We start from the raw sequence: 121,896 nt of genomic DNA, 5'->3' as shown, positions 1-121,896 counted from the left end.
TAATCACAGTGCGTTTCTTTTATTTTCGACACCTCAGTGTAATAAACTGGTTTCACATGCATTTAAATTAAGTTTCACTTCCTCCCCCCAGGCACTTAAAATGGATTCACATTCCCTTAGAAGTACATTCAGGGTGCAGTTTGTGTCAAAAAACATTTGGCTGCTATATAGTTCAGTGACAAAAATCTTCAGCAAGCCAAAAGCACAAAAAAAACCCCTAAATTTTCACAAATAATTACGTGAATTGTTCTTTGAAGTGTGTAAAATATAAACTTTGCTCTTTTTGACTCACTCTATCTCCATTCAGGAATATTAATTTTATTTTTCATGATTCTGATCTGGATGTGATTGGGTATGTAGCACCATCAGTGGAAGGTGCAATCCACAACGTAATGGGTTTAGATGTCATGGATTATTCAGGACATACTTGATCAATATTTATCATTTACCTTTTCCTGTAGATGAAGTCAATCACATTTTGATTGGTAGACTGGCCCTTGGAGTCCCTAAAGGTTGAAATTGCAGGCTTGGATTTATGCAGGGGACTGTAATGTAACTACAATACACATCAGCTAAAAGGCCACTGGGTTGTAAATAACATCCTTGAACCAAATTGAGCACCACAAGTGCCCAAATCTAAACTACAGTAAGTTCTATCAAATGTATACTTCATAAATGAAGTAGATTTTGTCGTTCTGGTATACAGTAAATTAAATTATAAAATGTATTTACTCTAGGAAACCTGATGGCCAGAAGGTCGGACAAACTCCCAGGAACATTACTAGGCATGGTGGGTGTAGGACAGTAATCACAGTACTATGAACAAATTTTACCTGCAAATAAGAATATTTAGTAAGCCAGTGCTTGCCAAGACCAAACCCCTATTCAATGGAAAAAAGCTGTTACCCAGCAAACAAGCCATTTCCAGCAGTAAAGCAGCAAAATTAAACATTTAATAATTGTGAACAAAAGAATGTACCTACGAATGGAAATAAAGGTAAAATCTTCCTTTGTTTTAAAACAATATGAACTAAGACATTACGATTTATAACTCAAGGAGGCAAAGCTAAATTGAAAAATAAAACTGTCTTTCTTTAGGTGATTAATTAAAGCTCCATTCCTACCTGAAATATCATCCTAATGTAGATCAATGGTCTGAACAACAGTGTCAGTTTGAAGATAGAGGAGATATTAAGCTGTGTCAATAGCATTCCCACATTTTACTACCTTTAGGAATATTTTTCAACTAACCTACCACTTCACTCTAGCTCAGAATCAAATGCTTCATAACATCTTGTACCATCTAATGGGCGAATCTTCTTTGTTGAAAATGAGCAAAATTCTGATCAAAAACCGAGCACATCTCAGTCTGAGTTGATCACAAACTTCTAGTTCCTAGTGCAAGATCTAATTTTCTTGCAGTGCTTACTGGCATTTTGAAAGAATTTATCAAAGATTCTAAATGATTTAACAATAAAATAGGATGTCTGTATGTAACATCTCTAAGTCGAGATATACAGAAGGATGGATTTTTTTTTTAAAAGTACACTTCTAATTAAATTAATAAAAGAACTCTCCCTTCCATCCAGTCTTTCCCATTAGTGTGAATCACCTGTGATTTTGAGAACTGATCAGTCACCAGTCACCTACCAGTAAACATCTGTAATCTACAAGAACCTGTAACAAAAAATAAATTTAAATGTTCATTACATTATTGCTCAATGTTGGCTCTCAAACTACGAATATTAATTCCAGTGAACCACCATGTAGAGGCCCTTGATCTTCTTCTAGACCCCAAACTGTAAGGAATTCTGATAACACTTTACAAATCAAAACAGTTAAAGTAACATCTATACACATTATTACTACATTATGTACCTGTGACCAATTATGCACTTAGATATCAATTTCTCCATGAACAGATTTCTAGTATTGGTTATATGTACAGAAAGAGCATACCTGTGAAGACTGAATTCCACTACCCTCATCTACTTTGGAAGAAAAATAAAATAGGTTGCTAAATCACTTGCTTGCACAATCACTGGATGAATGTTATAAACACTCAGCTAGAAAAAAAGTTACCAATATTGAAAACTTAAGATTTTAAGATACCTTTCAGTTTTAAAGTTTAATTCAGAATCCCTGGGACATTAAATACAAGAACACTCACAATTACGCTTTTTATATTTTTCCTACCTCATCTTAGTTGTTACTTAAGATCTGTACCCTGAATAAATTCTGAATGTGCTGCTCTTCAATCTGCTTTTCTTTAAGAACAGAATTTCATATGGCACTGTGGTTTAAAAAAAATCACATCAAGTATGGCTAATGGAAATCTTGACTCTAATAGATGAAAATTATTCACAGGTGATGTTATGTAGGATTTTGAAATTAGCTGCTGTAACTTGACAACTACTGAAACTCACTGATAAAAAAAAATATTCTGTCTCTTGAATAACAGACTTCTATCAACCACATCACTGTTACCTTTAGTATTAATATCCATGACCAAGCGCCACTAAGAATTAACCAGCTAAAGAAAGACAGTGGCTCTTTTGAAAAAACTGCCAATGCGGCCTGAATGAAAGCCTCCTCACACAGTTTAAGAATGCAGGGAGAATTCTTCTCTGTTTTACGCCACAGGCACGACAGTAGTGGTTGACATCAGCAGAGGTGAATGGGAACACTGGGGGAGTGGGGGAGGGTGGGGAGGCAGGCGCTCCGTTGTCACTCACACAGGGATGCGTGTTGGGGTGCTGGGCTGGTTCAGCCCCATGGTTTTACACAACCAGCCGGCAAAATCCACCTCCTCTACTTCAGATTGTTTAATAAACGTGTGGCTCTGTGAAAGTGCAAGAAAAAGTCAGTATTTTACAGACACAGAATATTGATACTATTAATACAATTAGGGCAGAAGACAGGAATGAAAACCAACTTCATTCCAAACATCTTATTAGTACTGCAATTTGCTAATGGAAGTATTTATTTTGAATTCTTTCTACAATGAAAGCCTACTTAATGAAAAATCCTTCAAATATTTAACGTAAAACTACAAAAACTGCAAAATTAACTTGTGTATTGCTGCATAAAATCAAAACAAAAAAATGTCATTATGAAATTTTCAATTTCTTCCAAGGCCTTAGTTGTATAAGATTCTACTGACAAATATACACAAATACATTTGAACATTCTACTCCCACAATGCAATTCCCACTTCCATTTGATTTTTAAGCAAATGTTCAATGAACTTAATTGCATTAAATAGGAAGAAGCACTAAAGTCCAAAATCATGCACAATTTGAAGTGCAAGCCCTTTCATTTTGAAAACAGATTATAAGTAGATCATTAATCACTATTTTCCACCTCACACTTCCAAAATGAAGCACCTGCAAACCATACAGCAAACAAAATGTTGAGGAAATACATGTGGGGGCTTGACTATGGCAGAGGAGAAGCAACTCTTCTGAAGGGAGGGTGGGATAGAAACTCCAGAGCAGAACACCTCAGCTAGAGCTCAGATGCAGTGGGTGTGGAGAAATGATATCCTTACAAGTGGCAGGGTGTGAAGAGGTATAGTTGAGGTAGCTGGTGGGAATTGTTGAGTTTGTAGAAGCCAAATCTGCCTCCAGGAAGCAGGAAGATCCAGAAAAAGAAAAAAAAAATGTTGGAGATGGTCCAGGTGAATTTGCAAATAGGGACAAAATTGGTGGTGAAGAGGAAAAAATTGGTGAGATTTGCACAAATGCAGTTGATGTACTGCAGTGGAGAAGGATGCTGCTGGAATCGGTTATGGTCAACAAAAAGATGAGCATGGATGGGACCAATGTGAATGCCCTTGGCTGCCCTCCTTTGATTTATAGTAAGTTGGTGGAATATAAAAAATGATAAGGGTTGTGGAGAAGATGTGAAACCTACTTGCTGTGTGTGGCCTTTAAGACACTACACCATGCTTAGAGTAAACAGATTTTAAACAGTGTCAGTTACTTCTGCTTGGGTTCAAAAACAGTGATTTATGTCACTGATAGTTGGCAAGAAATGAGCAGTAAGACAATTCAGTCTTGATTACTGCAGTTTCAAACATTCAGGCTTGGAGATGAGAGAAATGGCTGGGAGTGAAAAATGAAACAACTTCAGTAATTCAGCAAGTTAGCAACTACGAAGAATTTGAAGATATTGATAATCATCTTGAATGTTACAATGAAAATTAAGATTTGGAAGTTGCAACAATTTCTAACTAGCATCAATCGTGTGCACTTGTATGGCTGTTAAGACACTACACCACACTTAGTGCAAATAGTTTTTAAATAGTGTTAGTTGCATATGATTATGTTATTCATTTGGGATGACTGATGCAGAGTTAAAAAAGTGATTTTTGACACTACTTCATGTAGGAAGGCATCTTTCACCACTCTATTATCTGCACTAGATGTCTGCACTGATTTTGTTCATTTAGTCAAAAGGACACGGCAACATACTGTATGAATTCCTCCATCGATAACCATTAGGTTTTATAGCACTGCAGTAATATTGGTGATGTTCTAATTTGTTCTGTATTTCACTTAAATATTTGTTACCCAGTTAAACATAGTTTGTCTTTTTAAAAACTATTTCCATGAAACTTCAGCTAATTAGGACAACCACTGAACTGGGCCAAATTCTACTGGTCACAATGTGTCCCATTTAACTGAAATCCACTGGAAATAATAAATTTTATTTTCACTAAAGGTTCCCCCCTCCACCCAAGGTACATTTTGTGGATACAGTGCCTTGAAAAAGTATTCAGCCCCACTATTTTCACATTTTACTGTCTCATTTTCTGAATTTAAAATATATTGAAGTAGGATTTTTTGAGCGAACGTACAAAATATTGTGCATTGTGCCAAATCAAAAGAAAAAAATCCCAAACCTGTCAATTTACTAAAAATTAAAAACCAAAATTATGAACATGAAAAAGCATCCAACCCCTTTTAATTATTATGCTAACTTCCCTCAGATACAGTATACGTATTACCTTACTATCTCACCCAATTTGCAGATATAGAAAATTGGAGGATCATCTGAATAATTTCCCCCTTTCTCAGTAAGGTCCAACAGTATGGTAGATTTTCAACAGACCAAACCAAAATGAAGACTAAAGAGCATTAAAGACAAGTTGGGGAAATGATAATAGAGAAGCACAAATCTGGGGAAGGGTACAAGACCATCTCAAAGGCACTGAACATACCCTGGAGCTCAGTGCAGACCATCGTGAATAAGTGGAAAAAGTATGAGACTACAGTCATACTGCCTAGGTCAGGCAGCCCCTCTAAACGTAGTCACTGGAGAAGAATGGCACTTGTAAGAGAGGGTACTGTGACTCCAACAGTCACTCTGAGTGAGCTGCAGAAGTTCATGGCTCCAAGGCCCTGCACAGAAGAGGTACTTATAAAAGAGTGGCAAATAAGAAACTTTGGCTTAGAACAAAAGCATATTCTTGCCCACAAAGACTTTGCAAAGCATCACTTAGAATGTACTGCAAAGATGTGAAAGGAAGTCTTGTGATCGGATGAAATTAAAAGGAACCTTTTGGCCTCAACGCTTAAGCGGTACATGTGGCATAAATCTAATACTGTGCATCAGGTAGGTAACACCATCCCTACTGTAAAGTACAGTGGAGGTAGCATCATACTGTGAGGATACTTCTCAGCAACAGGGCCTGGAAATCTGGTCAGGATTGCTGAGAAGCTGAATGCCGCTAAACAGAGAGATCCTGGATCAAAACCTGCTAGCCTCTGCCAGAAAGCTTAAACTGGGGAGGAAGTTCACCTTTCAGCAGGACAACAAGCCAAAGCACAACTGCCAGAGTAACCATGGAGTGGCTTCAAATGAAGAAAGTTGATGTCCTTGAGTGGCTTAGTCAGAGTCCTGACAATAACCTGATCAAACATCTCTGGCAAGACCTCAAACCTGCTGTCCAAAGTCACTCCCCAACTAATGTGGCACAGCTTGAGCAATTTTACAAGGAGGGATGGGCAAATCCTTCTACATCTCATTGTGCAAAGCTAACAGACACTTATCCAAAAAGGCTACTGGCTGTAATAGCTGCAAGATGTCGTTCAAATAAGTACTAGTAGGAGGGGGGGATGAATGCTTTTGAACTGCTAGCATTCCAGTCTTTGAATTTTTAGTATTTCATGCTTTACAATATTCCCCGTTTTTGAGCTCTCTTGTGAAAAAAGGAGTATGTGATTCACATATTAAAAACTCTCAGTTAAATTGATCAAAATCCCTGGTTGGATAACTCCACTCAATTTCACTTGCCCCCTCATTCGAATGTTTCCACAACCAATGGACTCACTTTCAAGGACTCTTCATCTCATATTCTCAATATTTATTACTTTTTTATTTATTATTATTACTACTTTTCTTTTTGCAATTGCAGTTTTCTTCATCTTTTGCGCACTGGTTGAATGCCCAAGTCGGTGCAGTCTTTCATTGATTCTCAAGTCAAGTCACTTTTTATTGTCACTTCAACCATAACTGCTGGTACAGAACACAGTAAAAACGAGACAACGTTTTCCAGGACCATGGCGCTACATGAAACAATACAAAAACTACACTGAACTACGCAAGAAAAAACGCAAAAACTACACGACACTACAGACCTATCCAGGACGGCATAAAGTGCACAAAACAGTGCAGGCATTACAATAAATAATAAACAAGACAATAGGCACAGTAGAGGGCAGTAGGTTGGTGTCAAGCCAGGCTCTGGGTATTGAGGAGTCTGATGGCTTGGGGGGAAGAAACTGTTACATAGTCTGGTCATGACAGCCCGAATGCTTCGGTGTTTTTTTCCAGATGGCAGGAGGGAGAAGAGTTTGTATGAGCGGTGTGTGGGGTTCTTCATAATGCTGTTTGCTTTGCGGATGCAGCGTGTGGTGTAAATGTCTGTGATGGCGGGAAGAGAAACCCCAATACTGTTATGGTTATTATTCTATTGATGTATTGAGTATGCCCGCAAGAAAACAAATCTCAGGGTTGTATCTGATGTCATACATGTACTTTGATAATAAGTTTACTTTGAACTTATAACACTCATTTATGTGAGCAAAGGGTTGGGGGCTGAATATTTTTACAAAGCACTGTATATGGACTATGGGGGCGGTCTCAGGGAATTTGGCTTCAGGATAGAAAGATGTCCTTTCAGAACAGCGATAAGGAGGAATTTCTGTAGCCACAGGGTGGAGAATTTGTGGGATTTATTACCACAAGTGGTTGTGCAGGCCAAGTCATTGGGTATATTTAAAGCAGAGATTGATAGGTAATTAGTTAGGACGTCAAAGGTTACAAGTGGGAGAATGGGGTTAGTAGGAAAATAAACCTCCCATGACTGAATGTAGCCTAATTCTGCTACGTTATATACACAGATATTTGAATGATATCCTTACAATTTAAACTGTTGGCAATATCTTCATCAATTTATCTCAGTTACACTCACCAGATAAGGTGCAGATGAAGCAAGAGCTACATAAATATTCCAAATTTCACTTTAAATTAAGCATCTCTAAAGCAGAGAACTAAAAGGCACATCTTTATGAAGTGATAACATCAATATGGTAACTAAATCAGGAGGGAGGAGAGGTGGAAAAGGTTGATGTAAAAGTAACACTGACAAAGATCAGACTCAATCTTACTCAACGGCAGAAATTGTTCAAGACCATCGACTCCTAGCTAGTCTCTGTTTCTATGAAGGGTCACACACTAGTCAGCTCTTGAAATGGCCATTCTTCCTCTAAGTTTTGAGCATCTGTGTATTGATGGGATATTTGAAAATGAGATGGTGGGAGAATAGCAAATCAGGATCGGAAAGCTCTAAGAAACTAAAAGTACATATTGTAGACATTCAAATCAGCTCATTAAACATGCTACAATTAGACCAGACACCTTTACTGGAACAAGTGTTTCAACCTTTAAATTTGAATCCACATGGGTTCTTTCCCCAAGTTATTTATAATATAATATAGGAATTCACCCCCAAAGGTGGATACTAGTAGTAGTTTTTCTTTCTGCAATAACAGCCCCTTTTATGTTCAGATACTCTGAAAGCAGTTGCTTAACCACAACATTTATTCAACTTCAAAGATGATGTTTAAATCACAGTTTCTTTCCCAGCATTTCTACAAGAGAAGAAAATACCTTTTGGACTAGGTATCATTATTCCACTGTAAGTCACATTATTTGTAGAAGACCATTTTAATCAAGCAGTGACAATTAACATCACTGAATGGGCCAAGACAATTAAATAAATAATTGGAGTAAGACATTTTAACTAAATCTGGAATAATTCACCAGATTGTATTTCATCACATTATTGTCAAAGGCTCCCATTGACTTTGAGGATTGCTGAACAACCATCAATATTTCATCACAAAGAAAAAGGTCCTCCCTAAATACATTAGAGCTTCCAATTCTTCAACACATTTTTCTTTTAATGGAGTATCATAAATTCTGCAGTTAATCTCAGGGCAACAGTTAGAGGTTTGAACAACGTGCATCCCCACTAAGATAAACAAAAATACACTTCACTCTCTCAACATTGGGCTTCACTGCTCACACCTGCAGTGAGGACTGATGTAAAAATCTGATCAATAACATGGATGGTCGTGGATAACGGTAATAAAGTGCTTCATGATTTTCATGAATGACTGGATACAGTATAGATTCTATTATTTAATTATTGGAAGTCTTCGGGTGAATATTTGCTGAAATGAAGTTATGACAAGTGTATGTAAAGCAGTATGATATGGGTGACTGCAGAAAACAGACATTTCTGATTTATGGGTATATCTGCTTATGGACGGAATGCTTCTATAATCTGGGGTCTGGATGCATTTAAAATGAGTGATAAGCATTTCTATTAAATCCATCATATCTGATCCATCACAGGAGTGATGCCAAGCCATGATTATAGCTCAAACCACTATAAAAGTGATTACAATGATACTTGTATAAGTCAATGATACAATTGACTTAATGCCAAGGAACTTTGGAGATTTCAATGGAATAGCAACATCCTGGTCGAAGACATTATAGAATCAACACTGGATTAATCACTATGTAATTAATGAACAACCCAAACCATGTACTGTTGTTAGACATAGATGTGTCCATCATTTACACCAGCAAAACTCCTGGATGTGACTGCAGCATCAAAAACTACTCCCTCCAAACTTTTCCAGAACATATTCATGCAGCTATATTATCTGACATAATCTAAACATCAAGATACAAGCTGCAACAATTTTTAGCTCGTGGCATTTTCAGTAGAATTAGGTTGTTGAGGAGGCAATCACATTAAAGATAAACTTTGCCAAGATGCATTGAGATAAACAAATGTGTCACAGGCGTACTTACCATGAGTAGTTTCAAGTCTGCTCGTTCAGCTGGATTCTTGAATAAACTACAATTAAAGAAAAGGCACATTTTGTTCATTATTTATATTTAGAGATGCAGCACAGAACAGGCCCTTTCATCCCATCGCGCTGTGCCACCAAGCAACTCACCTATTTAACCCTAGCCTAATCACAGGACAATTTACAATCACTAATTAACCTATTAATTAGCTATCCGGTACATCTTTGGACTGTGGGAGGAAACAGAAGCTCTTACAGGAAACCCACTCAGCAATGGGGAAAACGTACAAACTCCTTACAGACAGCATTAGAATTCAGCTCCGAAATCTGACACCCCGATCTATAATAGCTTGGCACTAACTGCTCATTTGGGAACAAGGAAAACTAGAGTCGAGCTCTAACCACTCTGATGAAATGGTCATCAACAATTAATGTAACATGTGCAATTGACCAGGTGAATATTGCAAACTTTTATATTTCAATGACCAGTCGTGCACCTGCAATAACTAAAAGTATATGCAGTCACTTACTTTACAAAGTTTTCTTTCAATATTACAATCTTACTCACGAACACCACCTCACTACTTTTTTTTTATTTGTTATTTTGCACTGCTTTTAACTTAGCTATTTAATAGACACACACACATATATATACACACACACATATATACATACACACACATATATACACACACACATATATACACACACACATACACACACACACACATATATACACACACACATATATATATATACATATATATACACACATACACACACATATATATATATATACATATATATACACATACACACACATATATACACACACACACTTAATGTAACTCAGTTTTCTCCCTCTATGTTTATTTATCATGCATTTCATTGTACTGCTGCCATAAAGTTAACATATTTCATGACACATGCCAGTGATATTAAATCTGATTCACAACAGTGGAAAACCTGCAAACTTACATGGTCTGAACAACACATACAAAATGTCAGAGGAACTCAGCAGGCCAGGCCCAAAATGTTAACTGTGCTTTCCCCGCCCCTGTAGATGCTGCCTGGTCCGCTGAGTTCCTCCAGCATTTTGTGCGTGTTGCTTGGATCTGCAGATTTTTCACTTGTTGTGTTTTTACATGGTCTGAAGCATGCTCTCATCAAGAGTATGTTATTCAAAACGATAAAAACTTACATGGAATTAGGAAGTTTGGCAAATTATGGATTTAAGTGATTATCAATTTTATATTGAAAGTGAACTATAAAAATGGCCAAATGCTTCCTGAGATTTAAAAAGGTACAACAATCAGCTGGAGGAACTTAGCAGGCTGAATGGCATCACTGGTTGTGGTGGGGGAACCGTCAACATAAAACCTCAACATCAGGACTGGGACAGATCTGTCCAGTAGATCGCTGCTCCACATTCCACACCCACAATCACTTTAACCCAAAGATTTAACCTTAGCAAATGATTGACAAATAGGAAGAAATGGTTTATAGGTGTCCAGAACTTTTCTACCATCTTTCTGGGTATTTTTATGTTTACTTATGTCTTAAAAGACACTTTTCCTTACGTCTTAAAAAGGAAGACCACATCAGTTCTAATATATATTCAGTATAGGGATTACTTGAATGAATAGAGAGCAGTAAACTCTGACAAGACAGCGCATTTCTCCTTATGATCATTGTGTCAGTAACAAGATCTAGTGATGGAGAAGGATGAGGAGCAATTCAAAGCACAATGTTGACCTGACTGGGGAAAGTAAAAAGGCAGAATAGTAGTAAAAGTATAACGGAGCAACGGATAACCGTGTAGTTATATTTCAAGGAAAAAAGTAGGGGAACCAAGCCAGTTTGGATGACAAAGGAAATGAAGACTAAGATAAAATAATAAAGATAAATGATGAAGGATCCATATCAGATAAGTGAGAACCGGGCTGAATAAAGTCAACCAGAAATGGTAAGTGAAAATCAAATAATCCAGAGTATACAACGGACATGCAAATGATAAGAAATTAGTAATAGTGGATGTGGGGCAGATTATGGATGAAGAAAGCCATTGCTGTGCAAAGGCTGGAACACTTGATGTTTTCCTTGGTAAGGTATCACAGAAAGTAATGCTGTCAGTCTCATCAGGAAGTGCTCCTAGTAGGTAGAAATAGTGGGTGGGGTGAAAATCCATATGGAGATGGAATAATGAAGCTGGTTATACTTAAAATTAACTTGACACCAAATCTGGATGAAATATATTCCCAGTTGCAAAGGGAAGTTTGCCGAAGGGAGGGTGTGATAATGAGGGAAGGCGAAAGAACTGTGAACATTTATTATTTTACTAAGTTTATCCTAAAGAGGTGACTTTAACTTCCATAATGTTGACTAAGCCTGCCATAGTGTTAAGGCATCATATGAGGCAGAATTTGCTAAGTGTGTCCAGGAATGTTTCCTCCAGCAACAGAGAGCCCTATGAGAGAGTGAGCAACATTTGACCTCTTAGAAAGAAACAAAATGTTGTAGAATTAGATGAGGTATGAAGGAGGATTGCTCTAAAGATGCTGTGACTTAGTATTTCCGGCATTTTTGCTTAAATATGTGGCCTTGAGGAAACATTCGTAGTTTAAACCAGCCCAACTACGAAGATCTGCTCAGTTTGTTTACCTAGAAACAGCAGAGGAAACCTTATGAGAATCTGTACCTTAATTAATGGGATTAACATCATGCATATTGATAGAATTCTCCAGTTTTAAAATTGGGGTTAAATGTGATCCATACATGAATTTCTATCACTTTAGAATCAGGATATTCCAGTTTAACAGACTGAGGTGGTTAAGAGATTTCACTTTATATAATACAATAATAGTAGACTAGATAACAGGTTGTTCTTTTCTCAGAAATGTTAACCAAATGCTTATTCTCTTGACCAGATGCAGACTGAGGAAAAATTCTCACAAGGTCAATTTATAAGTTTAGTATTGGCAAATTAACTTTCAACCCTAGAGTCAGTAGATAATACCTCATTCTTATAATCTGTCAAATATAGCAAGGGAAAGGGAATAGAAAAATGCTTTAGTAGTGAAAACACCAGAAAAATCACTAGCTGTGTAGCCACACACTCCCTGCCCTGAATCATACATCAGGTGTAGGGTATAATTACTTACCATTTATTTACAAACTCTTGAAAGTCTTGTGAAAATACACCAATGGGGAGTTTAGGAGGTGGCTGGAAGGAAAAGTAGCAACGTAAAGAGCAGCTTCAGAAATTTTTTCTCATACAGATAGTCTAAAACCTGACATTCTGTACAATAGTTTATCACTGCACAGCAATGGTTCACAGGACCATTTAAAATTATGTTTTTAAATGACTTTTTTCACCTCTAGAGGTTGCCTTTGGACAACCTGCAAATTGCTGATATAAAAATATTTGCATTCTGCCTCCATCTTTGAATGGTCACAACAAGAGGATTGTTTTAAAAAAACAAATCCAAGTACTTAATCATTGGGTTACAATAATAGAATAGGGTTATGTTACAAACAAGTGAAATGCAGCAGGAGTGGGCTGTTGATCCCCTTAAGCCCACTCTGTCATTCAGTAAGATCACAATTAATCTGTAGCTGTTATTCTATATTCTGAACTGTTTCAGGTAACCTTTCACTCCTTATCAAGAATGCCTAGCACTGCCTTAAGAGATATTCAGTCAGGTTCCATCACATAAGAGGAAGAGGATTCACATGGATTTAAATCTTCAAAAGCAGTTTACTACTTTATCTAGACTTTAAGCCAGTGACTGTTGCTAGTGTTCATTGGCTTGTAGGACAGAGCATTCCAAGACTTGCGTGGCACCGTAGCAAGTCAAGAATTAGCTGAGTTTTGCCAGCATTGCACATGGATCTACTGGTACAGCCCACTGTGCCAGGACTCCTCAGCATTACTGGGGGTACGAAAGAGAAAGAAAAGGAATCCAAATCTAAAAGGTGCTGAGAAACACAATTGTGTTTTTTTTTTAACAAAAAAGTTATTTTTCTTCAAATGTTTGTTCAGTAACACAGGAAAGAGGTTATCCTAAATATATTAGTTATAGAAATACATGTAGATGAAGGTAAATTATATTTCATACTTGACCTTTTTCTCAAAGCAAGGAGACAGATGTCTAATTCTGCAAATGCATCGTATTATCAGGCAGAGTATGAAAAAGATATTAACATGATAGCTTTTAAATGAAGTTTTTGTTTTATAATAGAGGAAATGATGTTTTATACAAATTACAGGTCATAGAACATTTATCCTTTATTGAGACAATTGTAGAAAGCAAGCTGTATTGTAATGAACAAGTACAAACCTCGTTAACAATATAATCCAGAAGTTCAAAAATGGCCATGGCTGGTCGGCTGTCCATCCCAAGCCCTGCGTTACAGAAACGGGCACATGGTGACACACTTACTTTGAACTACCAGTGCTGCTACGTTACAAATCCAAGTCTGTGAACAAATTATTACAGCTGTTTCTAGGGAAAATCCTGGATATCTAAAAACAATATGAAGTAAATACTCAGCAGGTCAGGCAATATTTATAGGGCGAAAGACTGAAACAAGAGTTAGCGTTTCATCTCCATGGTCTGAAACTCGACTGACCCCACAGTCTAGTTGTCACCCCACATTCACACCAACATTTTTTCAACGTGTGGGCCCAACTGTCTTTGGAAGTAGCCAGACATATGGACAAAGCGAAGAATAATAGTGGAAAGTGGGGCAACACCGTAGTGTAGTGTTACACAAAGCTTTACAGTAGAAGCAACTCGCCATTCATAATTCTCGCCATTATCTGCAAGGAGTTTGTACGCTTTCCTCGTGATCACCTGGGTTTCCTCTCAGCCCAAAGACATACTGGCTGGTAGGTTAACTGGTAGGGGGTTGCTGGCTTTATGCCTCAAAGGAGGACCCATTCCGTGCTGTATCTCAACAAATAAAGACTGGAGAATGAACGGCCAGCTTCACCTTGCATTTTAACTGTAGCTCATTTAGATCAGTACACTTCAATGGCAGTTTCTGACATTGAGACCATCTGCAATGTTGTTTGTTTCTGGGACAAGAAAGTCAACACAAAGTTCTGGGAAGAAAATTACATTTTGTATTAACGGCAACTTTTCTACTCATTGTCAGTCAGAATGCAGGCAACAAGTGAAAAGCTTTGGAGGATCCAATCTTTCCAAGGGCATGATGTTCAGAAAGGTTACCTTCAAATGTTAAATGAGCAACTTTCTTCAATATTGCTTAATACTGCACAGCAGCCATAGGGCGATTACTGTCAGACCAATTCTACCAAATATACCAACCGCATAAAACAAAGAATACAATTTTATTAAGGTGTCAGACCTTTTGTTCATGGAGTGTTACATTTTTCAACCACAAAGGAATATTGTGCTAATTTGAAGACCTCACAATTTGGCAGTGGAAAAAGAAACTGAATGCTAAATTTGTTGGTACGGTTTTCGAAAACCACAAAATTAAAGCTGGCTCTTTGGCTGAGAAGTCTTGTATTAGCAACTTAAGAAGAAACCAGGTAAATGAACAATGAATGGGAATACAAATATCAGCCCACAAAACAGAATAGCAAAACATTGAGTAACTAAAATAAAAATAGAAAATTGCCATAAATATTCAACAAGTCAGGCAACATCAACTAGTCAAGGCCTCAGGTTGAAGACTTTTCTTCAGTACATGCCAGTTTTGTTCCAGTTTCAGTCATTGGGAATAAAGCTAATAAACCCATGAATACAACATCAGGTGAGTCACTTCATTAAACAAACCCGGTTTTTGATACAACTTGCCGTACTGTTTCATGTAATTTCCAGTAGAGTAAAGGAGAACAAAATAATTGTCACTTCAGATCCAATGCCACACAAAAATACACACAGCAAGATAAATGCAATAATAAAAAACTATAAATATAAATACACGAGATAGCTTATAAACATATTGATTGTCTGTCCATAAAATGACGCTAGGCACAGGAGTGTCTCTAACAAGGTGACTTTGACAGGAAATGATAAAATAATGGTGGTGGGGTTGGGTTAGTAGTGGAGGTGCTGATCAGCCTTACTGCTTGGGAAAAGAAACTGTTTTTGAGCTTGTTGGTCCTGCATGGATGTTACATAGCCCCCTCCCTGATAGGAGTAGGGCAAACAGTCCTCGAGCAAGGTGGATGGGATCCTTTATGATTTGCTGGTCTTTTTTGCAACACCTTTCTGTACACATTGTTGATGGCAGGTAAACTGATGCCAGTGATGCGTTGGGCAGTTTTGTAGAGCCTTCTTGTCTGCCGCTGTGCAGTTTCCATACTATGCAGTGATGCAGCATGTCCTCCACTGAAAAAGTTTGAGTACTGATCTGCATATTTCAGCTCTCTTCAGCCTGCTCAAAAAGCAGAGGTGTTGGTGTTTCCTGATTGTAGGATGTGTCCTGGAACTGAGAAGTTGTGCGAGATGTGCACTCCAGGAATTTGAAACTGCGCACACTTTTCACTCGTGTTCCTGATGTATGGAGGGGTGTGAGTTGTGTGAGTTCTCCTGATGTCACTAACCATTTCTTTTGTTTTGTTGATATGAAGGGAGAGGTTATTTGCCTGATACCAGGCCTCAAGCTTTTCCACCTCCTCTCTGTGGGCCGTTGCATCGTTGCGGGCGATGAGCCCCATCACTGTTATGTCATCGGCGAGCTTCTCAATGTGATTACTTGTATGTTTGGTCGTGTGAGCAAGGTGAACAGCAATGGGGTCAGCACACAGCCCTGGGGATAACAGTGACAGAACAGCATTTGTGCATCCTGATTATCCAACTGAACTGCTGGAGATGAGTCAAAACATACATCCAAACGAGCAATGGGCTACCAGTTGAGTGGAATTTATTTTGTTTGTGATAAGTAATGAACAAATTAGGGAGAGATAAACCTACCTACTCATTTTCTCAGGAAGCTACCCAGCACTGCGGAATCTGTCCATGATCGCTTTCACAGGACTATGTGAAGTCAAAGGCCTATTAACAAAAAATGGACACCCTTTGTACCAAGAGGGATAAATTCAGAACAGATCTGGTAGCTCAAAACAGCTTTCATGAGAATGCATGGACCATTAGCAGCAAAAACAAATACACCACCACAATCTGTAACTAAATGGCACAGCATAGTCCCACACTCCCCTCAAGATCAAGGTAATCATGGTTCGGGGGTGAAGTGCCTGCTGGAATTAGGCCTAGACCACAATGCAGGGTTATTTGCATACTAAACAAAATCTGCATGGAATAGAGAAGGAATCTCACACATTAACAAATAACCAAATCTCTGCAGACTAACCATATCTAAATGGGAATACCGGTGGGCAATTAACAGTGAAATGGAGGAAGCAGGTCATAGAACATATTCTCTTCTCCATCCTCCCTTCTAGGAGCTGTCTATACTTCTTGCTGCCTCAGTAGCCAGCATAATCAAAGCTCCTACCCACCCCAAACATTCTCTTATCCCCTGTGCTATCAGATATAAAAGTCTGAAAGTACATAGCACCATCTCAAGGACAGTTTCTATCCCATTGTTATCAGACTCTTGAATGGACCTCTTGTTTGATAAGATTGAGACTTTTGGACTCAGAATCCACCTTGTTATGATCTTGCAGTTTATCATTTACCTGTTAGACTTTAGTCTGCATTGTTATTGTCTTACTTTATTCTAGCTTAATGCACTGAGTCCTGATTTGATCTTTATGAACAGTATGCAAGACAAGCTTTCCACTGCATCTTGTGACAATAATAAACCAACACTCTTCCTTCATTAAGGCAAGGCCAAAATTAAACAAAGACAAAGCTGACAAACTTAAAAACCACATTCAACCAGAATAAGTTTGTTTTATCCTGTGGCTCCCACCATCACTGAAGCCAGTCTTTGCCAATTCAATTCATTCCACATTGTATTAAAAGTAGTTGACGATACTGGATAACGGAAAGGTCATGGAAGCAAACAACTTCCCTTGAAAATTTCAGCATCAAAATTAGCAAGGGTCTTTCAACCTGGTTATAGCACTGGCATCTATCCAGCAATTTGGAAAGCTGTACAAATCTGTTTCTTGTTATATATTCATTTTTTCAGAACGTGTGCCTCATTTGCAAGGCCAGCATTTACTGCCCATCCCAGATTGCTCTTGTAGCAGCAGGAAGCAGCTTTCTTCAAACATTCCAGGCCTGGTGAAGGTGCTTCCAAAATGCTTTTGGGCTGGATTTCCAGGATTTCGACCCAGTGAAAGTGAAAGAGTGGTAATATGTTTAAATACCAGGATGGTGTGAGATTGAGGAGAACCTGCGGGTGGAGTTACAATATAGCTAATAGTCAAGTCCTTGGATGTTGAGGGGAGGTGTTGTTGGAGTGGTTTAGGCAAGTAATTGCAATGCATTTTGTAGTTAGTACAACTGCACACCTCACTAGCTGTTGGCAACACAGGAATGAACGTTTAGGGTGCAAGGTTGCTTTGTCTTGGATGTTGTGGAGGTTCAAGTGTCTTTGGAGAAGTACTCGTCCATACAGGTGAACAGTACTTCGTTACCCTGTATTGTGCCTCCGAAAAGGTGGAAAGGCTTTGTGTTTAGGTACAGAATAGCCATACTCTGATCTGCTCTCAAAGTCACAGTATTTACTTAGCTGCTCCGTTTGAGTTTCTAGACGATGTGATCTCCAGGATTATAATGACTGTGGACTCAGCAATAATGCCATTGAATGCCAAGAATAGGTAACTGGGCTCTGTGTTATTGGAGGTCATTATTGTTTGCCACTTACATGCCACAAATTACTTGCCCCCTATTAGCTCATATCTAAGTTCTCTAGTTGTGTGGCATGCAGGTATGGAATGCTTCATTTTCAGAGAAGTTGCAAATGGAATTGCACATTGCGTAGTTAATGAAGGGTCTCAGCCCGAAATATTGACTGTTTACTCTTTTCCACAGATGCTGCCTGGCCTGCTGAGTTCCTCCAGTATTTTGTGTGTGTTGCTTGAACATTGCGTAGTCAGTGTCATATGACGTGGAAAAATGACCTTCATCCCAATATTGCTGAGATACATTGTAGGAAGCACTGGGTCAGTGCTATAACCTGGGGTCATCAACATCAGACACCCTTGCTCAGGTGACCAAGCCAGGGTTGATCAGGCTGGTCCACAGGTCATACCTCTTGATACATAGCCACCTAGAGGTTTGCTCAGCAGCCTCCGTGACGGTCTTGATGGTTCATTTCTTTGCAGTTCCTGTAATGCTAAAGAGATACTAGGTTCTGCACAGTGAGCAGCCAACAAAACCTCTACATCCCACCTCTAAAGGCTCACATTGTGCCCTCCACAACTGCCTCTGGCACTGTTCTACCAGCTCCTGGTATTGGCTTCCTTACAATTAACTGCCTCCGCAAACTAGTCTTCCCAAGGCACCGTCAATTCTAACATGATCACCTGCTTCGAGGTTTCTGACAGAATGATCACATCAGCCCTCAGTGATGATGACGCAATGAAGTCAGGGAGCTTTAATTGCTTGCCAAAATCAGACTTTCAGATACCAGTTAGATGCCGTGGCAAGCAAGCCTGCTGGTGATCTGGGTTGAGGCTGTGGTTGGTCTCCAGCTTTGACAACTGCTTTGGGCTTTCTGGGTTGGTGGGAATGCTTAGTGTTGTTAATGGCCATGAGATACTTTCTGCCACTGCCTTCAGCAGCTAGTCAAGCCTTCTCCCAAAGAAATCGAAGGAAACTATGAACTCCTTGCTTAGGATGCTGAAGAGAAGCTGCAGTTTATTCCTCTTCCTGTACAAAGCAACACTGCTCAGGCTGCCCAGCCATCTTTGAAGGTAGCCATTGATCTTTTTTCTTCCCAAGAGCCTCAACTGTTGATGTGGGTACCTCATATACCAGCATGGGCCAGGGGATTCAGGAGAGGTTGTCATATCGGTAGATCCAGTCCTTGAACTTGCCAGGTAGGCCTGACTTGTCCACACTGGTAAGCCTGACTTCTAACTCCTTGGTGATCTTCTGGATGACAGTTGCATCCTTTAGGCTGTAGTCAAAGACCTTCCCCAGGCTCTTCACTGGTTTCTCAGATGGATGGGATAGCAATATCATCCAAGGAGAAACAGAACTTGCGTGAGAGTCTGCCCTGCTCGAACACCAGACACCTGGTGACCCTTGCCCATGTAATGAGCCACTCTAGTCCCTGGAGGATCCATCAACTGCCTGGAACTGATGTTGTTGTCACCATGAGGTCACCCATGAAGCTCTGATTGGGAGCTGTTGGTCAGAGGGCCTCTAAACTCCACTTCGGTTGCTTAACCAGCACGTTCATGGTTAGGGAGAAGATTGTACATTCGATTATAATACAAGCATGAACTGCTAGTCTGATGTGATCTTTCCTGAGGAGACTCCCAATCAGAAGTTCCTGTAGTAGTTCAGGATAAGGTCCTTTAACTTCCTTGGAACATGATGTCGGTTCAGCACAATCTCCGCCAGCTTATGTGGTAATGACCTGCACACATTGGCAAGATCTAGCGATAGTACGACCAGGCCTCTCTTCCTTTGCGCTCGTCCCTGATCAGACGGGAAACCATGCCCGTGTGTTCCAAGCACTCTGGGAATCCCTTCTTTCTGTACAGATGTATCAACATTGCCATTTTTGAGGAGAAACTCAGTCAAGTGAAAGGAAACAATACTGATTGTACTATCATTAAGTGCACACACAATTAAAAAACACATTCTCCCACATTCATATCGACCCCCCCCTCCATGTTTTTACTACTCATCTACACTCTAGGATCAGTCAACTTCAAAATCTACACGTATTTGGAATGTGAAAGGGAAAACTGCACCCCCACAGCAATACGGAGAACATGCAAATTCCACATTGCAAACCTGGGTTACTGAAGCTAAGGAAGCAGTTCTACTAGCTACACCGCTGTGTCGCACATAATCAGCAAAGATCCTTATATTTGATTTGTTGGGAAGAATGTTGTCACTGAAGTGCTGAATATTATGTCAAGGATACTATCCTGAGAAACTCCTGCAGTTATGGCCTGGAGCTTTTAATAACCATTTGTCTTTTTGTGTGGTATGACTCCATCTAACATTGTGCTTTCCACTTTGTATCCATTCACTAGTTTTATCAGGGTTTCCTCTGTCAAATGCTACCTCAAAGTCAATAGCAGTCACTCTTACCAGGCCTCTATAATTGAGCTTTTAGGTCCAAAATCGTGACCAAGCCTGGAATTGACTACTGGCACCAGTGAGGATGTGCCAACTTAATTTTACTGGTCACTTCTCTTGAATCAAGGCAGCATTGACCAAATGTTACATGATCGATCTGGCAAAACTGAAGTCAATGGTCATACAAGGGACAACACTCCCATGGGCAGAGTCACATAACAGAAGATGGCTGTAACCATGAGATGCCAAACAGGACAGTACCATGGTCAGAAGTGGAGATGCTCACCAATGGTTCTATGACATTCAATAAAGCAGATCATGCTTGTATGCAGCAGGAGCTAAACAAAAATTGAGATGGCAATCATTCTCACATGTCAATGAGAAGTAATGCTTGAACCGCAGAACCACCAGATAATGACCATTGCAAGAGTGAAGCCAACTTATTCATGAATGGAAAAGCCATACAAATACAAAAAGAAGTAATTTAAATTCAGATGTATGATATACCAGATTGTGTTTAACAATATGGATATACACACTGTGATGCTCTTTTATATTTGTAAAGTCATGTTTTTCTGCAGCTAAACACTGGCATAACTAGTTAATTTCTTAGATAACTTCCCCCTTTCCCCACCTGGATCTCCCCTCTATAATAGTTCTCGCTCCAATCCTTCCTCCCTCTACCCTACAATTTTTAATACTGGCTAAATCCCTTCTTTCTTTCTAGTTCAAAACATCGATTCGCCATCTTTCTCCATAGATGCTGACTGACCTGCTGAGTTACTTTAGTTTTTTGTGTTGCTCTTAATTTCTTAGAAATCTAGTTTTTATCTCAGATTCCCCATTAATAAAAAAGTAGGCATGCTTAATCCGCTATCTATGTTGTTCCCTTTTTCCTCAGTGACACCGAAAATGGTTGTTTAGTATTTCAGAATGTACCGATGTTATGAAGGCTCCATACAAATCCAAATCTTATTTTCAGGTACCTTAAAACAACTATTTGAAATAAACAAAAAAAGTGTGTTAAATACTTCCATTTCCACAGAGTGAAAACACACAATTCAAAATTAGACGGTAATCTGTCCACTCAGATGTGCTAGAGAAGTGAAAGACTGGACTGATTAATATGCTTAACACAGTAAAGAAATTGCTCTTGATAGTATGAGCACTATGAAAGTGAACTATTGCACTGAGTAACCCATGTTTTTGCAAAACTTATTAACTTTTAAAATTTATTTTAAAATCATCCTGAGTTCTGGAATTCCCCACTAACGGTTTCAGGACAGAAAACAAAGAGATACACGGGGACAAAATTTTCATATGCAATTCTTTGGAATTCTGTACCCTAGGTAGCTGTGGTACAAGTGTATTTGGGTCCACAATAGACTTTTTGGACAAAAAGAGGCAGGGTGAGAGAGGAAAGTGGAATTCATGCCAACAATCAGTTTACACACACAACCTCACTGAACGGTGGAGGAGGCTTTAAGGACTGTTTGGCCTGGAGCTTCTCTGGAGCAAATAAAGGCAACTAATAGTCAGGGAAGTTTTGAAGAAAAGAAAGGGAAACAATCTGAGGAATAGATTGCATAAAAAAGCCATTAACCTTTCTTTCACCTTACTAATTAAGTACTAGGAAAAGAAATGAGCCTTCACAAAACCAATATCTATTCCTGGATATGTTTACAAATAAAATTTCATCGTGAGTCCCTAGAATACAAGTCCCATGAGAAGTCCTTCAAATATCTGAAGTGGTAGAAATATTGGAAGTAACACATAACACTGTTAATTTCATAAATACCTGGTTATCCCAAACACTTACATTTCTGATTTGATTGTCATAAGTAATTAATTTATCAAGGTGAAAGTAAACTCTCAGCTGAGAAAACGTTTATAAACATGGTGCAGTATTTTCAAATGAATTGAATTGACTTTATTTCTTACATCCTTCACATACATGAGTAAAAATTGTTACATCTCCGTCTGAATGTACAAATTACAGTAATTTGTAATAAATAGCATGTACAGTAAGATGTCCAACAGAACAGTCAATATAGCTTAGAAATACAGTTGTGTCAGCCTGAATTAATCCAGCACTGGATGGCACAAAGTTATTCTAAGATTGGCACTGACAAAATGATGAGAGATGTGTATGAAGCAATCAAATGGAACAATAACACGGTAAGCATTACTTAAACAGCAACGTTGTCTGGTACTTACCACCGATGGGACGTCCTGGAGCTCTTGATCTGGGTGATGTGCTATGTGATTCCCCTCCTGCTCCATCCACTACTTGACACTGAAAGATAGCCTCTAGTTCCCTCATATCAGGAGGGGGTATTGGATATCTTCCAATTGCCATCTCGACCAAGGAAAGGCCCATACTCCAGATATCAGACTGCACAGAGTAATGGGTGCCTTGGAGTCTCTCTGGCTGCCAGGAAACAAGTGTACAGTAAAGCAATTTGCACCTTAAATAGATAACTAACCTTTTCTTCTAACTGTTTTTATGGATGCGGATGTTGCTGGCTAAACCGGCATTTGCTACTTAGAGCTAAATGCCACCAAATTGAATGGCTTTTCAGGCCAGTCCTGAGGCTGATTAAGTATTGGTTAGGTCTGGAGTCATATTCAGTTCAGAATAGTTAAGGACTGCAAATTTCTTTTTTAAAAAAGAATCTCAGATAAGCTTTATTAAAATGTGAACTAAAATGCAACAGAATGATATACCAATTGAAAAGAATTTCATATTATTGCTGTCTTTTTACACAGTCATTAGAAGACTAAGTGACCCTCATAGTAAGAGTTAGAAGTGAGATTTAAAAGTTTAAAACTTAGTTTTGAAATGTGTTTTCCTGTTTAAAACTGAAAAATGTAAACAGACAAGATCTCTTGACAAACTAATTCCAAAGTAAGTGACTGCAATCCTTCTACACTGCTGAGCTGACTCCAATACTGTTATTGTGTGACTGAAACACTATGACGGTATATGCAACACATAAATGGTTAGCTCTTATTCAGGAGTTAGAAATAGAAATATCAGTTAGGCTCCTTTGTTTATAAATGGCTAGTCATTAAAAAAGAAAACTGTATACAATTTGAAAATGAACAAAGACTTACAGACATGTAAGAACGCGTTCCCACAAAGGAATTTGCCATCGAGTCAATGAGCTGACCGCTTACTCCGAAATCACAGAGCTTTATCTCACCGCGAGAATTAACCAAAATGTTGGATGGTTTCACATCTGAAATATAGAGAACATAATTCAGGGAACACAAGACAGTACAAACATTTTGGCACATTGTTTCCCTCAGTGCTTTTTTAAAAATACTATCCATGTTCAAACGCAGTAATGCCTTGACCAGATCAGAAGCTCTTCACTGTGGCAGAGTGCCAAGTGTTCTGCTGTATTGTTCACAACATGCCTCAGCAGAGGTGGCTCAGGAACAATTCCAATGTTTAGGATGTACCCAATTTGTTCACAATCTGCATCAATAATTTAGCTGAGGGGATCTAATGTCATTCCTAAATCTGTTAACAATCCCGAACTATGTTGGATTGAGAGTATGGAGTATGTAAAGACCGCAGGGACGTGGATGCGTGAGTGAGAATACAGCAAGTACATCCAATGTAAGTGCCATGATAGGTTACCCACTCTGGTGCTTGCAACAGTAAAACAGTGCATTTGTTAAATGGTGAAATTGGGTTGTGTTGATGTTCAAAAGGATCTTGTACACAAGTCACTGAAGGCCAACACCCTGACGCAGCAAGCAATGAACGCTGATGATAATTTAGTTTTCATTACAAGATGGACTGAATACAAGGGAAGCACTTCTGCAGAGAGCTTTAGTGATATTGCACCTGTATTGTTTAGGGTAGAAGAGCAGCCATGATCTTAAGAAATTGGAGCAAGATTAGGCCATTGGGTCTTGTAGCCAGCTTTGCTATTCATTACATTCACTCAGTGACGCAGGCTCAATCACTTTCTAGCAGCACCACCACCAGATAAAAGGCTGGATAGCAATCTCATTTTTGCCGTGTAACACTACCAAAAACCAGAAATATAAACGTGACTATAGCATTTTGTTCTCAATTTCACAAAGTAACATGAACAAACAAAATTGTAGGATCTATTTTCATCCAGCTCACCTCTGTGCATTATTTGATGCTTCTCTCTTAAATATGTCAACCCTCTTAGAACCTGCAGAACAAATGTCATTAAAATATTTAAATATCAGTTTGTGTTCATATCTATCCAAAACAACTAAATTTTTTGTATTTAGTATAAAAATGTTAGTGAGGTACTTCAAGGTGTACAGTAAAACCAAACTACTGATAGCAATACTTCCTTACTACCCGTTATACCCCTGGCATTTAGGGCAGCAAAGGTGGTCTTCAGTCTCTTCTGCCTGTCACACACAGATGCAGAAGGATTCTTCATTGCTGTTTCCATAACAATTTTTTTTCCACAAGTCAGTGTTGTTGGCCCTGAGCTGAGCCCCTGAACCTGGAGGACCACTCTTAGTCTAGCCTCTACCCTTTGACCTTTTTAGCATGGGTGACCCTACCAAGAGTTAAAGCACAAGGCCCTGACTCTAACCAATGTAGCTCTCCGAGTCACTGAAGTACGCAAGCCTCCAAGCTCTACAACAAGGTTGTGGTCCTCTTGGAAAGTTGATGGTAGGTCAAGACACAAAATGCAGACGGAACTCAGCAATGGAGGGAAATGGATAGTTGACATTTCCATTTTGATTTCCAGCATCTGCAGCCTTTCACATCTCCACGTTGACCATCGGCACTATACTTCTTCTATGACAAGCATCAGTGAGATCCCTTTATCTATCATTCACATTTCCCTTTCAGGAGAGATTGTAAATCAGTCCACTATAGGATCCATCAGATCTGATTCCTAGAGGTAGAAGGTGCAATTCAACTTGGCTTGGGTCAGTTCCTGTCACTATAACTCCTCTGCCCTCTACTTGCCTTCCCTTTCAGCAATAAATACCACCTATTGCTGGGATAAACTATAACCGGGAAAACACAAAGGATATCTATGTAAAAATAAAAGCAAAGGAATTAAACACAAAATCCTAAACTCAACATGTGCAGACAGGTGAAAGGTGGAGAGTTCTGTACAGAATTCTTCATTCAGCTCTCCCATCTGTTGCTTATTTAAAAGGTGGCATAGAATTGCACAGAAAGGTACACATTATGGAAGGTTGAGAGGTAACAACCATTGATAAAGTTAAGTTTTCCACAAAGGCGTCTCCTGGCTTTGCACACCTTTTGGTTTTGATAAAAGACGGTAGCTGATGGAGCTTAAGACAGGACATTCTTTTATCAATTAAAATTAAAATTTCAGTGGAGTCTTTTACCTAAGTTATTAAGTTTTGCTCTATTTGAATAGCTGGGATGTCTATCGAACTGATTGTTCTTTTGTATCGGTGGCCTTATGACTTGTAACAATTCTGACATCAGGCAGTGAACTGCCGAAGGGATGAGACCAAGTTCACTCGCCGGCTGAGATAGAAGAAATAAACTGGTGAAAAGTAATGATCTTTTTGTGCTGTGGTTATTTGATCTGGCAAATTTACGTTTACATTTGGTGCCGTGACTCGGATCCCAACATAGGGAACGTCTCTCTAGGCTGAGTAAGTGACAGGGGGCTTGAATCAAACACAATTGAGTAGCAGGTGCCTCAAGGTAGTTTACCTCTGGCTACCCCTTGTGTCTGACAAAGCATTTTTGCCCCTTGCCCATTGAGACCAATACCTTGACGGGATCAGACGACCCGTTTGGATACATGATTTAAGGTAAGCAGTTGTCTCTTTTACGTTGCTGCGGGTGACAGGATATGGCCAGTTGAAATTTAATGAGACGAGTTCAGGATAAAGGAGGAAAGGCCTCCTGAGTATCAGAGAGTTGTTTTTTTGCGAGTATTAACGGGAAATAGGCTAGCAGTTTTTTTGAGAATTAAAGGCTGCGGGTGACATTGGGTATTCTGTATTGTTTCTAAGGAGAGAGTCGGGACTGGGGACCCCAGTCAGGAGAGGTGGCCACCACTACCTGACGGATTTGACCATATCAACGGCCAGTTGAAATTGATTAAGGGAGGGGCAGGCTCCCAGTGGCATAAACAGTGGCTGTTTTCTTGGCTTGTACCTAGGCCCTTGTGTTGTGTATTTTGTGCCTATAAGCTGTTTGCCTCGTTGGTTTGTCTGTGTTTCGTGTATTTGTGATTTTAGCTACTTGCTTTGCTTTGTACAGCACTTTGGTCAATGTGGGTTGTTTTTAAATGTGCTATATAAATAAACTTAACTTGACTTGATAAATAAGAGTAACTGGTAATATAACAAGGGCAATAATGGGACAGGCCTTTGATACAGCTGGAAAGGGAACTCTCCTCCAAAGTATGTGTGAAAAATTACCTGAATCAGAGGATGATTTACGAAGATTAAGTTTTGCACTTACTAAACGTTTGGGATCTAATATTTGGCCCCAGGGGAACCTTGGGATATAGAGTCATGTGAACAAGCCGTTATTTTAATCTGGAAAAAGAACTGCGGAAAGAAATGGAAATTCCTGATTAAGGAATGGAAAGATGAAGTGGATGTAAAATGGAATAATACTTTACTGGCCAGTTGTAGGAATAATGCATGGGATAGAGGAATAGAGGTATGTGCTGTTGTCGGAACTCCTAGGAGTCGGGAAACCCTTAAAGCTGAATGTGAATGGGTAGACGGTAGAAGAAAAAGGGAAAAAGAACAACAGTGAAAACAGCAAAAGGCCGAAAAAGATAGAAAGGAGGGTTTAAGGCAATAGTGCGGTGAATGAGAGCTAAAAGGGTCCCGGGATCCCGATCCCATGTCTGGCATACCGACCCTGCTTGATGATTCAGAAGGCACTGATCGGGATGAGGAATGGGGGTTATTTCCCAGAGTCCCGATACCCCCTGGCCCAAACCAGCGTGCCTCAGCACCCCCTCCGCCTTATAATTCCCCACATCCTTATCGAGATCCTGAGGGATCAGGTATAGGGAGTGAGTAAAACTAAATCTAAGAAATAAGGGGCGTAAAGAAACTCAGAATAGAGATCAGAGGGAAGTAGCAGAACTTACCCAGCAATTGGAGGAGGTCCAAATTAATGCCCCGGGGCAATAACCGATTAGACAACTGCTCAATCCGCGAGCAGCAGATGGTAATGCAGAATCGACTGTTGGGGTTTATGTCCCTTGGAAACCCCAAGAAATGATCATGATAATGAATCAAGCCCCAGACCGAAAGGAAAAACCAGCTCAGATTGCCCAGTATGTCCGGAGTACTATTCAAATGTACAGGGCTACTACTAAAGACTTATTTGGATTATGTTGCATGATTTTATCCCCAGAAGAGTAAATGGTTGGAACAAATGAGTGATGATACAGGGCCGGTTCGAACTCATGACGATTTACAACAAAAGGTCCCTAATGATGATCACCGTATTAACCAGTTGATTCAACCACTGGAGTGAGCCCTTCAGCAACCAGTAAATATTAACAGGGTGCTGGAATGCAAGCCCAAGCCTGAAGAGACAGGAACTGAGAATTGGGAGCATTTTGTTGCCTGTAATGGAACCTTTGCTGGAGATTTAGCTTTTAACCAAGGACAAGATTCGCCCCTGTTTAATGCCATGTTATTGCAGTGTGTTCCCCCCAGTGTTGCAGATATGATTCGGACTAACAATATAGATTGGTCTGACAATACTCGAACCCAGATGAGACGAGTTGTTGTTTATTATTGGAGCGGTCAGAATGAGTCCAAATCACGTTCCAAACTCCAGGTGAAGACTGATAGACGGTAATGGGGTAAGGGGACCCTTTGGAAGGTGGGGAGGAACCCGGAAATCCTGACCAGAGGTACTCGGACTGGCCTTTTCCTCCGTTCCCCAAGCCTGATATGGCAGGCTGGGGCCAATATACAGGATGGGATAAGTACCTCCACGGAGGGAAGAAGTTACCCCAGAAACTGGCTCAGCAGTACCCACCTATCAGCCAGGACCCTGGAAGGGAATCGAGGAGGACCTGATAGTAGACTTTGGTTGCAGGGAACCAGACCCCGGGTACCACCCAGAGATGAGCCTTGAACCGAAGCAATGGCTGGACCCTGTTTTAATTGTGGAAGATATGACCATTGGAGGGCAAAATGTCCCTATCAGTCAAGGACAGAAACTCCCTCCCGCGGACCACCTCAAGCCTCATTCACTATGAACCATCCTTTCGCATGAGGCAAGGGCCAAAACCTCCCAGTCGTCACTACGTCCCCTAATCAAGAACCACATATTATGCTACAATTGGCCGGAATTCCAATTCCATTTATGACTGATACGGGGGCAACCGCTTCGACCCTCGATCAGGAAATAGTAAAGGACAAGGGATTCCAATTATCAGATACGACTGTGGTTTTATCAGGATTTGAGGGGCAGGAAAATATATCATCAAACTATGCCCCTGCCTGTTCAATACTGTGGACAAAACTGTGTCATTCTATTTACAGTGACCACCAATCTAGGATGCAACTTGGCAGGGAGAGATTTGCTCTGTCCCCTAGGGGTTGAAATTCTCTGCACAGACAAGGGCATCACTTTGGGACTGACTGGGGGAAGGCAGTGTCCCCAGTTGCTGTTCCCCAGTGGTGGGGAATCAGCCTAGACCCAGCTGCTTTTGTGCCTCCCTTCTCAACAGCTGATCCTCATGTAACAGTCTGTTATGACGCCACCGGGGCTTCAGTTGAAGAAAACCAGCAATATACCTCTCTCGAAGGAAAGGAATACCCGATTTTCATAACTGGAGGAATAGCAGGTAAGGAAGGCACTGCTTACCTTGCTCAGATCCCTGATTACCTTTGGCGACAAACAGGACTGGTGCTTCCACATATTACACAGACCGTTAATCCAGGTTATAAGGCAAAAAGTCTGGGCACTCTTGCCTATACCTTAACACAACTTGCCCAGGATGTTAAGGGATCATGGCAGCAGTTCCCTTAGGGACGCCTACAATTTTGGGAACACCCACAAAACCTGACTGGATGGTTGACCCAGCATGCATCTAGCATGACGGAGACAGCACCACAGTTATGGGCAACCTTCCCCACCAAGTCGGCCGGGCCTCTTGCACCCCTGTCTGCATTGAACTCAAAAAGGACCAGGTGTTGCCATCAGTTCCTCAGTACCCCCTGAAACCAGAGGCAGAAGGACGAGTACGAGCGCTAATAACCTCCTTTCCAGCTTAGGGAATTTTGGTTTCTTGCCAATCACCTTGCAATACGCCAATCTTCCCCGTTCCAAAGCCAGAAAGAAAATAATGGCGCCTAGTACAAGACCCAAGGAAGATAAGTGAAATTGTGGCACCCCTACATGCCCTTGTCCCAAACCCTGCAACTATTTTGAATTGCATACCTGCAGCCGCCTGTATATTTACAATAGTAGATTTGCAACATGCATTTTTCGCCGTTCCAGTACATCCAGATTCCCTATATTTGTTTGCATTTACATACCAAGGACAACAATACACCTGGACTCACTTGCCCCAAGGGTTTATTCATTCTCCAACGCTATTTTCGCAGACTCTCCAGGGCCAATTACCTGTCATGCAGTTGCCTTGCAGCTCAGCTTTGATACAGTATATAGATGATTTACTGATTTCCAGCGATAGCCTGTGAAAATCACACGACGGTACTACTGAAATTTCTCCACTCGTTGGAGCACATGACCCCGCCCATAAGGTAAACCGTTCCCAGAAAGAAGTGAAGTTTCTAGGGGTCCTGCTCTCAGCAGCCGAACGGAAGCTGACAGAAGACCGAATATGACAGATTGCAGATGCCTCCATTCCAACTACGCCGAAACAGATGAAGGCCTTTTTGGGACTCCAGAATTTCTGCAGACAATGGATACCGAATATTGCCATTTGCACCCGTCAGCTATCTCCATTGGCATCCCCACATGCTCCGCCTACCTTCATTCTCACTGCCGAACAAAGGGAGGCTGTCACTGAATTAAAGGACAGTCTATTGCGAGCCCCTGCTTTGGGGCGACCCCTCTATGATCGTCCTTTTCAGCTATATGTCACCATTAAAGATCGTTGTGCTACTTCAGTACTCACTCAAAAACATGGTGACCGACAGCATCCAGTAGTCTATTACTCTACCAAATTAGATCCCGTAGCAGGAGGATTGCCACCCTGCACACAGATTCTCCCAGCTGTATACACACTTTTGTCAGAGCTTCAAATATTACCTTACACCAACCAGTTGTTGTGCTCACACCACATTCCACGGTGGAACTCCTTACTACTCGCCAGACTCAACATCTAACACAAGTTCGGCCAAGTCGATACGAGATGGCTCTCCTGAATAATCCCCTACTGACCTTTCTCTCTACACAACTCTGAACCCTGCGACCTTCCTAAATGACCCACAACTCTTGAACATTCCGGCACATGATTGTCTATTACGAAATGGTATTTTCACCATCACACGATAAGATTTGACCGATCAACCATTGTCTAATGCCGACCTCCACCTCTATGTTGATGGCAGTTCTTCTGTCAGCCCTAGCGGCCAGCGACGCTCATGATATGCCATTGCCACTGACTCCACAGTTATTGAACAAGGATCTTATGAGACCCCTATATCGGCACAAAAGGCAGAGCTCTATGCCCTCACCCGCGCCTGTATTTTAGCTAGAGACACATCAGCCAATATTTACACTGATTCCCGCTACGCTTTTGGTGTCGCCCACGATTATGGTGCCCTGTGGGAGCATCGTGGGTTTTTAACCTCCGCTGGACAGCCCATTAGTAAAGCCCTACATGTTTGCCACTTATTACAGGCTCTTCCGCTCCCATCCCACGTAACTATTATTAAATGCGTCGCACATACACAAGCTTCCGATGCGGTATCCCGGGGAAACGCCAGGGCAGACGATGCGGCAAAACAAGCAGCTCTCCACCAGCCACTTATACCTATGGGGAACAAACAGGCCACAGCAAATGGGTATGCCAGACATGGGGGAAATCCGCGCATTTCAGGGGGATGCCCCTGCTGAGGGGCACCAATTATGGTCTCAGATGGGATGCCACTGTGATAAAAACACCCAACTGTGGCTGGCCCTGCGGGACAGGTTTGCGTTCCAAATGTCTTTTTACCTGTCTTGATTGATTATGTGCACAATTGTATCCGCCTGGGCAAGGAGGGAATGGTAACCACATTTTTTTAAAATATAATTTTTATTGAGTTTTCAAAATGAATACATGAAAAGATAATATCTACCCTCCCCCCTCCCCTTAACCCTCCCCCCCCCATATAAAGTCCTACCTAAAAAAGAAAAGAAGAAAAAAAAAGAATCGCCTGGATATTGGAAGGTTTCCACATGCTCCATGGAATTCAAAATAAATTTGGTATACTTATTCGTTACTTTCCCCAAGGGACCAAGATCTTTATCGGAGCACTTAAATATACCATCCTATCTTTTGTAAATAAGGGCGCCAAATATTCAAAAATGTTACATATTTATCTCTTAAATTATGAGTAATTTTTTCGAGTGGAATAGAACTAGCCATTTCATTATTCCAACGATTCATACTTAAATACGAATCAGATTTCCAAGTAACTGCTGTAGTCTTCTTACCTACTGCCAATGCAATTTTTATAAATTCTTTCTGATATTTATTCAATTTAAGTTTCGGCTTTATTGGAACAAATTACTGGAACTCAACTTCCACATAACCCTGTATTATTTCTATTAGGTGATATTGAAGGGATAAAGCCGAAGCTTAAATTGAATGAGTATCAGGGTAACCACATTATTACAATGCTGGTGGCACCCTGATTTCCAACCAGCAGTGGAAAAACAAATAGAAGCATGCCTATTATGTAAAAAGGCAAATGCTGGGAAGGGGATACCTTGTGCCCCCGTGAACACCCCCTTGCCCGGTGGACCTTTTTCTTGTCTGCAACTTGATTTTATTGAACTACCTAGGGTACATTGTTATAAATATTGCTTGGTAATAGTACATGTATTTAGCAGATGGATAGAGGCTATACCCACTACTGATAATACTGCTATGACAGTTGTAAAAATATTATTAAGAGAAGTGATTTCCCGTTATAGATTACTCAAATCAATAAGTTCAGCCAATGGACCTCATTTTATTGCTAAAATAAATGAGAAAATCTGTAAAGAACTGGCAATAAAACAGCAATTTCACTGTGCTCACCTCCAAAAGCAGCTGGTATAGTGGAACGAGCAAATGAAACCTGAAAGAATAAGCTAACTAAGCTTACGCAAGCTACTGGACTAACCTGCCTTAAGGTTTTACCTCTGGCATTGTTCCATATGAGAGTTACACCTTTGACTAAAACTGGATTATCCCCAGCAGAAATCATCTATGGAAAGCCTATGCGTATCCCATGGACACCGGGGTTAACTCGTCCCCTCCCTGATAAAATAGATATGCATACTCTAGGGGAGGAAATGGGAAAATATTTGTGTAAACTACCATAATTTTCCAAAGTTTGCATTCGCAGATTCGCCAGGCCCACCAAGAGGACGAGGATCAAGCTAACGGGGACTATCCCACTGTTAATCCTGGAGTCTTTGTCTTGATAAAGAATTAGGACAGAAAGAAATTGGACACTCGGTGGAAAGGACCCTATCAGGTGCTGCTGACCACACCAACGGCCGTGAAGGTGGAAGGGCGACCCAGGTGGATTCATCGAACCGCTGTAAACCCGTCGTTAAGGAAGTAGGAGAAACGAAGGGGGATAATATCATTATGACTGTACTAATGTTACCTTTTGTACCATGTACCCCAAGTCTCCAAACAAATACTTTCCTTTCTCTATGCCACACACATGCAGAACAAATAAGGCAGTTGGCTTGTTGGGTACAGTATGTGCTAGGTTACCCCAGCATGCGGAGTCAGGAATGCCCTTGGAAGGAGGACCTTTGAATAGTAGTGAGGTGTTATCTGTGAGATTTACGAATTCTTTGAGTAAATCCTCAGACCGATTTTTGGATCAACGGTGGATATCAGGATGTAAAACAACCCAGAATTGTGGGTGTCTCTGTTTTAAGGTATGGCATTTGCGTATACCTACAGAAGGGGTTGACAGATCTCCTGTAGAACTTGCCCATACCCTGAGTAAGGTAAATGGGACCCGTTATTGCCGTACTGGAGGAATAGAGGAAACGTTTTTGGGAAATAGCTCTTGTACAGAAATTAGGACTGATCCCCCTCTGTACTCTGTTAATGGAACTTATTGGGTATGTGGTAAGAAGGCATATCCATGGCTCTCAGGACCTCATGATGACAAGGGAACTATCACTGCGAGAAATTGGACGGGATGTTGCTACTTAGCTTACGTAGTACCCTCTATATATTCATTAGCCGACATTTCTCATCATACTCAGCTGCAGCAAAATAGGAGAGGAATTACAGAGAGCGAGAGATTTTGGATGATAGCTTTTCCTTTCTATGGGACAGCCCGAAATTTGTGAGACGTCATCAAGTTGGCTGCTGCACTAGAGGAGTTGGTGAATAATACTGCTAAGGTTTTAACTGATGTCCAGACCCAGATTAAAGATTTATCTACTGAAAAATAGGAAAACAGATTATTATCTGCATGGTGGCCCATTAGGAAAAGGGGAGTTGCAACGAGACCTGGGTGTCATTATACACCAGTCATTGAAAGTGGGCACGCAGGTTCAGCAGGCGGTGAAAAAGGCGAATGGTATGCTGGCATTTATAGCGAGAGGATTCGAGTACAGGAGCAGGGAGGTACTACTGCAGATGTACAAGGCCTTGGTGAGACCACACCTGGAGTATTGTGTGCAGTTTTGGTCCCCTAATCTGAGGAAAGACATCCTTGCCATAGAGGGAGTACAAAGAAGGTTCACCAGATTGATTCCTGGGATGGCAGGACTTTCATATGAAGAAAGACTGGATGAACTGGGCTTGTACTCGTTGGAATTTAGAAGATTGAGGGGGGATCTGATTGAAACATATAAATCCTAAAGGGATTGGACAGGCTAGATGCAGGAAGATTGTTCCCGATGTTGGGGAAGTCCAGAACGAGGGGTCACAGTTTGAGGATAGAGGAGAAGCCTTTTAGGACCGAGATTAGGAAAAACTTCTTCACACAGAGAGTGGTGAATCTGTGGAATTCTCTGCCACAGGAAACAGTTGAGGCCAGTTCATTGGCTATATTTAAGAGGGAGTTAGATATGGCCCTTGTGGCTACGGGGGTCAGGGGGTATGGAGGGAAGGCTGGGGCGGGGTTCTGAGTTGGAGGATCAGCCATGATCATAATAAATGGCGGTGCGGGCTCGAAGGGCCGAATGGCCTACTCCTGCACCTATTTTCTATGTTTCTAAGTAGTGGCTCTGAGGATGGGAGTTTTACAGAATAGGATGGCATTGGATTTATTGCTAGCAGGGAAAGGAGGGACATGTGCTGTCATAGGAAAGGAATGCTGTACTTATATTCCAGATTAGGTTTCTAATATTACAGATCTATCTCAGCATATCACTCAGGACATCCAGAAAATTAAGGGAATTGGAGAAAAGATGCATGGGTTTACCGATGGTAAGGGAACCTGGCCATGGCCTTTTGACATTTTTAGAGACTTCTGGGGAATGCATTTGCATGTAGCTATGATAATAGTTTTAACTTGAACCATAGTAATTCCTACAAGATATATTAGTCTCCTTATAGCTTGTTGTAAATGTGATGGATTACTTTAAATTTTATCATCAAATGATAAAAAGGAGAGAATGATAAAGTCGTTAAGTTCTCCACAAAAGACGTCTCCTGACTTCTCGTATCTTTTGGTTTTGACCAAAGGTCGTTGCTAATGGAGCTTAAGACAGAAGATCCCTTTATCAATTAAAATATAAATTTCAATGGAGTCTTTTATCTACGTTATTAAATTTTGCTCTACTTGAATAGCTGGGATGTCTATCGAACTGACTGTTCTTCTGTATGAACCTGAGTGTTCTTTTGTATCGATGGCCTTATAACTTGTAACAATTCTGACGTCAGAGGGATGAGAACACTTCGCCCCGATATCGGGACCAAGTTCACCCGCCAGCTGAGATAGAAGAAATAAACTGGTGAAAAAATACGTAATGATCTTTTTGTGCTGTGGTTATTTGATCCGGCAAAATTAGGTTTACACCAGCTTGCCTTGTATAAAAAGGATGCTAATTATTTTGTTTAATGATTACAGTTTCCAAATATGTAATTTTTAAAAAAGACAAAAAACAAATTTCTATGGATTTCTCTTCCTTCAGTTAGTCCTGAAACGTCGACTGCACCTCTTCCTATAGATGCTGCTTGGCCTGCTGCGTTCACCAGCAACTTTGATGTATGTTCTATGGATTATAGCTGTTATAGAACATTTTATAATTTATTATCAGCTCATATCATATTTCTAACTCCATATTCTTGTACTTACTGCTATGCTGACTTTTCCCAGAATTTCCTCTGGAATCCTCCCAGCTTCCTTCAGCACCTGGTCCAGAGAACCCCCATCCTGAAATAAGAGATGTGGAAAGGAGAAAAATCAAAAAAAATTTAGAAAACTACAAAACAGACAGAACAACACAAGGTCCATGAACTTGCGTCTAACTAATTAAGCTAATGATGTCTAATGAAACCAATCCCTTCTGCCTGCACATGGTCGATATCCCTCCATTCTCGGTATAAACATGTGCCTATCAAAGAGCCTCTTAAACACCTAGCATATCTGCTTTTACCACCATTTCTGGCACTGCATTCCAGGCACCTACAACTCCATGTCAAAAATAACTTGTTCTGCACATCTGTTTTGAACTTTTCCCTCCTTGCACCTTTAATGCATGGCCTTTAATATTACTCAACCTCGATAAAAGACACTGGCTGTCTACTCTATGCTACTCAAATTTATAGAACTTCTATCAAGCTGGTCTCCCCTCAGTTTCCACCACTTCAGATAAAACATCTCTGATTTGGTCAAACTTGTCCTTTAATCCCGGCAGCATCTTGGTAAAACTCCTCTTCACCCTTCCTATAATGGGTTAACCAGAAAGAAATGCAATACTCGGGATGCAGCTGAACTTGGGCTTTATAAAGCTGTAACATAACTTCCCGACTCTTGAACTCAGTGCCTCAAATAATAAACGGTAGAATGCCACGTGCCTTCAGTACCACTTTATCAACTGGGGCAGCAGGTTTAATATGATTTTATTTAGCATCTGTGTACTTCTCCTTGCTCAAGGTTTGACTGCTAAAATCATGCACAACTTAAGGTATAAGAATGCCATTTAACCATCCCACCCTGTTAAAAAACACGTATTAAAAGAAGCAGTTAAATCAGGTTTTAGGATTTCTCAAAAATAAAATACAACAGATGTTGCAAATCTGAAATAAAGAACGAAGCAAGAAAAGCATAGCAGCCATAGGGAAGGGGGTGGGGAAGAGAATTAACATTTGAGGCTAATAATACTTTGTTGAAAGGCTATCAACCAGCACAGCTTCTCTTTTTACAAATCTCCCTACAACTGCTCACACCGTCATCACTCAGCCAGCTAGCCAGCCAGCCAGCCGTGCTGTGGCATCTGCACTGGACTTTGAGGTGAGTGGTCCTGGGTTTGAATCCGGCCGGGTCCTTGCACGCTTTTCATCTGTGCTAGACTTGCGTGTCGGGCTAGCAACTCGGCCTCATAAAAAAGACAAAATGCTAAAAAAAAGTGGCAAAGTTGCTGCCTGATGCGCCACAAGGCATGAAAAGGAATAACATAGATCATCCTCATTTCCCTTCATAATCTGTTGCCTTGTGAAAGTCCATCTCTTAGTTTCAGACAGATGCCAGAGAGGATCAGCAAGAGGACTGCACACCCAGAGGCTGCCTTCATTGTCACCGGTGACTTCAATCGAGGGTCGCTAATGGAAGTCTCCCCGAAGTTTTGTCAGCACATCTAGGTGAGCACTTGTGGAGATAACGTACTTGACCACTGCTACACTCCCTTCCACAACGCGTACAAAGCCCTCCTTCACCCAGCTTTTGGAAAGTCAGATCGCTCTTCGATTCTGCTTTTGTCGATGTACAGGTAGAAGCTGAAACAAGAAGAACCATCCACTTTTGGTCCGACCAATTGGCCTCCATGCTCAGGACTGCTTCAATGACTTTGACTGGGATGTCTTCCATGATGAGGATGTCTCCGAGTTCATGAATGGAGTCACGTGCTTCAGCTGGAAGTGCATCAACGATGCTGTCCTCCAGAAGTCGATCAGGGCCTCTCGAACCAGAAACCCTGGATCAATAGTTCTATGCAAGCAGCACTTACAATGCTCAAGAAAAGCAGCTACGATCTGCGCAAAGCTACCAAGGCTGTGAAACAACAATACAGGGACAAGACTGAGGTCAAGATTCACAACGGATAGCACACGTGACTTGTGACGAGGGTTGCATACCATCGCTGACTTCAAAGCCAAATGTAGTGCCAACATTGCGGCCTCTCTCCCAGATGAGCCCAATCGCTTTTACGCTCAGTTCGATGTCGCTAACTCTGAGCCTCCGAGGAAAGCCACCACTACAACCTGCAACCTGGTCATCTCTGAGGCTGAGGTACACAGATGTTTCCAACGAGTGGACAGTCGCAAGGCTGCGGGACCGGACGGCACCCCAGGGCAAGTACTCAGGATGTGCGCAGCACAACAGGCAGGTGTGTTTACTGACATTTTTAATTCTCTCTCTCTCTCCCTCCCCCAGTGTATAGTGCCCTCCTGCTTCAAATTATCCACCATTGTCCTTGGATCAAAAAAGACTAAGGCTTAGACCGGATAATTTTGAAAACGCCGGTTTTGAGTAAAAATGACAGGCATCCACACTAGGTGTTTTTCAAAATATCTCTGTCCACATTAAAACAGGTACTTGGGCGAATCTACTCCTACTGGGCATAAGCAGACACATCTACAGAAGACAAGCGAAGAGGAACCTGTATAATACTTACATTTCCGCGGCGGCGTTGTGCTATTTCCATTGGTCAAAAACTAGAGTACCAACAACATACAGCGAAAGAAAGTTTTCAACAATGTCTTTGAGGAATACAAAGAAAACCTCTGCCGGAAAAAGCAGACCAGACTTCTTCATTTAGACAGACAATGAAGTTGAGCTGTTTCTGCGAGTTACAACAACTACAAAGTCAGCACAGCAGTGGAGAACGTGGAGATGTTAAACTCCAAACAAGCTATTAACGTAGGCAATAAAGTAAACAACACATGCATGAAGCCGTCCTCTACCCAAGATCAACAAGAGAGTGAAATCTTCTGCCGCCAGACCTGCGCAGTATTTCTGACATTAATATTTTTTAAAGACAGACTCAATCAATTTAGGGGATCCAGTCAAAAAAGCTCACTTTACAATTTAACTCTCACGCCGTTCACACCGACTGCGCGTTATAACAGCCGTCCGACAGTGCTTGCGCAGTACTAAGCAGAAGCAGAAAAAGCATTGTTGTTGTGGCGTTGTCATGACAGCGTTTTTAAATATCTCCATTTACCCCGTCCACAATACAACGCGCAACAATCTTTTTCAAATTTACACACTCTGGAGAGTGTTTTAGAAAAGCTCAGTTTTCGGGGGATGAAAACGCCATTTCAATGTGGATAGAGGGCCAAAACAAGGAGAAAGAGCTTCATTTTCAAAATTATCCAGCGTAGTGTGGATGTAGCTTAAGGTAACATGTCTGAACGACTGGCATCCTGTCGCACTCACCTCAATAATAAGCAAATGCTTTGACAGGCTGGTCAAGGATCACATCTGTAGCTTGCTACCATCCAAACTGGACCCCCTATAATTAGCCTACTGGCACAACCGATTGACAGACAACACAATAGCCACCACTCTACATACCGTCCTTGCACATCTGGAAAAGAAGGATGCTTATGTGAGAATGCTGTCCTTGGACTACAGTTCAGCATTCAACACCATAATTCCATCCAGGCTCGACAGGAAGCTCAGAGACCTCAGCCTTGACCCTGCCTTGTGCAGCTGGATCCTGGACTTCCTGTCAGATCACCGGAAGGTGGTAAGAGTGGGCCCCCTCACCTCCACCCCTCTGACTCTCAGTACCGGAGCCCCTCAGGGCTATGTACTAAGTCCCTTCCTTTACTCCCTATGTACCCATGACTATGTTGCCACCCACAGCTCTAATCTGCTGATTAAATTTGCCGATGACATTACATTGATTGGCCTAATCTCAGACAATAATGAGGTGGCCTACAGGGAAGAAGTCATCTCTCTTAACAGTAGTGTCAAGAAAACAACCTCTCCCTCAATGTCACAAAAACAAAGGAGCTGGTTGTGGATTACAGGAGGACTGGAGACGGGCTGACCCCTATTGACATCAATGGATCTGAGGTTGAGAGGGTAAACAGCTTTAAGTTCCTTGGCATCCACATCACGAGGACCTCACGTGGTCTGTACACACCAGCTATGTGGTGAAAAAGGCACAACAGCGCCTCTTTCACCTCAGTTGGTTGTGGAAGTTTGGTATGGGCCTCCAAGTCCTAAGAATTTTCTACAGGGGTACAACTGAGAGCATCCTGACTGGCTGCATCACTGCCAGGTATGGGAACTGTACCTCCCTTAATCGCAGGATTCTGCAGAGTGGTGCGGACAGCCCAGCGCATCTGTAGTTGTGAACTTCCCATGATTCAGGACATTTATAAAGACAGGTGTGAAAAAAGGGCTTGAAGGATCACTGGGGACCCAATTCAACCCAATCACAATCTATTCTAGCTGTCACCTTCCGGGAAATGGTACTGCAGCATAAAAGCCAAGACCAACAGGCTTCGGGACAGCTTCTTCCAATAGGCCATCAGACTGGTTAACTCACACTGATTTGAGTGTATTTCTATGTTACATTGACTGTTCTATTTATTATAAATTATAAATTACTATGATTGCACATTGCACATTTAGACAGACGTTAACGTAAAGATTTTTACTCATGTATGTGAAGGATGTAAGAAATAAAAGTCAATTCAAATTCATAACCTTGGTGTTATAATTTGAGGAATGAGTTTCAGATCTTTGACTTCGGTCATTCTAATCTTGATCATCCCCACCCCTGCCTCAGGGCATCTACTGTTGAAAACCAAATCACATACTGAGCACCTAGATTATTCAAATTCTCCTGACCGATCACCAAAACAAACTTGAAGTCATTCTAAAGTCTACTGGTTACCTAAACTGCACTGTAGCTCAGTCCCCCATCTCCCATGCTAGCTGATCCACATTAAATTCAAGATTGTCTTTTAACCACATACATATATACTGCCAAACAAAACAACATTCCTCTGGACCATGGTACACAACACAGTACACATTCAGAGATAGTGCATTACAAGCCCTTCCAGCCCAGCAACCCCTAATTTAACCCTCGTCTAATCATAGGACAATTTACAGTGACCAATCAATCTACTAACTGCTACAACTTTGGACTGCAGGAGGATGCACAAACCCCTTATGGACAGCAGCAGTCACACACAACACAAAAGGCAAAATTACCAAAATAAATTAACTAATAATAACGCACAGCTACGACACAAGTCTAAAAGTAAACAGAATACACTACTGGCAGTTCAGACATCATGAGACCTGGATGGTGACAGAGTTCGGTACTCTCACAGCCTGCGAGAGAAAACTATTTCTCTTCCTAACAGTCCTTGCCCTAATGCTATGGTACTTCTGTGGCGACCCACTTTCTGGCACACACGAACCGGCTCACAACAGCGCGCGCAGGCAGAGGGCCAGCCCCAAAAAGGGCGCCAGGCCATTTCACCAGCAGGGGGAAAATCCCGTGCGCAGAAAGGGTCTGGGGATATGCATTCCCCACAGCAGTCCCGCCCCAGGGAGGGCGGGAACGGGAAGGCTTTAAAGCAGGCCGTGAAGTCTGAATAAGTCTTTTTCATCGCAACTCTAACTCACCGACTCCGTGTGCTAATTCTAGCGCTGTGTGTAGCACACCGCTACAATTGGTGACCCCGACGGCCCAAATGATATTTGGACCAGAGATGACCGACGCTGCATCTGTTCATGCAGTTTCGTTAAAACTGCCAAGCTTCTGGACACTGCGACCCCAATTATGGTTTGAACAAGCAGAAGCACAATTCCACATTCGGCAGATAACCTCGGAGTCCACTCGCTACTACTACGTGCTGAGCTCACTCGACCAGGAGACAGCTGCACAAGTTGAGGAGTTTATACAGTCGCCCCTGGAGGACGGCAAATACACAGCATTCAAAGCCCTGCTCATAAGGACTTTCGGACTCTCACGGCGCGAACGAGCACGCCGCTTAATGCACCTGGATGGTTTGGGAGACAGGCCGCCGTCAGCATTAATGAACGAGATGCTGGCCCTGGCTGAAGGACACAAACCCTGCCTCATGTTTGAGCAGGCGTTCCCAGAGCAACTGCCCGAGGACATATGCCTGCTGCTGTCCGACACAGATTTCAGCAACCCCCGGGAGGTGGCGGCCCGGGCAGATATGCTGTGGAATCCCAGGAAAGAGAGAGTGGCGTCCGTCGCACAGATCACCAAGCCGCGTGCCCAACGGCAGACCAGACCAGGCCCTGCAGCAGAGCCTACAAAACCCGGCGACAGGAGTGAGGAGCCCAACGAACAATGGTGTTTCTACCACCAGCGGTGGGGCACAGAGGTCCGCCGCTGCAGACCACCCTGCAAATTCCCGGGAAACGCCAGGGCCAGCCGCCGCTGATGGCTACGGCGGCTGGCCATCAGGACAGCCTCTTGTACGTCTGGGACAAGCAGTCGGGACGCCGCTTTTTGGTCGACATCGGAGCGGAGATCAGCGTCTTACCTTCAACGAGTTACGACACCCGCAACAGAGAACTGGGACCCACCCTGAGGGCCGCAAATGGCAGCACAATACGAATCTACGGCACCCGCATGGTGTGGCTACAGTTCAGCTCCAGCCGGTTCACGTGGGACTTCACACTGGCCGCCGTGGCCCAACCACTCCTGGGGGTGGATTTTCTACGAGCCCACAGCCTGCTGGTCAACCTGCAAGGGAAGCGATTAGTCCACGCCAAGACTTTTCAAACGTTCTCCCTGGGTGAAGCACAGTTGCCAGCCCCACACCTGGACTCCACCACGCTGTCCGACGACGAATTCACCAGGGTCCTGGCAGATTTCCCATCAGTACTGACACCGCAGTTCACGGCAGCCATGCCCAGACACGGAGTACAGCACCACATCCTGACCCAGGGACCACCCCTCTACACCTGGGCTCGAAGGCTTCCCCCGGACAAGCTCCGACTGGCGAAGGAGGAGTTCAAGAAGATGGAGAAATTGGGGATCATTGACAGTCCGACAGCCCATGGGCCTCCCCCCTTCACATGGTGCCCAAGGCAACGGGGGGCTGGAGACCATGCGGTGACTACCGCAGACTGAACGAGGCTACAACGCCAGACCGCTACCTTGTGCCGCACATTCAAGACTTCGCAGCAAAGGATCTTTTCCAAGGTAGACCTCGTCTGGGGATACCATCAAATCCCGGTACATCCGGACGACATCCCCAAAACAGCACTTATCACCCCGTTCGGACTTTTCGAATTCCTCCGAACGCCATTTGGTCTAAAGAATGCCGCACAGACTTTCCAGCAGCTAATGGACGCAGTGGGACGCGACCTGGACTTTGCATTCATCTATTTGGACAACATCCTCATAGCTAGCAGTAGTCGGCAGGAGTATCTGTCCCACCTCCGCCAGCTCTACTCCCGCCTGAGCAAATTCGGCCTTACAATCAACCCAGACAAATGCCAGTTCAGACTCGACACCATCGACTTCCTGGGCCACAGGATTACTAAAGACGGGGCAACCCCGCTGCCCGCCAAGGTAGACGCAGTCCGCAACTTCCCCCGACCCAACACAATCAAAAGGCCTGCAGGAATTTGTGGGTATGGTGAATTTCTACCACTGTTTCCTCCCCTCAGCAGTCCGAACCATGCAACCCCTGTTCACTCTAATGTCGGGTAAGGGCAAGGACATTACCTGGGACAAAGAGGCCGCAACCGCTTTCGTTAAAACCAAAGAAGCCTTGGCAAACGCTGCGATGCTAGTGCACCCCAGAACGGACGTTCCTACTGCCCTCACGGTGGACGCATCCAACACAGCGGTCGGTGGAGTGCTGGAACAACTCATCGAGGGTCGCTGGCAACCCCTGGCGTTCTTCAGCAAACACCTACGACCACCTGAACTCAAATACAGTGCTTTCGACCGGGAGCTATTGGCACTATACCTGGCAATCCGGCATTTCAGGTACTTCTTAGAAGGTAGGCCCTTCACCGCGTTCACAAACCACAAACCGCTTACCTTTGCGTTCACGAAGGTGTTCGACCCCTGGTCGTCCCGCCAGCAGCGACATCCGTCCTACATCTCCGAGTACATGATGGACATCCAGCATGTCTCGGGAAAGGACAACGTCGTGGCGGACGCACTATCCAGACCTACCATACAGGCCCTGTCCCAAGGGGGTGGACTATGCAGCGCTGGCAGAGGCACAGCAGGCAGACGCTGAGATCCCCAGTTACAGGATTGCAGTCTCCGGTTTGCAGCTCCAAGACCTCCCCGTAGGCCCAGGTGAGGGGACCCTACTATGTGACGTAGCTACCGGCCAACCCCACCCTGTCGTCCCAGCAGCCTGGCGCCGGTGGGTTTTCAAATCCATTCACAACTTAGCGCACCCCTCTATCAGGACAACCGTCCGGCTGGTCGCCAACAGGTTCGTGTGGCATGGACTGCGTAAACAGGTCAGTGAATGGGCCAAAACGTGCATGCAGTGCTAAACGGCCAAGGTGCAGCGGCACACCAAGGCTCCGCCGCAGCGTTTCGAACCCACCCGCCGGAGGTTCGACCACATCCATGTGGATATCGTGGGGCCGCTGCCAGTGTCACGAGGAGCGCGGTACCTCCTATGATAGACCGGTCCACCAGATGGCCAGAGGCAGTCCCGCTCAGCGACACCACCTCCGAATCCTGCGCCCGAGCACTGATCGCTACCTGGGTAGCCCGCTTTGGGGTACCGGCCCACATTACCTCCGACAGGGGCGCCCAGTTCACCTCCAGCCTGTGGTCGGCTATGGCCAGCCTTTTAGGAACACAGCTACACCACACAACTGCCTACCACCCACAGTCAAACGGACTAGTGGAGCGCTTCCACCGTCACCTGAAATCGGCTCTCATGGCCCGCCTGGAGGGGCCTAACTGGGTGGACGAGCTTCCCTGGGTCCTGCTCGGAATCCGCACGGCGCCCAAGGAGGATCTGCACACCTCGTCGGCCGAGTTGGTGTACAGCGCACCCCTGGTAGTCCCAGGAGAGTTCATACCAGCCCCAAGGGGGCAAGAGGAAGAACCCACAGCAGTCCTGGACAGACTACGGGAGAGGCTCGGTAACCTGGCCCCCATCCCCACTTCACAGCACGGACAGAACCCGACCTGCGTACCCAAAGACCTGCAGAACTGCAAGTTTCTTTTTGTACGACGGGGCGGACACCGGGCACCGCTACAGCGGCCCTACGAGGGGCCGTTTAAGGTGATCAGGAACAATGGGTCCACATTCGTGCTGGACATTGGGGGGAGAGAGGAGGTTTTCACGATGGACCGACTCAAACCGGCCCATGTGGACTTGGCGCAGCCGGTCCGGGCTCAGGCACCGCGGCGCAGGGGCAGACCTTCCAAACAGAGGCCGATCCAGACTGTGGACATTGGGGGAGGTATCACCGGTTCTGGGGGGGGGGGGGTTACGTGGCGACCCACTTTCTGGCACACACGAACCGGCTCACAACAGCGTGTGCAGGCAGAGGGCGGGCAGCAAAAAGGGCGCCAGGCCATCTCACCAGCAGGGGGAAAATCCCGCGCGCAGAAAGGGTCTGGGAATATGCATTCCCCACAGCAGTTCCGCCCCAGGGAGGGCGGGAACGGGAAGGCTTTAAAGCAGGCCGCAAAGTTTGAATGTCTTTTTCATCGCAACTCTAACTCACCGACTCCGTGTGGTTATTCTAGCGCTGTGTGTAGCACACCGCTACACTTCCTTCCCGAGGGTCGGGATCAAAGAAATTGGATCGATAGGAGAGATCACAGACATTGATAAGGGCCCTGCATACACAGCACTTCTGATAAATCTCTCAGAAAGGTGGAAGAGACACCCCAATGATGCTCTCAGCAGTCCTCACAATTCTTTGTAGGGTATTGCAGTCAGATAGATGCTCTGCAGTTCCTGTACGAAATGAAGGTGGCTGGTTGGGGCACTCTCAATGGTGCCCATGTATAAACTGGCTAGAATGGGATAGAGTGGGGCAGCCTTGCTTGCTTCTATTTCCCTAGGAAGGAGAGATGCTGCTGTGCTTTCTTGGCTAAAGAGGTGGTGTTGAGGAACCAGACGAGATCACGTTATGTGAACTTAACTCTTTTCAAGGAGGGACTGTTTATGTGCAGTGGGGAGTGGTCAGCCCACACCTTTCCAGAGCCCACAATCATCTCTTTAGTTTTGTTCATGTTGAAACTCAAGTCGTTGTGCTCACACCTTTCTACCCGCCCCTCTACCTCCTCTCTGTATGGTGTCTCAATATCATTGTTGATTCAGTTTGAACTGGATCAAGCAGTGCAGCTTGAACAGCAGGCTGAGTGCGGGGAGGGGGGCACTGGTGCTCAGTGTGTTGGAGCTGGAGATGTTGCTGCCAACATGGATCAACTGTCACCTTTCTGTTAATAAGTCCAAAATCCATTTACAGAGATTTATTGAGACTCAAGTAGTACAGTTTACCCACCAGCTTCTGAGGGATTAACATTACCTCAGCCAGATAGTGCTACAACAACTTTAATTTTCACTAGATTTCAAACCTCCTCATAACCTTCGTTCTCACCTTTCCTGCTGCCACACAACCTTCCTGGATCTCTGTACTGCCCCAGTTCTAGCTTTTGGATCCCCAAATTTAAGTCCACATTAGTTAAAAATAAATTATGTCAAAAATTCTATTAAGGAGCTGTAAACTGTACTGCTTTCGAACCCTTAAAATAGTATCTATACTCCCAAACTAAAAATATGCTGCTACTTTCTTCAAAATGGGCATCATTCACACACAGGTTTCTTGACTGTGGTCTGCGGTCAAATCCTGGCTGAGTCATGTCCCACCTTTGAAGAGCAAAAATCTACATGTATTCTTTATAGAGCAGACTGCGCTAATCCTATCAAAATCCGGGTTTTTCCAGACTGAGATTGGAAACCTTTCCTTTTAGAGTTTAATTTTGTTTTATGCAGTTTTAAAAATTCTGCTGCACAACAATTAAAAACAGCATCTGAACACCGATAAATACTGTGATCTTGAAATTGTTCAGTCAACTTTAAAGAAGTGATGCAAAGTGGTCATATTTTTGGTGTCTTAGTGCTAATTGAGAAATTTGACTCCTGAATTGAATTGAAAATACACGTGGACTAAGATGTTAACTGTCCTGTACTATCACCAGTGGGATCATCAGTTGCTCTGCCACCTGTCTTCAGGAGTTTCGGCCCGCTTATGATCAAGACTCCCTCGAGGTGGTGGGCCAGCAGTGCTAAAGCACCACCTCCCACTGGTGAGCTTAAAAACTTGGCATCTGCCTCTATCAGAGTTGTTGGTCGCTTCCATCCAACAGATAGTCTACTCTTCAGGTGTCTATGCAACTACTGAAGGGTTTGCAAGATATGTATACACTGTCTGACTATCTGCCCCTCTGGACATACTTGGTCCACACCCATGCTGATCCTTTCTCTGCTGTCTCAGCTACAGCCCTGCTGGTTGACTTGATCTCTCTTCTAGTGAAGCCAAGGTCATGCAGCCACTTCTGGAAAGTGAATGCAATAAACCCACGGCAGCCTACTTCGAATGGATAGCATGAGATATTCCACCCTCTGTCTCTGCACTCTGATCTTAATTCTGCATACTTGGTTAACTTGCGCTCATTGGCTTCATCGATGTTGTCTTCCCAGGGGATTGCGAGTTCACCAATAACCACTTCTCTACTGGTGTCAGACCATACAATTATATCTGGACGCAATGTGGTGAAACCTATTTGCTCCGGGAAACTGCCTTTCCCATCCAGGTCGGCCTTGACACACCAATCATTGGCTGAAGAAAATATGCTTGATCACGAGCCTGCGCTGTACACCCTTGACTTGGAGCCTTCTTTCACAAATGATATGCGGTGTTCTGTGCAGCATGGGGCATGAGATAAGTTGTGCTGCAGTACTCTCTGCTCAACCGCTTCTGTTACAACTTTGAGACCGTTGTTATGTCTCCAAGTGTATATGCCGCTGGAAAGATGGACTCTGCATGCACTCAAGATATGTTGAAGTGTTCGCTTCTCGCCACAAGCAGCACACCTGTCTGTCTTATCTTCATACCAGGTGCTGAGGTGGGCAGGTGTTGGGAGCAGATCATACGCTGCTCTGCATAAAGAAATGCAGAGTGGTTCCATCTGCCACAGAACATTCCAAGATAGATGTCGTTGTTCAACACTTTCCCACCAGGTCCAAGCCCCTTGTTTGGCCAGGCCTGCTGTTTTAGCCATCCTCTTCTCCTCTTCTACCTCTTGTATTTCTTGTGTTACAAGCTCACGGCGCTCCTTACCTGTAGAAGATGACCACCACTTGGGGGTTGTCCATCCAAGTCCCTGGCCGCTTAACTGGGTAGCCCCAACTGTCTCCTTGTGCTTCAATCTAGACTCTGCCTCATCAACTGCTACACGGGCTGACCACTTCCTGCCTGATCTCACATCCGGCTGGGTGTTCTTGATGACAGGGTCTTTTGAGTCTCGAAGCATCAAGAATGATCTTACCTTGGCTACCTTGACCTCTTCAACAAGGAATTGCACTGGGATGGTAAGCTTTGTCTGGCTACTGTGGATTGAAACATTGGTGAGGCTGCTCGGTACTCCAAGCCACTTCTTCACATACTTGCTGATCTTCCGTTCCATTGCCTCAACATGGGACATTGCCACTTCATAGACAGTTAGTGGCCACATTATCCATGGCATCAGTCCATACTGCAAGCACCAGAACTTCAACTTGCCAGGCAAGATCTGTTCTCCTGTCCCTTGAACCCTCTTGGTGTCTCTCAGCTCCTCTGTGTACCATCGACCAAGGCTCTTAACTGGTTGGGCCTGAATGGATGGAATCTCCTCTCCACAAATGGTGAAATGAAAGTCAACCAGCTTTCCTCTCTTAAGAACAAGGCTCCTTGACTTCTTGGTCTTGAACTTCATTCTTCCCCAATCCATTAGCTCCTCGAGTCCAGATAGTACATTTTCCACTGCCTCCGTGCTAGGACCCAAAAGGGTGAGATCGTCCATGGACGCTCATATTGGTGGTAACTCCCCTCCGCCATCAAGTGCGACACCTGGTCCCACTGATTCTGCAGCCCTCACAATGACCTCCATGGCTAACACAAAAAGGATGTGTGAAATCGCACATCCCATTGGGATTCCAACATCCAAGCTCTGCCATCTAGTTGTAAACAGCTGAGTGGAAAACCTCATCCAGAAATCACTGTAGTACTGCCTAACAAAGTTCCTCACCTTAGCAGGAATCCATAGGAATTCCATCGCAAACTCAATCAGGACATGGGGAACAGAACCATACGCATTTGCAAGATCAAGCCAAACTACAGCCAGATTTCTTCTCAAACTTTTTGACTCCTGGATGGTATGCCACATCATACTAGTATGTTCAAGGCATCCCGGGAAGCCTGGTATTCCTGCCTTCTGCACAGATGTATTTACCAATCCATTCTCTATCACAAATGAAGATATTCTTTCTGCCAGAATGCCAAACATAATCTTCCCCTCTACATTCAGGAGTGAAATTGGTCAGAAATGATTCAATGTAGTAGAATTCTCTTCCTTCAGGATGTATACTCCTTCAGCCTCACTCCATGACAAACGAACAACACCTTGTCTCCACATCACCTTTAACAATCTCCACAAGTATTTCCTCAGCTCTTCACACTTCTTCAACACCTTATACGGCACTCCATTAGGTCCTGGCACTGAGCCTGACCTTGCCTTTCTAATGAACTGTTCAACTTCTGTCAATTTGGGTTCTGACAGATCAAACTTCACTCCTGGCTCAGTAGGCTTCACCAGCCCTGAAATGTCAAGCAAAGGAGCCTCCCGCTGTTCGTTAGAGTAAGAGCTTGCCAGGTGATCCTCAAGTTCTTGTTGAGAGATGTTAAGCTGCCCGCTCCCACTTCGTTGAAACAATTTCTTTGTGAACTCGTGAGGGTTCTCAAAGAACGACGTTCTCTTTTTACGTTGTGACTCTGCATGACGGAGTGATGCTAAATTTATTCGAAAGTGCTCTGAGATCAGCAAACCCTCACTTGCTACCTTCTACCTCTGTCTCAACGATCTAAGCTCTCTCCTCAACCTACTAATCTCCTTCTGGTGCCTGTTTGGTTGCTGTGTAGGCTTTGCTTTCTTCAACTCAACCAAATCAAACCGGTACTTTCCAACGTCGTAAATCATATCGCCCATCACTTCCAACTTTCTCTTTGATGTTCCCCTGAGAGAGTTCTCCAACATCATACTGATATCCTCAAACACACGCCAAGCCTTCTCATCTGCCATTGCTGGCCACTTGACCTTCCTCTTCTTCTCTACCTCCCCACCACCGCCATCATGCAAAGGATCTACCTGGGTACTATGGTCTGAAACCTGACCTGGGTTATCTCTCGTCTGACCTGGAGTATGATGACGCTCTCCAGAGCGAATCGCTGTGGCTTGTGAATCAGTGGTTGAAAAGACCACATCATCTGTGCTTGGTGAAGTAATCTCATCTTCATCCACTAGGATGTAATAGCATTTCAACTTTGCTTGGTGGACTCGTAAACCTTTAATGCTGGAAAACGCTCTCCCACACCAACACACTGGACACTCAGAGATTCTTATCCTAACTCCTGGTCGTAGTTGTTCCCTGTAATTAACTGTATCCGTCCGACTGGGTCCATCATTCTCCCTCCCTCTCGGAGGGCATGTTTCTCCATGTAAACTAGAAGCTTCAAGAGGTGGGTGCTCTTCTGAGCTGGTGCCCGGACTGCCAATCCCGACACCTGCCGGTGCCAGTCTTTCCTGGCTGTCCGCTGTCTCTCCACGCTGTCACCGGACTATTCCCGGTCGCCAACCAGACTATTCCTGGGAGTCACTGGGATCCAACATCTTTAAGAGGAATTAGGAGGAACATCTTTAAGAGGAATTTTGTCAAAAAATGTTAACAACAATGCAACATACAAAATTCACCAGCAGTGAGATTTTCAGTCTCAAGAGTCTGGACAATATTTACTCAAAATAAAACAGCTATTTGATTCGCCCAATGACAATGGTGTCGTCAGCAAACTTAAATACGCCATTGGAACTGTGCTTAGCCACACAGTCTTAAGTGTAAGGCGAGTAGAGCAGGGGCAAAGCACACAGCCTTGTGGTGCACTTGTGCTGATGGAGATTGAGGAGATGTTGCCAATCCAAACTGCCTGGAATCTGCAAGTGAAGAAATTGACTAGCCCGTTGCAGGAAGAGGTATTAAGGCTAAGGTCTCAAAACTTATTAATTAGCTTTGAGGGAATGATAGTACTGAATGCCAAGCTGTAGTAAATGAAGTGTATCCTAATGTATACATCTTTGGCTCTTTAGTCTACCCTGGAACATCTGAACAGCAATGAAATAGCATCTGCTGTAGACTTGCTGTGATGGTAGGCAAATTGGAGCAGATCAAGTATCTTCTTAGGCAGGAATTGATGTGTTTCATCATCAGCCTCTCAAAACATTTAATCACAGTGGATGCAAGTGCTACTGGACAATAGCTATTGAGGTAGGTTACCCCCAGTATAACTAAGGTCTGCTTGAAGCAGGTGAGCACCTCAGACCGCCGAGGCAAGACGCTAAAGATCTCGATGAACACTCCAGCCTGCTGATCAGCACCGGTCTTTAGTAATTGGCCAGGTACCCTGTCTGAGCCAAATACTTTCCTTGGGTTCACCCTCCTGAAAGATGCTCTCGTGTCAGCGTCAGACACTAAAGTAACAGGGTAGTTGGGTGCTGAGGGAGTCCATATTTTGACAGAAAGCAAGCAAGCAAGCATAAAAGGCCATTGGGTTCATCTGGGAAAGATGCGTTGTTGTCACCCATATCGCTTGGTTTCACTTTGCAGGAGGTGATAGCATTCAAGCCCTGCCAAAGCTGTCAAACATCCTTTAGTAATTCAGGTTTGGTCTGGAATTGCCACTTCACATGACATAGCTTCTTGTATTTTTCTTGGTTGCTGGACCTGAATGCCACTGATCTGGTCCTCAACAGATGCTGATCTCATGGTTCACCCAGGGCCTCTGGTTGTGGAAGAATCTGAATGAATTTGTGAGCAAACTCATCAACAACTGTTTTATAAAATCTGTGATAACCATGGTGTATCTGTTCAGATCCTTTGATGAGTACTTGAACATGGTACAAGTCCACCGGCTTGAAGCAATCCCACAGCCGCTCTTCTGCCTCCTGCGACCACCTCTTTGTTGTCCTCATCTCTTTAGCCTCCGCCTGTATGCAGGTGGAAGGACAGCCAAGTGATAAGGTTTCACAAAATGCACTCTAGGCATTCCTAATTGCAGTACAACAGTGGTCAAGTGTGTTGGAACCCTTGGTGCTACAGCTGATCAGCTGACAAGAGGAAAGAAACTTCTTCAAACAAGTCTGACTGAGGTCCCCAACAATGATTTGAAAGACTTTGGGGTGCACTATTTCTTGGTTGCTGGTGGCGGCTCAGTTAGTACCTCGAGTGCCAGCTTAATGGCAACCTTTGGCGGTATGTAACCTGTGGTCAGGATCATGGAGGAGAACCATCTTGGCAAGTAGAATGGTCAGCATAAAATTATTAAATGTTCCAGGTCAGTAGAACAGAAGTGTGACAAGATTGCTGTATTTGACCAACAGTTTATCATGAAATACAGGCCCCCACCTTTTGCTTTCTCCAAATCAGCAGCCCGGTCCATCAGGTATATCGAGAAGCCCTCGGCCTTACTAACATACCTGACACATCCACAGTGAAACAAAATGCAGCAATTCCTCATTTCCCTCCAAGATGTCAATCTTGCCCCAAGGTCCTCAATCTTGTTGTCCAGCGACTATACATTTGCTAACAAGATACTGGGTAGAGAGAGTTTCATTTCTCAGGATTTCAGTCTGGCTTGGCTTCCTCCCCTTCTCCCTCTCTTCTGGGCATGGTGATGTACCTCCATCCACTTAAAGATTCTGTACCAGCATGCTTGAGAGGCAAGTTCACTGAGTCGTTTGTAAGATCGTGAAATTGCTAGTTTGTTAAGACAGTTCATAAGTATGTTACTTACAGGGAAATTACAGGCGCAGATTGCGCTGAGGGTGGTTCAGAAGACATCTATGGAAATGAATAAAAAGTTGACGTTTCACGTGGAGACCCTTCTTCAGAATATTTAGAAGATTTAATAAGCTGCTCACAACACGTCACCATGATTCTCTAGCACCATCTTGCTTCACAAATGGCTTTTCTAGCCTCAGCATCATTTCAGGCTACTGATCTTTTCCACAATACTCATAATGCTGCAGCAAGGTCACCACATTCAAAAGACTGTTTTGTTCCCATCCAAACACTCCAGGGAATTCCTACCCCACTTTGGAAGACATTCATGGAAAACAAGAAACTGCCTCAATGACTATCGTCCAGTAGCGCTCACATCCACACTGATGAAGTGTTTTGAGAGGCTGGTGATGAAACACATTAACTCCTGCCTGAGAAGCGATTTGGTTCTGCTCTAATTTGCCGACTGTCATTAAAGATCCACAACAGATGCTATTTCATTGGCTTTTCACTCAAACCTGAGAATAGGAAGTCATGGAGGGATTGTCTACTGAGTCTCTGTGGGTGGAAGTTAGGAACAGGAAGGGGTCAATAACTCTACTGGGTGTTTTTTTTTAAATAAACAGGCCACCCGATAGTAACGAGACATCAAGGAGCAGATATGGAGACAGATTCTGGAAAGGTGTAATAATAACAGGGTTGTGGTGGTGGGAAATTTTAATTTCCCATTGATTGGCATCTTCCTAGAGCAAGGGGTTTAGATGGGGTGGAGTTTGTTAGGTGTGTTCAGGAAGGTTTCCTGACACAATATGTAGATCAGTCCACAAGAGGAGAGGCTATACTTGATCTGGTATTGGGAAATGAACCTGGTCAGGGGTCAGGTCTCTCAGTGGGAGAGCATTTTGGAGATAAAATTATGATCACTATCTCCTTTACCACACCATTGGAGAGGGATAGGAACAGACAAGTTAGGAAAGCGTTTAATTGGAGCAAGGGGAAATATAAAGCTATAAGGCAGGAACTTGGAAGCATAAATTGGGAACAGATGTTCTCAGGGAATGTAAGGCAGAAATGTGGCAAAAGTTCAGGGGGTATTTGCATAGATACGTTCCAATGAGACAGGGAAAGGATGGTAGGGTACAGGAACCGTGGTGTACAAAGGCTGTTGAAAATCTAGCCAAGAAAAGAAAAGCTTATAAATAGTTCAAAAACTTAGGTAATGATAGAGATTTAGAAAATTATAAGGCTAACAGGAAGGAGCTCAAGAATGAAATTAGAAGAGCCAGAAGGGACCATGAGAAGGCCTTGGCAAACAGGATTAAGGAAAACCCCAAGGCATTCTACAAGTATGTGAAGAGCAAGAGGATAAAACTTCAGAGAATAGGACCAATCAAATGTGACAGTGGAAAAGTGTGTATGGAACCAGAGGAGATAGCGGAGGTACTTAATGAATACTTTTGCTTCAGTATTCACTACTGAAAAGGATCCTGGCGATTGTAGGGATGACTTATAGTGGACTGAAAAACTTGAACATATAGACATTAAGAAAGAGGATGTGTTGGAGCTTTTGGAAAGCATCAAGTTGGATAAGTCTCCAGGACCAGACAAGATAAATCCCAAGCTACTGTAGGAGGCAAAGGAGGAGATTGCTGATCCTAGGCAATGATCTTTGTATCATCAATGGGGACAGGAGATGTTTTGGAGGATTGGAGGGTTGCAGATGTTGTTTCCTTATTCAAGAAAGGGAGTAGAGATAGCCCAGGAAATTATAGAGCAGTGAGTCTTACTTTAGTGGTTGGTAAGTTGATGGAGAAGATCCTGAGGGGCAGGATTTATGAACATTTGGAGAGGAATAGTCAGCATGGCTTTGTCAAAGGCATGTCATGCCTTACCTGCCTGATTGAATTTTTTTGAGGGTGTGACTAAACATATTGATGAAGGTAGAGCAGTAGATGTAGTGTATATGGATTTCAGCAAGGCATTTTGATAAGGTACCCCATGCAAGGTTTATTGAGAAAATAAGGAGGCATGGGATCCAAGGGGACCTTGCCTTGTGGATCCAAAATTGGCTTGCCCACAGAAGGCAAAGAGTTGTTGTAGATGGGTCATATTCTGCATGGAGGTCAGTGACCAGTAGTGTGCCTAGGGATCTGTTCTGGGACCCCTTCTCTTCGTGATTTTTAAATGACCTGGATGAGGAAGTGGAGGGATGGGTTAGTAAATTTGCTGATGACACAAAGGTTGGGGGTGTTGGGATAGTGTGGAGAGCTGTCAGAGGTTACAGCGGGACATCAATAGGATGCAAAACTGGGTTGAGAAGTAGCAGATGGAGTTCAAGCCAGATAAGTGTGAGGTGATTCATTTTGGTGGGTCAAATATGATGGCAAAATATAGTATTAGTGGTAAGTGTGGAGGATCAGAGGGATCTTGGGGTCCGAATCCATAGGACACTCAAAGCTGCTGTGCAGGTTGACTCTGTGGTTAAGAAGGCATACAGTGCATTGGCCTTCATCAATCGTAGGATTGAGTTTACAAGCTGAGAGGTAATTTTAGAGCTTTATAGGACCCTGGTCAGACCCCACTTGGAGTACTGTGCTCAGTTCTGGTCACCTCACTACAGGAAAGATGTGGAAACTATAGAAAGGGTGCATAGGAGATTTACAAGGATGTTGCCTGGATTGGGGAGCATGCCTTATGATAATAGGTTGAGTGAACTTGGCCTTTTCTCTTCAGAGCGATGGAGGATGAGAGGTGACCTTATAGAGATGTACAAGATAATGAGAGGCTTTTTCCCAGGGTTGAAATGGCTAACCCAAGAGGGCACAGTTTTAAGGTGCTTGGAAGTAGGTACAGAGGAGATGTCAGGGTTAAGTTTTTTAAAAAATATAAAACGGAGAGCGGGTGAGTGTGTGGAATGGGCTGCCGGCTACAGTGGTGGTGGTGGATATGATAGGGACTTTTAAGAGACTCCTGGGTAGGTATATGGAGCTTAGAAAAATAGAAGGCTATGGGTAACCCTAGGTAATTTCTAAAATAAGTACATGCTTGGCATAGCATTGTGAGCTGAAGGGCCTGTATTGTGCTGTAGGTTTTCTATGTTTCTATGTTAAACTTGGAACACCTAGAGAGCAAAGATACATATATCAGGTTACCATCTATCAACTACACCTCAGCACTCAATACTATCATCCTCTCAAAACTAATCAATAAGTGTCACAACCTTGGCCTCAATACCTCCTTGTGCAATTGGATCCTCGATTTCCTCACTTGCAGATACCAGGCAGATTGGATTAGCAACATGTCTTTTACAATCTCCATCTGCACAGGTGCACCATGAGTCTCTGTGCTCAGACCCCTGCTCTACTTGCTTTACACGCACGACTGAGTGGCTAAGCCCAGCTCCATTGCCACATTTAAATTTGCTGACAACACCACTGTCGTTTGCCAAATCAAAGGTGGTAATGTATCAACATGTAGCAGGGAGACTGAAAATCTGGCTCGGTGATGCCACAACCTCTCATTCAGTGTCAGCAAGACCAAACAAGCTGATTATCGGCCTCAGGAGAAGGAAACCGGAGGCTCATGAGCCAGTTCTTGAAGGATCAGGAGGTGGAGAGGGTCAACAAATTTACATTTCTCCGTGTTATCATTTCAGAGGATCTGTCCTGGGCCCAACACGCAAGTGTAATCACAAAGAAAGCACAGCATCGCCTCTGCCTCTTTAGAAGTTTGTGAAGATTAGGCATGACATCCAAAACTCTGACAAACTTCTATAGATGTATGGTGGAGAGTATATTGACTGTTTGCATCCCAGCCTCATATGGAAAAAATAACTGAATGGCACATACTACAAAAAGTAGTCAATACAGCACAGTCCAACACAGGTAAATCACTCACCAACATTGAGCACATCTACATTGAACGTTGTTGCAGGAAAGCCAAAACCACCTAGGTCCTACTCTCTTCAGGAAGGTGGTACAGGAGCCTCAGGACTCACACCAGCAGGTCCAGGAACAGTTATTACCCTTCAACCTTCAGGCTCTTGAACCAATGGGGATAACTTCACTTGGCCCATCAATGAACTCAATCTAGGGACTCACTTTCAAGGACTCTTCATCTCGTGTTCTTGATATTTATTGCTTATTTATTATATATTTTTCTTTTTGTCTTTGCAGAGTGATTGTTTGTTTACCCTGTTGGGTGTGGTCTTTTATCAATTCTATTATGGTTCTATGATTTACTGAGTGCACCCATATATAAAGCGAATCGCAGGGTTGTATATGGTGACATATGTACTTTGAACTTTAGAAGGCGATTTAGACTTTCGACATGATGGCTGAGATAACTAAGTGCTCCAACACAAAAGTATATTTTGCACTCAAAATGGATGGATGTTTCAGAAGTATTAGCTGCTCCATCAATTTAAAATACGTAGTTTCCAATATTTTCTATATGAATGAACAGCCAACATTATTTTCCAGCGGCTGGTTAATTTTGTCAAGAATCAGCTGAGGATGTGGAGTGCTTTTAGAAGGTTGTCAGTGGCACATTTTAGAAATCAAAAGGGACAGAGGATTACTGGTGACAGGAGGCATCTTGTGTTGTGTACAAACACAGGCACTAAGAGAACTGCTGATTGGTCCACTTGCATTTCCATTGAATGCAAGATGAAATATAACATGAAATAGTCATGAATTGGAACTCTATAATCATGCTCATCAAAAACTAGAATTTTCCATCAGTTCCAACAAACCCTTGACAGCAAAAACATTTACCTCCTTCATCTTTCATTTCCTTTCACTTGCACACCTTCTACTCTCCTTTGAAAGTTACTTTTCTTGATGACATCTGGTTTTACTAAGTACGGCCCTCATCTCACTGAGTCAACGGCTATTTCTAATCGTTACCATGTGTCAATACTATTATGGTAATAATATTTTGTCAAATGAAAGAAAATGCAGAGGAAAGCTTAATAAAGCAAGTCCAACAGCCCCCTTTCCACATGCAGACGAGAATATGAGACAATGAATTAAACTGTGTCACCAAACTTCCCCACATATTGACATAGTTTCTGCAATGCATTATTTTCACTGCTTGCCTTCCTGTGGATGCACAGTTGCAAGAAAAAGTTTGTGAACCCTTTGCAATTACCTGGTTTTCTGCATTACTCACTCATAAAATGTGGTCTCATCTTTATCTAAATCACAATAATAAGCAAACACAATCTGCCTAAATAGCACACAAACAATTGTTCTTTTCATGTTTTTATTGAACACATTGCTTAATAATTCACAGTCCAGGCTGGAAAAAGTATGTGAACTCTTGTATTTAATAACTGGTAGAATCTTCTTTAGCAGCAATAACCTCCACCAAACATTTCCTGTAGCTGCTGATTAGTCTTGCACAACGGTGAGGAGGAATTTTTGACCATTCCTCCATACAAAACTGTTTCAGTTCAACAATATTTCTGGGATACTTTGCATTAACAGCCATCTTCAGGTCATACCACAGCATCTCAATTGTTAAGGTTGGACTCTAACTTGGCCATTCCAAACACAAATTTTCTTCTTTTTGAACCATTCTGTTGTTGATTTACTCTTGTGTTTTGGATTATTGTCTTGTTATGTCATCCAACTTCTATTAAGCCTCAGGTGACAGACCCTGACATTCTCCTGTAAAATATCAATACAACTTTGAATTCATTGCTCCCTCAAAGATTGCAAGCTGTTCAAGACCTGAGGTAGCAAAGCAGCCCCAAACCATGATATTCCTTCCACCATGCTTCACAGTTGTGATAAGGTTTTGGTGTTGATCTGCAGTGCCCTTTTTCCTCCAAACGTAGCCATGTGCATTTCTGCCAAAAAGTTCAACTTTTGTCTCATCTGTCCAGAACATTGTCCCAGAAGTGTTGTGGAAAATCCGGGTGGTCTTCTGCAGACTTGAGACATGCAGCAATGTTTTTGTTTGGAGACCAGTGGTTTCCTCTGTGGTGTCCTTCCATGAACACCATTCTTCTTTCAATGTTTTTCCTAATAGTGGACACATGGACAGAAACTTTAGCAAGTTCTAGAGATTTCTGCATGTCTTTTGCCATTGCCCTGGGGTTCTTTTTCACCTCCTTTAGCATTGCATGTTGTGCTCTTGATGTCATCTTTGCAGGATGTCCACTCCGAGGGAGAGTAGCAAGAGTACTAAATTTCCTCCATTTGCAGACAATTTCTCTTACTGTGGACTGATGAGCACTCAGGTCTTTGGAAATGCTTTTGTAGCCTTTTCCAGCTTCATGCATCTCTACAATTCTTCTTCTAAGGTCCTCTGAAAAGTTGTTTTGATTGAGAAAGAGTGCACAAAATGAGATCTTTCTTGAGAAGAGGCGGCTCTGTCAGTAACCTGACTGTGTGTCTCTTTTTTTAAACATACAGGGCAGGGCACCTCTACAACTCAATCTCACCTCTGATTTGAATACCCAACTCCAAATAGCTTTTGTAGAAGGCATTACCCCAGAAGTTTACATACTTTCTTTGACTGAGATTAAATGTTGTACTCAGTATTGACAAGTACAATTGTTTGTGTGTTAATAGTTTAGGAAGATTGTGTTTGTATATTATTGTGACTTGGATGAGAAATCAGACCACATTGAGGAATTTATGCAGAAAAACTAGGTAACTGCAAAGGGTTCACAAACTTTCTTGCAACTGTAGGCTACTCTAACAGAAGTAAAGGCCATTTTGCCGGGTGCTGCAAGGCCAAGGAAAATAAATTATGTACACACAAGAGGTTATGGTTTAACATATCACCTTTGACAATGCACCACAGCTTAGCACTGGACCACTTGGCTGCCTAGGTCTCCTGGCTCTAATCTCTAAAGATTTTGAGCTTACAAAGTTCTTGAAATGGCAAACGCATTGACCAAAAGAAATGAAAACTGGGACAATCCAGTGTTACTGATATCCAATTAATAACAGTTATTTAAGGCAATGTTACAAATCTCAAAAATCTTAAAGACATAGCTGCAAGCAGCACTGCACAAAATACGAATGTAGTTAGTATTTCAAAAGTCATATGTTTAGTCAATTTTTTTTTTAAAAGATGTACTAAACACTGGAAACACAAAAGGACTTCAACTGGTCTTGAACTTTCTTTTCCCCATACAATAGTCAGGGAAAATTGGAAACCATTACCAGGGAAGCAAAAACAGACGCTGAGAACTAAATTGGAAAAAAGAAGGAGAGCCATAGTAGACTTGTTGAGGGCAAATTGTGCTTAAAAGGGACTAGCATGATTGCGCTAGAGATGTAGCGGATTCAATGGACTAAATGCAGGCAAACTGGTCTTATTAATATTTAATCAAGCAATTAGACAGGGTCAAAGACAGGAAATGTTTGGAGGAGTATGGGCAAAACAGACAGAAGAGACTTGTTCAGGAAGGTACTTTGATCAGCATGGAAAAGTTGGGCCAAAGGGGCTGTTCTTCTGCTGTATTACTCCAATTATGGTTTCCTTCTCTGTCATTGGTTATTCTATTCAATGACAAGTAGTTGGGAAAACTAATATTGATCAATTGTTTCTAATTGTGGTTAACAGTATAGATTCAAGTAGGTCTTTTTTGGAAGAGACACAATTTTAATCTGCAAGTTGTTAACAGTGGATAAAGATTTATTTTATGTCATATCAAACTGGCTTTCAACTTCACAAACTGGCAATCAGCACTTATGTACCCTACAGCAGGGGTCCCCAACCTTTTTTCACTGCGGACTGGTTTAATATTGACAATATTCTTGTGGATCGGCCGACGGGGTGGAGGGGATGTTAATCGCGACAGGAATATAGGTGATAAGTCACTTATCAGAGGCTAATACACGCAATTTTGTTTCTAAAGGGGTTTATCTAACGAATTTAATATTAAACACACAGCGCATATTTTCCCCACATGAATATAGTGATAAGTCAATTATAACAATGGTCCCAAACCTCCGGGCCACGGACTGATACATTGCTGCGAAGAATGCAGCGGTAGAGCGGTAGTCAGAATGCACCCAGCTCGTCTTTAAGAAAAAAGCCGAAATAAACAAGCTAATTGATTAGGTGCTGCCCTGCTGGCCTAGATCAGAGACGATACAATCAGCAATTGCCTCTGATCTGGGCCGACATTTACGTGCCGGCCGGCACCTAATTAATTAGCTTGTTTATTTCAGCTTTTTTTTCTTAAAGATGTGCTGGGTACGTTCTGACTACCACTGCATTCTTCGCAGCCCAGAGGCTGGGGACAACTGAATTATAAGTTTCTTATAAGTCAATAGCATCATAACATTTTAAGTAACATTTGGATATTAAACACACAGCACATATCTTCCTCGTATGAACATATAAAATCATTGCAACACACCAATATCACTGAATCAGTGGGAGCCCTGGGCTTGTTTCCCTGCAACAAGACGGTCCCATCGAGGGGTGATGGGAGACAGCGATACTCGAGGGGGTTCCTTATGTCCAGTCTATTCCGCAATTTAGTTTTCGTTGCATTCATCGCAGAAAACTCCGCTTCGCAGCGATATGTTGTTGGAAATGGAAGCAACGTTTTCAGTGCTTTCGTGGCTATCTCAGGACATTCAGCCTTGACTTTGATCCAGAATGCCGGCAGAGATGGTATGTCAAACATACTTTTCAGCCCGCCATCATTTGCAGGCTTGAGGAGTTGATCTTTTTCCCGCGCTGACACAGGTGATTCACCGGAAACATTCACAAATGGGTCACGGACCCATTTCTTTGCACGTCTTGGGTCATTTGCATCTTGGGTCACTTATGACCTCACGTGCGTTAAAGTTCAACAGTGGGCGTGACAGCGAATAAGGAAAGGTGCAGCTGACTCGTATCGTTTCATATCGCCAAATTATATCATTTGCTTGCGGCTCGTGGCCCAGTCGCACATGCTTTGCAGCCTGGTACCGGTCCGTGGCCCGGTGGTTGGGGACCGCTGCCCTACATTATACGGTATCTGAAAAGATGTTACCTTGGCTGATATTATATTGGTAACGGTCACTTGAGGTGCTAAGACTCTGCCGAGATAGTGGATTCTACAAGAATATTCACATATGATGCTACATTAGCTTCATGAGCAAGTCCAACATCAATGGTGAAAGTGCAAACTCAAGTCAAGTTCCAGCGCTTAGCTTAGTGATACTCAGATCTCAGCATCATTGTCTCTAGCTTGTGACTCAGCATTTTCTGTTTGTGCAACCCCTGGTTTCTTCCAGGTCCTTCAGTTTTTGCCCCTGTCCCAAAATCATGCAGGATGGTAGTTTCATTGACTGCTATGAACTGTCTCTGGTAGGTAAGAGAGGAGTAGGATTTGGAAGGATTAATGGGAATGTCTGGAAATAAAATAGGTTAGGGTAGGATTACTGTGAAAATGGGTGGTCGATGGTCAGTGTAGGCTTCCTTCTATACTGTGTTTATGACTAGTGTATAGTAATGTTCTGCTTTTCCCATTATACATTGCCAACACAAGGGCATCACTTAAGAGAAAATAATGATACACATTCCATCTGTTTCTTGGTTGACAGTCATTCAACCAACAGCACTACTGCTTTGATCACATCAGCTCTTATGTAATAGTGCTACTTTGCAAATTACTTCTAAATAGAGAAAAATAAGGCAATGGACAGCAATGATTAAAATCTATGCTCTAAATTACCTTGCCAACCAAGACAGCTTATTGTAAACACAAGGAAGAACATTAATTTCATTGCATTAAAAAAGCAAGTGACAGCGGAGGGATGAAGCCCCAGAGAATAAGCATAATCAAGTCTAACAAAATCTACCTATAAAATTCAGAACTCGTGTCAAAGATTTTTGAATGCAGATTACGTATTCACAGAACAAATTCCACAGAATGTCAAGCACTCATGTGTACTTTAAATATTAGATGGTATAAAGTGTACATAAACCAGTGTTAGCAATGTGATCAATTTTGTTCAGACTATGAAAATTTGCTGCATTATATATGTATGCACCTCTAGATGGCAGTATGACCAATTTTGTCATATCAACAGAACTAGTTTTTAGTCTTTCCGTTTTGGGAAGAAAGTACAATATTTAACTAAAGCCAACTATGGTTTATACATTTTTTCCACTCTTTTTCCTTTGGACAAATATCTGCCCTACAGATAACCATTAATTACTGGGATCAGGCACTCTATGCAAAGCAGTGAAGGTTTTTAGATGTTACACCAACTGTTGGTACGTGATCACAGGTATGCCTCTGAGATGAGCTCCAATTTGAAAGATTCAGCACAATGTTGTATGGTGATTGATGACAATGATCTCATCTGAATTCAGTATTTTTCAAACTCCATGAAAATGTTAAGAACAGCAGCTGTGTTTTCACATAGTACTCCACTATAGCTCAGATGCATTAAATCACAACATACAATTCATCCATGCAGAAGGGATACAGGGTCAGAAGATTGTGATTTAAAACCACAGGCTTAAGGTAAGAAATAAAATCGTGTCATCTCTGCATTTATATGAATGTACGAGGGGTGATTGATAAGTTCGTGGCTTAAGGTAGGAGGAGTCAATTTTAGAAAACCTAGCACATTTATTTTTCCTACATATATACACTTAGTCCAGCGGTCGTGGAGCATACGGATCCCTTCTTTGTATAAGGTGGCATCTTGTACCTCCAGAAGCGGTCCACAGCAGGGGTGATTGATAAGTTCGTGGCCTAAGGTAGAAGGAGATGAGTTATTAACTTCAAACTTTCTGCATTTTCACTCAAAGAGTTGAACTGCATGTTCATGCAAAAAGAGCTGTATAACTCATCTCCTTCTAACTTAGGCCACAAACTTATCAATCACCCCTGCTATGGACCACCTGGAGGTCCAAGACGCTCTTGTTATATGCACGTGCATATAACGTTCAACTCTGAGTGATAATGCAGGAAACTTGAAGTTAATAACTCATCTCCTACCTTAGGCCACGAACTTATCAATCACCCCTGCTATGGACCACTTCTACAAAGCAGGGATCCGTATGCTCCACGACGGCTGGACCAAGTGTGTACATGTAGGAGGGGACTATGTTGAAAAATAAATGTGCAAGGTTTTCTAAAATTGACTCCTTCTACCTTAGGCCACGAACTTATCAATCAGCCCTCGTAATGTACTAACTGCTTTTGAAAAAGATCAGATATTGGATTTCAGATTGGTTTATTATTGTCACATGTCCTACATGCTGTTCATACAGATCAATTCATTACACGGTAAAAACGAACAGAATGCAGAATAAAATGTACAGCTACAGAGAAAGTGCAGAGCAGCTAGCAATAAGGTGCAAGATCATAATGATGTAGATTGCGAGGTTAAGGTCCATTTTATTGTACAATAGTTTTATAACAGCAGAGTAAGAAGCTCTCTTTCAGCCTGGTGGTATGTGATTTCAGGTTTTTGTATCCTCTGCCTGGTGGAGGAGAGCAGAAGAGGAACAGTCTGGGGTGGTGGGGTCTTTGATTATGCTAGCTACTATACTGAGACAATGAGCAGCTGATTTTTTCCATTATGTGCTGAGCTGTGTCCTTTGGATCTGTAGACCAATATTTGTCAACTAGAAGTTATCTGATCATTTATCTCAATCTTATTTATGGGAACTTGCTGTATGCAAAATTTCTTCTACATTTCCTGATATTACACAGTTGCAATGCATCAAAAAAAACATTGTGAAAGTGCTCTTGAACATTACAAATGTTCTTCCTGATGGCTTTTTATCCTGACTGAAGCTGGAATCAAACATTGCCTAGAGATGAGATGCTCTGACTTCACCTCTGGAAATGAACTGAGTTGCCTTAACAAAACAAACTGCGCAATAACAAATAGGTTATTGGTGATTAAGTGCCATTTGATTAAGTGATTGATGATCAAGGTCTAAATATCTTCTAAAACACTCGCTATGATTGAGAACTGTTTCACTGAGCCATAATTAGTCAAACTATATTTGACTTGCTTTTGTGAACAGGACATTTTCCCACTGTCAGATAGATGCCAATTCTATATTATACAAGAAGAGCTTGGCAAGAGGCAGCGCCGATTCTGGAGTGCAAGCCTTCAGCCAGAATGTTGTCTGGTCTCCTAGCCTTTGCTGATCTCACAGACAAAAAAGAATTGGCTGAAAACAATTTTCTGTGTTGTGAGGATTTCAGGAAGAAACAGTAGTTTAGTCACCTTTGGCTGCACACGGTTAGAGCTCAGAAATTTAGCACCTACAGTTGAAGTCAGAAGTTTACATACACCTTAGCCAAATACATTTAAACTCAGTTTTTCACAATTCCTGACATTTAATCCTAGAAAACATCCCCTGTCTTAGGTCAGTTAGGATCACTATTTTAAGAATGTGAAATGTCAGAATAATAGTAGAGAGAATGATTTATTTCAGCTTTTATTTCTTTTATCACTTTCCCAATAGGTCAGAAGTTTACATACACTTTTGTTAGTATTTGGAAGCATTGCCTTTAATTTGTTTAACTTGGGTCAAACGTTTTGGTTAGCCTTCCACAAGGCGCTCACAGTAAGTTGCTGGAATTTTGTTCCATTCCTCCAGATAGAACTGATGTAACTGAATCAGGTTTGTAGGCCTCCTTGCTCACACACGCTTTTTCAGTTCTGCCCACAAATTTTGGCTAGGATTAAATGTCAGGAATTGTGAAAAACTGAGTTTAAATGTATTTGGTTATGGCGTATGTAAACTTCTGACTTCAGCTCTACATTCCTGATTCTCCTATCTTCAATGATGTTCCTGGAAAAACAGCAGCAGAGATTCCAGACATCCAGCATATATAGAAAACTGTACGAACACAAATAGAAGCAGGAGAATGCTCTCCACTCCTTGTCTGCTCTGGCATATAGTATCTCAGTGCCACTTTCTTGCACTAAAGCCATATTCCCACATACCTTTAATATCCAAAACCTCTATTGATCTTTGTCTTAAATCTATTCAGAGACTGATTAGCTATTGTATCGAGGTCTTCACCTCGCATTGCATCCATGTATCTTTCTTTGGCATGCAAGATCTGCCCTCCACCATAAAAACTAACGCAAAATAGTCATTCAAAGCCTTGGCCATTTCATTTCCTCATTACCAATATCAATTCCTCCTACTCATCCTCCAAGAGACCTACGTTCAATTTAGCCACCCTTTTCTGCTTTATATAATTATAAAAACTTGTACAGGTACTATCCATTTTTATATTGTGTTGGTTAATTTTCATAATCTATCTTCCCTTTCTTGCTTGCTTTGTGTTCTTTGTTGCATTTTAAAGTTTTTCCAATCTTCCAGTTTCCCTCTACTCCTGGCGACTTTGTATGCACCTGCTTTAAGTTTGATGCCTTCCTTTATTTTCTTAGTTATCCATGACTGGCTCTCCCCACCCCTATTGTCCTTGCTTTTAGCTAAAATGTACTTTTGTTGAGCACCATGAAAAATCGCTTTGAAATTCTTCCACTGTTCCTCAACCATCCCACCATATAGACTCTGTTCCCAGTCTACCCTCAACCCATTGTAGTATCCTTTGTTTAGGCATAATACACTGGTTTTAAGATCATACTATTGCACCCTCCATTTGTATAAGAAACTCATTCATGCTATGATCACCCTTTCCAAGAGGATCCCTAACTACAAAATCACTAATTTTACCTGTCTCATTGCACAGGACCAGATCCAAGATAGCACATTACTGAACCTACAAGGGAACATGCTGTTCAACAAAGCCATCATGGATGCATTCTGTGAAGTCCTCCTCAAAACTGCCTTGACCAACTTGATTCACCCAATCTATGTGCAAGTTAAAGTCCCAAGTGATAACTGTGGTTCCATTCTACATGCCTCACCCACAGAAACCAGGATCTCCCAGTGGCCACACATTTTAATTCTATGTTCCATTCCCATTCTGATATGTCTATCCACGGCCTCCTCTACCATCAAGATGAAGCCACACTCGGGTTGGAGGAACACCACCTTATATTCCATCTGGGTAGCCTCCAACCTGATAGCATGAACATTGACTTCTCTAACTTCCGTTGATGCCCCACCTCTCCTTCGTACCCCATCCCTTATTTATTATTTTTTTCCTCTCTTTTTTCTCCCTCTGTTCCTCTCACTGTAACTCCTTGCCCATCCTCTGGGGTCCCCTCCCCCTTTCTTTCTCCCTAGGCCTCCTGTCCCATAATCCTCCCTTCTCCAGCCTCGTATCCCTTTTGCCAATCAACTTTCCAGCTCTTAGCTCCATCCCTCCCCCTCCTGTCTTCTCCTATCATTTTGGATCTCCCCCTCCCACTTTCAAATCTCTTACTATCTCTTCTTTCAGTTAGTCCTGACGAAGGGTCTCAGCCCGAAACGTCGACTGTACCTCTTTCTAGAGATGCTGCCTGGCCTGCTGCGTTCAGCAGCATTTTTTATGTGTGATGCCTCAGATACTTCTTGGTTTATTGCCTGTGCTACTGTAATGTTATTATTCAGTGGCCTATAGATCACTGCACCAGTGATTTTTTTTTCCCCTTTACTATTCCTGATCTCTACCCAGATGGATTCAATATTCTGCTCCTTAGATCTCATATCATCACTCACTATTGCCTTAATTAAGAACCCTATTCTACCTCCCTTACTTTCCTGCCTATCTTTCCGTATTACCTGATATCCTTGGATATTTAATTCCTAGTGGTCTCCACCCTACAACCATGTTTCTGTAATGGCCACCAAACCATACCCCTTTTACTGATTTGTGCCACAAGTTCACTGACCTTGTTACGAAAACTACAGGCATTCAGATAAAGTGCCCTTAAACTCATTGTGCCTTTAAAATCTAGTAACCTTTGAGGGCATCCCATCTCAACCTACCTCCACTGCTCCGTAAAGATGTCCTGGGTACGTTGTAGGCTGGTGCCCAAGATGGAGCTGACTAGATTTACAGCCTTCTGCAGCTTCTTTCAGCCCTGTGTGGTAGCAGTGTTGGATCCTGTCAGAACGCTCTCCATGGTATAACTATCAAAATTTTTGAGTGTATTTGTTGACATGCCTATTCTCTTCAAACTCCTCATGAAGCGTAGGCGCTGTCTTGCCTTCTTTATAACTACATCAATATGTTGGGACCAGGTTGGACACCCAGGAACTTGAAGCTGCTCGCTGCCTCCATTTCGGATCCCTCTATGAGGATCGGCGTGTGTACTGTGTTACTTTTGCTGACCAGTCATCTAAATCTATTTGGGACAGGAATTTATTTTGGCAGTAAAATACAATGTATGACCCTACAGCACAATAAATTGGTGATAAGTTTTCGACGACTTGCAGTTTGCTCTCCTTGTGCTCTACCATCACTGCTCTGTCAATGAACTCGCTCTGCTGCAGTTACAAATAATCCAGTTGAGCTTATTGTCATGTGCACAGTACAATGAGGTATAGTACAATGAAAAACTTGCAGCAGCATCATGGGCATATACAGCTGGCATGACAAATTGAAAAATCTGTTTTTAAAGAGCAAGAACATTAAAGATTAGATTTTTGTCACATGTATATCAAGACATACAATGAAATGCATAGTTTGTTTCAATGGCCAACACAGTCCAAATATGTACTGGGGTAGTCCACAGATGTTACCATGTTTCAGGCACCAACACAGCATGCCCACAACTTGCTAACTCTTACTAATCTGTACGTCTTTGGATGTGGCCCAGAGATCAAATACAGTATCAAAATCAGAAGGAGACAGCAGAAAAAGTTACGAATATTTTGTATTGCCTATCACTATAAAAGGATGCATGTGAAATCCCAGAAAGAGATTTACAAACTGTAAATTAGAAAGCATTCTTCTAGGGTGCAACACAACCTGGTATGGAAGTTGTCCTGTCCAAGACCGGAAGAAGCTGCAGAAGATCGTGAACACAGCCCAGCACATCACACAAACCAATCTTCTGTCCTTGGACTCACTTTACACCGCATGCTGTCAGAGCAGTGCTGCCAGGATAATCAAGGACACGACCCACCCAGCCAACACACTTTTCGTGTCTCTTCCCTCCGGGAGAAGGCTCAGGAGTTTGAAGACTCGTACGGCCAGATTTGGGAACAGCTTCTTCCCAACTGTGATAAGACTGCTGAACGGATCCTAACCCAGATCTGGGCCGTACTCTCCAAATATCTGGACCTGCCTCTCGGTTTTTATGCACTACCTTACTTTCCCGTTTCTATTTTTTTTATAATTTATAATTTAAATTTTTATTATATTTACTATCGATTTGTACTCCACGAAGCGCAAAGCGCAGAATCAAATATCGCTGTGATAATTGTACGCGCTAGTATCAATTGTTTGGCGACAATAAAGTAATAAGGTAAAGTAACTGAAAAAGAGAAAATCACCAGGGACACAGTATTGAGCAAACTTTGAGCTGGGGACTGATAGGTGTACAGATCTGTAACAGACTCAATCTTAGGATGTTGAAGGATGTGGTTGGTGAGAGTTTGATACATTGGTTTGAATTTACCAAAATTCTCCAGACTCAAGGAAGGATCCAAAAGTCTGATTTCACAATTTTTAGTATTCAGGGGCTGCACTGATAGGAAAGCTAACAAAATGCCTGTATTTTTGTGAGGAGTTGTCAGAGGCTGCATATCCTACAAAATGACTCACGTCCTTACACTTTGTCATGCTCCTGATTAAGTCTTTTGGATGGGAGAAAGGTGCAGAATATTTCCTGTTTGATTGAATGCAGTTACAGCAACACTCAGTACACTCAAGGCCATACAAAACAAGGCAGCTCATTTCATACAGTCTATAAAATATCCACAAGTTACTTGCTTTGCCACCAATTTCTGGTTCCCCCAGCTTAGAAATTACATCACTGTTCTTCTGTTATCACTATGTCTGATCCTGGAACTCCCTAACCAATGGCCCTGTGTGAGTGCATTTACTAGAAGAATCTAATAGTTCAATATGAAATCACCACCACCTCAAACACAAATGGGTTATGTAATGAACACTAGCCTGGCCTGCACTTCCTGCATTCAGAAAGGTGAATAAATGCACAACCTGGGTGTAGAAACATTTCTCCTTCCCTTCCCATTTGAAAAAGCCTTTGAATAGGTCTCTGACTCATGCCTTGAAAATAATCCCACATTAGGCCAATATAGAAATTAGAATGGAAAAAACCACCAACCTGTTCATTTCAGCTTAAACACTTACCATGTGCTCCATGCATATACTGATTTCACCATCACTGTAAAATGCTCCATAGAAGCCCACAATATATGGAGAGTTACATTCGTGTAGCACCTGGAGCTCTCTGATGATCTGATTGCGAATGGCAGGCTTTATTTCTAAATGAATCAGCTGGAGAATGAGAACAAGTTTCTGATGATTATCTGACTTACTAGTTTCTTAAAAAATTAGTGAAGTGCTCAGTATGATATTCTTTATTTTAATCATACCAGCTTCTATAGTGAATGTAGAATGCCTTGGGGTTTTCCTTAACCCTACTAACCAAGGCTTTCCCATGTCTCCTTTAGCTCTCGTAAGCCCATTCTTAAGCTCCTTCCTGGCTGCCTTGTAATGCTTTAGAGCCTCATCTGATCCTTGCTTCCCAACTTTAAGTATGCTTCTTTCTTCCTTTTGAGTAGATGTTCCACATCTCCTGTCAACTATGGTTCCTTCACCATACCATCCTATTCTGGCCTCAAAGGGACAAACCTACCCAGAATCCAATGCAAGCACTACCTAACCAACACCCACATCTCCACTGTGTATTTTCCCAAGTACATCTATTCCCAATATATGCTCCCATGTTCCTGTCACACCTAATACACACCTCACAAATTCTGCCATAACTCAACCTTTTGAATTAAGAAGGTGCCAATCAATATTAGGGAAGTTCAAGTCACCCATGAAAACTCTGCACATCCGTCTCTGTAGCTCTGAGAGTGGTGGGGGGGCATGCTCTCTAATGCAGTTCATCACCCTTGTTCCTAATATTTCTTGCATTAAAATAGACACATTTCAACCCATCCAGCTTTTTCCACTGCCTATTCTTCCTTACAGTTTCTCTGCACGCTGCATCTACCTGTACACCAACTGCCCCATCTTCTGACCTGTCACGCTGGTTTCTATTCTCTTGCCAAACTAGCTTAAACCCTCCTAACAGCTCTGGCAAACTTGCCCATAAGGATAACCTGTCCTTTTTGTATCGGTCATACTTTCCCAGAAGAGATCTTAATGATCCACAAATCTGAAACTCTGACCCGATTCCTCAGCCACACATTCATCTGCCATATCACCCTATTCTGATCCTCACTGGCACATGGCAAAGGAAGCAATCCAGATAATACCACCCTTCAGATCCTACTTCTCAGTTCCCTACCTAGCTCCCAACATTCTCTCATTCCTTTTCATACCTACATTGTTGGTTCTAATATGTACCACGACTTTTGGGGCTGCTTACCCTCCTTCATTAGTATGCTGTGGACCTGATCCAAGACATCCAAGACCCTGGCACCTGGGAGACAACATACCACCCACGTCTCACATCACTGGAATCTCCTGTCTGCTCCCCGAACTACTGAACCCCCTATTACCACTGCGCTCCTCTTCTACACCCCTCCCCTTCTGAGCCACGGAGCCAGACTTGGTGCCAGAGAGACCAAGTTGCTGCAACTTTCACTTGACAGGCCATTACCCCAAAAGTATCCAGAATGGTATACTTGTTACTGAGGGGACCAGCCACAGGGTTACTGTGAATTACCTGCCCATTTCCTTTCCCTCTCCTGAGAGCCACGCAGCTACCTGCCTCCTGCAGCTTAGGGGTAGACTCCTTCCCTGTAGCTCTTAGCCATCACCTCATTCTCCCACATGAGGAAAGGTTATCCAGCTGCAGCTTCAGTTTCTTAACATGGTCTGTAAGGAGCTGCACCCAGAAGTTGTCATCGGGGAGAGTGGAAGTCTCCCTCATCTGGCACGAGGAGCACACCATTGACCTGGGATCCATTCTCACTATGCTATCTAAGCACTAACAGACAAAGACAGAGAAACCTGTCAGGAACCTCAACCTAGCCTCCACTTCACCTCATTGAAGCTTCTACACCCAAAGCCTCTGGTCCCCACTCTAACAATAGCCACTCAGCTTAAACCCAAGTTCTTTTATTGGCCCTTGCCAAATGCCTATTAACCCAAATGATCTCAATTTCTGCAGAAAGCAGTGACAGGCAATTCCTGAACGTTTTTGTCAAGGTTTGGGATGTCAAATTATAGTTGTCATATGCTGCTAATAGTAGCTTACCTTTCTTGCCATAATAAGACCTGAAGGCTTGTGACGTACTTTAGTGACAACACCTCCATTACCAGCACCCAGCTCACTTATCTTATCAAAGTCATCATCTTTCAGTTCACCAACTTTGGCCTTCTGTGTAAGAAAGGCTTCAAGTCTATTTTTCTGCTGCTCATCAAGCTCAAGTTCCTCCAACTTCTTTGGTAAGGTTACTAGGTTAGCTCTAGAATATAAAACAGTATTTTGAATTAAAAGAAGAATTCTGCAACATATTAAAATTTCACATAGCTACCATTCAAAATGTTTCAAACTTTTGCATCATCCACCCATCTCCTCTAGATGTCTGGCATTATTTGGATATAACTTATAAAACAAGTGTTTTGTAGTGTTTACTATGGTCCAGAGCTCACTTAAGGATGAAAGAAAATTCATGCTGACTTTTCATCTTCACTGGAATTGTTCCTTCTACCTCCCAGTACCTTCCATCATAGGTACTAAGGCAAACGTGTTGTACAGCAGAGCAGCAAGAGGTCAAAAACAAAGCCATATTTGATTGGTAAGGCACCTTGATAAAACAGTCACTTTTTTCCAAAGATTGCTTAAACTCAATTATATTTACTTTAAGTTCTCATTTCTTGAAGATCCTATTTGCCAAGACTCATTCTGAATCTACTCTTAAAACCATAAGTCAAAGTGTTATCTCATCAGTACACACAAGACACAGGAAATAGCTCTCGTTAAGGCATGCAAGTCAAACACTTCTATATTTATCTGCAAGCTTGTTTGCCAAAAAAGCTTGCTCACCTATTCTCTGCAGTAAACAAGTATTTCGAAATTACTTGTCTTTCCATTTATTTGATTTACTTGCCTTCTCATGTAACTTAATTAGCTATAATAAAGATTAGCTTTAATGCTCCACTCCCAATACATCCTTGACATATCGTTTACAGTTTTGCTACAAGTCCAAAATTTGTGCAGTCATTTGTTTGTTATTTGAAATCCATATTTTCTTTTTTAAAAACAGTAAATTTTGATGGTCATGTTCTTTTAGAGTTGAATACTCATGTAAGAGCAATATTCAATTTTTTGACTTACACACACGTTTTGCACTTTCTTCCTTAAACAGTATTGGTAATTTATAACTATACAGCAAATAGTTAGCAATAATATGGAAGCATACTTCTGGGGAAGGATTTCTTTTGAAAAACAAATTTCTTCCTCTGTGTATTAATCAAAGCTATCATCACATTCTGACTGTGGTGGAAGGGTTTTTAGACCCCAGATGTTTTAGAGACAGCTTAAAATTAAAAAAAAATTAAACTTTAAAAAGTGGAAAATGAAAATGCAAGATTCATGTACTCAAATCTGGGGAAAACTTTAGATTTCAAAATATTATTTTAAATTATAGAAGTATGAAAAAAAGCTGGTCAAACTCTGGATCTCCATGTAGTTTTCTTGTGCACCTTACTAGTGAATATAATGATCTATTTTCAAATGTAATATATGAATGAATGATTTCTTGTTCTGACAAAGGGGTTTCTACACAAAATGCAAGCTTGCTTTTCACAGACACTGCCTGACTTGCCAGGAGTTTCCAACATTGTTTTCTGAGATTGAGAAAATGCTTTAGTGTTGGTTCTCAAATAAATAGAAATTTATTCACAATAGAGCCTCTAAATTGCACTTACTTAGAACTTTTAAAAAAATGTTCAAACTCAGCAATATCTATGGGTTGACGGTTTACTCACTGCCTCTTTACACTGGAGGGGGAGTTAAATCCATATTTGAGCAAACTTAACAATCTAGAGTGTGTAGGGGTCAAATATCAAACACAGAAGGAATTTAATACCAATCAGCAAAAACATTTAGGCCAAATAGCAGTACTAAACAAATTTACTTTTATACAAATTAATTTTTTTTTTGTTTTAAGGATAATTTAGACACCCTCATCTACACCAACTCTTCTAAAGGAGTTGGCATTTACTATGGTACCATAATCCTAGATGATCTATCATTAAGAATGCAGTAACTTAAGAATGAGCACCTAAAATTAAAAAAAAACATTGGGCCAAGTCAACATAGAATCATGAAAGTGAAAGCACACTTAAAAAAGCTGTGGGCTGTTAATTAGCAGAATGAATACAAGGAAATCATCCGATGTACTGTATTTATACTTTAAGAAGGTCTTAATAAAGTTTGATACAATAAAAAATAAATTTACAGTGCATGGGATTGGAGAAAAATACAACTGAATAGGAATAAATAGTTGGGGAGGGGCATTATGAATACAGAGTCACAGAGAGGGGGATGAATATCAACAGCCACAGAGAAGAGGGAGAATTCCCAGTGCCATAGTGATTGGATAGAAAATTGACTGTGCAGCATATAATCCTGAGCAGTGAAAAAATATTTATTGGACTAGTAAATGCTGGAGTACTCCAGGGGTCAGTATATGGATCAGCTTTAAAAAAAACACGACTTGGACAAAAGAAGGGAACTATTTGAAATTCTCCAGAGGATACAAACTTTGGATATTAATAAGCGTCCAGGAAATAGAGACATGGCTGGTGGTATAGGTGAAAAATCATGTTTATTACAGAGAAATGCAAAGTATTGTCTTCTGATAGTAAGAATAAAGAGATAATTTAAACTAGATGGCATAATTCTAAACAGCCAGAAGAGCACAATAATTTAAGAATGTGTGCATTATTCACTATAAGTGGATTAGCAGGTTGAGAAAGCAGTTTAAACAGAAAGCAGACATGAGCCTGGGTTTAAAAGCAGTAGAACAAAGAAACCATGATTAATTATTAAGTAGAGGTTTGGCTACAATTAGCATACCCACATTTAGGTATTGCATGCAAACAAGAGGAATTCTGCAGATGCTGGAAATTCAAGCAACACACAAAGTTGCTGGTGAATGCAGCAGGCCAGACAGCATCTCCAGGAAGAGGTACAGTTGACGTTTTGGGCTGAGACCCTTCGTCAAGACTAACTGAAGGAAGAGCTAGTAAGAGATTTGAAAGTGGCAGGGGGAGGGGGAGATCCAAAATGATAGGAGAAGACAGGAGGGGGAGGGATGGAGCCAAGAGCTGGACAGGTGATTGGCAAAGGGGATATGAAAGGAAAATGGGACAGGAGGCCCAGGGAGAAGGAAAAGGGGGAGGGGGGGAACCCAGAGCATGGGCAAGGGGTATAGTGAGAGGGACAGAGGGAGAAAAAGGAGAGAGAGAAAAAGAATGTGTGTATATAAATAAATAACAGATGGGGTACGAGGGGGAGGTGGGGCCTTAGCGGAAGTTAGAGAAGTCAATGTACATGCCATCAGGTTGGAGGCTACCCAGACGGAATACAAGGTGTTGTTCCTCCAACCTGAGTGTGACTTCATCTTTACAGTAGAGGAGGCCATGGATAGACATATCAGAATGGGAATGGGATGTGGAATTAAAATGTGTGGCCACTGGGAGATTCTGCTTTCTCTGGCGGATAGAGAAACCTCGTATCCCATCCGTTATTTATTTATATACACACATTCTTTCTCTCTCTCTCCTTTTTCTCCCTCTGTCCCTCTGACTATACCCCTTGCCCATCCTCTGGGTTTTCCCCCCTCCTCCTTTTCCTTCTCCCTGGGCCTCCTGTCCCATGATCCTCTCATATCCCTTTTGCCAATCACCTGTCCAGCTCTTGGCTCCATCCCTCCCCCTCCTGTCTTCTCCTATCATTTTGGATCTCCCCCTCCCTCTCCCACTTTCAAATCTCTTACTAGCTCTTCTTTCAGTTAGTCCTGAAGAAGGGTCTCGGCCCGAAACGCCGACTGTACCTCTTCGAGATGCTGCCTGGCCTGCTGCGTTCACCAGCAAATTTGATGTGTGTTGTTTAGGTTTTACAGTTTGCAAAGATTTAAAGGCTTTAAAGTGCAGAAGGGATTTACCCAAAAATGCCAGGTTTCAGAATTATGGATTCATGTGGAACTGGGGAGGGTGCAAGAGGATCAGAAAGGGGCATTTAAAATCATGAAAAATGTATACAGATGAAAATTGCTCCCACTGAAAGATGTCAACAAAAAAGGAACATAGAACGAAGGAATGCAAAAAGGATAAAGAGTTCTCATTCCCTACCCATCCCACCTCCATGGGAAACTTTCAGCCCAAGCACTGGGTGATCCCTACCCACCCCACCTCCATGGGAAACTTTCAGCCCAAGCACTGGGTGATCCCTACCCACCCCACCTCCATGGGAAACTTTCAGCCCAAACACTGGGTGATCCCCACCCACCCCACCTCCATGGGAAACCTTCAGCCCAAGCATTGGGTGATCCCTACCCACCCCACCTCCATGGGAAACTTTCAGCCTAAGCATTGGGTGATCCCTACCCACCCCACCTCCATGGGAAACCTTCAGCCCAAGCACTGGGTGATCCCTACCCACCCCACCTCCATGGGAAACCTTCAGCCCAAGCATTGGGTGATCCCTACCCACCCCACCTCCATGGGAAACCTTCAGCCCAAGCACTGGGTGATCCCTACCCACCCCACCTCCATGGGAAACCTTCAGCCCAAGCACTGGGTGATCCCTACCCACCCCACCTCCATGGGAAACCTTCAGCCCAAGCACTGGGTGATCCCTACCCACCCCACCTCCATGGGAAACCTTCAGCCCAAGCACTGGGTGATCCCTACCCACCCCACCTCCATGGGAAACCTTCAGCCCAAGCACTGGGTGATCCCTACCCACCCCACCTCCATGGGAAACCTTCAGCCCAAGCACTGGGTGATCCCTACCCACCCCACCTCCATGGGAAACCTTCAGCCCAAGCACTGGGTGATCCCTACCCACCCCACCTCCATGGGAAACCTTCAGCCCAAGCACTGGGTGATCCCTACCCACCCCACCTCCATGGGAAACCTTCAGCCCAAGCACTGGGTGATCCCTACCCACCCCACCTCCATGGGAAACCTTCAGCCCAAGCACTGGGTGATGCCAGAAAGAACTTACCGCATCATAGCCAATTATTTGACATTTGACAGACAAGTTATTGCCAATTGTTATTTTAACTCAGAACGAGTAGAGTCCCAAGCAGAACTCACTAAAAGCTGGTGACCATCACAGTAACAATGGATGAAATGAAAATTTTCATTATAACCTTTTCCCTTTGCACATCAACAAATATAAGCAGCTTGAAGGGTATTAGAGCAACTGGTTCAGACTCTCCTTTCCCTTTTCCCCAGGTTAGCATTTTTTTTCAAAATTATATAACATCTTTTATCACATTCTCTGAAAGCTCATCTTATTCATGAAATCACTTCCTATTCTGTTGATCCTATCCCAATAAACCTAATTTCCCACATTGTTACTGTTGAGTGCTGTCATTTAAGTATTCTTAATAGTACTTCACATCTTTCCTTTAGCTCTCAACAATACACTATTCTTTAGTAAATGCTATATTTAACATTCCTTTCTTCTCTAGTCTTTAAATTTACTGTGATTTGCATTATCTATACTTATTCTATCCAGAATTCCTGTTAACTTTCCATCCCTGCTGTGTAAATGAAAATGGCTCTTTTCCAAAGTTGCCAATTATAAATCTAACCCTCATCTTTTTTGCAGCTGTTAGCAACCCTGGACGTGACTGACTCCACCACTTTCCCCCAATACTTTCTCCAATATCAGAGAGGGTTCCTAATCAATGTACAGCTGCTGTCTTGCCTTCTTTATAACTAAGGGGGAGCAGGAGAGGACCAGGCCTGGGGGGCGGGGGGGAACAGAAGAGGGCCGGGCAGGGGAGGGGGTGGATTTGATGTAATAGGAGGTGGGAAGAGGTAAAATGTCCAAGTGGGAAGAAGGGGAAAAGGGGGTGGGAGAGAGAGAAACTTGTTCACTGGTAATCTGTCTGGGTTTTCATGCCAGGGTGAAGACACCCAGACAGATTACAAGGTGCTGCTCCTCCACCCAGAGGGTGGCCTCATCTTGGCACAAGAGGCAGCCATGGAGAAATGGGAAGATCCGCAGGAGGCAGATGGAGCAGGAGGGACTCAACCAAGTGGTGCCCCAATTTCTGATGAGTCCTGAGGCAGCAGCAAGAGCCTATTATCACAATAGATGACCCCAGAAGATTCACAGGAGAAGCAGAGGGAGAATTCCCTGCAGAAAGCCAGGGTGGGGGGATGGGGAGGGGGAGGGAGAGGGAGAGGTAGAGGTAAAGATATGTTTAGTGGTAGGATCCCTCTGGAGATGGCAGAAGTTGCGGAAGTTGATGGGGTGGTAAGGACAAGAGGGATTCTATCACTATTAAAGGAGGAGGAAGATGGGGTGGACATATGGGAAATGGAGGAGTTGGAGTTAAGGACAGCAGTAAAGTGGAAGGAGGGAAACCACACACTTTAGAGGAGGAAATCTCCAATGCTCTGGAATGGAAAGTCATGTCCTGGGAACAGATGCAGCTGAGGCGAAGAAACTGAGAAAAGGGAACAGGATTTTTAAAAAAAACAGGAGATAGGATGGGAAAAGGTATAGTTGAGATAACTGTGGGAATCAGTGGATTTATAAAGGACCCAGTTTCTCTCCACAGATGAAGTCAGAGAGATCAAGAGAGGGAAGGGAGGTGTCTGAGATGGACCAAGTGAATTTAAGGGCAGGGTGGAAGTTAGAGACAAAGGTGATAAAGTTAATGAGCTCAGCCTGGGTGCACAAAACAATGCCAATGAAATCATCAGTGTAGCAGAGGAAGAGCAAGGGGGTATAACTGGGGAAGGCTTTGAACATGGACTGTTCTACATAGGCAACAAAAAGGCAGGCATATCTGGTGCCCTTGCGAATGCTCATGGCTACCCCTTGAGTTTGGAGAAAGTGGGAAGAGCTGAAGAAAAAAATTGTTGGGGTGAGGACCAGTTTTGCCAGACAGAGGAGGGATGTGGTGGAGGGGAATTGGTTGGTTCTTTTGTCAAGAAAGAAGTGGAGAGCTTTGAGGCCTTCTTGACGGGGATATCTCTTCTAGCAAGCCCCCTTCCCTTCCCCCAACCTTTTTATTCTAGCATCTCCTCATGTTTGTCATTTACTCATCCTTCCTTTTCCCCCCACCTGGCTTCGTATGTCCCCATTTTTCCTTGTCGGCTTTTGCCTAACTCATCTCTATTCCTCCTGGCTCCTTTCCCCCCATTATCCTTCACCCCCCCCCACAAATTCACCTAATCACCCTTCCTCCTCTCCTCTTTATACTGAATACCTTTCCTGATGCAAAGTCTAGACCTGTAATGTTAACAATTCCTTTCCTTCCACAGACACAGCTCAACCAGAACTGTGTGCAAAAAGTTGTCCACCTCTACCTTGTTAGCATGTTAAGTATATGGCATGATAGGTATATTTCATGACCGCACATAATGACATTTCCTTTTCTGGTTTCTGATGTGGACAGTATTCATAACATGGAGTTTGCGATGATTTGTCTGCAGAGTTTAAGAACTGGCTTATTTATAATGTTTTAATTGAAGAAATTATTGATTCACTATTTCAAATTCCAAAAAAGCAACGAGCATGAAGCGCAAAAGAACTGTTAGCTTATTTAAAGAGGAATGGCTCAATGAAATAGTAGAAACTGCTACACTGAAAGCTCATGAGGTATGGAACATGCTGCTACAAGAAATATTTATGTACAAAGAACAAACTGGACGATAGTTTATTATCTTTAGAATAGCTTCAGGTTTACTTCCATTTAAAAATTCAGTGTGCACATCTTGTCACTGGGCAAAAAACTGCACAGCTCAAGATTGTTTCAGACACTGGTCATTACAAATCAGAGGGAACACTGAGCTCAACCCAATGAATTCGTTCAGTTTGATTATTGCTGTAAATCTCTTGATACCTTTGCAAGAGTCAACAACTACTTCAGTTTCTCAATGTGAAGAAACTGGCACACACCTAACAATTTATTTCAGCTATAAAGTGGGAATGATGCGAGAAACAAATTGCATGTCAAGATGTGTCATTTGTACCACTATATTAATTTCTACTCAGAATAACTACTAAAGACTTTCACAGGAAATAGGTCAGTTTAATACCAGAACATTTCAAGGCGTTCTGAACATAATTACATACTTGAACATATGCAATACTCTTCTTGGCATAGTCTGCACAGACAGTGGATACTGCGCTGAACAATCTCCATCATAACAGGTGAATCACAAAGCTGTGTGCTTAGCCCCCTACTCTACTTGCTTTACACTTATGACTGTGTGGCTAAGCACAGCTCTAATGCCATACTCAAGTTTGTTGACGACACCACTGCTGTTGGGCGAATCAAGGGTGGTGATAAATCAGGATAAAGGAGAAAGATTGAAAATCTGGCTGAGTGGTGCCACGACAACAATTTCTCACTCAATGTCAGCAAGACCAAGGAGCTGATGATTGACTTCAGGAGGAGGAAACCAGAGGTCCACGAGCCAGTCCTCATGGGGGGGAGGGGAGAGAGGAGGGAAATCAGAAGTGGAGAGGGTCAGCAACTTTAAATTCCTCAGTGTTTTCACTTCAGAGGACCTGTCCTGGGCCCAGCATGCAATTGCAATTACGAAGAAAGCACGGCAGCACCTCTACTTCCTTAGAAATTTGCGAAAATTTGACATGACATCTAAAACTCTTGACAAATTTCTATAGATGTTTGTTGATAAGTATATTGACTGGTTGCATCACAGTCTCATGTGGAAACACCAATGTCCTTGAACAGAAAATACTCTAAAAAGTAGTGGATTCTGCCTAGTCCATCATGGGTAAACCCCTCCCCACCATTCAGCCCATCTACATGGAGCACCATCTCAGGAAAACAACATCAGTCATGCTCTCTTCTAGCTGCTGCTATCAGGAAGGTACAAGAGCCTCAGGACCCACACCACCAGGTTCAAGAACTGTTATTACCCCTTAACCATCAGGCTCTTGAAACAGTAGGGATAACTTCAATCAGCTCATCACTGAGCTGTTCCCACAACTTATGGACTCACTTTTAAGGACCATCTCATGCTCAATTTTTTTTTGTATTTGCACAATTTGTGCAAATCCTGTTGGGCACAGTCTTTCATTAATTTTATTATGGTTCTTGGATTTTGAGTATGCCGCAAGAAAATGAATCCCAGCGTTGTATATGGTGACATTGTATATTATATATAACATAAATATATACACATGCACATACATACACACATTGTTAATAAATTTAAACTATTGTCTATCAACACACATCAATGGTGAGACAAGCAAGCTGAAGAATATGACACACTCCCTCAATTTTGGACACTGCTCATACAGGCTTTACTTTAATTTCTGTCATCTCCCATTCACTGTGGACTTCAATGTGTGGCCCCTTCTACATCAAAATGCACTGTTGTATTTTCAGACAACCAGATCTTAAGCTCTAGAATTTCCTCCCTGAACTATTCTATAATTTTTTTTACACCCATTAAAACGGCTCTTTGACCAACCTTTGGGCATCTGTTCAAATATCAAGTAGCTCAATGATATTCTCTTTAATAATTTTCCTCTGAAATACCTTGGGATATTTTACCATGCTTAAAACACTATACAAATACAAGTTGGTTCTGCAAGTTTGACTGACCAGACCAGTGAGTGATGTCATTGCTGCAGACCACGCAGATGAACAAATTGCTCTGCAATGATGGAAAAGCTTAGTTTTAAATCTATATAAGCTGAAGATAATATGGCAACTTCTGCTGCCATTACAATTGAAGGATTACAAGTGAAATTAATTAAAGTCACCTACACATTCTATTACGCACCATGTTAGTTTTATTTTGGATAAAGTAACAAGCCAGTTGTTAGATCAACCAGATGTTTTAGTAGCATGCTTGCACGGTTTCTACACCTTAAACTGGTAGCTGGTAGGAACTGCCTACTGGGTTGGTCACAGAGCACAACAGTTCAGTAAATTATAAACATGACAACGTCTACAGACACTGGAAATCTAAAGCAATACCAAGTGCTGGAGGAACTCAGCAGGTCATTGAGTAAATATGAAAATGAATAAACAGTTGAAAATTTGGGCCGAGAAGGGTTTTTCATAGATGCTGCCCAACTTGTTGAGTTCCTCCAGCATTTTGTGTAGGTTACAACAGTTCAGTGGTTGATTGGACAAATATTACCATCTAAGATGATTTATAGAAGAACTCCCTGTATGCAATTGAGCAATTGGTAATTCATAGCTAAATTTAGATTGCTGTTAATGGCAATATTGGCATAGATCATTTAGACCAAACACACACCTACATACACTCTCCAACAAGGACTTGCAGTTATATTCAGTAAAAAGTCAATAATTTGGCATCTGATTGCTTGGAAATGGTATAGCATGACTCACTCATTTACCCAGAATAAGCAGGAGAGCCGGGGTGGCAGGGGGAGGAAAGAGAGAAGAGAGGGGGGACAGCAGTTCCCAGTGTGCAAGGACAGTCTTTGTAGAATGCAGAGCTGGAGTTGGGTTTTCAGCCAGGGTGAGGAATGAGTCCTGATGAAGGGTCTCAGCCTGTAAAATCAACCGTTTATTCTTTTCTAGAGATACTGCCTGGCCTGCTGAGCTCCTCCAGCATTTTGTACATGTTGCTTTGCATATTGCTTACTCCTTTTAAACATTTACTGTTAAATTATACTACTGTGCAACTTGTAAAGCAAAGTGAAACAATTTCCAGTTATTAGTAAGTAACAGCTAATACCAGACCAACAAAATCCCAAGGGTGTCAGGTTATTTGACTTTCATTGTAGCAGGTTTAACAATAAAATGCCCCAAGATACCTCAAAGACTACCAAGCTAAAGGTGATGGTAATCTGTTAAAAGGAGGAAACACTAGGGTGCAAACTTAACTATAGAGGTAGGTTACAAGTGGAGCTTTGTGGGAGAAAATTCCAGAGCTTGGAGCATCCGTAGCTGAAGTCACACCCTTTTAGGGAGAAATGATTAGTTTTGGGGATGAGAGGACAGAATGGGATTAATTCTGGGGATGCTGAAGGGAGAGAATGGGATTAATTCTGGGGATGCTGAAGGGAGAGAATGGGATTAATTCTGGGGATGCTGAAGGGAGAGAATGGGATTAATTCTGGGGATGCTGAAGGGGGCAGAATGGGATTAATTCTGGGGATGCTGAAGGGGGCAGAATGGGATTAATTCTGGGGATGCTGAAGGGAGAGAATGGGATCAGTTTTGGGGATGCTGAAGGGAGAGAATGGGATTAATTCTGGGGATGCTGAAGGGGGCAGAATGGGATCAGTTTTGGGGATGCTGAAGGGACAGAATGGGATCAGTTTTGGGGATGCTGAAGGGGGCAGAATGGGATTAATTCTGGGGATGCTGAAGGGGGCAGAATGGGATCAGTTTTGGGGATGCTGAAGGGGGCAGAATGGGATTAATTCTGGGGATGCTGAAGGGGGCAGAATGGGATTAATTCTGGGGATGCTGAAGGGGGCAGAATGGGATCAGTTTTGGGGATGCTGAAGGGGGCAGAATGGGATCAGTTTTGGGGATGCTGAAGGGGGCAGAATGGGATCAGTTTTGGGGATGCTGAAGGGGGCAGAATGGGATTAATTCTGGGGATGCTGAAGGGGGCAGAATGGGATTAATTCTGGGGATGCTGAAGGGAGAGAATGGGATCAGTTTTGGGGAAGCTGAAGGGAGAGAATGGGATTAATTCTGGGGATGCTGAAGGGAGAGAATGGGATCAGTTTTGGGGATGCTGAAGGGGGCAGAATGGGATCAGTTTTGGGGATGCTGAAGGGAGAGAATGGGATTAATTCTGGGGATGCTGAAGGGGGCAGAATGGGATTAATTCTGGGGATGCTGAAGGGGGCAGAATGGGATTAATTCTGGGGATGCTGAAGGGGGCAGAATGGGATTAATTCTGGGGATGCTGAAGGGAGAGAATGGGATCAGTTTTGGGGATGCTGAAGGGAGAGAATGGGATTAATTCTGGGGATGCTGAAGGGGGCAGAATGGGATCAGTTTTGGGGATGCTGAAGGGGGCAGAATGGGATTAATTCTGGGGATGCTGAAGGGGGCAGAATGGGATCAGTTTTGGGGATGCTGAAGGGGGAGAATGGGATTAATTCTGGGGATGCTGAAGGGGGCAGAATGGGATCAGTTTTGGGGATGCTGAAGGGGGCAGAATGGGATTAATTCTGGGGATGCTGAAGGGGGCAGAATGGGATTAATTCTGGGGATGCTGAAGGGAGAGAATGGGATCAGTTTTGGGGATGCTGAAGGGAGAGAATGGGATTAATTCTGGGGATGCTGAAGGGAGAGAATGGGATCAGTTTTGGGGATGCTGAAGGGAGAGAATGGGATTAATTCTGGGGATGCTGAAGGGAGAAAATGGGATCAGTTTTGGGGATGCTGACGAGGACGCAATGGGAGAAACATGTTACCTAACATCAAATGTAGATTGGATTGCAGCGTAGAAGCCTCACAATACCCATGACAGTGTGTCAGTGGATAACTCCGATTACCAAAGTGTGGCTATGCCATACAACGAGCATCATGGGAAGAAAAAGGATCTTGTGCTTTCCCGGCTTCTAGCCAGGTACAGGTATCGATTACGGCCGGTGTTTCAATGACACACTCTGCCGTCTTCATCAGAGATGATGCCTGGGCATGTCTAATTCAGTGGTATTTATACCCCTTTATCCGTCCATCCTCATTGGCTAGTCATCATCCAATCATGTTTCTACTTTTCACATTTGTTTACAACCGAATTCCAGTTTTTACTTAGAGCGAGATCTTTGTCTTTATTAAAATTCTTTTCGTCTAGTTTTATTTCAATGGCTTCCTTTACCAAACATTTCCAAAAGCCATTGGTGCAGCACAGTAGTCCTGTGCTGAAGTCAGTCCTACGGCTATTGCGAATACAATATTCTGCTACTGCTGATTTCTTTGGCGCCTTTACTTCCTGAAAAAAACTAAAGAAATTTGGCCTGTCCCCCAAAACCCTCACTAATTTTTATAGATGCACCGTAGAAAGCATTCTTCTAGGGTGCATCACAACCTGGTATAGAAGTTGTCCTGTCCAAGACTGAAAGAAGCTGCAGAAGATCGTGAACACGGCGCAGCACATCACACAAACCAATCTTCCGTCCGTGGACTCACTTTACACCGCACGCTGTCGGAGCAGTGCTGCCAGGATAATCAAGGACACGACCCACCCAGCCAACACACTTTTCGTCCCTCTTCCCTCCGGGAGAAGGTTCAGGAGCTTGAAGACTCGTACAGCAAGATTTGGGACAGCTACTTTCCAACTGTGATAAGACTGCTGAATGGATCCTGACCCGGATCTGGGCTGTACCCTCCAAATATCCGGACCTGCCTCTCGGTTTTTTTGCACTATCTTACTCCCCATTCTTCTATTTTCTATTTATGATATAAAATTTAAAATTTTATTATTTACTAATTTTAACTATTTTTAAATATTTTAATATTAATATTCGTAATCCAGGGAGTGTGAAGCGCAGAATCAAATCTCGTTGTGATGATTGTACGTTCTAGTACCAATTGTTTGGCGACAATAAAGTATAAAGTATAACCCACACAGATACACTTCCTGTGTTCCTTCATGTGGGTATCCCTTTGGGTCACTGGAGAAATCTGCTTTTGAAATTGTCGTTTGTCATCGAAACATCAGTTATAATCAATACCTGCTCCCAGATGAAAACCTGAGAAGAGTTTATTCATTACAGGAAGAAGATTTGGGCTTTGTTGATCAGGCTATCAAGCAGCACTAGAGGAAGGACAACAAACAATTTCAAAATGGAGCCAAAATAAGAACAAAACAGATCAGATGGAGTTTTAATACAGAAGCTTGTGATGCTGCCTTGAAACTCCACTGACCCGGCTTTGATCCTGATCTCCATCACTTGGAGTTCGCATTGTCTCACCATGACTGTGTGGTTTTCTCTTAGTTGGGTTGGCTTCCACCCAAAGATCTAGGGGTTGATAGATTAATCAGCTTACTATTAACTACTCCTTGTGGCTGGTCAGAAAACCAAGCAGGAACTTACAGGCACACGAGAGAGCTGGTTGCAAGGGAAAGGCAAAAATAACAATGCTCTGTGAAACAGACTTTCATTTAATAAGGTAACATGAAATTATGAAATAAAAATATGGTATCGTGTTATGAATGGACTGAGCTGATTTATGTGATGTTAGATGACCTACCTTGGCTCCACTGTGGTGTACCGTGCAAACAGAAAATTCAGAAGACATGCAACTACCATGGATCATGCAACAGGAAAAAGAACTTCAGAGAGGACAGAAAATTGAAGGAAAAATATTGAAGCACTATATTAATGTTATTCTGTTTTTGGTTCCTCTGTCATTGCAGTGGCATGCTCTTACTGTAGAGCCATTCACCACTACAATTTAGATTGCTGCAGATTATTCAACATTTTTTATTTAACTAAATGTTCTGCTATCTACTTTAGCATTTAAATATTCAACCAGTGGATTGTCCAATCAAAACAATTTTGTGTTGACTGTCAGGACATGCACTGGTCACTTCCTCGTTATTTCAACAGCGCATGTCAAAACTCGTTCTGTCATGTAAAACTTCACATTCTTTTTATAAGACCATAAGATATAGGAGCAGATGCAGGCCATTCAGTCCATCCAGTCTACTCCGCATTTCAATCATGAGCTGATCCAATTCTTCCAGTCATCCCCACTTCCCTGCCTTCTCCCCATACCCTTTGATGCCCTGGCTAACCAAGAACCTATTACTTTTATATTCAAAACTGGACATTCTACTGCCATAAAATAGTAACAGTGTCAAAGAAATTAAGGATGAAGGAAAACAAAACCGAAAAAGATTGTTACAAGTCACAAATCTTACATGAAATGAATTGATAGATTTATGAAATTCTAATATCAATGATTTGTACCAAATAACTCAATGATATGAAAGCTGCATAATGCAAACACTTCAAGCTCAATCTTTACTCACTATTCAAATTTTATATTTGGTTCTCCATTTGTCACTGTATTACATTCCTGAAATATTGACACTTCCCTCACTGAGCATTAAACATTTATGAAAATGAACTGCCTGCTGCTGCTAAGCATCAAGGTTGGAGTGTCAGACAGCTTTCTTGTGTGGATCTCACATTTTAAACCTTCAGTGGGTAGTCATGTGGCTGAGTTGTCATAATCTCACCCCAGGATGAAAAGCTCACAGGCTCAAGATTTACTGCAGATAAGAGACTGCAATATCTCGGATAACACTGCCAAAGCTGTACTGAAAGAGTGCTGCGCTCAAAAGTCCATTCTGGGAAAAGACATTTAAAGTCCATGCTTGTCTTCTCCTCTGTAAACATTCTTTATGACATTATTTTGAAGCACAGCAGCTGGCTCTAGTCAACAGCACTGAGACAGGTCCGCTTGCTAGTATCACGCTGTTACTTGTGGCTTGTGTTGTGCCTAAAATGGCTACTTGCTTTTCGGTATTATATAGTAGCTACATTTCATTGCCTTCAAAGGAGTACGGCATTTTGAGGTGAGTTCTAAATATATTTTTTGGATAGATTCCTGAATTATACTACCATTGGTACATCCTCTTTGGGACCTCAAGGAACATTGCTGAACAGAGATCTTGGGGTGCAAGTTAACAGTTCCCTAAAAGTGGTAACACAGGAGCCTGGGGTGGTGAAGAGAATGTATGGCAAGCTTTCCTCTGTCACTACTGTAGGAAAGATTTGATTGGGCTGGAAAGGTTTATTGGAATGGAAAGTTTTAGTAATAATGAGAGATTGGATTGGCTAGGTTTGTTTTCCCAGATGTGAAGGAGATTGAGTGGTAACCCACAGGCATGTGAAACTATGAGACAAATTCTAACTCTCTACCCAATAATCTAAAATAAGTCAGCACAGGGTTATGTTGAGTTGGAGGAGGTGGTTTACTGGAGATCAAAAGAGAAAGTTTTATTAATTAACTTTATTTGCCATATACTTTTACATGTATTAGGATTCTGTTGTGACGTGTTGCCATGAGAATCAAGAATTCTATAAAAATAAAGTTAGAGGTTAATGTAGAGGTATGGAATAAAATGTCCATAAATACCAGCATTTTATATTCTGTACATTCTCAGGGAAATGCACAGCAGAAATATGGAGGTAGACAACTCACATGGGAATTTGAATAAGTTTGTCTCACTGAGACAGGGTAAAGGAACCAGGTGGAACATTTGGTAAGCAGGAAAAGGGAAGCATTCTTAAAATGTATGAAGTAAAAATCAGGCAGGGCTTGAGAATTATGAGATCACCAGAATGGAGTACAAGGACAGACTTAAGAACCAGAAGGGGATATGAAAAGGCCTTGGTGAGTACAATTAAGGAAAACCCCAAGGTGTTGTACACATACATGAAGAACAGGAGGATGACTAGAGTGAAGACAGGACTGCTCAGGGTTGAAAGAGGTAATGTGTATGGAGGTAGAGGAGGTGGGGTGTTCCGTAGTTAATACATTGTTAGTGTTCACCAGCGAGAGGGGCTTGGTGACAAATGTGGAATCAGCATAGAGCAGGCTAATGTGCTGGAACACGTTGAGGTTAGGAAAACGATAGTGTTGCGGTTTCTGCAAAACATTAGAATGGACTAGTCTCGGGGGCCAGATGGGATACAGCCCAGCTTGCAATGGAAAGCGAAGGTAGAGATTGCTGTGGCGTTGATAACCATTGTACCCTCCCTGGGCACAGGAGTGGCACCAGAGAACTGGAGATAGAAAGCATTATTCTGTTGTTCAAGAAAAATAATAGGGGTAATCCTTGGAATTGTAGCCCAGGGAATTATGTCAGTAGTGGGCAAACAATTGGAGGGGATTCTTACAGACATGGTTGACAAGCATTTGGGAGGAGCATGGTCTTATTGGAGATGGTCAGCATGGCTCACCAGCCTAACTGCATTTTTCAAGGAGATGACAAAGTGTGAAGGAACAGAGCAATCTTGCATCCAAGTCCATAGGTTCCTTGAAGTTGCCACATAAGTTGATAGAGTGATTCGGAAGGCGTATGTTAGTACCTTTGTTAGTCAGAAATCAACTTCTACAGCTGTGAAGTTACTTTGCAGCTCTATAAAATTCTGATTAGACCACACTTGGAGTAGTGTGTTCATTTTTGGTTGCGCCATCATAAGGAAGGATGTGGAAACTTCAGAAAAGATGCAGATAAGATTTATCAGGAAGTTGCCTGAATTAGAGAATATGTCGTATAAGGAGAGTCTGAGCAATCTAGGGCTTTCCTCTTTGGATGGATAGAGGATGAGAGGTGACTTGATATAAGATTATGAGAGGCACAGACAGAGCAGACAATCAGTATCTTTTCCCAGTGTGGCATTGGCCAATGCCAGAGGACATCTATTTAGGTGAGTGGAGAAATATATATATATTTTTATATATAAAGAGGGATGTCAGAGGCAGGTTCTTTTTATAAACACAGAGTGCTAAGTGCCTGTAACAGTCGGGGATGATGGTAGAGGTTGATACAGTGGGACATGGAAAAAGCTCCTAAGAAAATTGGGAGTGCTGTGGGCTGTGTAGGAGGGACTGTGGAGTAGGTGTATATCAGTCAGCACAACATTGTACTGTGCTGACCTGTCCTAACATGCAGCACGTTGATATCTGGAACGCTCCACCACAGGAAGCGTGGAAGAGGAAAATACAATACATTTAAGAGGCATCTATAAAAGCACCTGGATTTTCAAGGTGTACAAGGCTATGGACTTGATGTGGACAAATAGTATTTACAGTATTTAGATCAGTACAGTGCCTGGAAAGAGTGTGGTTTGTAGAAGGGCCTATTTCTGTGTTGAAAGGCTCCATCACAGATAGGACCTTAACTTAATTCTTAGGACTTCAACAAAAAAAAACACTCCTTCTTGATTTCTGTGCTCAAGTCAGCCATGAACTTGGATTTTTCATGCTCAGGTGAGAACTACACCTGTGAGGTGAATACAAACTCACAATTGTACAAAACTGAACCCTGCCCCCCAAAAAAAATGTTTCAGACAAAAATAAATGAGCACCACACATTTAATTTGCTAAACAGTTTTGTACTTTCAATTTTGAAACAAGCATTTCAACATGTGCGTTCAACAGCCAGGTCAGGAAAATGCATAAATCTAATAACTAGAAGGCAACACTAAAATTTAACATTTAACTTGGAATGATTACTGTTTGCAGCCTGTAATAAATCACTGCTCAAAGCAACAAAAGGAATGTAATGCATTGGAGATGTGTAATTCAATTTTTCCCCCTGAAATTCACAAGAAACACAATCTTGGAAAGTGCATAGATCAGCATGTCAACAATTGGCATCAACTGCGTATGCAGCAAAAAGCTGTCGCTAAGCATGAACTAAAATAACTGTACTAAAAATAATTTGAAAAATAAACAACAGGATGTTTTTTTTTTAAATAGAGAAAAATAATCCAACATGCCCAATTCAAGTACAAAATTAATTGAATCAAAACTTATAGCTCAGGAAAACATTCAGCCCATCATGCCCTTGACAGTTAGAAAAAGCAATTTAGGACAACATTACTTGTATTTACATCTGTTGTCTACCACCACTACCCTGTTGGTACTGAGTTACAGATTCCCTATGCTTATTTATTAGAAAACAAATTAAATGGAAGCAGATGATTACTACCTAGCCTTCACGGTAGAATTCTAGGGAAATAACTGGAACTTGGTACAATCTGCGTGAAGAACTACCTAGCGCGCATTGCTCACTTCCTTAGGCCCATGACAGATGCACAGAAAGATGCAGCACAGAACACAGAAACCTACTTTTCAAATTGACAAACGGATCCAACAGAAGCAGGATACAGCTTGTCCCAGAGGGCACGTGCTAACATGGGAGGCTGGATAAACTTGGGCTGTTTTCCCCGGAGCGCCCTACACTGAGGGGAGATCTGATAAAGGTTTACAAGATTATGAGGCATAGACAGAGTGAACAGAGAGAAGTCGTTTCCAGGGCTGATATCAGAGGGCATGCATTGAATGAGAGAAGGGGTAGGTTCAAGGGGGATGTGAGGGGCAAGTTTTTTTTTAAACTCAGATAACCGTGGATGCCTGGTATGGTGGTAGAGACAAATACATTAGAAGTTTCTAAGAGACGTTTGGATAGGCACATGGATATAAGGAAGTCGGAGGGATATGGACATCGTAGGTTGGAGGAAGGGATTAGTGTTTGTGTGTTTTTGATTTGCTTTTTAGCTGCTTTGGCACAACGCTGTGGGCCAAGTGGCCTGCTCCTGTGCTCTCCTATATGTTCTAGAAACAGAAAACATCAACAAAAGACCTCAAAGATAACCTGCTACTTTTGCCACAGATGCTGCCTTATCAGCTCAATGTTTCCAACACTTGTATGCTTTTATTTCAGATTTGTAGTATCTACAGATTTGATTTTCTTTTTTCAAATTAGTCAAATAGAAAATGGAAAACATATTCTGGAAGGAAACAGCATTCCATAAACATCAAAAAAGTCACAACTTAATGACAACCCCACTTAAACAAGTTTAGAACTATTATAATAAGTGGAAACAAAGAAGTTACATTTACATAATTCTCTGCAGGATATCCTGGAAGATTGTGCAAGTCTTCAGAATACTGAATCATTTAACCAACTGAATATTAAGTATATGACTGATCAAGTAGTCTACCTTTGGCTTGCAGATATTAGTCTGAACGTGAAGGAAATTGTCTCATCATTTCTGATTAGTGTAATGAATGGACAAAGACCTACTATTAACTTCTTGACCTTTATGGGAATGACCTGATAACTGCACTGCACTGAAATGCCAACCTTGGTAGCCTAGGCAAGTTCTGGTGGAAAAACTTAAGCCAGGACATTCTGGCTTTCAGGCAAGAATGCAGTCATCTAAATAACAATTACAAGACCTATCAATGTGGAAATTTTATATTTAATTAGAAGAATACTTTCTTTTTCCTCCTGAAGGTAGAAATTCTGGCGGGTAAATTGCCTCAGCATTCAAAACTACAGGGTGTCTCAACAATCTGTTCAATAACAATGAGCCACTTCTCAGCTAACACCTGCACAAGCAAATGGGATTAAATGGAAAATACTGAAAAGTTCAGCTCAAAGTTAACATTAGTGTGTTTACTGGAGTTGTAAAAAGCAAGTTGGCTTGTAGTTAAACTGTTATCTCAAGGCGAGGCAGAATTTTGAAAGATGTACACAGGATTGCACGTATACAACACAAGGCTTAGAATCACGAATACAATAAAAGGGACACGAAGAAAGGCAAGCTGTGATCTTACTGAATGGCTTAAAGGAAGGAATGGCCTATGCTCCTATTCCTTATATTCTCATTTACCTCATCAACCCTACTACTGACACTAGAAATATTTTCATCACAAATTCTCTAACTCTATATCCTTGGACAACAGAACTTCAAGAAAACTCTCTCCATAACTTTGAGTGGCAATACAATTCCATCACTTAAAGGGCAAGAATAAACAATATGAATACCCAGATCCTAGTGCCAAGTTCTTTTTTTCTAGTTTAACTCAGATCAGATCTATGCTGAAGAACTCATAACTCTCCCAAAAAACACTCATATCCAGTACTGGTTATTTTTTAATCCAACATTACCTCCACTTTATCGCAAGGCTTCCATTTTTTCATGCACATTTCAGTTTACATTGGAGTTTATTCAAGTTGACTAACTGGTTTTCCTTGAGCAGCATTATAAATATTTCTGCCCATTTGCCAGAATCAAAACTTGTACCCTATGCAATTGTGACAAATGGTTTCAATTCCTCTTGAAACACTTCAAAGACTGCAGATTGGTTGAAGATGGCACATCTTCCCTCTACTGTTGTCTGACTGAACAGAATAACTCACCTCTACCATTCTTACCTATTCAATTATCACCAGTGAATCACTCAGAATGCTATTGTTCCAAATTTGCACCATTAGACTTTCTTCCAACAATATCACCACATATATGCTGATGGCACCAAGCTAAACATGCTCGAGACAATCTCTTTTGGCCTGTTTATTATCTCTAAACTGTTACATTCTCTACTTGATATCCAGCACTGACTACTCCAATGGGCTGATCAAAGTCGTTAATTTTGCCTCCCATCACGAACTCTACTCTCCAGTCATCAACTCCATTACCAACCTGAACCCAAAGTGTCTCCAAGTGTGTCATATCAAATGTACAGCTTTATTTTAAACTACAAATCCACAGCAGCAAACACCTATTTGCACTTATCGACATAAGATGGGGATAAGTTGGGTAATGTTATGAAAGTGCAAATAGGTGTTTCATAACATTACCCAACTTATCCCCATCTTATGTCGATGCTCTTAAACCAAAGGTCACCCAAAACTCTACTGCCTGCATCCTTATTCACATCCGAATCATTCCCCTCTCCCCATTCAATGAGCTAAGTTCCAAGTCAGACCTTAATTTTAAATTCACATCCTTAACAAACATATCCATGGCCCACTCTTCCTGATCCATAATCTTCACTTGCCTATAATACTCCAAAATCTTTTCCCATCTTCTGTTCTGGATCCAGCACATTCACAGGTCCATCCACTGCCAAAGACCAAAGCCCAAAGCTCTAGAATTTGCTTCACAACCATCTCGTCCACTTGCTCCCCCCAAAATACATTGTCTCACCAACAGAATGCCTTGGGCAATATCACGCACTCCTTGTAAGCTTCTACCCACAATCCGACTTGTCAGCAGTTGTTTTTTTTTGCTTGACAAGTCTTGTCAAGTTTACAGCACTCTATAAACACATTACACGGGATAGTATGAAATCTCTTTGGAAACTTGTTCTACGATACTTATAGGTAAGCATTCTGCAAGCTCCACTCAAAACCGACGTAGCACAGGCAGCAGGGTGAGCATCGCATTACCATGACTAACCCCGGGCCTCTGATACCGGCCTTCAGCTTCCTCCCCTCTAGCCCACCTTCCCCTCCCTCCGTACCAATATCTCCACCTCCACCTCCCCATCCCAATCCCAATCCACAGCCTCCCCCCCGCCCCGGAACCCTTCAGGCCGCCGCGGTCCACCGAACCCCTATCCACCAAGCACCTCCGCCGTCCCTCCACTTACTCAGCCGTGTCCCCTCTAGTGGGGGACGGTCCTTCCCCCACCGTGGTTGTGATGGTGAGGGTGGGCAATACCGCCTTCCGCTTGGAGAACATTATGCTGCTCCTCGCTGTGTACTCTCAGCCTTGCCTTTCCCTGCCCTCCGCTGTCCGCCTGCTTTTCTCTTCCTTACATTTGAATTTCACTGACGGCCGTTCCTCCGACACACGGAGGGAAGTTCAGGCTCCGCTCCGCCAACTGCTTCCGGGGCAAGGCAGGCCCTGCAAGCGGCCCGCTACAGGCAGCCGGGGAGCTCGTGCCGCGCATTGCTATGGGACACAAGTGGGCGGAGCTTGAAACCGGTTGCTGAGAGGAGTGATTGGCAGAGAGCACCTGGTTGCTATGGAGAGGAGTTTGGTGACTATATGGGAGGGGAGGTTGCTCGTTGCTATGGGAAAGGTGAAGCTTGGTTGCTATGGGAGGGGTGGTGCTTGGTTGCTATGGGAGGGGTAGTGCCTGGTTGGGGAAGGCCCAAATGGCTGAGGAAATTAGGGGAAGGCCCGAGTTATTGTGGAAGCAATGGGTGGGGTCATGTCATTTGAGAAAGCAGGGTGTTTGGTTGAAATGGGAATGGGAAAATTGATTTACCAGAAAAGAATCAGAATCAGGTTTATTATCACACTCTAATATGATGTGAAATTTGTTGTTTTGTGGCAGCAACACAGTTCAAAGGCATTACATTAAATTGCAAAATAAATGCATCGTGCAAAAAAAAAGGAATAATGAAATAGTGTTCACAGATTCATGGACCATTTAGAAATCTGATGTCAGCGGGGATGCGGCTGTTTCTGAATCATTGATTGTGGATCTTCAGGCTTCTATACCGATGATGGAAACGAGAAGAGGGTGTCTCAGATGTCGAGGATCCTTCATGAGGTACTACCTCTTGAAGATATCCTCAATGGTGGGAAATGTTGGGTCCTGATGTTTTTGTCCTGAGAGTCTTCAGAAGTCATGAAGGAGGCATTAATCTTGTTGCATGCAATTGTTTATTAAACATATTTTATACTTTATTGTTGCCAAGCAATTGATACTAGAACGCACAATCATCACAGTGATATTTGATTCTGCGCTTCCCGCTCCCTGGAGTACAAATTGATAGTAAATATTAAAAATTTAAATTATAAATCATAAATAGAAAATGGAAAGTAAGGTAGTGCAAAAAAACCAAGAGGCAGGTCCAGATATTTGGAGGGTATGGCCCAGATCCGGGTCAGGATCCGTTCAGCAGCCTTATCACAGTTGGAAAGAAGCTGTTCCCAAATCTGGCCACATGAGTCTTCAAGCTCCTGAGCCTTCTTCCAGAGGGAAGAGGGACGAAACGTGTGTTGGCTGGGTGGGTCGTGTCCTTGATTATCCTGGCAGCACTGCTCCGACAGCGTGCGGTGTAAAGTGAGTCCAAGGATGGAAGATTAGTTTGTGTGATGTGCTGCGCCGTGTTCGTGATCTTCAGCTTCTTTCGGTCTTGGACAGGACAACTTCCATACCAGGTTGTGATGCACCCTAGAAGAATGCTTTCTACGGTGCATCTATAAAAATTAGTGATTTATTTTTACAAATAAAAATTTGTAATGAACATTAGAAAATGATGAGGGTGAAGGAAGGAAGATGAAGCATGAGGGTGAGAGAGAGAGAGAGAGAGGGAGACGGGAAAAGAGACCCTCATGGCAGGGAAAAGAACAGAGACAAAGAGCAAATGTGACCAATTCAACATGGTCTGGTCTTCGCATGTCAGACTGATAATTCCATAGATAAGAGTTAACCAATAAGACAGCACCTTTTCAAGTTATGCAATACCACAGCTGCAATGATGAAAAAAAAACACACTGAACACACACATATATAGGCAACATACATCAAAGTTGCTGGTGAACGCAGCAGGCCAAGCAGCATCTATAGGAAGAGGCGCAGTCGACGTTTCAGGCCGAGACCCTTCGTCAGGACTAACTGAAGGAAGAGTGAGTAAGGGATTTGAAAGCTGGAGGGGGAGGGGGAGATGCAAAATGATAGGAGAAGACAGGAGGGGGAGGGATAGAGCCGAGAGCTGGACAGGTGATAGGCAAAAGGGGATACGAGAGGATCATGGGACAGGAGGTCCGGGAAGAAAGACAAGGGGGGGGGTGACCCAGAGGATGGGCAAGAGGTATATTCAGAGGGAGAAAAAGGAGAGTGAGAGAAAGAATGTGTGCATAAAAATGAGTAACAGATGGGGTACGAGGGGGAGGTGGGGCCTTAGCGGAAGTTAGAGAAGTCAATGTTCATGCCATCAGGTTGGAGGCTACCCAGACGGAATATAAGGTGTGGTTCCTCCAACCTGAGTGTGGTTTCATCTTTACAGTAGAGGAGGCCGTGGATAGACATGTCAGAATGGGAATGGGATGTGGAATTAAAATGTGTGGCCACTGGGAGATCCTGCTTTCTCTGGCGGACAGAGCGTAGATGTTCAGCAAAGCGGTCTCCCAGTCTGCGTCGGGTCTCACCAATATATAAAAGGCCACATTGGGAGCACCCGACGCAGTATATCACCCCAGTCGACTCACAGGTGAAGTGATGCCTCACCTGGAAGGACTGTTTGGGGCCCTGAATGGTGGTAAGGGAGGAAGTGTAAGGGCATGTGTAGCACTTGTTCCGCTTACATGGATAAGTGCCAGGAGGGAGATCAGTGGGGAGGGATGGGGGGGACGAATGGACAAGGGAGTTGTGTAGGGAGCGATCCCTGCGGAATGCAGAGAGAGGTGGGGAGGGAAAGATGTGCTTAGTGGTGGGATCCCGTTGGAGGTGGCGGAAGTTACGGAGAATAATATGTTGGACCCGGAGGCTGGTGGGGTGGTAGGTGAGGACCAGGGGAACCCTATTCCTGGTGGGGTGGTGGGAGGATGGAGTGAGAGCAGATGTACGTGAAATGGGGGAGATGCATTTAAGAGCAGAGTTGATAGTGGAGGAAGGGAAGCCCCTTTCTTTAAAAAAGGAAGACATCTCCCTCATCCTAGAATGAAAAGCCTCATCCTGAGAGCAGATGCGGCGGAGACGGAGGAATTGCGAGAAGGGGATGGTGTTTTTGCAAGAGACAGGGTGAGAAGAGGAATAGTCCAGATAGCTGTGAGAGTCAGTAGGCTTATAGTAGACATCAGTGGATAAGCTGTCTCCAGAGACAGAGACAGAAAGATCGAGAAAGGGGAGGGAGGTGTCGGAAATGGACCAGGTAAACTTGAGGGCAGGGTGAACATATATAGGTAGTTATATAAACTACAAAGGAAATAACAATTACACAGTCCAATCTACCATTCTCCTCTTTGATTCTAAATCACATATTTAGAATCATTATATTTGAAAATTCAGAGGCAGAAAAACTACGCTAAGTATAAAATAATCAAAAGTTCGCCTAAGATATGGAAATATCAAAGAGTATTTAAAGTATTGTGTCATTGTTAGGAAGATTGTCTTACTAAGTAGGCACACTTACGTGAGTTTGAACTGCTCTATTAATAATTGCCCTTATTCTTGTAAAGAAAAAATATGTAAATTATGATTAGGCATATCAGGACAAATATTATGACTCACAATGTTGAGTAACCCCAGCTTCCTAGACTTAATTGAATTCAGTCAAAGAAATCCCATCCATCAGATTGATGTATTTTAGCTGTTTCTTTATGGATATGATCAGCCAAATCAGTTATGTCTTCAGACTCATCAGGTAGGTACAGCACTCCTTGCCTATAACTATACATGTTTCTCTTCCTGCTCTTAACCGCTAAGAGAAGATCTAATGCCAAACAATTTTGAAGAACCATATCACACATGCTGACTATTTCGGTTGTTACTTTCAGGCACTACCAGTCATTGCTTGCTCTTTCTAAAGCCGCAGCAACATTTTTAATCTCTTTTAGATTAGATTAGATTAGATTAGATTCCACTTTGTTATCATTGTGCCGAGTACAGATACAAAGCCAATGAAATGCATTTAGCATCTGACCAGAAATGCAAAGAATAGTGTTACTTACAAAATAACTGTGAATAAAAAAAGTGCTACAGCACACAAATATAAAGGTACTGAGACAGTACAATACGGATGCAATACTGCTTAGCGCTGTGATGAGAGGTTCAGCAGGGTCACAGCCTGCTTCTTTTGAAGTGTGTGGTATATGTTGATAACATCTGACAGTAGGGCTGATGTTGAAATTAGAAGAAGGATTGGAATTGCTAAATACATGTTCGAGCGATTGAGCAAGATACTAAAGAATAACATAATTTCTATGGGTATGAAACTCAAGGTTGTGGTGCTTCAGTCATTTCACACTAACATATGAAAGCAAATGTTCAAAGTAAATTTATTATCAAAATACATACTGTATATGTCACCATATACAACCACGAGATTCATTTTCCTGCAGGCATACTCATCAAATGAATAGAATAGTAACTAACAAAATCAAAGAAAGATCAACCAGAGTGCAAATGACAACAAATTGTGATTCAAATATAAATAAATAGCAAAAAATAATGAGAACACGTGATAAAGAGATAAAGAGTCACTGAAAGTGAGATCATTGGTTGTAGGAACATCTCAATGATGGGCAAGTGAAGTTGAGTGTAGTTATTCCCTTTTATTCAAGGTTGAGGGGTAGTAACTGTTCTTGAATCTGGTGATGTGAGTCCTGAGGCTCTTGTACCTTCCACCTGATGACTGCAGCAACAAGAGAGCATGATCTGGGTGTTGGGGAGCTCTGATGATGGATGCCGCTTTCCTACGACAGTTTCATGTAGATGTGCTCAGTGGTTGTGGGGGGGGGGAAGCTTTACCCTGATGTACTGGGCCAAATCCATTACTTTCTGTAGGATTTTCAGTTCAAAGGCACTGGTGTTTCCATACTAGGCTGTGACGCAGCCTCTCAATGTACTGTCCAGCATACACCTATGGAAGTTTGTCAAAGAATTAGATGTCATGCCGAATCTCTGCCGACTTCTACGGAAGTAGAGGCATCGCTGAGCTTTCTTCCAATTCCACTTACGGGCCCAGGACAGGTCCTCTGAAACACCCAGGAATTTAAAGTTGGCAACCCTCTACACTAATGGTGAGAACTGGGTCATGGGCCTCTGATTTCCCTCTCCTCACGTCAATAATCAGTTCCTTGGTCCTGATGACATTGAGTAAGAGGTTATTGTTATGACACCATTCAACCAGATTTTCAGTCTCCCTCCTATGTACTAATTTATCACCACCTTTGATTTGGCCAAAACAGTAGTGTCATCAGCAAACCTGAATATGGCATTGGAGCTGCACTTAGCCACTTGTAAGTGTAAAGCGAGTAGAGCAGGGTCTAAGCACGCGGCCTTGTGATGCACCTGTGCTGATGGCGATCACAGAGGAGATGTTTTTGGCAATTCAAACAGACTGGGGTCTGCATGTGAGGAAATCAAGGATCCAGTTGCACACGGCGGTATTGAGGCTAAGGTCTCGGAGCTTATTGATTAGTTTTGAGGGAATGATGGTATTGAATGCTGAGATGTAGTCGATAAAGAGCATCCTGCTGTATCCATTTTTACTGCCTAGATGTTAGATGACACCTACTGTGGACCAGTTGCTCCAGTAGGCAAATTGGAATGGATCTGAGTCACCTCTCGGGCAGGAGTTGATATATTTCGTCACCAACCTCTCAAATCACTTCATCACTGTGGATGTAAGTGCAACTGTGCAATAGTCATTGAAACAGGTCACCACACTCTTCTTGGGCACCGGTATAATTGAAGCCTGCTTGATGCAGGTGGGTACCTCAAACTGCTGAAGCAAGAGGCTAAAGATCTCAGTGAATACACCAGATGCTTTCCATGGATTCAACCTCCTGAAGACAACTGGCACATCAGCTTCAGAGACCGAGGTTATAGGATCATCAGAGTTCATGATGGTTCCTCCATATTCTGACAGTCAAAGCAAAGCGAGCACAGAAGGCATTGAGCTCATCTGGAAGTGAGGCCCTGCTGTCCTCCATGTCGTTTGATTTAACTTCATGAGAGGTGAAAGCATTCAAGCCCTGCCACAACTGTCGAGCATCCTTCATTGATTCAAATTTGGTCTGGAATTTCCACTTTACTTGTGAGGTGGCTTTCTAGAGATCATATCCACAACTCTTGTAGCTTTTTTGGTCTCCAGACTTGAATGCCTCTGATTTGACCCTCATCTGATTTCAGATCTCATGGTTCATCCAAGGCTTCTGACTGGGGTAAACGCTGAATGATTCAATAGGGCCACACTCATCCTCAGCTGTTTTAATAAAGTCCATTACTATCATTCAGATCTCTAGATGAGTGTTTGTACAAGGTCCAGCCCATTGACTCAAAGCAATCGTGCAATCACTCCTCTGCCTCTTGCGAACACTTCTTTGTTGTATTAATCTTTGGAGCTTTGCTTTATGGCTCTGCATGCAGGTAGGAGAAGGACAGCCAAGTGATTTGATTTACCAAGCTGTGACGTGGGCAAGGAATGGTAGGCATTCCTTATCTTAGTATAGCAGTGGGATGGGCTGGTTTCTTGTTTGCAGATGACATCATGAGGCTAGATTATAGTCAGCCGCAGGTGGTATGTACACTGCAGTCAGGATTATACAGGAGAAATTCCGAGGTAAATAGAATGGTCGGCATTTGATCATTAGGTGTTCCAAGTCAGGGGAACATGAGTTTGACAGAACCGCCACGTTGGAGCACCAAGGAGAGTTAACCATAAAACACACGCCTCCTCCTTTTGCCTTTCCCGAGTCAGCAGTACAGTTCATTTTGTGAATCGTGAATCCTTCTAGTCAGACTGCTGTATCCAGGGTATCTGAAAAAAGCCACGTTTCGATACAGCATACAATTGAGCAGACTCTCATCTGCCTCTGTAGGCATTGAGTCTTACCCTCAGATCCTCAGTTTTATTCTCCAATGACTACACATTTGCTAACAAGATGCTGGGTAGTGGAGACCTCATCCCGCTGTGTTTCAGTTTGGCTTGGATTCCCCCTCACTTGCCTTGCTTTTGGCCATGGTGATGAGTCTTAACTGACTGATCTGGGTTCTTCAGTCCATCGTGAACATTGAGGTGATTTAAGAGTCCGTTGTTTGGAGGAAAATTGCCTGCTGCAGATTGCAGCAAAAGTAATTCAAAAGAAATATATTTAAGAGGAATTTTGGAACAACTTTCTGCAACCCACAGAAAGTCACCAATGATCATCAGCACCATCTTGAGAGAACGTTGGACAATATCAAACCAAAATGATGGAAGACTTGAAGCGGCAGAAATGCGGTTTTGGAGCAGCATGATGAAAGTATCGTGGAAGGACAGAGTAACAAATGAGGAAGTGTTGTGAAAAGCCGGAATAAGAAGAGAACGAATATCATCAATTAGGAAATGGCAGCTGGAAGTTCTGGAACTTGTACTGAGGAAAGAGAAGCTTGAACATCTTTCAGTGACAGGGGAAAATTGTTGAAAGAAAAAGCCACAGTTGACACTGCATGACATTCGTGAGTTACATCGAGGGATGGGGAGCTGAAAGTTTTGAAGAGTTTATTAGAATTTTGCAGATTAAACACAGATGGAAGACCATGATCACCCATGTCATATGACTTAGTACATAATAATGATGAGGATGAAGGTATATATTGATATGCCCAACAGCTAGAGACATTAACAGCATCAGCAAATATTGTGATACTTGCAAATATACATTATGAGTACTAGTAGAAATAAAAAATGGCAAATAAAATTATTAACAACTTTATAATGTACAGTAGTTATCAACTCTGTGCAAAGTCTTTTGACTGATTAGTGATTTGCTTACTGCAGCCCAGCAGTGTAGGCATTGAGTCAAAAGTTACTAGCACATTAACCTCAGTGCTTGTTGACGTCATTGGGAACCATATTAGCTCGCTGGCGGTGGCTAGCGTGTATCCACTTACTTTTACTGCCCAGTTAGTAATTAACTGCACTAGTCATAGATTAATTGCAGCTATATTATTCCTTACATCCATAGCAGATACACTCCCTTGGACACATTGGAGTGAAAAAGATGATCGACAGATTCTCCCGGTGCTAGTGGAATCCAAAATTCTGGGCATAAGCTTGACAAACATTTGAGAGATGCATAACATGCCGGAAAACAAATCCTGGAGCGAAGGAAAAGGTATTACAATTCAGAAAAAGAATTATGATCAAAGACTATATTCCCAGATGGGGATTGCAATGTCCCATCAACTCTGCATATGTTCCTGGTACTTCTTTTAATTCTTTGACATTTAAAAAAAAACCTTTTACTTTTTTTTACCCCTTCCCATATGCTTTTATTGCAATTTCATCCATGAATGCATTTCCATGGCTTTCCATTGTAGTTATTTTGGAGTGGACTTTACATTTTAATTAAGTCACTTTTAATGGTAATTTTATGACATTAATGAGTTCTTGTACTAGTCAGCTTTCTCTAATTGGGGTTACTACTGCCATATGAAATCCCCTTTGCCTCCATAAGTTTCCAAAGTCATGAACAGCTCAAAGAAACATCCAGAATTAGTGTAGTTATTAGCTGATCTTCCTTCTGCCATTCTACAGGCTTCAGTCAGGGCTTTCAGTTCTGCCTGTTGTGCAGAGGAGATTTGGGTTCAATAGAAACAATTTCTTTTAATAATTTGCATTTTCATGCCATGTTATTATCCTTGCACAGTTATGGACAACATAGTTTCTTATGAATTCAGCATCATCATTCCCAGCCATCTGGGTTTTGCTCTATTAAGGCAAGCAAGGGCTGGTCATTTTTGAATTCAATAATACATCCATTACATCCAACATTGTTTGTTGTAACCATGTGGTCAGATGAGAATCTCCTGACTTTTGGAAGGCAGGGGATTGAACTTGTTTCTGTTGTCCACCTTGTTTCCTATACCAACAATTTCTAGCCCAATTTCCTCTTTTGCCACAAAAGTGACATTTTGTTTTAAGGGATTGGCCTTGGAGGTGTGGCTCAGAATGAGATTGCTGCAATGCACTCGATGAATTCCAGTCCCACTTTTTCTGTTGATTAATGGGTGCTGGGTGTTGAATCACCTGCAACAGCTGTAGCTGTTGACCAGTAAGCAATGATTGTTGACCCATGGTCAGTAGCTGTAATGATTCTATTTGGATTTCAATATCCCATTCCACTGGTTTGGTGGCTTGCATTAGCTCATTATATGGAACACCATCTTCATCCCAGTTTGTTTTTGTCAGCTTCACCATTTTAACAATATTGGTTTCAAGCCGTCCATAAAAGTTGACATAAAGGACCATATGTAGAGGCCTTTGTGTTATCTTCATTTATTCCCAGAACTCCTGAATAACCTAATAGAGGCAGAGAAGAGTACAGCACAAAACAGACCCTTCAGCCCATCTAGTCAGTGCTGAACCATTTAAGCTGCCTACGCCCATCGACCTGCCCTCCATACCTCTACCATCCACATACTCACCCAAACTTCTCTTAAGCTTTGAAATCAAACTTGCAACCACCACCTGTCTTGGCAGCTCACTCCACACTCTCACCACCTTAACCAAACTGCCGTGTAGTGGTCCTCATATTCAGAAACATCCTCAAAAACCTTCTGCTTACAAGCAATGGCTTCCCTCCAATTAATCTGTATTGAGGCCTGTTCTTCTAACCAACTCTGAGTAGCATCCGAACCACCTTGTAGCTTTCGTTTATCATCTCCCATGTTGTCGCCAAGTCTGTGGCTCAACTGTCTGATTTGCTGAGAAGAAAACATAGTAGCCAAAATGTGGATGCCATCATATGGGTGCAATTTGTATACTCTTATACGTGTTTAAGAGTCTTAGGCATATATATACTGTATAGCTAGTGTGCCTAAGACTTTTGCAGAGTACTGCAAATTATGACTTTCCGGTTACCAAGTAACACTTAATACTACTGAGCTAATACAAAGCTAAGTATTTTTATTTCTCAGCAGACCAGGCAGCATCTATGGAAAAGAGTAAACAGTTGACATTTCAGGCCGAGACTCTTCATTAGGATTTCATCAGTCCTGATGAAGGGTCTTGGCCCGAAATATTGACTGTTTACTCTTTTCCATTGATGCTGCCTGACCTGCTGGGCTCCTCCAGCATTTTGTGTTTTGCTTTGGATACCCAGCATCTGCAGATTTTCTTGTGTTTGTGATACTACTCTTATTTTTGTTTCCCAACCACCTTCCTACTTTAACCAATATACAATACTGCACAAAAGTCTGAATATACTGTATATATGCCTAAGACGTTTGCACAGTACCATAATTTCTTAATATGTTGAAACTCAACCCAGATATTCAAACTTCCTTTTTTGGCACATAGAATTTCTTTGAACAATTTGTCTATCTTTTTCGGTTCAGGTGGTTGATGAAAAACCACTTGTTTCCTTTCACAAGTTCCATCTTTAGTCCTGCATGTCTTCACTTTATTGGGGTAAGCCTTGACATGGCTGCCAATTCTACTGTTTCATCACTGGCATTTGAGTCCTCCTCACTTCCCAAGGAGAAGTGCCACTGGCAGGACTGTCCACCTGAGATGCCTGCAGGGCTTCCTGATACAGCTTCAGTTCAGTTCACAGTTCCGTACAATGCACTTCAATTCAATTAAACTTATCATGTTGTTCTTTCACACATCCAGTTAATGCAAAGGTTTGCTCTTTGGACTTAATACTGTCTCTGTCATACTGTGTTTGTAGTTTTTTACAGTTTTCCCTTTCCTTTTCCACTTGTTCCACCAGGTCATTAATTACATTTTCCAACAGACTACGTGTCCACTTAAACTCACAGATGTGTTTTTCTTAGACAGTGCGTTCATGTTTTCTTAACTGTGATAACACTGTTAATGTCTGCCCAGTTTTTTAATTCTGCAAGGGCAGTCTCTGGATCTTATCCCATGCCTTTACATTATCATGTAAGAGTCACATTTGAAGAATCAACATTGATGGTATATTTCATCTGGATATTTTTTCATTAATCTTGTCAAATTGTAATGTTTTATTCAGGTAAGAACTCAAAACCTCAGTCATCTGTTCACACATAACTGGAGATTTTGTTATCCTTTTTCTGTAGTAGGTTTCATGACTTAATTTGTATATACTTTTTAACACTTGGACTGCAATTGAAATACTGTGGGATTGCATCGAAATATTATTGGTTTGCAATCAAAATATTGTAGGATTTCAATCAGAATTTCATAGGAGTGGAACTGGAATGTCATAGGATTGCAATCAGAATATTACTGGTTTGCAAACAAGTTTTTTAAAATTGGATTGCAATCTAAGTGTTTTTTTAAGCACTAGATTACAATCAGGGTAGTATAAATTTGAGTATAATGGTAATTTTAGTGCCGATCTGATTCTAGCAGAATAACAAAGGTAAATAGAGTTTTTTTTCACTCTTAAATGACAATACTTTGTACATACATCTACTGATGCTTCTGAACACATCTTCAGTGATGTTCCTGGAATCATCGGGTGTTTCGGGTCTTTCAACATCATACAACCTCCTCCAGGTGACCCAGCCGGGGCTGATCAGACCCCAACTTGTGTCCAGATGGTTAGCTACTTATAGAAACATAGAAACATAGAAAATAGGTGCAGGAGTAGGCCATTCGGCCCTTCGAGCCTGCACCGCCATTTATTATGATCATGGCTGATCATCCAACTCAGAACCCCGCCCCAGCCTTCCCTCCATACCCCCTGACCCCTGTAGCCACAAGGGCCATATCTAACTCCCTCTTAAACATAGCCAATGAACTGGCCTCAACAGTTTCCTGTGGCAGAGAATTCCATAGATTCACCACTCTCTGTGTGAAGAAGTTTTTCCTAATCTCGGTCCTAAAAGGCTTCCCCTCTATCCTCAAACTGTGACCCCTCGTTCTGGACTTCCCCAACATCGGGAACAATCTTCCTGCATCTAGCCTGTCCAATCCCTTTAGGATCTTATACGTTTCAATCAGATCCCCCCTCAATCTTCTAAATTCCAACGAGTACAAGCCCAGTTCATCCAGTCTTTCTTCATATGAAAGTCCTGCCAACCCAGGAATCAATCTGGTGAACCTTCTTTGTACTCCCTCTATGGCAAAGATGTCTTTCCTCAGATTAGGGGACCAAAACTGCACACAATACTCCAGGTGTGGTCTCACCAAGGCCTCCACGACTCCCCTCTTTTGAGCCACAGCCATCTTGAGGCCCTCTCTGCCACGTCGGTGCTACTGTGGATGGCTCTCCTCTTCCTCTCTCCCTCGATGCCCAAAATGCTGAAGGCTCTAACTAAGGAACGGGCTGCGAATCCCCTACAACCAGCCTCCACTGGGAGACACCTCGCTCTCCATCCAGCCTGCTGACAGTTGCTGATCAGTCCTGAGTACTTGGAGAGCTTCCTTTCAAAGGCCTCTTCCAAGCGATCTTTCCATGGGACTGTCGCTCCAGCAGCACCACTTGCTTAGCAGACTCAGACACTAGGATAGATGATGTACTGAAGCAAGAACTAGGCGATTTCTTTGATGATTTGGAAAATAAGGAAGAAGGTCTTGTCTCCTATTTAGATACGCGTGCCAAAGGTTTTCACTTCATCTGGGGTTCTTCCAAGTCCTTAAATCTTCGCAACCATCCTGCTAACTATGCCAAAATTGTTTAATCCTAACGTTTTTGACCCAAGGTTCTTTGGAAGTTAAGAATGAGGCATAAAACATGTTGCTTATGCTTAGTTATTAAGCATTACAAGAATGAAGAAGACAAAGGAAGGAAGGTGATGCATGAGGGTAAGAAAAAGAAAGAGAGGGGAAAGAGATCCTAGTGGCAGGGAGAAGAACGAAGAAGCAAAGAGCAAAATATACCAACTCAACATAATCAGGTCTTCCTCTACCAGACTGCTAATTCCATTGAATTTCGATAGATAACAGTCCCTATTTAAGTGATGTAATACCAGAACTGCAAACACTAAAAACACACTGAACAATTACAACTATATAGGTAATTATATAAAAATATAATCTGCAGAGAGATAGCAGGCAATTGCAGGAAACATAAAGTTGTGGTGGTAGGGGATTTTAATTTTCCATATATAGATTGGGACTCCCATACTGTTAGGTGTCTAGATGGTTTACTGTTTGTAAAATGTGTTCAGGAAAGTTTTCCAAATCAATATATAGAGGTACCAACTAGAGGGGATACAATATTGGATATCCTGTTAGGAAACGAGTTAGGACAAGTGACGGAAGTGTGTATAGGGGAGCACTTTGGTTCCAGTGATCATAACACCATTAGTTTCAACTTGATCATGGACAAGGATAGATCTGGAATTAGGGTTGAGTTTCTGAACTGGAAGAAGGCCAAATTTGAAGAAATGAGAAAGGATCTAAAAAGCATGGATTGGGACAGGTTGTCCTCTGGCAAGGATATGTTCGGTAAGTGGGAAGCCTTCACAGGAGAAATTTTGAGAGTGCAGAGCTTGTATGTTCCTGTCAGGATTAAAGGCAAAGTGAATAGGAATAAGGAACCTTGGTTCTCAAGGGATATTGCATCTCTGATAAAGAAGAAGAGAGAGTTGTATGACATGTATAGGAAACGGAGTAAATAAGGTGCTTGAGGAGTATAAAAAGTGCAAGAAAATACTTAAGAAAGAAATCAAGAGGGCAAAAAGAAGACATGAGGTTGCCTTGGCAGTCAAAGTGAAGGATAATCCAAAGAGCTTTTACAGGTATATTAAGAGTAAAAGGATTGCAAGGGATAAAATCGGTCCTCTTGAAGATCAGAGTGGTCGGCTATGTGCGGAACCAAAAGAAATGGGGGAGATCTTAAATGGGTTTTTTGCATCTGTATTTACTAAGAAAACTGGTATGAAGTCTATGGAATTAAGGGAAACAAATAGTGAGATTATGGAAACTGTACAGATTGAAAAGGAGGAGGTGCATGCTATCTTGAGGCAAATTAAAGTGGGACCTTGAAGGAGACTAGTGTTGAAATTGCAGGGGCTCTGGCAGATATATTTAAAATGTTGGTGTCTATTGGTGAGGTGCCGGAGGATTGGAGAGTAGCTCATGTTGTTCCGTTGTTTAAAAAAGGATCGAAAAGTAATCTGGGAAATTATAGGCCGGTAAATTTGACGTCGGTAGCGGGTAAGTTATTGGAGGGAGTACTAGGAGACAGAATCTACAAGCATTTGGATAGACAGGGACTTATTAGGGAGAGTCAACATGGCTTTGTGCGTAGTAGGTCATGTTTGACCAATCTGTTGGAGTTTTTCGAGGAAGTTACCGGGAAATATTAACCTTCAGATTTGAATCTCTCTCTCTCTCTCTCTCTCTCTCTCTCTCTCTTTCTCTCTCTCTCTTTCTCTCTCTCTCTCTCCCTCTCCCTCTCTCCCCACTGCCCCTCTCTCCCCCTCTCTCCCTCTCTCCCTCGCTCTCCCTCCCTCACTCTCTCTCCCTCTCCCCTCCCCCTCTCCCCCTCTCCCTCTCCCTCTCTCTGTCCCTCTCTCTTCCTCATGACTCCAAAGGCTGCTAGATTATGTGTATCCCAAATAAAGACTTTTATGATTTTTATATCTACCGGCTGCATCTCTCTGGTGAGTTACAACATATGGGGGCTTGTCCGGGATACCTCCATGACTCGCCCTGTGGCCAGTGACCTCAGCAGTCTAAGTGGGTGAGTATTTTTAAAATTAGCACACACTAGTCAGGTCAGTGTCTACCGGATCATGAGGAATCATAAACACAACAGAGAGAACTGGTAGATGTAAAAGTAGTGTGGTGTGTGTGCGTTCATGTGTGTTTAAGTAAGAGAATAAACACTTGTCTGTTGATTTGCTGAGACAGGTCTACCAGTTGCAAAGGGTGGTCATTAACCATTTGGGAGGCCAGTGGAGTGCCTGTATACTCTTTCAGGAAACTATAATAGTGGCAGACGTGTTTGCGAGTATGTGTGTGTGTGTGTGTTTTAAGAATAAGTCTGTAATCTTGGTGTAACAGTTTTCAATGCAAAGGAATACGACAAGCATTATGAGTTCAGATGCACATAAGTGGCAGATTGCAGAGTATGTATTCTGCAGTTTTAAGTATGTACTGTTTAATGTTTATCCATCAATTATAGTTGACAGCAGTTCCCAGCAGTGTGAACAAGAAACAAGCAGGATTGTGGTCGCGTGAGGTTGAAATGGGGGTGGGGAAGAGATGTAGAAAGCCCATAAGCAGTACCCTATAAAAGCAGCATAAAGGCAGTTCAGTGTACATTGAAAGAACTAAAACACCAGGGGATACTCAGAGAGACTGCATCAATCACTAACTCACCTACCTGGATAACAAAGAAGCCAGATGGTTAACAATATATTGGTTAACAATAGACTAAACCGCCGTTTATAAGACCACGCCAAGATTGCATCCCATTGACGAGAGCCCTGTTACAACCCTGAATGGCCTGTCTCCAGAACATAAAATTTTCTAAGTTCTGGATATTGCTAATAGATTTTGGGGGCTCCCTTTAGCCCCTGAGTCAGTATTTTTAAAATGATCACCTAAGTCCCAAGACCGATTTGTTTTCTCCCGGGGTAGGCAGCAGTGTACGTGGACCTGACTCCTGCAGGGATTCCACAATAGCCCAACCATTTTTCATAAGATCATGGTGTAGACTTTGGAAAAGCTCAATTTACCACACTACTGCACGACCATCTTAGAATATGTAGATTGCCTACTAATCGCTTCAGAAGATGAAGCAGGTCATTTAGGGGTGATAGTCAGTGTTTTAGAGATCTGTGAGCTGAGGGGTTTAATATCTGTCCACCACAAGGCTCAAACAGGAAAGCACACTGTACAGTACCTCGGCTACATGATTTCCCTCGGGAGGAAGGACATGTCAGATGACAGATGTTCAGCAGTCAGCTCCGTGCCCCACTCAGTAAATGTAAGGGAAGTGAGGAAGGTAATGGGTCTATTTAATTACCGCTGTAATTTCATGCCAGGGTTCTCAGCACTAGTGGTTCCAATACAGGCCTTATTTAAAGGATGGAATCCCCTCTGGAGGAAGTAAGATAGGGACCAAATGAAGAAAAGGCAGTGTTTCCTCCAGGATATATCGAACCACAGGTATACTTCAGATAAATGACACCTGGGTTTGGTGTACAAGGCAGCCAGTGGAAACACTGGACCCAGGTTAAATCGTATGACTCACTTTCTTGTTGCCACCACAGACAGAGTGAGAGATCGCGTGTACCCGGTAACAGTGTCATTACAGGGAACCAGGAGAGCCAAGAGGAGGGACAGTTAGAGCATATTTTGGAGATGCAATATACTGTAACTTGTTAGGGTGTATTTTGAAAGTGCAATTTGGCAAATATTAACCTTCAGCAACCAACCTTCAGATCTGAATATGGATTGTAGGTTAAATTTAAAAAGCAGCTCGGAACAGGAACCTTGAATTGAGATGAATGCAATCAACACCCCTTTGCATGAATACCACTCAGAGACCACTGTAATTATCAGGCATTTTGGGTGGGTTGGTGGGAAGATACAGGCATTTGAAAAATTACATGTAACTCAAAAAAAGCATTATGAAGACATTGCAACTATAGAAATTGTCGTGTTACTTTGTTCTTTAACACGTAAAAAGCAGTAATGTTGGTTCGAGGTGCCCCTCTCTCCCTCTCTTCCCCTCTCGCTCTCTTGCTCTCTCCCTCTTGTGATTCCAAAGGACAGCAGCGTATGCGTATCCCAGATAAAGACTTTTGTGATTTTCATATCTACCAGCTGCATCTCTCTGGTGACTGTTCACAGTTACAACACCTGTGATGGAACTGGCTAAAACTACGGTCCTCTGTAGCCTCTTGAGATCCAGCACATTTGAGTCAGAATGTTCTCCACCATGCACCTATAGAAATTTGTAACGTGTTACTTGACAGCTGCACTGAGAATTGGCCTGTCTTGAAGGCCTCATACACAGAAGGATTCTTCTCTGGGAGGTTCATCATCTGAGCAAAGTAAGGGGACAGGTACCTGGCATAATTTATCTTATCATAGGCGAAGCACCATGGGATCATGGTTCTTATAGCATGGAGATGCAACTCCCAGTCCCCCTCACAGAAAGCTACCACTGTTGCAATGCTATCACATATTTTCTAGCACAAGGGATGTATACCTTGCCAAAAATCACTATAAGAATTAGTCCCCCCAAACAGTACAGGTGGCCCAAATTTGGGGTCCTGGCTCACGGACTAAGTAGGCAGTTGCTGGTACTTGGTCTCAGGGCCACTATCCCATCCTGAAGGTTCATGAGTGTTTCTACCTGCTGGCTGTCCTCACACTTTAGCTGTTTGCTTCCTGGCAAGTGGCAGGAGGAAGCTGTGCTGCCTGCAGCAGTTTCTTAGTTCCAGGTCAAGCAAAATGGGAATGTTAACTTGTCTATTCTGCTGGTGGGTGATGGAACCCTGGGTAATGACTGGATTCTGTATTCACCAGTCAACATGGGATGGTGGGCAGGGATAGAGAATGTTACAGTGGGTTGGTGAGTACTGAGTGCTGTAATGGTGTAAGTACCCCACCATTCTCTAAATAAGTGCAACTTGGAGGCAAAGCCAGGCTGCCTAGTGGGAAAGGAAATGAGAAATTAATTGGTGAGCTAATTGTTATAGAAACATAGAAACATAGAAAATAGGTGCAGGAGTAGGCCATTCGGCCCTTCGAGCCTGCACCGCCATTTATTATGATTATGGCTGATCATCCAACTCAGAACCCCGCCCCAGCCTTCCCTCCATACCCCCTGACCCCCGTAGCCACAAGGGCCATATCTAACTCCCTCTTAAACATAACCAATGAACTGGCCTCAACAGTTTGCTGTGGCAGAGAATTCCACAGATTCACACTCTCTGTGTGAAGAAGTTTTTCCTAATCTCAGTCCTAAAAGGCTTCCCCTCTATCCTCAAACTGTGACCCCTTGTTCTGGACTTCCCCAACATCGGGAACAATCTTCCTGCATCTAGCCTGTCCAATCCCTTTAGGATTTTATACGTTTCAATCAGATCCCCCCTCAATCTTCTAAATTCCAACGAGTACAAGCCCAGTTCATCCAGTCTTTCTTCATATGAAAGTCCTGCCATCCCAGGAATCAATCTGGTGAACCTTCTTTGTACTCCCTCTATGGCAAAGATGTCTTTCCTCAGATTAGGGGACCAAAACTGCACACAATACTCCAGGTGTGGTCTCACCAAGGCCTTGTATAACTGCAGTAGTACCTCCTTGCTCCTGTACTCGAATCCTCTCTCTATAAATGCCAGCATACCATTCGCCTTTTTCACCGCCTGCTATACCTGCATGCCCACTTTCAATGACTGGTGTATAATGACACCCAGGTCTCATTGCACCTCCCCTTTTCCTAATCGGCCACCATTCAGATAATAATCTGTTTTCCTATTTTTGCCACCAAAGTGGATAACTTCACATTTATCCACATTAAATTGCATCTGCCATGAGTTTGCCCACTCATCCAACCTATCCAAGTCACCCTGCATCCTCTTAGCATCCTCCTCACTGCTAACACTGCCACCCAGCTTCGTGTCATCTGCAAACTTGGAGATGCTGCATTTAATTCCCTCATCCAAGTCATTAATATATATTGTAAACAACTGGGGTCCCAGCACTGAGCCTTGCGGTACCCCACTAGTCACCGCCTGCCATTCTGAAAAGGTCCCGTTTATTCCCACTCTTTGCTTTCTGTCTGCTAACCAATTCTCCACCCACACCAATACCTTACCCCCAATACCGTGTGTTTTAAGTTTGCACACTAATCTCCTGTGTGGGACCTTGTCAAAAGCCTTTTGAAAATCCAAATATACCACATCCACTGGTTCTCCCCTATCCACTCTACTAGTTACATCCTCAAAAAATTCTATGAGATTCGTCAGACATGATTTTCCTTTCACAAATGCATGCTGACTTTGTCCGATCATTTCACCGCTTTCCAAATGTGCTGTTATCACATCCTTGATAACTGACTCCAGCAGTTTCCCCATCACCGATGTTAGGCTAACCGGTCTATAATTCCCCGGTTTCTCTCTCCCCCCTTTTTTAAAAAGTGGGGTTACATTAGCCACCCTCCAATCCTCAGGAACTAGTCCAGAATCTAACGACATAGACTGAGACTATAAAGCATAAAAATTGGGTTGCAAGTGCAAGAAGTAATTAGGAAGGCCTAAGGAATGTTGTGGCTTACTGAAGAAGATGTGGAATCTAAGTGTAAGAGGGTTTGAAGAAACTTTATTGAGTGTGGCTGAGACAGTCCTTGGATATGGTTTTGGGGTCCATACACAAGAAAAGATATATTTGCATTGAAGGCAGTTCAGAGGAGGTTTATTGGTTTAATTCTTGAGATGAAGGGTTAACATCTGAAATGAAGGTTGGGCTGGTTGGGTTTGCGCTCATTGGAAATGAGGAAGAGATGCAATTATGAAGAGGGCACGCCAGTGGCTGTATTTCATTAGGGGGTTGAGGCATGTCACTAAAGACTCTAGCAAATTTCTACAGATACACCATGCATCACCCTATCTGGTATGGAGGGGCTACTGCATGGGATCGGAAAAAGATGCAGAAGGTTGTAGACCGCCATCGAGAATATATTCAAAAGGCAATGCCTAATAAAGATGATATCCTTCATTTGGGACTTCCACCACACAGGGCATGGCTGACTTGCCATCAGAGAGGAAGTATAGGAGTCCAAAGCACATGGTTAACATTTTAGGACCAGCCTCTTTACTCCGCCATCTGATTTCTGAATGGACAATGAACCCATGAATAATACCTCACTATTTTTCCTCCTTATTTGCACTATGTATTTAAATATTTAATAATATTTCTTCTTATAATTTATTGTATATTTTATGCATGCTATAAACGGTGGTGGAGCTGCATTGCCTCAGCTTTGGGGAAGACTAGGCCGAGACTGCAGGTTTGCCTGTGCAGCCAACGAGGAGAGGAGAAGCTGAGGTGGTGTGGGAGCGCCTGCGGGACATGCTGGAATCTGTACTTGGTTTGGGTGCTGCCCCCTGGTGTTCACTCAGTGTTCGCACGATGAACAAACAAGCTGGACCAGGGCAATTTACCATCAATTCTACAGTTATGCCACTCAGGGACTTGAACTATATTATTGTTTTTCTTTGTGACTGTATGTTTTTCTGGCATCATAACCATAAGTGCTATTGTGCAATGTGCTCTGTGCAGTGTGTGATGTGTGCTGTTGGTAACGTGTTTTGCACCTTGGCCACAGAGGAACCCTGTTTTGTTTGGCTGTATTCATACGTGGTTGAATGTTAAGTAAATTTGAACTTGTACTTGTACTGCTGCTGCAGAATGACGCATTTCATGATATGTCAGTGATAATAAAACTGATTCTGGAAATAAAATACATGAGACATTGTGTTCCACTGCCTCCTGGGAAACTTTGCCAAGGGTGAAACCGAAAGATTGTTTCAGGGAAAACGAAACTTAATTTAGACAGCGCTTGATCATTCTCCTTTCAGGCTGCTCTAACCTGCTGCCAAAAGAGGTTGATGGGAGAAGAATCTACGCTACCATCTGGTGGCCAGTTTGGAAACTACATTGAAGCTTCGATTCCCATTCATGGGGATCAAATTGAGTATATTGTCATATTCCTGTGTGCAATGAAAAGCTTCCTTTCAGCACTATCACAGGTTCATAGGATCATATAAGCGGCGTTCACAAGAAAAATATAAATAAAGCATAAATTATATGCGATTTAAACAAGAAAGAACACAATTAAAACAAGGTCCACTTCAGTGTTACTTGATCATAGTGTTGCTGTACTGAGGTAGTGATTGGGGTTTTTTCCAAGAACTGAATGGCTGAAGGGAAGTAGCTGATCTTGATCTGGTTTTGTAGAACTTCCTACCTCCTACCGGATGGTATCTGTGAAAAGATAGTCATCTTTCCCCAATAATAATTATTCCATTTATAATGAATAAAGTGAAAGGAAAAAGAGGTTTTTAGACAGATAGTATATAATATTTTTAATGAGATATGCATATATTTAAGCAAATTTTGATTGGCAATTTACAGATTCAGTAATTTTCAGAGAGGCGGAGCCCAGGTTGAGGCTTCAAAAGATTAAAGTGAGTGACTCTGGGCTGGGAAAGATAGATCTTATTCCATGGTCCTATTCCTGACACCTGCTGTCTTGTAGATGTTTCATTAGAAGATGTAAATTTGGCCCTGTGATTAAATAGGCAGATGGAGCTTACCGTTGGGGACCTTGTGTGATGAAGATCCGAATGGAGATTCACACAAGTTTGGGAAATGGTGCTGTGTTTTATTTCTTTGAACGTTGACATAAAAACAAAGCATAGAAGAAACCATTGTGAACTTAATTTGAGCTGCTATGAAGATGACAGTATCAGTCATAGCTGATGCTTGTGGATCAGGAGCATTGTAACACAACATTCTCCACACTGGCAATTTGCAGCCCTGTTGTGGAAATTGCAGCTGTTAGCATCGAGCCCAAGCAATCAAATAGTCACGTGCACAAGTACAGTGAGGTACAGCACAGAAGTATCAACATTGGCACATACATACATAGTTCATAGAGTCATGCAACACTACAGCACAATAGGCCCTTGGACACATCTGCCTGGTCCCATTGACCTGTCCCCAGAGCATGGCCCTCCATGGCCCTCTCATCCATGTACCTATCCAATTTTCCTGAAGTGTTGAAATCAGACCCAAATCCTCCAGTTGCCCTGGCAGCTCGTTCCACACTCTCATCGCCCTCTGAGTGAAGAGGTTCCCTTTAGCCCATGACCTTTCGTTGTAGTCAAACCCAACCGCAGTGGAAAAAAGCAACACACAAATTGCTGGTGAACGCAGCAGGCCAGGCAGCATCTCTAGGAAGAGGTACAGTCGACGTTTCAGGCCGAGACCCTTCGTCAGGACTAACTGAAGGAAGAGTTAGTAAGAGATTTGAAAGTGGGAGTGGGAGGGGGAGGGGGAGATCCGAAATGATAGGAGAAGACAGGAGGGGGAGGGATAGAGCCGAGAGCTGGACAGGTGATTGGCAAAAGGGATACGAGAGGATCATGGGTCAGGAGGCCTAGGGAGAAAGAAAGGGGAAAGGGAGCCCAGAGGAAGATGGAGAGCAGGCAAGGAGTGATTGTGAGCCGGACGGAGAGAAAAAAAAAGAAAAAATGGTGGGGGGGGGAAAATAATAAATAAATAAGGGAAGGGGTGGGGGGGAGCGGCATTAACAGAAGTTAGAGAAATCAATGTTCATTCCATCGGGTTGGAGGCTACCCAGACGGAATACAAGGTGTTGTTCCTCCAACCCAAATGTGGCTACATCTTTACAGTAGAGGAAGCCGTGGATAGACATGTCAGAATGGGGAATGGGATGTGGACTTAAAATGTGTGGCCACTGGGAGATCCTGCTTTCTCAGGCGGACAGAGTGTAGGTGTTCAACGAAACGATCTCCCAGTCTGTGTCTGGTCTCACCAATATACAGAAGGCCACATCGGGAGTGCCGGACGCAGTATATCACTCCAGCCGACTCACCTGGAAGGACTGTTTGGGGCCCTGAATGGTGGTGAGGGAGGAAGTGTAAGGGCATGTGTAGCACTTGTTCCGCTTACAAGGATAAGTGCTGGGAGGGAGATCGGTGGGGAGGGATGGGGGGGACGAATGGACAAGGGAGTCGCGTAGGGAGTGATCCCTGCGGAAAGCGGGGGGGGGGAGGAGGGAAAGATGTGAGTGGTGGGATCCCGTTGGAGGTGGCAGAAGTTACGGAGAATTATATGTTGGAGCTGGAGGCTGGTGGAGTGGTAGGTGAGGACAAGGGGAACCCTATCCCTTTCTTGATCTTTCTGTCTCTGTCTCTGGAGACAGCTTATCTACTGATGTCTACTATAAGCCTACTGACTCTCATAGCTATCTGGACTATTCCTCTTCTCACCCTGTCTCTTGCAAAAATGCCATCCCCTTCTCGCAATTCCTCCGTCTCCGCCGCATCTGCTCTCAGGATGAGGCTTTTCATTCCAGGACGAGGGAGATATCCTCCTTTTTTAAAGAAAGGGGCTTCCCTTCCTCCACTATCAACTCTGCTCTCAAATGCACCTCTCCCACTTCACGCACATCCACTCTCACTCCATCCTCCCACCACCCCACTAGGGATAAGGTTCCCCTGGTCCTCACCTACCACCCCACCAGCCTCCGGGTCCAACATATTATTCTCTGCAACTTCCGCCACCTCCAACGGGATCCCAACACCAAGCACATCTTTCCCTCCCCCACTTTCTGCTTTCAGCAGGGATCGCTCCCTACGTGACTCCCTTGTCCATTCGTCCCCCCCATCCCTCCCCACTGATCTCCCTCCCGGCACTTATCATTGTAAGCGGAACAAGTGCTACACCTGCCCTTACACTTCCTCCCTCACCACCATTCAGGGCCCCAAACAGTCCTTCCAGGTGAGGCGACACTTCACCTGTGAGTTGGCTGGGGTGATATACTGCGTCCGGTGCTCCCGATGTGGCCTTCTATATATTGGCGAGACCTGACAGACTGGGAGACTGTTTCGCTGAACACCTACGCTCTGTCTGCCAGAGAAAGCAGGATCTCCCAGTGACCACACATTTTAATTCCACATCCCATTCCCATTCTGACATGTCTATCCATGGCCTCCTCTACTGTAAATATGAAGCCACACTCAGGTTGAAGGAACAACACCTTATATTCCATCTGGGTAGCCTCCAACCTGATGGCATGAACATTGACTTCCCTAACTTCCGTCAATGCCCCACCTCCCCTTCTTACCCCATCCCTTAGTTATATATTTATTTATTATTTGCCCCGCTTTTTTTCTCTCTCTGTCTCTCTCACAATAACTCCTTGCCTGCTCTCCTTTGGTGCTCCCCCCACCTTTCTTTCTCCCTGGGCCTCCTGTCCCATGATCCTCTCGTATTCTTTTTGCCAATCACCTGTCCAGCTCTTGGCTCCATCCCTCCCCCTCCTGTCTTCTCCTATCATTTTGGATCTCCCACTCCCCCTCCCACTTTCAAATCTCTCACTATCTCTTCCTTCAGTTAGTCCTGACGAAGGGTCTCGGCCCGAAACGTCAACCGTACCTCCTCCTATAGATGCTGCCTGGCCTGCTGCATTCCACCAGCATTTTGTGCGTGTTGCTTGAATTTCCAGCATCTGCAGATTTTCTTGCAGTGGAAAAAGCCTGTTGGTATTAACTCTATCTATACCCCTCATCATTTTATATACTTCTATCAAATCTTCCCTCAATCTTCTATATTCCAGGGAATAAAGTCCGAACCTATTCAACTTTTTCCTATAACTCAGGTCCTCAATTCCTGGCAACATCTTTATAAATTTTCTCTGGACTCTTTCAATCTTATTTACCTCTTTCCTGTAGGTAGGTGACCAAAACTACAGACAATACTCCAAATTAGGCCTCACTAATGTCTTATACAATTTTAACATGACATCCCAACTCCTGTACTCAGTGCTATGATTTATGAAGGCCAATGTGCCAACAGCTTTCTTTACGGCCCTACCAATCTGTGATGCCGCCTTCAAGAAACTATGGATCTGTACTCCCAGATCCCTCTGTTCTACTGTACTCCTCAGTGGCCTACCACTCGTAGTGTAAGACTCACCGTCCCAAAGTGCAACAGCTCACACTTGTCTGCATTAAATCCCATCTGACATTTTTCAGCCCATTTTTACAGCTGGCCCAGATCCTGCTGCAAGCTTTGATAGTCTCTCTTGCTGTCCACTACAAACCCGATCTTCCTGTCATCTGCAAATTTGCTGATCTAGTTTACCACATTATCCATAAGACCATAAGATATATGAGCAAAATTAGACCATTTGACCCATTGAGTCTGCTCCACCATTTCATCATGGCTGATCCACTTTCCCTCAGCCAATCTCCTGCCTTCTCCTTGTATCCCTTCTTGCCCTGACTAATCAAGAATCTATCCACGTCTACCTTAAATATATCCAATGACTTGACCTCCACAGCTGTCTGTGGCAACAAATTCCACAGATTCTCCACTCTCTGGCTAAATAAATTCCAGCTCATCTCCATTCTAAAAGGACGTCACACTATTCCGAGGCTGTGTCCTCTGGCCTTTGACTCCCCCACCATTGAAACATCCTTTCCACATCCATTCTATCAAGGCATTTCAATATCCATTAGGCTTCGTTGAGGTGACCCCTCATCTTTCTCCTTTGAACCCTCTCCAATGTCAGCATGTTCTTTCTTAGATAAGGGGCACAAAACTGCCCACAATGCTCCAAGTGAGGCTTCACCAGTGCTTTGTAAAGCCTCAGCAGAATTTTCTTTATGACTGAAGTGTAAAGGACTCTTGGTAGGGGACTGGGGGCTTGTGGAAAAGATAACACCGAGTCAAATTTCTTGGCAATCCATGAGAGAGCTTGGATGTAGCACAGATGACTTACTTTCCATCAACTGCAGGCCTTCAGCACGTACCCCGTTCAGGCTGCATCATTAACTCTACTGCACACTTATCTGTCGTGCAGGATCATCACACTCTGGATGCTGCCATTTCAGGAATAAAGTCTACACGAAGGAGAGATGGGCGGACAGTTATGTGGGACGATTTATCATCATATAGGCTTTATTTAAGAATAACACATTGTACAGTTGACCTCTTTGCAATTTGTGACTTTAAAAAGGTATGATTATATGCAACAAGTGTTAGCTTTAGTTAGCTGGTGGTGGGGCTCATCAGCAAAAATGATGAAACTATGTACAGGGAGGAGGTCAAACACCTAGAGAGCTGGTGCAGGGATAACAACTTGATGCTTAATGTCACCAAAACCAAGGAGATGATCGTCGATTTCAGACGGTCTCAGCCTGAGCACACACCCCTCAGCATCAGCGGCTCCACAGTGGAGAGAGTGGAAAACATCAAGTTCCTTGGGGTGCAGATCTCGGACAATCTCACCTGGTCCAGGAACACCACTGGGATTGTGAAATGGGCCCAGCAGAGATTGCACTTTCTGAGGAAGCTTAAACAAGCATCACTCCCCACTAACATCTTAACTACATTCTACAGAGGCGTGGTTGAGAGTGTGCTGACCTTTTGCATCACAACCTGGTACTCCAGCTGCAGTGCTGTTGACAAAAAAGCCTTGCAGAGGGTGGTTAGGGGAGCAGAGAAGGTTATTGGGGCCTCCCTACCTTTTGTCCAAGACCTCTTTCAGAGTCGATGCCTCCAGAAGACACGGTACATCATCAAAGACCCCTCACACCCTCTCCATGAACTGTTTGTTCTTCTGCCATCAGGCAAACGTTATAGGAGCATCAAAACTAAAACCACAAGGCTACTAAACAGCTTCCTCCCACAGGCAGTCAGACTGCTAAATAGCTGCTCCACCTGACTCTGCTTTGGACACTTTTAACTTGCACTGGACACTTATAACTGATTTTAACTGACATGTGGCTGTTGTGCTTTACTATTTATTGTTATGTTTATTATTTAGTGTTGCATTTGTTATGTTATGATTGCACTGCCCCTGAGAAACGCTGTCTCATTCTGCCCTGCAGAGCTGATGTATGGTTAGAATGACAATAAAGTTTTTTGAATTTGAATAGTCATAGTCATAGTCATAGTCATACTTTATTGATCCCAGCGGAATTGGTTTTGAGTTCTAAGTTTGTCAACATCAGTGATATGAATTAGGCTACCTTATGATGGACTTCCTGACAGGAAGACTACAGTCAGTCCATGTTGACAGCTGCATCTCTAGCTCCATCATGCCGAACAGCGGCACTCCCCAGGGCTGCACGCCCAGGCTCGTGTTGTTTACACTGCAGGCACGTGACTGCACTGCTAGATCCAACTCAAACCAAATTATCAAGTTCACTGATGACACAAGAGATTTTATCCATGGATCTGAACATTTGTTCTTTAGGAATATATTACATATAATATAACTTCTTTTTGAAAGTTATTAGCAAACCTGACTTTTAAGCCCCCTTCAAACAGTGCATGCACAAGCATTGCAATATACCGTGTAAGTAGGTCCAGATCTCCCAGCTCAATCGTCCTTCTGATGATGGATCATTTACCTAAAATATTCTCTGTTTCTCCCTTCTCAGATGCTGCATGATCTGTAGAAAATTTCCAGTGCTTTCTAATTTATTTCAACTTCCATGTTTCTGCAGATTTCTTTTGTTTTCAATTCATCCCTCTCATTTAAATCTTAAATCTGTATTCCGACCACTAACTGTCTTGCCAATGGGAATATTTTCCACCTATATAATTTATTAATAATGTTAAGCACCTCCATTAGATTTCCTCTTCATCTTTCTCCATGAAGTAAACCAGTCCAGGTTTCTTTA

The 121,896-nt window shown here is 42.7% G+C and overlaps 1 protein-coding gene across 1 annotated transcript; it reads right to left on the bottom strand.

Annotated features, from left to right (window-relative positions):
• Positions 1 to 1,019: 1,019 nt before the first annotated feature.
• On the bottom strand, positions 1,020 to 94,743 carry map2k2a (mitogen-activated protein kinase kinase 2a). The gene is made up of 11 exons (XM_063032034.1): positions 94,480 to 94,743; positions 72,363 to 72,573; positions 70,277 to 70,423; positions 36,095 to 36,172; positions 24,753 to 24,804; positions 23,723 to 23,847; positions 22,823 to 23,036; positions 13,736 to 13,800; positions 12,557 to 12,618; positions 9,397 to 9,442; positions 1,020 to 2,842 (listed from the first exon to the last, which is right to left on the bottom strand). Exons 1-11 carry the CDS (start codon positions 94,569 to 94,571, stop codon positions 2,732 to 2,734), a joined length of 1,203 nt encoding a protein of 400 aa, XP_062888104.1. The 5' UTR covers positions 94,572 to 94,743; the 3' UTR covers positions 1,020 to 2,731.
• Between the last annotated feature and the right edge of the window lie 27,153 nt (positions 94,744 to 121,896).

This window comes from Mobula hypostoma, chromosome 24 (genome assembly GCF_963921235.1).
Source record: "Mobula hypostoma chromosome 24, sMobHyp1.1, whole genome shotgun sequence".
In the NCBI taxonomy this organism is placed as follows: domain Eukaryota; kingdom Metazoa; phylum Chordata; class Chondrichthyes; order Myliobatiformes; family Myliobatidae; genus Mobula; species Mobula hypostoma.
The sequence above is the reverse complement of the archived record's forward strand: the minus strand, read 5'-3'. Positions and strand labels throughout refer to the sequence as shown.

Coding starts and splice junctions, on each gene's coding strand:
- map2k2a (XM_063032034.1), bottom strand. CDS start 94,571: ATGTTCTCCAAGCGGAAGGCGGTATTGCCCACCCTCACCATCACAACC. Junction 23,848..24,752: donor GCATCAAATAATGCACAGAG/GTGAGCTGGATG, acceptor TCTATATTTCAG/ATGTGAAACCATCCAACATT. Junction 9,443..12,556: donor CAAGAGTTTGTAAATAAATG/GTAAGTAATTAT, acceptor CTTTAATTGTAG/TTTATTCAAGAATCCAGCTG.